We start from the raw sequence: 115,059 nt of genomic DNA, 5'->3' as shown, positions 1-115,059 counted from the left end.
ATAATACTAGTAGAAAGATATTTGTATAAAAAATTATACAAATGTAAAGATATTTTTAATATTAATTACAATGACGCAAAAGATAAATGTGACCCTTAGAGACGAACAAATGAAGTATATGAATGTGATATCAATATTGTACAGGGTTTCGGTGCTAAAAAAAAAAAACCAAAGAAGGAATATTTATGAAAGAGAGAAAATTGCAAATTTTGGATTGAAATTACAAGTAAACTAATTGTGTGTTTGTTTGAAGTTTGGATTGTGTTTGAATATTCGAGTTTTTTTTATTTAAATAATATTTAATTTGAATTTTTATTATATAAAAAAAAACCACGGTTAGCTTGCCGTTAATCAGCACTGTACTGATTAATTTTAATTTATTGAATTAGTTTTTAATCAAATGTGTCAAAATGAGTTTCTCTATGTCTTAAAATCAATAGCCATGAATTCAAGAAAAAATTGACGATCATTTTCTTAAATTTTTTCATCTTTATACAACATTTTTTTCCCTTTTTTGCAAATTTTATTGCCCTATTTTCATCATTATCATCTTTCTATAATTGATTTGTAATAACATATGTTTATGACAAATTAAGGGATATGAAATTAATTATTTAAAAAACAAAAAAAAAATTAATTAATAGAGAGCTAAATGAGTTAATTAGTTAATTTTTGTGTTCTTTATATATTATTATTATTATTATGTTCTTACATTATTAATATTGTATTCTTGTAATATAATCGTTGTGTTCTTCATATCTTTTTTCTTTTAATTTTTTTTTGTTTAAATATCTTCCTTTTTTGTTGTAATTACTATTTGAAGGAAAATATAAAATCAATTATCTTCAAGGGTTACTTGCATTGCAACTGATGTAGCGTGAGACACGTTCACGATTGATACAAAAACTAAGGGTGTTTTTTTTTTTTTTAAATTATAAATATAAATTAAATTTTTTGTAATATATATAATTTAATAAAATATATACAATATATATGTCATTTTATAGAGAATAAATTTTTTTTATAATATACATAAATAAAAATTTAAAAATATATATGTAGATATAATATAAATTTATAATTAAATTATATAAATTAATATACATTTATATTATTTTATTTATTACTCATCAAATCAATTATATCAAAATTCTCCAAATTCCAACCAAATTTAAACACAAAAAAAAATATCAAAATTCAAACTCACCTCAAAATTCAAATAAAAATCCCCAAACACACCCTCAAGTTGAGGACACGCTTCCTTTCTTGTTATTATTTTATTATGCTCCTTCAAATGATTAGTGTGTTTTTCTTAAGTAATTTTCATTCCCTTTATATATTACCTCCTCCGTTCCGCAACAGATGATCCTTTTTTCTTTTTTGTACATCCCACAAACGATGACTCATTTTCATTTTTGATAACTTTATCAATCTTAAACACACTTAATAAATATAAATCAATTTAATTAAACTTGTAACATCTTACACGTAGGACCCATTCAAAACCCTTTTATTTCTATCTTTCTGCTCAATTAACATAATTTTTTTTATCTATATTTAAAACTTTTCATTTTTTATAAAACTAATTTATGGTAATGATATTTGTACTATATAAAATTTTATTATCTACAAAATGATATCCATATTGCATATAAAAAATAATAAACTAATATCATAACTTATTATTAATAATTTATTAATCTACACTACCTAAAAAACTGTGTCATTAATAAAAAGGTTCATCCCTCATGAATCGTAGGGCGTATAGGGAGTATTATTGTGCTCTATATCATTTTCTTGAATTTAAAAAATCTTTCTACTTTTCTTGTTTTATTTTATTTTATGTGGCTTATATTTATGTGTTCATTTGAAATTATAATTATGTTTTTTTTTTTTTTAAACTAATTATTGTACTATTTAAATATTATTAGGATGCCTTTATTTTGAAAGATTGTATTATAATACCTAGATTATTTTAATAGATTATATAATTAATAGATTAATTAATATAATTTTTACTTTCAGTAATTAAATATTAGATAAAGTTATATTACATTTAGTTTGTTTGATTATATTGTATGATTATTTTTTCTTACCCAAAATACCCGTAATAACGTTATTATAAATTATTGTAATATAATTTATTTCATATAGTTTTTTTTTCTTTCTAATTATAGAAATATAATATATAACAATATTAAAATTTAATTGATATATTTTCATGACATAATATGCATATATGCAATTTGATATATTTTTATTATTTATTAAATATATTTAATTTTGTCCTCAAAATTATAAATTAAGTTTTAACAATATATTTTATAGCATTTTTTATCACTTTATATTATAGATTAAAAATTTTAAAAATATATACTCCCTCCGTTCCAAAAGTATAGTCTTATTGTGTTGGGCACGACATTTAAAGAATATTGATATTATATTTGTAGTTGGTAAAAAGTAAGAATAAATGACTTTTTTGTCATTTTGAGTATATTAATGTAAAAAGTAGTGACAATTGTATAATAATAATGAAAAAATATGAATAGTTTTATGATGATATAATTATTTATGGAAATGAGACTATTATTTTGGACGGACCAAAATGGTAAATAAGACTGTTGTATTGGAACGGAGGGAGTATAACTTACATTTCAAATGAAATTAAAATATATTGAACAAAAATATTGTTATTATATTTATATAAAATATTTTTTAAGTGTTTAAAGATAAAGGTAATTTAAATAATTTAGTACGCAGAATTAAATAATATTAGGGGGTTAGATTGTATTAATAATCCTATAAATTAATATAGTTGTAACGATTTTTTAATTATATAGAGCTCTAATACATTAAAGTAAACATGAGATTATGTCGGAATAAATAATATAATCCATTATAATCTTATGAGGTAAACGCACCCTCATAATATAATCACTTTCTTTTTCAGAAATTTTAGTATTAATATTCTTTGCAAATGTGATTTAATTCATTGATTATAATCTTGAATTCATTGTTTTTGTATTTATGAATGTGATTTTAAAAACATAATTAATTCTTTTGATTTATTATAAAAAATCAAGTATAATTTACTTAAAAAATAACTGTTGTTAAATAATGAGAGCATCGAATATAGTAATAAAAAGTACTTCAACGTAATATTTATAAATATATATCGTTCTCATTTGTAGCAGCGTCCGTGTTATCACTCAAATATTGATTTTTTTCCAAATACATATTAATTACTCACCCAAAAGTGTTATAGTAAAATTATAAAGTTAAATTTATTGGTAAACTCTTTATTTATTCTCATAACTGGATCCCTTATCATTTTAGTATCATAAGTGGAGTCTGTCGCAAACTAATTTCATAAGTGAAAAATTTTCATTGTTTTAGTCCTTCGGCGCCGGAGACGCCCGCATGGCTCACCGGAAACCACGTGTCCGCCAGGTGTCCCACCAGGTCAGCGACACCTAGCAGACACGTGAATTTTATATTTTTTTTCTTTTTCTTTTCAATTGGACAAAATAAAAAAATTATAAAAGGCAAATAAAATTAAAAATAAATTTTAAATAAATTTAAAAAAATTAAAAAATATGAAAAATAAAAATATCCATGTGTCCGCCAGCTGTCGCTGAATTGGCGAACACGTGGCCTCCGGCGAGCCACGCGGGCCTCTCCGGCGCCAGATGACTAAAACAGCGAAAATTTTTTCCTTATGGAACTAGTTTGTGACATATTTCACTTACGAGACTAAAATGATAAGGGAGTCCAGTTAAGAGACTAAAAAACAGTTTACCCTAAATTTATTTATTATGACTACTACCTGTTAAACGAACCAAGTAGCTTGCGATCCAAGCTCGACCCAATTTATTAACAGTTCGAATCACCTCAAATTGTTTTATAAAGGTAAACGAGCGAAGCTTGAGCTAAAAAATTATTTTTTCGATAAACGAGTTCGAACCTGAGCTTGAGCTTGAGCTTGAGCTTGGCTCGTGGGTAGCTCAATTGAACAGTGATAATATATTTATACTATTCATATATTAATATAATATATACTTCTTCTGTCATGCATTAATGAATATATATTTTTTATTTTCATCTGTTCCGCATTAATATGCACATTTTTTTCTGTAATGATTATCATTTCACTATTTTACATAAATATTCTTATTTTACCATCGTATAATTATTTTTTTACCAAAAAGTACGGGCAAAATTATCTTTACACTATTTTAAAATTTCACTTTTATTAAATCAGTATTATTTTTTAAACTCTACACTAAAAAAATGTAAACATTTAGGCAGGATGGAGGAAGTATAATTTTTTATATAAAATTTTCTATTTAATAATAAAATTTGAATATTTTATTATAATAAATTATGAATAAAATTAAAATATATTTAATTTATATATTAAATAATATATAAAATATGTATAAAATTCAAGCTAAACCTGAGCTCGAACTGAGTTTGAGCCACTATTTGACTCAAATTTTTAACGAATCGAACCGAGTCAAACTTGTACAATTAATAAGTTCGGGTCGACCTTGAACAACCGATACTTAACCAATTTTAAATATATATTTAATCAGCACAATAATAAAATTATTCAAAAAATGTAAAATGAAAATAGTAAAAAAATCGGATCCAAACCTCAAACCGTTCATTTTTAAAATTACGTTTGATTGATTGGCCCAATAGAATCCAAAATGCTTCTATCAAATAACTTAATGACAAGTTTGACTTATATTTAATTTTGATTTAATCAGTACTCGATTAGATAGTAGTATATTATTCATTTATTTTTTTTTTAGTTAAATTGTAAAAATTATAAAGTAAATAAAATAAATAAATAAATAAAACCTTCAAAAAAAACATATTCTTCTTGTTCTACGTATCATGTTACCGGTTATGTTTTTAGGGTGTGTTTGTTTGGGGGATTGGATTAGATTTTCACTGTTCATCTCATTTTTTTTCCTCCAAAAATATCAAAATTAAATATTTATTTTTATTTTTTATATTATACTAAAAATCAATTTTACATTAAAAACATCACATCAACACCTATTTATATCACATCATACAACTATTCAAATTCAAAATTTTTACTATTCAAATTTCAACTCAAAATCCAAACCCCCAAACAAACACACCCATCATGTTACCGGTTATGTTTTTATCAGTCTCATTTTTTTTTTTTGAAAAAAATAACACACTTTAATTATATTTTAAAAATTTAAATTTATAATTTTTTAATTTTGATTATATTAATTAGTTGTCTTAATTTTAACTTTAATTATTTATTATATTATAATTATTTTTATTAAATATATTTTTAATTATTTACTAATTAATTTTTTTTTTAAATTCTCGTGTTACCGTAACAGTAATTAATGAAATTAATGTAACAGTAATTAATGAAATTAAGAACAACAAATTTAAAATATGTTTTTTTTATTATGATTTGAAAATAACAAATTTAAAGTATGTTGAAGTTTAAGTATGTCTTTTGTTGGTTATTATTATTATTATTATTATTATTATTATTATTAATTTAGTTTTTTGTTTAACTAATATATTTTATTAAGAATAATAAATATTAAATAATAAAATGCCTTTAAAAAAAGAAACCTAATATCAAAGCACCAATATATCCTCTGTTTCATATCTATTTATTCATTTATTTTTTGCATAAAATTTTAAAAATATTAATATTATATTACAGTGCGATAGAAATAAAGATAAAAAAGACTAAACTAATATTACTAGTGTTATATGATAAAAAAAGGTAATGAAATTGGTGTAATATATTGTAAATTGAAAGTGTATTAATAATGTTAGGTAAATAGTACCGCTACTACAATAGAAAATTGATATTTTGTTATGGGACATACCAAAATAATAAAATGGATAAATTGTTAAGAAACAGAGGGAGTAATAAATAACTAAAAATAATTAAATTATCAAGAAGTTATAAATGAAAACTTATAGACGTTCGCACTATCCAAATGATAAAAATAGCGACTTTTACAAACATATAAGATATATTTTGTCAGCGCAATAAATACAGAACAAATGCGATAATGAGATATACATATGAAATATTTTTTACTGTTTTCATAAAAATTATAATGTAAATTACTATTTATTTATTTCTATCATTATGAATTTTTATTATTATTATTTCTATAAAAATATTACATTCAATATCAATTATATGTTCTTTTAGAATTTGATTTTCCTATTTTTTTTTCTTAAAGTTTTCTATATATTAATATGAATATGTTGTATTGTAAAAAAAGATATTATCTTTTTTTATAGAAAATTACGATGATTGTATAGTAAAAAATTTAAATTTAAAATTTAAAAGATTAAAGTTTAAAATTTTGTACTTTTTACGTCTCAATTTAATATAAGTATTTTATTTGTTAGTGAAAGTGTGTAAAATAATTTTGATATCTTGTATATTTTTGTAAAAATTTGGAGTATTTTTGGTAATTAGATGTTATTACTTTTATTATAACTAAAAATAAATACTTTTGAGTAAGACAAAAAAATATAAAATAAAAACCAAACGAATCTTTCCCTTAAATTTTAAGTTTTCCTTCAAAATAATAATAATAATTTCTAATAATTAAAAAACTATTATAAATTATACTTCTCCGTCTCAATTCAATGTACTTTTTCTTTCTTAGATTAAGAGATATAATAGTATTTTATTGGTTAATAAAAATATATAAAATGATTTTAATATTTTTACAAATAAAATAAATATTTTTGCAAAAATTAGAAATATTTTAATATTTAGATATGATTATTTATTTTATATAATTAGAAAACGATACCGTTGAATGGGATAGAAGAAAATAATACTTGCTCAATTCTAATTTAAAGTATTTTTTTAATCATTTTTTGCTATCTCACTAAAAAAAATATATTTTATTATTTTTTTAAAATAATTATACACTAGTATTAAAATATTTTAAATTTTTATCTAAATTATAAACATTATGCATATAATTTTTATATATAAAGTAAAAAAACAAAAATATCAAAATCTCTTATGTACTTTCATTAACTAATACTCCATCTGTTCGCCTCTAAGGGTCATATTTACTTTTTGCGTCATTATATTCAATATTAAAAATATCTTTATATTTGTATAATTGTTTATACAAATGTCTTTCTATTAGTATTATAAGACACTAATAGAAGTATTTTGTAATTTTTTCTTAATTTGTACTATATTTTGATATAATAATTAATATTAAAAAATCAACACATAAAAAATAAATGAGATCCTTAGAGCCGGACGAAGATAGTAAAATATTATTATTTTTTAATATACTATAAAATTCCAAAAGAGTGCTTTAAAGTGAGCCAAATAAACATAAAAATATACTCCCTCCGTCCCAATAGAGTTGTCTTGTTTTTTCATTTTCGTTTGTCCCAAAATAATTGTCTTGTTTTTTCATTTTCGTTTGTCCCAAAATAATTGTCTTGTTTCTTTATTTGGGTAATCGTGGTCCCCATTTTATAACAAAATTATTCATACTTTTCCAAACTACTCGTAATTATTACTCTAACTTACTTTTTAAAATCATTCAAAAAATAAAGGTATTTTAGTCTTTTACCTTCTACTTTATACCTACTTTCAATTAAATACTATTATTCCTTAATTTACATGCCCACTCCCAATAAAACATCTTTTTTGGGACGGAGGGAATATATATATCCGTCCCATAATAAAGTATCTATTTTCTTTTTTTAGTAATTGTACTATTTACCTAACATTACAAATCCCTTTACAATTTACAATATATTACACAAATGTAATTACTTTTATCTTACACAATCCTAATAAAGTTATTTTAATTATTTCTATTTTATTCATACTATATTATAATATAAAACTCCGTACAAAAATAAATAGATATATAGTTATGTGACGGAATGAGTATATTGAACTAGGGTGGCTGAAGTAAGTATAGCAAATAAAAGCACAAATGAACAAACTAGTGATAATTGTTGCATATTTTTATGGGGTTAGGAATTATTGAAAAAAAAAAAAGATCAAAACAAGGGGTGATTTGTCACATCCAACAATAATAGAGTATATCTTTTCCTATATTATTATTAATATTATTTTTTATATACAAATTTTGCCTTAAAAAAATAAATAAATAAATAATGATAAACTTTAAAATGTCACATTATCCAAATTAAGCACGACATAAATGGAATAATAGGGGAACACATAATTAGATAAATGTGTAATACGTGTTTATGTTGTTCATCAATAATAATTACTATTATCTAAAAAAATATTACTCCCTCTTTCTCGTAATAAATTATTTATTTTTTTATTTTAGTCCGTTCCATAATAAAGTATCCATTTCTTTTTTAGTAATTGTATTATCTACTTAATATTACAAATACCCTTACAACTTACAATATATTACACAAATGTCATTACATTTATATCACATATACTAATAAGGTTATTTTAATCATTTCTACTTTATTCCTACTATATCTAAATACGTGCAAAAAATAAATGAATATTTAGTTATAAGACGTAGGAAGTATAGTTAGCGTATGTTTGTTTGGAGGATGGGATTTAAATCCAACTATTCATTCAATTTTTTTTCCCAAAAAAAATCAAATCAAACACCTATTTTTTATTTTTATATTATACTAAAAATCAAATTTACATTCAAAACATCACATCAACACCTATTTATATCACATCATACAACTATTCAAATTCAAAATTTTTACTATTCAAATCTCAATCCAAAATCCAAACCCCCAAACAAACACACCAGTAATGGATTTGTTCATTTGATGTTTTTAGATATAAGTGTTTTTTTCATATGTTATGTATTAAAAATTGTGTTGATAATAAAAAAATAATAAAAATATTTTGTATTTAATTATTAATTTTTTTTTATAAATAAATAAAATATACATAATATATATTATATTTTTTTAATAGTATTTATAAAAAAATTATTCCATCTAAACATGTTAAGTAGACAAATCCACCCATGTATGACTCCATTTATATAAATATTTTTTTAAAAAAAAATTGTATACTCTTTATCAACAATAATTTGTTCAATATATATATATATATATATTACATCATATATTCAATTTTCTATTATTTAATTTATTTTTTTTATTTTCTTTTAAATAGAACCTATATTTGTATTTACTTCAAGTTTATCAAATATAGCTGTTTGATTGTGGTTTGAAATTATCTTAAAATAGGATATTAATTTAAATTTTTTGTTTAAATAATAATTTTAATATAATATTTTTTGAAAAAAATAATATATTTTTATTGAAAATTATGTGAAATAAATAGTGATAATTTCAAGTTAAAAATCACAGCCAAACAAACTCAGCCTTTTAGAAAAATTGCATATGTTGTGTTTGGTTGTGATTTGGGAAAGAGTTTTTTATTTAAATTTTAGTTTAAATAGTATTAATGCAATATATATATTTTTTAGAGGGAATAATGTCTTTTTATTAAGAACGATATAAAGCGATTAGTATAGTTTTTAAATTTTAGAATAAATCAAATAACTCAGAAGTGTGTTTATTTTTTAGTTCAAATAAAAAATAACACTATTCAATTTGCACAATTTTAAATAAAAATATAATATTTTTTTTCGTAATACAATATATCAAAATATTATTTAAACTAAAATTCAAATTAATACTTCATTAAATCAATTTCAAACAATAATCAAACACATCGAGTATGTTTAGTTGTAGTTTAAAATTGATTTAAAATGAATTGTTGATTTGAATTTTTATTTAAATAGTATTTTAATAAGATGCTATGTGAGATAAAATGATATTATATTTTTATTAAAAACTTTATTGAATAAATAATATTAATTTAGATTTGAAATAGTAAAAAAATGAAGTTATTTCTTTCTCTTTTTTTTTTTGTTTAATTTATTTTCTATATAATTGTCTCTCATCCCAAAAAAGTAGGCTTATTAATCATGTTAACATAAAATTATACCCATTTATTTTTATTATTATTTCATAAATATCACTAATTTTTATGATTAAATTAAAACACACTCATAAAGGAAAAAAAAAAAAAAAAAAAATCTTTTAACCAACACTATATACTCACACAATTAATATAATACTCCCTCCGTCAATCAAATTTATGCTCACTTTCCTCTTTGGGTTGTTATTGAAAAATATTTTCGTTTCCTTTTTAAGTAAAAAATTATTATATTTTTGTACTTTTTTACTATAAAAGGAAAAAATAACTATTATTACTCACTTTTATTAAAATTTGTGTCCGGTAAAATGAGCACATATTTATATGACGGAAAGAGTATTATTTTTCCTAACATTTGGTGCCCAAAAGAAATAAAACATATTCTTCTAGGTGTGAGGAAGTATCCCAATTCAATATAAATAGAATGTAACGATATAATAGTAAATATTTATGTAAGAATTTGGAGTATTTGCAATATATATTAAAGTCAACAATTACTAAAAGAAAAATAAATACGTTAGCATAAAACAGACAAAAATGACAATGTATATATTAACACGGGACAAAAAAATTTTGTTTTTTTTATTGAATATTGATTTTTTGAAAAAAAACAAAACAAAATGTTATATATATTATGAATTTTGTGTCGGATAAAAATAGTTGGACAAATAATAGTACTTGGTTTGATAGTTGAATAATTTAATGAAAATGCATGGGTTGTTTGTTTTGTATTTTGATTTGAAAGTAAAATTTTATTTTATTTTATTTTTTATATAAGGTACAAAAAATTGTACGAGTAATATAAAAATAATAAATATTTATAATATATTACTCCCTCCGTCCCAGATACTGTGTCTACTACATTGTAGACACGATATTTTAGGAAAGGTGTAATTAGTAGATAATTAAAATGTATTAGTGAAAATAATTATTCTATAATATAAATAATTATAAATTAAGATTAAGATAACTAATTAGTTTAATTAAAATTTAAAATTTAAAAATAATAAATATTTATAATATATTACTCCCTCCGTCCCAGATACTGTGTCTACTATACTGTAGACACGGTATTTTAGGAAATGTGTAATTAGTAGATAATTAAGAATGTATTAGTGAAAATAATTATTTTATAATATAAATAATTATAAATTAAGATTAACATAACTAATTAGTTTAATTAAAATTAAAAAATTTAAAATGAGATTAAAATGTGTAATCATTTTTCAAAAAAGGAAAGTGACATGGTATGTGGGACGGACAGAAACGGCAACGTGGACATGGTATCTGAGACGGAGGGAGTATTTTTTTTTTGAAAAAATATATTGAATTTTTTTTAAAAAAAAAGAAACTGAGTCAAAAACTTAAAAGTGACATTCATAAGGCAACAATATATAGTGAGATGTTCAAAAGACTCGACAAGATTACATATAATTGATAAGTAAACGCCCATTGGAATTTAGCGACAATGATATATGTCCGAATACAGACCCCTTCAAACTATTCCTCATACCACAAACAAAATCATGTTATAGTATATTAATTGGAAAACGATTTTTTTTTTTTTCTTCTATTATTCAATATGTACTGCTCCCTCCGTCGATGACCCCTTTACTTAAGAACACGGTATTTTAGGTAGTGTAAATTAATAAGTTATTAATAATAAGTTATGATATTATTTTATATTTTTATATGAGTAGTGTTGTTAGTATTTTAAATATTTTTAGCATTATAAATCAATAAAATATATGCAATATGGATATTATTTTGTAGAGAATAAAATTTTATATAATACAAATAAATAAAAAATTAATTAATCTATTTATAATTAACTTGAAACTAATTTTTTTTAAAATAAGAAGTTTTAAATATAGATAAAAATATTTATTTACTGAGGCTAATGATAGAAATAAACGAGTTTCGAGTGAGTCCTACGTGCAAGAGGTTAGAAATTTAATTAAATTGATTTATATTTGTTAAATATATTTAAAATAAATAAATTTACTAAAAATAAAAAGGGGTCGGTCATCTTTAATGGGACGGACAAAAAAGAAAAACTGGTCATCTGTCGCGACGGAGAGAGTATTATTAATAAAAATATTTTATTTTATTTTATATATAAAATAGTATTATATTAAATTACTAGTTAAATAAAAAATGTAAATCTAAATACAAATCCTTAATTAGTGTAAAAACTCTTTCATCACTATATTATAGAGAAATTGTTGGAAGACATTTGTTTTTTTACGTGAAATATAGAGAATGTGTAAATAATATAATACTCTCTCCGTCCCAGATACTGTGCCTGCTACACTGTAGACACGGTATTTTAGAAGAAGTGTAATTAGTAGATAATTAAGAATATATTAGTAAAAATAATTATCCTATAATATAAATAATTATAAATTAAGATTAAGATAACTAATTAATTTAAAATTAAAAAAAATAAAATTTAAAAATTTAAAATGAGATTAAAGTGTGTAATCATTTTCTAAAAAAAGAAAATGAAATAGTATGTGGGACGGACAGAAACGGCAACGTGGACATGGTATCTGAGACGGAGGGAGTAATAAATTTTGATAATTTTATGATTATTTTGTTTCAAATGATTTTGTAAAATATATATATTTACAAAATATAAGGAAAAAATATGTATATATAAATAAAAATTACAAAATTTATATAACATCTTAATTTAAAAATAAAAATAAATGTTGTTGAGATATTTTAGATATTCAGTTTTAGATTTAGTAGATTTATATCTAGGATCTCATTCATATAGATTACTTAGATTTGAGTCTATTGAGTCCATTTTGTATTACCTGTATATAGCCTATTTTTCTCATGTCATAGATATAGCCTAGGAACCCATGTTTCTCCGGGTACATTCAACCTGGATTGTACCTAGAGGTCTTGTGATTTTGAGATCATGCCTTTGCAAGTCTGTCTTTTTCAAATTTGTCTCGTCTGCGATCTGTCATCTGTCAACTGCATGTCTGGCCCTACGTGTGTCTGAATTTTTTCTGCGATCTGCATATGAAATCTATCTGCTATCTACCATATGTGCACGGCCTGTCTATTGCCTGCATTCGATCTGCGATCTGTTGTTGCCTGTCCGTTGTCTGCGTTCGATCTGCCATCTGTCGTTGCCTGTCTTTTGCCTGCGTTCGATCTGCCATCTGTCGTTGCTTGTCTGTTGTCTGCGTTTTATCTGCCATTTGTCGTTGCTTGTCTGTTGTCTGCGTACGATCTGTCATCTTTCGTTGCTTGTTTGTTGCTAGAAATCTGTCTACGATCTGCCATTTGTCTGCTACTTGTATATTGCCTGCGTGCGATCTGATATGTCCGATGTTTGCGATTTGTCTGTTTTCGGCTCCGGTGGTTATGTGGTTTTCGACTCCGGTAGAGTCATCTCATTTTTTGTTCCAGGGTGGAGTCCTGTCGTTTTTTGCTCCGGTGGAGAGTCATTTTGTTTTAGGCTCCGATGGAGTCATCTCGTTTTCGGCTCCGGTGGAGTCATCTCATTTTCGGCTCAGGTGGAGAGTCATCTCATTTTCAGCTCCAGTGGAGTCATCTCGTTTTCGGCTCCGGTAGAGTTATCTCATTTTTTTGCTCCGGGGTGGAAAATCATCTCGTTTTTTGCTTTGATGGAGAGTCAACTATAATTTTTATTTGTATTTTTGTTTTGCGTCTATATTCAACTTTCTTATCAAACTCAAATTGGTTTCTGTTATACCATTTGAGTTTGAGGGGATGTTGAGATATTTTAGATATTCAGTTTTAAATTTAGTATATTTATATCTAGATTTGATCTTATTTATAGATTAGATTATTAGATTTGAGTCCATCAAGTCCATTTTGTATTGCCTATATACAAAGGCTCTTTATTTTGATGATCAATAAGATAATTTGATTATTTTTCCCCCATAATTTCTAAGAAATGTTTTTGAAAAAAAATGAATTATTACTTGATAAATTTCAGGGGGAAAATGCACTTTTTACTTCCCCAATTAATTAAATTGCGCTAAGTTAAACGTGTCTTTGTTTGGAGGATTTGTAAAGACTTAAATTATTTATCAATTTTTTTTTTATTTCAAAAATATCAAATTACACATTTATTATTTATTTTCTATATTATACAATAAAATTAAAAATTATTTATCAATTTTTTTTTATTTCAAAAATATCAAATCACACATCTATTATTTATTTTCTATATTATATAAAAAATTAATTTTACATTCAAAATATCACATCAAATATTTGTTTATATCATATCATACAATTATTTCAATTTAAATTTTTTACTATTTAAATTTCAACTCAAAATTTAAACCCCGAAATTATTATTATTATTTATGTATTATTCGGTACAAATGTAATGAATTTTTACATAATTTCATTTAAAATGAGATCAATTATATAGAGAGAGACATAACATTGAATTGGTTTTCAACGCACCACTTCAAATTTTTGGGACTAAATATATTTTTTTCCTAAATTTTATCAACAGTGAATCTCCTCGATAATGGGATGATTAGGGTGTTACTTGAGATACCATACTCATTTTATTCAATTAGAAAATATTATTAAGTAGTCATCCCTTCCAATACAATAGTTTTATTTACCATTTTTGTCCGTTTCAAAATAATAGTCTTATTTCCATAAAATTACCCATACTTTTTCATTTTATTACACAATTGTCACTACTTTTTACACTAATACACTGACAAGGACAAAAAAGTCTTTTACACATACTTTTTAGCAACTACCAATAAAATATCAATATTCTTTAAATGCCGTGCCCTATTCCGTTTGAAATTAATGGAGCATTGATTAGACACGTTGTTTGTGCGTTTATAATTCAATAAAAATTCACCGCTACTGTTTGTAAAGATTTCTTTATGCCCTTTGTGTGGAATAAATTTGTGATAATCTTCAATTTCTCACGGCCGAGTCGATGACAAATGCGAAGGAGGAGAAATTTGTGGATCTATGACCGATTCGAGCAATTCTTTATCCATCCCGATAAGAATTTTCCGTTGCAAACTTTTTCTGGGTGGTGAAGCTTTGGATAATCGATTTCCAAAGTGTTTATTGGGGTCTTTTCGACGAAATGATGAAAGAATTTTCTGGGAATGATAAGAAATACTTGATCGGTTTTCAAAGTGTTTACCTTCGTAACAGACGTTTTTTTTTTTTTTTTTTGTAAGGATGGTAAGAATATTGCGTATCGTTAAATTATCGATGTTATTTTATATTGATTAATGATTTTGAAAAGTGGACACTATAGTCGGATGGATTTAGGTTAAAAATTATGTTATTTTGTATTGAATTTTGATTTCACATTATTATTAGTTGACACAATGGTTGAGTGTTAAAAGTGTAGGGATTTTGATTTGCTGTTTTCAAAATATTTTTTTTAAATATAGAAAAGAAAAAAATCATAACAATAATACTTATTTTTTCTTATAAAATATTGTATTTTTCAAATACTAGTTTGATTGATTGCGATTTGAGACTCAAATCAACACTATTTACTTTGTATAATTTTAAATAAAAATACCTCATTTTTTTCATATAAATTTAAATCTAACATCTAAATTTCAAATTAATTTTAAATCACAGCCAACCAAGTTTATAATATCATCTTAAATACCAATTTTTTTTTTTGCTAGTGTCAAAGTTTCTATCAAAACATTTTGAAATGGAGTCCTAATAATTGATTTTGGACATAGTCAATAAAAACTTAAAATAATTCAATCTGCAATAAATTATACTCCATTCCTTCCAAACATTATGCAACATTTGTGTTTGGCACAGGAATTTAGGTGGAGAATATTAAGTATGGTAATTTGAGATAATTTCGATATTAAGTTATGTGATTGGAGAAAGAAATGATTATTTGTTTTTTTTTTATTTGAGTGGTGTGATGAGATAAAGTGAAGTATATATTAATATGTATATAAATATTATTAATTATTTTTAAATTTGAAAATATTGTAGTAAATTTGGAACAATTTTAGGAATTTACTTCGAATTAAATTCGATGATATGTTACTTTCATTAAAAGTGCCAACAAAATAGCAGTATGCAGTTATAATTTTGTATAATGAATAGTCAATATCCGATAAGCCGTGCATTAAAGTAGTTCAAAGTACCTTCAGCGCAGTGACGTATATCTTATATATACGTATTGAATAATATAAAGTTTTTATTTTGATATATATATATATATAAAATATAATATTGCTTGCGTTTCATATAAATTATTATTATTATTATTTTATTTTTTTCCGATTCATCTCATATAATTTGTAAGTTTTTTCTAAATATAATTATACACTTAATTATATTTTAAAATTTATAATTTATAATTTATTTTAATTTTAGTCAAATTATTTAGTTATCTTAATTTTAATATATAATTATTTATATTAATATATTTTTAATTATTTATTAATTATACTTTACCTAAATTATTATGTCTGCGGTAACATAGAGAATTTATTCGAGATGGAAGAGGTAAGTTACCTTATATTGATATATATAGATAATTAGGGTGCCGATAATGAAGTAGTAAATACTCCCCCGTCTATTTTGATAATATATATTTATTTTTTATACAAATTTTAAAAAATAATAATATTTAATTGTATTAAATAGTTAAAAATAATATAAAAATAATTTTATCTTTGATTTTTTTTGTGTGAAAGTAATAGTGTAATAGTAAAATAAGAATGGTCGAATTACAAAATAATCATTTTTTAGTAGTTAAGGATCTTATTTTTTTTTAAAAAAAATATTCTTAATTTAATATCATATGCTTATTTTTACACAAAAAAACGATGACAAATCATTACTTTTAACTACCTATTACAATTAAAATATTATCATTTATTCAACTCTACACTAAAAATGAATATATATTTCCTCCGTCCCATAACAAACTATCCATTTTTCCATTTTAGTCCGTCTCATAACAAAGTATCCATTGTTTTTTTTTAGTAATTGTACTATCTATCTAACATTATAAATATTCTTACAATTTACAATATATTACAAAAAATATCATTACCTTTATATCACACAATACTAATAAGGTTATTTTAGTCATTTCTACTTTATTTCTACTACATCCTAATATAATACTAATATTTTTAAAACTATGTGCAAAAAACAAATGGATACATAATTATTGGAAGAAGGGAGTACTTTTTAACTAGATGGAAAGAGTAATACTATTGTATTTTTATTATAAACCGAGACACAATAGTGATATTAATTTGAAATCAAAATCAAACACTCAAGCTTTGTTTTTCACTAAAACAAATTTCTAACACATTTTTTCAAAAATATTACTCCAAATTTCTAACACATTTTTTCAAAAATATTACTCCTTTCGTCTCAGTCATGGTATCACAGTTACTATAGATAAAAAATTTATGAGAGATATAATTAGTAAACAATTAAAAATATATTAGTAAATTAATTACAAAATAATAATATTTATTATAAATTACAATTAAGATAATTTATTAGTCTAATAAAAATTAAAAGAATTATAAATTATAAAATTTAAAATATGATTGAAATGTAAAATACTTTTTCAAAAATGAAATGACATAATATATGGACGGACAAAAACAGAAAGTGTGACATGATATGTGGAGCAAAGGGAGTAATATATTACACATACTTACTATTTTTATATTATCTATACAATTTCTTATACATTACATAAAAAAAAATATTCTTTGAAATCAAAACACAAAACAAACACACTGTCAAAGATTAACAATTATTATTTAATTGTGATTTTAAATTGAAATAAATATATTTTTTAATAAATTTAATAAAATATACTCCCTCCGTCTCACGGTGTCACAGTTACCGTAGATACCAGAATTTATGAGGAGTATGATTAGTAAATAATTAAAGATATATTAGTAAATTAATTAAAATATAATAATAATTATAAATTAATATTATGATAACTAATTAGTCTAATAAAAATTTAAAAATTATAAATTATAAAATTTAAAATATGATTAAAATGTACAATATTTTTTTTTAAAAAAAAATAGTACTTGAATAGACGAAAATGAAAAGTGTAATATGATATCTATTATTTAAAAAAATATATATAATATTACATTTAAATATTAGTTAAATAAAAAATTTAAAGTAAACAGTCTTTTTCAAAACAAATATAAATACAATTAAACAAACCAAAATACAATTCTATATACTCCCTCGGTCCCATATCTATATATCAATTTACTTTTTGAACAAAATTTTAAAAATATTAATATTATATTGAGATAAAGTAGAAATAGAAGTAAAAAGACTAAATTAACCCTATTAATATTCTACTCCTTCCGTCCCACGTACCATGTCCACGTTGCGTTTTTGTCCGTCCCACGTTCCATGTCACTTTCCTTTTTTGGAAAATGATTATACACTTTAATCTCATTTTAAACTTTTTAATTTTTTTTAATTTTAATTAAACTAATTAATTATCTTAATCTTAATTTATAATTATTTATATTATATAATAATTATTTTTATTAATACATTCTTAATTATCTACTAATTACACCCCTCTTAGAATATCGTGTCTATAGTGTAGCTATGTGGGACGGAGAGAGTATGATATAAAGATAATGACATTTGTGTAATATATTATAAATTGAAATGATATTTGTAATGTTAGATAAATAGTATAATTACTAAAAATATAAATACTTTATTATAAAACGAACTAAAATAAAAAAATAAATAAATTATTAAAGAAATAGAATATATCGTATATCCAAACAAATGCACAATCATTCATTGCAGCGCCGCCACATAACGATAACCGACAATATTAATTAATTTTTGTATATATATATATCATTACATACAGGACCACATAAACGTCAGCCAATTTTTTATTTTTAGAAAAGTCGAAAATAAAATAATTTGACAATGATATGGCATGGCATGCATAAACATGCACTTATATATACACTAAAAAAAATATTATTTTTGTAATGAGACTTTTTTATCTTTAAATTCATTTTTTTCGTTATTAATGATATTAGAGACAGAATTAATAATGGAATTACATTAGCTATGTGATCTTTAGGGATGAAATTCCGTTACAAATATACTATTTTTTTGTAATGATAGATGAACAAGTGAAGTGACTGAAATAGTATTTTTAGCTAGGTTAGGCTAAGAATTAAGATACATAGAACATAGTCTATTATTTAAATATTCCACGTTTTATTTTCATCACTATTTAATACTCCCTTCGTTCCATATATCGTGTCTGTTACACTGTAGATACGATATTTTAAAAGATGTGTAATTAATAGATAATTAAGAATATATTAATGAAAATAATTATCATATAATATAAATAATTATAAATTAAGATTAAGATAACTAATTAGTTTAATTAAAATTAAAAAAAATAAAAAAATAAAAAAGTTTAAAATGAGATTAAAATGTGTAATCATTTTTCAAAACTAAAAGTGACATGGAATATAGTACGGACAGAAACAACAACGTGGACATGGTATGTTGGACGAAATTAGTAATAAATAAATAAATAGTATTCATTCGGTTCCACTTATTATGTCATATTTTTTCAGTTTTATCCGTCTCACATATTAGGCCATTTACATATATATATATATATTGAAAAGTATTTTATATTTTAATTATATTTTAAATTTTATAATTTATTTTATAATTTTTATTAGATTAATTAATTATTTTAATTTTAATATATTGTATTATATAATAATTAATTTTATTAATATATTTTTAATTATTTACTAATTATACATATCCTAAATTCTAGTGTTTATCGATATTAAAGAGCGAGAGAGTATTTGTCATTGGATTATTTTAAAATATTTTAGAGATTTGAAGATTAAATTTAATATTTTTAACATATCATTTGGTAGATAAAAATTTTGAAAATTTATTTTTATTTTTTTAAAAAAAGTGAGAATAATAAAAATAAATACTTGATGTAATATTTTTAAAAATTGTAAATAAAAAATTAATTTTTTTCTTTTGTATAAATAGAGATATTTATCAAAATTATATAAATGTAAGTATATTTGTAGTGTGTAATGAGATACATGTTTACTAAATAATAAAATTGATACTTTTTGTTTGGATAATCTAAAACGGCAAAATATATATTTATCAAGTCAGATAAAAAAAATACAATATACATACACACCCACACAATATAATATATATATGATATTTACTCATAAAAAATAAATAATTCAATATAAAATATTATTATTATTTTTCTTCTTTTTATATTAGCTACATTCTTTTCAATACTTAATATAAACATAATTCAAACTAAAATACTAAACAAATACACTCAAAATTTCTTTAAAAATGAGGGTTTGTTCATTTGCAATTTAATTTCAAAATTTTCTAGTGTACCATTATCGTAATTTTTTTTATATAAAAATATTTTATATTTTTTATAAAATATCAGATCAAAATTAAGGATGTGTTTGGTACAGAGAATTGACAGCAGATAAATAAAAATATTTTTATTTATGTTATTTGTTTGAGTCAAAGAAATGAAACTGGAGAAATAAAAATGTTTTATTTCTCCATTTTCATTTATCTCCTATATCCAGAGAAATAAAGACAAATGATATTACAGTATATATATTTTTTATTTTTTTAATTTTTTTTTTTACTATTTAATTTTTATAATTTTTAAAATTATATTATTCACTTTTACAAAAATCATATATAATTTATTATTTAAGTATTTAATTTTTACGAATTTTTTAAAAATTGTACTAAATATTATCTTACAAAACATCATATATAATTAATATTTTTTTTTAAAAAAAAAAAGTCACAAAAAATATTTTTTCATGAATTCTCACTCGTTAAAACTTCTTTTGTTCGATCAATCATTTATTCTTATTCGATCTATTTACATAGCTGTATTTTTTTTTACATTTCTCAAATGAATTATCTATTTAACCAACAGAATTAATTCTCATTCTCTACTCAATTCATTTTCTCTCTCATTCTATTATTTACTCTCATTTATATGCAATTTCATTCTCTACGTCAAAGGTCCCCTAATATTCTAAAAAAATGAAAATAAATAAACAAAACCAAATCCATATAGGGTGCGTTTGTTTAGGGGTTTAGATTTTGAATTGAGATTTGAATAATAAAAATTTTGAATTTGAATAGTTGTATGATGTGATATAAATAGGTGTTGATGTGATGTTTTTAATGTAAAATTTATTTTTAGTATAATATAAAAAATGAAAAATAGGTGTTTGATTTAATATTTTTTTGGGGGAAAAATGAGATGAATAGTGTATTTGAAAAAGGGCTCCCTCCGTCATGGTCCAAAGGGGCTCTTTGGGGTTTATAGTAGATTATGAAATAATACTCCCTTCGTCCCAGATACCGTGTCTGCTACACTGTAGACACGGTATTTTAGGAGGAGTGTAATTAGTAGATAATTAAGAATGTATTAGTGAAAATAATTATCCTATAATATAAATAATTATAAATTACGATTAAGATAACTAATTAGTTTAATTAAAATTAAAAAAAAATTAAAATTTAAAATGAGATTAAAGTGTGTAATCATTTTCCAAAAAAGGAAAGTGACATGGTACGTGGGACGGACAGAAACGGCAACATGGACATAGTATCTGGGACGGAGGGAGTAGTATTTTATTAGTTAGTGAAAGTGTGTAAGAAATTTTGTCCTTTGACTTTATGTAAAAAGTAATTGTATGTGTAATGGTATGTCTGTAATTTAGATAAAAGTTAAGGATATTTTGATATTGATGTATGATTACTTTTACTAAAATGGGAAAGTGATATTTCGGAGTGGTACAGATGAAAATGGTAAAATGATACTTTGTGTTGGAACGGAGAAAGTAGAAAAAAAAAAAATTTACGTTCCAAATCAAAAGATTTTTTTGTAGTAAATTTAAAAATAATAATATTTATTAGTTAGAGAAAGTGTTTAAGAATTATTAATATTTTTGGCCTTTGACTTTATGAATAAAGTAATTGTATGAGTAACGATATGTTTATAATTAAAAAAAATAGAAAATAAATAATTTTAAGTAGAACAGACAAAAATAATAAAAATTGTATTTTGAATTAAGTCGGAGTGAATACTAAAATATATAACCAAAAGAACAGCCTCTGAGATTTATTTTGTGTGTGTATTCATTTTTTATACTCCATTTTTTATTACTCAATATTTATATAACAAAATATTATATTATATTATATTATATTTTTATATAGAATATCATACTCAATAATTAAAAAACAAAAAAAACTAGACAACGACCCAAATTTCAGTTAAATAAAATATAATAGCAACAACTTTGACTCGTTCTCTTGTTACACTAAAAATAAATTTCATTATCTATTATTTTTTTTCTAAAGTTATTAAATTAATTTTTATTTTTTATTACATTAAAAAATAAATTTTACTTTCAAAATATAATTATATCAATATATATATATATATATTATATTAAATAATTATTTAAATTTAACTTCCTATTTAAAACTCAAACCCAATCCAACTTAACTATTTATTTATTTATTTATATATTAAAAAAGGAATTTGGTGCATGAATATCATTACATGCATGCATCTAAACTGCTGATGACCTTTTAAATTGATTGCATATTATACACATGTTCATTGACTCTCTATCTTGACTCTCTAATAAATTAAACATATTATTATAAATTTCAAGATTTTTTGTTCTAGAATATTATATGAGTTTTGGAAGTTTTCAGTTTGTTTTGTTGTAATTATCATTAAAGTTGGATTTTTAGATTTGAATAATAATATTTTAAATTAAAATGGATATGATATACTCTCTCAATTCAGTTAATTATGTCATAATATTCTAATAGTCGAATACAGAGACTAAAAAATAATACACCCTACATCCCATGTAATATGGGTGTATTACCGTAGTAAGAAGTATATTAGTGAAAATAATTATAGATTAAGATTAAGATAAGTAAATAATTTAATTAAAATTAAGAAAATTATAAAATTTAAAATTTAAAATGCGATTAAAATGCATCATTATATTTCCAAAAATAGAAAGGACATGTTACGTGGGACGGACGAAAATAGAAAATAGGAACAAATTATGTGGGATGGAGGGAGTAATAATTTAATACTCTCTTCATCCCAAAAGTATAGTATTGTTGGGTTGGGCACAGAATTTAAGGAATATTGATATTATATCGGTAGTTGGTAAAAAGTAATAATAAATGACTTTTTTGCCCTTGTGAGTATATTAGTGTAAAAAATAGTGGCAATTGTGTAATAATAATAAAAACGTAATGATAGTTTTATGGTGATATGATTATTTATGAAAATGAGATTATTGTTTTGGAACGAACAAAAATGGTAAACAAGACTATTGTATTGAAACGAAGGGAGTATAAAAGTAAAATAATATGAAATAGAAGTATTGTAAGAAGTTTCTTAAAAATTAATAATAAAGTAGTAGGATAAGTAAAAAAATTAATGATAAATTAATTATTATTTGTTAAAGTAGAGTAATAAAATTGTGGGATGATAACGACAATTAAAAATGAAATATGACATAATTATCCCAGACCGAAGAGAGTAATATTAAAGTATTAAAACCTATAATTGGTGTGTTTCTTTGAGTTTGGAATAAGAATATTTGGTTCAGATTTTCTATTTAATACTACCTCCGTCCCATTGAAATGTTACCATTTTCTATTTTTGTCCATCCCAAAATAAATTTACCATTTCCTAATTTAGTGATTATACTACCTATTTAACATAATAAATACTGTTTCAATTTACAATATATTAGACAAATGTCATTACTTTTATATTACACCATACTAATAGGGGTATTTTTGTCGTTTTTACTACAATCCAATATAATACTAATATTAAAAAATCTACGCGGAGAGAGTATAATATTGTGTGAAAGAAAAAAATTAAATAGGGAGTTTAAATAATAAAATTTAAAGAAAAATACTAAATAATTAACTATTTTTACCTTGCGTGCTGATTTTTAATATTATTTATTATATTAAAATATAGTACAAATTAAGAAAAAATTACAAAAATATTTTCATTAGTGTCTTATATTATTAACAGAAGTATATTTGTCCAAAAACTTATCCAAATATAAAAATATTTTTAATGTTAAATACAATGACGAAAAACGTAAATGTGACCCTTAGAGACGGATGAAAAAAGTATAATATAATATAATATATACATAAAAATAAAATTATATAAAAAAACATAAAACATTATTCTCCATAATATTTTCAGAAATTTTCATACATTACAATAAAAAATTAAATACCAATTTGTTGAGGCAATAATATGCACAATTTCATATTTTTCAAAATCACTTTTGGGTTGCGGTGTCCTTACTGTAGATACGTAAATTTAAGAGGGGTATAATTAATAAATAATTAATAATGTATTAGTAAAAATATTTATCGTATAATAAAAATAATTATAAATTAAAATTATATATTAAAAATTTAAAGTAAAATTAAAATATATAATTCTTTTTTTTTTAAAAAAAAAGAAAGTGATAAAATTATAAATAGAATAAACAAAAATTAAAAAATAGACACGATAAGCGGGACGGAGTGAGTACTATTTATCGACCTCAACTCTGTTCAAAAAAAGACTAATAAGATATTAGTAGTTGATATAATATTTTATAAAAAAAGACTAATAAGATTTTTTTTTTTTTTTAAAAAAAGTTATTATTCAATAAACAATGTTAAAAAATTTAAAAATATCTATCTAATCGAGTCAACACTTTTTAAAAATTTTCCCTTTGTCCAGAGCATACGGTACTTTTTTACCGTAAATACAAAAATTTATGATGAATATAATTAATAAATAATTCAAAATATATTGGTGAAAATAATTGTCAGATAATAAAAATAATTTTATATTATGATTAAGATAACTAATTTGTATAATTTAAATTAAAAAATTATAAATTTAAAAAATTAAAATGACATTAAAATGTATAATATTTTTTCAAAAAACAAAAATGACAGATTAAGTGGAAAAATGGAAATATGGACACTGTAAGTGGAACGGAGGGACATCAAATTAAACATTCTTTTATTTGAAATACTAAATCAGAAACTTATTTATTTGTATTTTATTTATTGCGTAAAATCTCTTTGTGTTAATATAAAATTTGCACGAAACGCTCTCATTGTCCAAAAATAATATTTGATTATAAATAAAAACCTAAACTACGTAAATTTATAAAAATGAAAAAAACGTAAAATATTTTAAATAATTTTTTGGATAATATAATATATAAATAATTGATTAATCATTCATTTTATAGTTATTTGGAAACAAATTATTATCTGATTTTTACAAAAATTATAAAAATAAATGATTGATCAATTATTTATTTTATTCAAAAAAAAATTAGTTAAGATATTTTAAGTTTTTATTTGTATAAAACTTGCGTAATTTAAGTTGTTATTTAAAATCAAACAACAATTTTGGACAATAAAAAAGGTATTTTTGTGCAAACTTTAATTAACACCAAGGGGTTTTACGCAATAATAAAGTATAGAATATTTTGTGCATTTTTTTAGTAAAATCAAACACATATTTTTTATTTTTTATATTATATTAAAAATCAATTTTACATTCAAAATATCACATCAACACCTATTTATATCACATCATATAACTATTCAAATTCAAAATTTTTACTATTCAAATCCCAACTCAAGATCCAATCCCCAAACAAACACACCCAATTTACTGAAATATATACTTATTCAATGGTTTTGCTATTCTCAAAATTATCTAAAACAAATTTCAAAATATTTTCTTAACATATACTATCTCTAACTATGTTTAGTATTCATGTTGTCTATTTCAGTCTAATTAGTTATTTTAATTTTAATTTATAATTATTTATATTATACTTTAATTATTTTTACTAATATATTTTTTATTATTTACTATTTATATCTCTTATAAATTCACGGTGTAATTAATTTGGATATAGAATTGGGAGGTAGAGAGTATAAAAATAACCTAAATTAATATATTTAGGTAGTTCGAGAGAGATACCCATACAAACGGAAATAATTTATTACTTTTTCCGGATTAGATATAGTGTTACAGTTACTACAGATACAATAATTTAGAAATAACAAAAGTAATTATAATTTAATATTAAGATATTAATTAATATAATTAAAATTTAAAATGAAATTAAAGTATAATTTTTTTTTAAAAGAAAGTTATACTTTATCTATTTCTTAACAATCTATTTATTTTTTCATTTTGGTCCGTCCCATAACAAAATATCTATTTCCTTTTTTAGTAATCGTATCGTCTACTTAACATTAGAAATATTCTTCCAATTTACAATATACTCCCTCCGTCCCATATCTATAAATCCATTTGTTTTTTGCACGGAGTTTTAGAAATATTAGTATTATTATATTGGGATGAAGTAAGAATAAAGGTAAAAAAGCTAAATTAACCACATTAGTATTGTATGATATAAATGTAATGAAATTTGTGTAATATATTGTAAATTGGAATGATATTTGTAATGTTAGGTAGATAGTACAATTACTATAAAAAGAAATAGATATTTTGTTATAAGACGGACCAAAATAGAAAAATAGATAGATTGTTAAGGAATCGAGGAAGTATTACACAAATGTCATTATTTTATATCATATAATACTAATAGGGTTAATTTAGTTTTTTACCTTTATTTCTACTTTATCCAAATATAATACTAATATTTCTAAAATTCCGTACAAAAAGTAAATGAATATATAGATATGAGGCGACAGAGATAATGACACGATTATTATTATTATTTTAATTTCTATTGAAATCCTACAAATTTGTCTTTTCTTATTCGATGGCACAATTGGACTAATTTCTACATTTAGAAATAAAAATAATAGATTTTAGCCCAACCCATATAGTCCCGATTATAAAAATGGGCTTTGGGTTTTAAAAATAACATGATAATACGGTCAATGGCCCACATAATTATTTATTTGATATTAATAACAATTATAATTTAATAAAATATTACAATAAATATATCATTTTGTAAATAATAAAATTTTCTATAATAGAAATAAATAATATTTTAAAAATATATATATAGATATAATATAAATTACTAATCAAATCATACCATTATTAATTTTTTAAAATTTTAAAATTAATATACATTTATATTACTATTTTCGTCAGGCTCTAACGGTCTCATTTATTTTTTGCGTGTTGATATTTTAAATATTAATTATTATATCAAAATTTAATGTTAAATATAATAATTTAAAAAAGGTAAATGTAATCCTTAGAGACGAAAAATATAGTATAAATCTATTATTTATTAAATCAATATATATCAAAACTTCTAAAATTCAAATCAAATCTAAATAAAAAACACAAAAATTCAAATGTATCTTAAAATTTAAATAAGAATGAAAGCCAGACTCAATAATAATAAATAAATAAAATCAAAATGAACCTCTTGGGTGGGAGGGTGTGTTTGTTCGGAGTATTTTTCAATATTTTTATTATTCATCAATATTTAAAAAAAATATATATATCAAATCAAACACCTATTTTTTATTATATATATAATACTCTCTTAGTTTCAGATACCGTGTCTACTACACTGTAGATACGATATTTTAGGAGAAGTGTAATTAGTAGATAATTAAAAATATATTAGTAAAAATAATTATCTTATAATATAAATAATTATAAATTAAAATTAAGATAAATAATTAGTTTAATTAAAATTTAAAAATTTAAAATAAGTTTAAAGTGTGTAATCATTTTTCAAAAAATGAAAGTGACATGGTATGCGGGACGGACATAAACGGCAACTTGGACATGGTATCTGGGACAGAGGGAGTACTAAAAATCAATTTTTACATTAAAAAAAATCACATCAATACCTATTTATATCACATCGTACAACTATTCCAATTTAAAATTTTTATTATTCAAATTCTAACTCAAAATTCAAACCCTCAGCCAAACACACGAACATGGGCTGACTTGACGGCTTGACTTGACGTAACACGTGGCGCTGTCCCATATTTCTTTGCCTTGGGAATTAACACGTGTCCCAAACGAATATACTATTGCATGCACACGTACGTGATCAGACAATCTCTCTCTATACATAGGTCAATGGATCTTATTAGCAATAATGGGTGTGTTTTTGCAGTTCTTTAATTTTATTTTATTTGAGTTTGTGTAATTAGTTTGCATTTGTATAATATTGATTTGATTGGATATTTTATAAAAAAGAAATAACTTATTTTATTTAAAATTACGCATAATAGTTTCCGTTGGAAAAGGTAAAAATTCAAACAAAAAAAAGTTTCTTATTCTTTTTCACTTTTAGCAAAATAAATAAATAAATTACTTTTCAAAAAATTGAAATATATTTACTTTATCATGTTAATTTATTAATATTAATTATTATATCAAAATATATGTATAAATTAAGAAAAAAATACTCCTATTTATATCTTCTAATATAAAAAATAATATTTTATTAAATTATAATTATTATAAAAAAATTAATTTATATTTATAATTTAAATTTAAAAACAAAAAGCAAAAAATTTAAAAGAAATTAATGCATCAGGCTTTGCTTCTCAAACCGTGACAGTCCAATTTTGGGCAGATTTACTGTGAAAAATCTACCTAAAATTGGGCTGGAGAAATATACCCTAAGCATTTTGAGGGTGTTTGGTAAAAAGTTTTTTAAGAGCTTTTAGTTTATTAAATAATTAATTTAGATGTTTGGTAAATTAATTTTTCGGAATAGCTTTTTGAACCTAAAAAGCTAATTTCTGAAAAATTAACTTACCCGGCGTTTTGAAATAACATTTTCGGTTTAAAATTTTTTATTCCTTATTTGCCCTTAAAAGTTTATTATGCATTTTACATAAATAAATATATTTTGATTATTTATTAATTATATTAGAATATATTATTATATTATAGTTTTACTTTTACAAATTTAAAATAAATAATTTTTATATATACATTATTTTAATTGTAAAATATACAAATTTAATAAAATCAACAAAAATTAAAAAATATAAATATTAATAATTTGTTTTTATATTAAATTTACATTATATAAATTTTATACTTAAAAAAAATTAAGGGTCCGTTTGTTTGAGAGTTTGGATTTTGAGTTGGAATTTGAATAGTAAAAATTTTGAATTTGAATAGTTGTATGATGTGATATAAATAGGTGTTGATACGATGTTTTGAATGTAAAATTGATTTTTAGTATAATATAAAAAATGAAAAATAGGTATTTGATTTGATATTTTGAGGGGAGGGAAATGGGATGAATAGTAAAAATCTAATCCAATCTCCCAAACAAACACACCCTTAAATAAATTAAATTTATTGAAAATTATAAATATGATGAACTAATTTATAATTAACATAATAAATAAATATAAAAAAATTATTATATTATATTTTATATTATTTTCAATAGAAAAACTATTTATATTTTTTAATAATAATATATTATTTTTAAAATTTAACTATAACAAAAATAAATAATATTTCATAACACTTTTACAATTTTTAATAATTAATAATAAAAATTTTTCAATATTCTAAACTCAAAAGAACACAATTGAATATATTAGAAAAAATTAAAATAGAAATGTCATCAATTATCATTTTACGTATAAACAGCTAATATTAAACAGTTGTTTTACCAAACATTTTAATACAAACAGCTAATCGAATCAGCTAGTCAAACCAGTTAATTAAATCAGCTAATAGCTATCAGCTAATTGTCAAACACGAGTTTTAAAAATATTTTTTTGAAAAGCACATCAGGAGTGCTTCTGAATAATACATAAGCAATTTTATTATCTAAATTAAAAATTTAACAACAACAACAACAACAACAACAACAACAACAACAACAACAACAACAACAACAATAATAATAATAATAATAATAATAATAATAATAATAATAATAATAATAATAATAATAATTAAATAAGATAAAATAAAATAAAAATAATTCATTTATATAAAATTTAAATGTAATTGTATTTTAATTAGTAATTTATATTTTTCTATTTTAATTAAATTTAAAATATATAATTGAAAATACCAAAATTTTAAAATATAAATTTTAATTATATAGTAGATATTTAATATTTTTAAATATAATTTTTAAAATTAAATAATTTTTAAAATAGTATTATTTTTTTATAAAAATAAAAATTAAAAATATAATCATTACATAAAATTTAATAAATATATTTTTAATTAGTTTAGATAATTTAAAATTTTTAAATATAATTTATAATATTCTAAATAAATTAGAAAATTTTAATAAAAAATATACTATTATTTACATTACTATGTTCTATTTGGTTATTTTAACATTTTAACAGTTTAAAAGCACTCTCAACTTTATTATATCGAAATAGTTTTTTAGCTTTTATAATTATTTATCCAAACATAATTAAAATCGAACTGTTTGTACTTTTGACTTCTGCTTCTGCTTATTTTTTAAACCAATTCAAATGGTCACTATTATACTATTAGAATGTTATACACTACAAAAAAAAGTAGTATATTTGTAACGGAATTTCGTTTCTAAAGTTCACGTAGCTAATGTAATTCCATCTCTAATTCCGTCTCTAATATCATTAGTAACGGAAAAAGTGAATTTAAGAACGAAAAAATCTCATTACAAAATTGATAATTTCTTGTAGTGTTATGTATTAGATAATTGTTCATTATTTATTTTTAATTTTTAAATTATTTATTTGTTCGTTATTTTTTATTTTCTTGATACGTTATTATAAAATTAATTATCAACATGAATTCTATAAAAGATATGATAGTATAAGTTTTATATATGTGCGCTGAGTTTGTTATTTTGATAGTATAAGTTTTATATATGTGGGGTGAGTTCGTTATTTTGTCGTTTCGGTGGGCGTCATATCGCTATGACAATTTTGATAAATTACATAAAAATTGATAGAATCATATAAAAAATTGATTGAATCACTTGCAAGACTAACGGTGTGTTTGGTTTGTATTTCAAACAAATATAAATCAACAATATAAGTTCAAAAGATCTTATATAAAAATATATACTATTTTTTCTTACAAAATATTAAATTAAAATGTTAATTAAACCAAAATTTAAATTAAAATCAAATCAAAATCAACCAAACCCTAAATGCTGTTCTTTTTATTTCTTTTCCATACAATCGCATAATATCCCTATGTATATTGCTTCTTGTCTTATTTTTTACCCCTTACTAAAACTTTTTCACTAAAAAAAAGAATTAAAAAAAAAATATTCATCAAAAAAATTAATTTCATAAACACCTCCATGCATTGAGAGAGAGAGAATTTTTTTTTTAGTATAGATTATATTTTTAAAGTAATATTTAATATTCAATATATTATTATAAGTAGGTGGTTATAGTGTGTTGATTAAGGTTAATTAGTATGAATTTAATTAGTGTTAATCAATACATATTTTTTAGTTTAAATGTGATATTTTGTAATTGATAGGGTGAAATAATTATTATATATATATAATTATGATAGTTGCATAATAAAATAAACTAAAAAAAAAAGAATATCAAATAGAAAAGCAATATTTGCAAAACTTCGTAAATTTATGAAGGGATTTTTTTTTTTTCCAATATAACTAAAATTCATCAATTTTAGTCCAAATATAAAAATCTTATCAATTTTGGTTTCAATATAATCAAAACTCATCATTTTTTTTATCAATATAATAATTTTATTAATTTTAGTTCAAATATAACCAAAACTCATCATTTTTTCTCCCAATATAATCAAATCTTATCTTTTTTTGTCTCAATATAATTAAACCTTGTTTTTTTTACCCACACTGTCAACAAACTGACGGAAAATGCTGATGTGAAAAGAAATCAAACCTTATATTTATATTTGAAGAAATTGCACAATCTTGCATCATTTTCCGTCAGTTCATTGACGGTTGGAGCAAAAAAGATAAGGTTTTATTATATTGAGATAAAAAATGATGAGTTTTGGTTATATTGGGAGTAAAATTGATTAAAAAAATTATATTATGACAAAAAATGATGAGTTTTAGTTATATTGAGACAAAAAATGATGAGTTTTAATTATATTGGGACTAAAATTGATAAAATTTTTATATTTAGATCAAAATTGATGAATTTAAGTTATATCTGGACCAAAAATGATTTTTTCTCATTTATTAATTAATGTATCATTAATTATCGAAATAACATATATAGTAAATAACCTCAATAGATATTAAACTAAAAAAAAAAATCATAAATAGATAATATATACTTTCTGGGTCTGCTGAAAACCGATTCAATTTATTATTTTCGACCATTTAACTACAAATTAAATATTCTAAAATTTATTATTCAAACTCAATAATAATAATAATACTAAAAACGTAGTAATTGTATATTGTTATTTAAATATTAATTATTATATCAAAACGTAGTACAAATTAAAAAAAAAATGCAAAAATATTTTCATTAGTGTCTTATAATACTAATTGGAAGACATTTGTATAAATGTAAAGATATTTTTAATATTAAGTATAATGAAGTAAAAGGTAAATGTAATCAACATAAACGCTCAAAAATTCCTTCTAATACATATTAGTGATACATTTCTTTGTATATAATTTGTTCAAAACTTAAAAATATCAAACAAACAGACCTAAAGTGAGTATTCATTCCATGAAAATAAACTTAACAACAAATCATTACGTAAAATGCAAAAATGAAAACAGAACAAAGAATCAGGTGACAAACAAGCTTCTTCTTATCCACACTGATTCAACACTCATTTCCCCAGCCTCCACCCGCCGGGACCCACCCGCTCCCGGGACCTCAACTCCTCCCAAATCCACACCCTCCGTTTCCCCAACCCTAGCCCTCCCCCGCCGTCCGATCCTCCGCTCCCGGCACCCCCCAAACCCCCAACCCCGAATTTTTCTTCCGACAATTCCTCCGCGTACATTGTGTTTCTGCGGATTATTACAACAATTCCCCATGGCGATGGCGACGTCCGTACATCTCCCTCCTCATATAAATAATACCTCAGACGCCATTGGAAACCCCACACTCAAAAACTCACAAACCTCAGTAATGGAAGGATCCGGGTCTTCGAGCTCCAGGAACTCTGGAAAATCGTCATCGCCGGCAATGCCGCAGCAGAATAATAATAATAATAATAATAATAAGGAGGAGGAGGAGGTGGAGACACGGTTCCGCGGCGTACGGCGGCGGCCGTGGGGGAAGTTCGCGGCGGAGATTCGAGATCCGACGAGGGGCGGCGCGCGCCTCTGGCTGGGGACGTACGACACGGCGGAGGAGGCGGCGCGTGCTTACGACCAGGCGGCGTTCAATCTGAGGGGGCATCTGGCGACCTTGAATTTCCCCGGCGAGTATTATTCGCAGCTGGATGTGCCGCCGCCGTACGGGTCTCCGGCGGCGGCGTTCCACGGCGGCGGAGGGAGGTATAGAGGGGCCGCCGCCGGCGGGGAGAGGGGGCAGGATAAAATCGAGCTGGAGTATTATGAGGATAGTCTGCTCGAGGAGCTTCTAGAATATTCCGATAAGAACCCCAATTCCAAATAAATAATTATATATTAATTAGTTAACTAATTGAAGTTGTGGAAGTTAAGGTTCGATATTGTAATTGATCGTTAGATATAATTGGTAATAGCACAGTGCTAATTATATAAATCAATACTGTAACCCCAGTCTCTTATAGGTTTTACTACGTGTTTTTTACCATTTATATTTTTTATGCAATGATTATTTAAATTTAATTTTTTACTATTCAAAAGAATAAAACAAAAAACTAAAATCCACAAACAAACATATAAATATTTTATGATTTTAAATATGACAAGGTTATATTAATACAAGATAAGTATTTAAGTATAAAAATATACTCCAGGGGCACAATATTTATATTATATTGATAGTTGCTACAAAGTAAAGATAAATGATTTTTTTTGTACCGTGACCATCGTGTAATAATAATAAAAAAGTAGGAATACATTTATGGTGATATGGTTATTTATGTAAATGAGACTATTGTTTTGTGACAGATAAAAATGGTAAACAAGACTATTGTATAGAATTGAAGGAGTATATATATTATATATATATATGAACTAAAAATATATCAGAATAGTCTACACACCATAGTACCATAATTGATTTCAATGTAAAAATTTTATGTGTTGATTCGAACAAATCCGTATGATGTTGATTTACCTCGATCAACACCATAACCGACCTTTATTTTTGCTTGTTCAAATGAAAAATGTATATTAAAAAAAAAGAAAAAGAAAATAAATAAATGAACATATTATAAATATTTGTAAATTGAAAATTATTTACAACAATATAGTAGTTTAATTATACAATTTCACAATTTTATATAAAAACATGTGATGTTTGTTTGGTTTTTATCTGAAATTAAAGTGTTGATTTGAATTTTAATTTAAATAGTATTTTGATGTTGTATTTTGTAAAAAAATAAAAAAATAGTGTATCCAAACTAAAATTTTTTAAGCGAAATCCAAATAAATAAACATATTTTCAAAAAACAAAGTACTAAATAATCTTTTTATTCTTCCTTAAAAATCCTACATTTTTATATTAGATAATTATTTTCACATAATAAAATAATAAAAAATTAACATAAAAATAAAGACTGTTGTCCACCTACATTTTTAATTATTTTATTTTAATCTATTGAGTTATTTCTTTTGTAATATTAATGTAATTGTTGAGCACATATTAAAAATGTTAAAGAGTTTGTTCACTTTGTGTTGTTGAGAGAATGTATTTTGTTAGATTTGATATACTCCCTCCGTCCACGATAAAGTATACATTTACTTTTGGCGTGGAGTTTAAAAAATAATAGTATTTTAATTATAGTGGATAGGTAAAAGTAGTATAATGATATTTTTGCCCTTACCTTTTGGTATAAAAGTAATGATGTGATGTAAAGTAAGGGTATTTGTGGAGAAAAGTGGGGTATTTAATGAAATAGTTACTTTGTAATTGGACGTCCCAAAATAGAAATATGCATACTTTATAGTTGGACGGAGGGAGTACATAATTGTATTATTAATAAAAAATATATATATTAAATTGTTTATTTTATAATAAAAATATTATTATTTTTTACTCTCTACATACGGACATTGTAGCATAATTAGCTTAGACGGAGGAAATAATAATTTATTGGCTAATAAAAGTGTGTACAGTAATTTTGATGTTCTTGTCTTTTGTACTTTATATATAAATAAATTATGTGTGTAATAATATATCTATAATATATATAAAAGTTAAGGACAATTTGATTAATATAATAAAAAATAAATACTTATATGGGAGACGAATAAAAATATTAAAAATAATATTTTTCAATTAGAACAGAAAGAATATCACATTATATATGTCAACCTATTTATCTTATAACACAAGAGGGTATTACATGCAATAAAATTAAAAGTAAAATATACTAGGGTGTGTTTGTTTGGGAGTTTGAATTTTGAGTTGGAATTTGAATAGTAAAAATTTTGAATTTGAATAGTTGTATGATGTGATATAAATAGGTGTTGATGTGATATTTTGAATGTAAAATTGATTTTTAGTATAATATAAAAAATGAAAAATAGGTGTTAGATTTGATATTTTTGAAGAAAAAAAATTGGATGAATAATGTAAATTAAATCCAATCCCCCAAGCAAACACACCCTTACAATATCTATAATCAATTTAAGTTATGCAATGTATGTATAAATTCTACTACTAATTCATTGCTGTATTAGCTAAAATAATACATGGCATTTCTACATATATTTGTGCACAACATTTTTTATATATATATATATATGCATTTTTTATTATTTTTTACTTTTTTCTAAGACAATGAAGATAATGCAATAACTATGTAAAGTCAGTTCAGTTTTCATGCTAATTGAGTCAAATCAACGTGATGCTAATTTGATTTAGTTAATAAAAATATACAAAACAAAAAATACAATACATAAACCACACAAGATATATTTTTATACTACTGATTTTCAGTACAATACAATATATAAACTGTACAATATACTCCCTCTCTCCCATAACAAAGTATCCATTTTTCCATTTTAGTCCGTCCCATAACAAAGTATCCATTTTTCCATTTTAGTCCGTCCCATAACAAAGTATTCATTTTATTTTTTAGTAACTGTACTTTCTACCTAACATTACAAATACCCTTACAACTTACAATATATTACACAAATATCATTACCTTTATATCAAACATACTAATAAAGTTATTTTAGTCATTTCTACTTTATTCCTACTATATCACAATATAATACTAATATTTCTAAAACTACGTTCAAAAAGCAAATGAATACTTAATTTCGGGACGGATGGAATATATTTTTATATAACACATCGTTATATTATTTGTCTTGTGATTGGATCTGGATTGTTGAGTTTAGTATGCTGACTTAGTCAAATCAATACCTTATTTATTTGATTAAGTCAGTACCCGAACCTGCCGATATAAAGTATTTTGTATACTTATGTAAAAACATATGCATCATACTTATGATATAAAGTATTTTGTATACTTGTGTAAAAACATATGCACAATACTTATGCTTCATCCAATAATAATTTTGAATAAATACATCATTTGAATATAAATAGAAAAGAGTTTTCATGTAGGCACTTTTATTAAAATTTACATAACATATGAAAATAAGGACAAAAAATATGAATCTTTGACAAAGGTTTTTAATTTTACACTATATGAACTATATATTTCCTTAAAATATATATATTTTTAATGGCAAAATTCCATAAAATTCATTTGTAATTTTGCAAAATTGAGCCAAATTTTTATATTTTCAAAACTACTTCAGACTCACTCATAGTTTCATAAACTTTGAATCTAACTTTCTCTGTCATTTTTATTTAACGGTATTTGACTTGCACGTATCCAAACTACGAATGAGTTCCAGAATCTCCAATTCTAAATTTTTGAAAATATAAATATATTACTAATTCTTTTTATGTTTATCCTCCGAGAACAGTAAATATATTAAAAAAAAATAGTTACTTTTCTTTGATTCTAAGAATTTATTATATTATCCCTTAACTATATATAAGATGAATGAATATATTTTAATTTCAAGAGTCTAGAAATGGAGATTTTGAACTCATTCGACAGTTAAAGTAGTTAGACGCAAAGTTTATGAAACCATTAGAGAGTTTTATGCAGTTTAGAAGTATAAAAAATTTGGCACAATTTCGTAAAATTACAAATGAATTACAGCAGACATTGTTTAAATCCAAAATTCAAACTAAATCTTTTCAATCTAAATATTTAAAAAAAAAAAAAAAAAAAAAAACACACACTCATAGTGTCTATATATGTGTGTATATTTAGAGTCACTATTCTCCTTTTAAAGACAAGAACACTAAACTGTAATAGAAAACTGCATTATTGCAAATTCTCCAACAAGAATAAAGGTATATATAATATATATTTGTGAAATATTTGATTAGATTTATGAAATATTTGATATTCTGAATCTTATTTTGAGATAATGATGGATGATCAAAATTAAAGTGCAAGTAGATGGCAATATTATATTATAGTATAAAAATAAAAAAAAATAAAAAGTAATACTCCCTTTGTCCCAATACAATAGTCTTATTTACTATTTTTGTTCATTCCAAAACAATAGTCTCATTTCCATAAATAATCATATCACTCCAAAACTATCCTTACTTTATTATCATTATTACACAATTGCCACTATTTTTTACACTACTACACTCGTAAGGGTAAAAAATTCTTTTACCTGTACTTTTTATCTATTACCAATATAATATCAATATTTCTTAAATATCGTGCCAAACACAACTCAAATTATAGTTTTGAGACGGAGAGAGTATCAGAGTTGATCAGGAGGAAGGAATAATGAATAATCCAATTCCTGTGTAAGCTAAGCTGCATGCGTACATCAGTCAAATATGGAATAAATTAAAGGAATTTTTGAAGGATAACTATGCTACCATTATTGACACTTTTTAAAAGAGCCATTAAATTTATTTTAATTTTAGTCTTTAAAATTTTAAAGGATATAATTAATATTGGTCTTTAATTATGAAAATTTTAATGGATAAAATTATTATACATTATAATGTATAAGAGTTTGTTTTTCTATACCACGTATTATCTTTGATAATAATAAAAAAAAAAAATTACTTATATCCATATTTCTAAATAAAAATATACTTATCTTATAAAATATTTTTTAAATAATGAAAATTATATCACCCAAATGGCATTATAATTCTCTAAAATTACAATTTTCAATAATTAATAATAAGAATTCCATAAAATATAAAACAAAGTTTGTTTCTTTTTAGTTTGGATTAGGTTTGAAAGACTCATTTGATTGGTATTTTGATTTCTTTTTTTTTTTTTTTTTTAACTTCAGATATATATAATTATATTGATAATATAAAAAATAATATTTATATTGAATGTTGACACCCTAAGAGTGTGTTTCTTGCGATGAGTTTGGGAAAAAAAATTTGTTTGAATTTGATATGAAAATAATGTTTGATGGGATATTTTGTGATATACGTTGAACTTCTTTTTGGGACTGATTCGAATATCCAACATTGATTAAGACTAGAGTGATATATAATTGAATTTTATAAAATTGAATTATGATCTATGTTAGAAAAATGGTTGTTGAAAATGATTATATAATTATGAGATAATAGAAAATTCATTCATATAGATATATATTCTTAACATAAATATGAAGTATAAGTTGTATAAAATACTTTATATGTTTTTTGAAATTAAATACTCCATCCGTCCATAAGTAAATATCAATTTGTTTTTTTACACGTAATTATAGAAATATTAATATTATATTGGGATATAGTAAGAATAAAGTAAAAATGACTAAAATAACCTTATTAGTATATGTGATATAAAGGTAATGACATTTGTGTAATATATTGTAAGTTGTAAGGGTATTTGTAATGTTAGGTAAATCGCACAGTTACTAAAAAAGAAAATAGATACTTTGTCATGAGACGGACTAAAATGGAAAAATGAATACTTTGTTATGGGACGAAGGGAATATATATTTTTCTATTTTAATCAATTCAAAATTATTTTATCCAATTTTTTTTTCAAAAAAGTAATTTTGATCACTTAAATATTAAAAAATATAAAAAAGAAAAGAATATTGTGTTGATTTGGAAAAACAATCAAGACATCATACTTAAGTAGACAATATATTATTTAAATTAACATTATATATATATATATATTATGTTAGTTGAAATTATTTTTGAATTTAAAATTTAGTAATAAAATTAATTTTTTAATATATTAAAGGATCAAAATATAATTAATTTGTTTGTAGTGTTCTGAATTATGGGATATTTTCATGTGGTTTAGGAATAATAAAAATTATTTAAAATGACATAAATAGGATGACATTAGTGTAATATTTTAAATAAAAAATAAAATTTTAAAAACACAATCAAACCAACTTAATATATTTTTCAAAAACTTTAATTTAATAACATATTATCATTAAAAACACTATTAAGTAATAAAATTAATATGAAAATAATTTATTTAAATAATAAATATAAAAATATAAAAAATTTATTTATTTTATTTAAAAATATTGAATACAAAATTTAAAAATGTATTATATCTTTTTATAAATATATATAAATTGTGGGTCATATAAGCCCTCTTTCAGAGATGGGCTTGGACTTTGGGTCCGATTTGAAATTAATAGGAGTATGTGGTGGCTATGTGATTTTGTTTTATTTGTATTATATTAATATAATTGATAAGATGTTTATTATACATTATTTTTTATTATATATATATATATTTTTTTGTATTTTTTTATTCATTTATTTAATTTATTTTATTATAATTTTGACAAAATCAAAATTTTAACCTTTAATTATTATTATTTTTATTTAACACTTATTTACTATCATTTATATCACTATTTTTGTTATCTCCTCTCTTTTAGGTCCTTTTAATTAGTAATTAAATTTTTAAAAAATATTTCAATTATTTTTTTATTTTTTTTTTGGTAAAATTGTCCATAATTCTAATATGATTTTTGAAATTGAGCATACAATTTTTTTTTTATATTTTAAAAATTGTACGACGTCTCTTATACTTTAATAAACGTTACATAAACTTTTCACATAAATTTTTAAATATTAATACTTACAAGTTTATAATAAAAAGACAAAAATACCTCTATTAGTATTAGATAATATAAAAGTAATGATATTTGCATAATATTTTTAAAATTGTAAGGATATTTTTTTATGTTAGGTAGATATTATAATAATTATATTAAAAAATGACGCTCTTGATTTGACATGAATAAAAATAAAAAAAATAATATTTCCTTCATCTGTAAGTGTCACATTAATTTTTTTGTATTGTATTTAATATTAAAAATATTCTTATATTTGTATAATTTTTTTTTATAAAATTATTCTTCTTTTAATTTGTAGTATATTTTGATATAATAGTTAATATTCAAATATCAACCTACAAAAGTAAATAAGACCCTTAAAGCCGGACATAGTTACTACATTTTTTATGGAATGAATGGAGCATGGCAAAATTTTATATTGGGATTAATTTTGGTCTCAATATAATCAAAACTCGTCATTTTTTGTCTTAATATAAAATTTTTATCAATTTTAATCCCAATATAACAAAAAAATTGGGACAAAAAATGATGAGTTTTGGTTATATTTAGGACTAAAATTGATAAAATTTTTATATTGTGACAAAAAATGATGAGTTTTAGTTATATTTGAACCAAAATTGATAAAATATTGAGACCAAAATTGATAAATTTTGATTATATTTGAAACAAAAAATGATTTTTTTCCTACTATAGTACTCTCTCCGTCCCAAACACCAAACACCATGCAACATTTCTTTTTTGGTATGTCCCAAATACCTTGCAATATTTTCAAAATAGGAAATAATTAATTATACTTAATCCCTACCTCACATTTTATCCCCTCACATCATTCAAATAAAAAAATAAAATATATATTTCTCTGTTTATCACATCTTATTTTAGACGGAAGAAGTATTAAAAATTTAAAATTTTTGTGCAGAAAGTAAATTAATAGTATGTGGCGGGCAGGGCAGGGCAGAGCATGGCAAGGCCTACCCAAACTTTGACTATTGTAAATTTTCCCACCAAAAAAGTCATGCCCATGTGATCCTTTTCTCCACTAGTCAACATACATGCAAGAAAGTGCTTTCTCTTTATTATTTTATTACTTCAAACATAATAAGAAAAAACAAAATGCAAATATAACCTAAACTAGTTCGTTCCATAACAAAGTATTCATTTCTTTTTTTAGTAATTGTACTATCTACCTAACATTACAAATACCCTTCTAATTTATAATATATTACACAAATGTCATTACCTTTATATCATACAATACTAACAGGGTTAATTTAGTCTTTTTACCTTTATTTCTACTTTATCCCAATATAATACTAATATTTCTAAAACTCCGTGCAAAAAGCAAATGGATATATAGATATAGAACTAGGGAGAATAATGCAGAAAAAAAAAAAATGCAAACAAGTACGAGTATAGTGTAAAATATGGTATAGTAGCGAACTTGTGGATTCAAATACGTGATCATTTTACATTTTATATGTTATATGTGACTTGAGTAATGTAATTTATTTTATTTGAATTTAATCTGTAGTTTATTAGAATTTATTTACAATTATTATTATTTTTTCAATGAAATTTTGCTCTCTTTATATATATATATCACTTATTTTCTAAGTACTGTTTAATTATCATATTTTTCAATAAGAACTATCTTTGTCTGTTGTCCAACAATAAATGTGTCTTTTTTCTTTTTATATTATTGTAATTAATATTAGAAAAATATTTTTATATTTGTATAATTTACTCTGCAAATATCATTGTATTTATATTATAAAAAACTAATAAATAGTATTTTTATTTTTATTTTTTTCTTAATTTGTATTTAGATATTAAAATAATACTTAATTAATATTCAAATCTATTAATAAAAAAAAACATCGACCCCCTTCTCAGGAGACTGTGAGAGTATAAAAATATTTCAAACAAAATACTAAATTAAATATGATTTAAATTTAAATTATATATATAAACATATATACTTCGCCACTTCACGTTATTTAAGGTATGTTTCTTTTGCAAAGTTTTTCCAAATTTTACTATTTAAACTCTGTAATTTTTCAGAAAAAATAAAAATATTTTTTTCGTCTCCTATCAAATATTATTTTTATATCAAAGTCAAACCAATTTTTTTCCAAACTCATCAAAAGAAACACACCCTTAATTAATTAACTATTTTAGGATTCTTTTTCAATGTAGTAAAAACAATATTACATATTTTCTTTGCTACTTGAAGAAATTAAACCATTCTTTGTTAATGTAACCATTCTTCACATATTATTTTATTTCGACTTTAATTAATTTCTTTACAAATAAATACTTTTGTAATAAAAACTTTATCATTTCTTGCACCTTTCATCATAATAGTTTCCTTTTTCTTGCCAAAAGTGTTTTCTTTTAATTCATAATCACTTACTCTTGCGTTTGTTTGGAGGTTTGGATTTTGAGTTGGGATTTGAATAGTAAAAATTTTGAATTTGAATAGTTGTATGATGTGATATAAATAGGTGTTGATGTGATATTTTGGATATAAAATTGATTTTTAGTATAATATAAAAAATAAAAAACTAGGTGTTTGATTTGATATTTTTGAGGAAAAAAAATAGAATGAATAATGTATTTAAAATTCAATCCCCCAAACAAACACACCCTTAAGTTGTCATTACTATTGGGGCATTTTATTCCTCGGAGGGATTTTTCATTTATTTTATTTTTTTATGAAATCTAAATATTATAAGTAATACTTCTTCTGTTCTGTGGTTATATTTTTATTTCTATTCGTTCAATATCTCATATCATTTTTTTTATAATGATTACAAATCTTAATTTCATTTTAAATTTTTATATTTATATATATTTTTTAAATTTTAATTACATTAATTACTTATTTTAATCTTATTTTAATCTTAATTTATAATTATTTATATTAATATATTTTAAATTATTTATTAATTATACTTATTTTATTATGTATTTTCGTATCTACGGTAACCTAAACATAATAAATGGGTACGAAGGAGAATTTGACATTAAAAAAAAAACTAGCTGTAATGTTTTTAAGCAAATATATATATATATATTTAGTCTGAATTGAATTTAAATATTAAGTTTTTTTTATTAAATATAATTTAATGTGATATTTATTGAAAGGAAAAAAAAATTATGTATATACCAAAAAGAAACACATACTGAATGTACTTTACAGTAATTTTTTGATATAAAAATAAGAATGAAAAACATAAATAAATAAGAGATTAGTTTTAGGGTTTGTTCAAATATGTTTTTAAATGAATGTATTTTTTATATTTTATCTGTTTGCCAAAAAGAATCGACTTGATTATTGGAAGCTAAATTATTAATCATTTCGAATAAATCCCGAAATTCAAAATTACCTTGTTATCCAAAAAAGACAAAAAATTCCTAATAATAAATCAAAATTGCCCACACGATTTGTTATAAAAGCTTTTTTACAAGCATTTAATTATACTTTCTTTGTAAATAATTTTGTTGAATAGAGGGAGTATTATATATGAGAAATTGTATTAAGAATATAAAAAATAATACTACCTAAATCTGGCTCTAATAGTCTCATTTATTTTTTTGACGTATTGAATTTTAAATATTAATTATTATATTAAAATGTAGTATAAATTAAGAAAAAATTATAAAAATATTTTCATTAGTGTCTATTAATACTAGTAATCATATAAATATAAAAATATTTTTAATATTAAATACAATAACGCAAAAGTTAAATGAACCCTTATAAGCGAAATAAGGGAATATCATATATTAAATTGATGATCTTTTGAGTTAGTAAAATATATATTATATTGTGTTACCGTATAAATATATAGTATTTTTTTAAAAAAAAAATTAATATTTATAAAAGAACGTTCTACTAAAAATACTAATAAACCATTGGTTTTATTTTGTTTAATAAGAGTTCCACTATAATAGTTTAGTTTATCATTTTTGTCAATTCTAAAACAATACTCTTATTTTCATAAATAATTATATCACCATAAAACTACTCATACTTTTTCATTTTTATTACACAATTACTATTACTTTTTACAGTAATATACTCACAAGGACAAAAAAATCTTTTATCTATACTTTTTACCAATATTGTGTCTAACCCAATTAAGACTATAGTTTTAGGACGGAAGAAATATAATTTACCATTATTATTATAATTACTATTATTACTCCATCCGTTTTGATTATAGTGTTCTTTTTACTTTAGGCATAGAAATTTAAAAAAAATATATAATTAATAAATAATTGAAAATATATTAGGTAAAATAATTATACTCCGTATATAAAAATAATTATTAAGAGTAACATATCTTATTACTTTAAATAAAATTGAAAAATAATTATAAATTAAATATTTAAAATTATATTAAAATGTATAATTTTTTTTGAAAAAAGATGACCTAATAAGTAGACAGACTAAAATATAGTACTCCCTCCCTCACATAAATATAGTTTTAATTGAATTTGGTACGAAATTTAAACAATATTGATATTATATTGATAATAGTAAAAAATACTGATAAAAATTTTTTTTGCCGTTATGAGTGTATTCGTGTAAAAAGGAGTGATAATTGTGTAATAATAAAAAGAAATAAAAATAATTTTATAGTAATATGATTATTTATGAAAATGGGTCTATTGATTTGAGACGGACAAAAATGACAAACAATAAACAATAAGAGATGAGAGATATAATTATTATTATTATTTTATTATTGTTATTATATTCAGCAGCATCATGTGCAGTCTTGAAAAGCAGACGAAGAAATTTCATACGCTACCCATTTTTCCCTAATTTAAAAAAAAAAAAAAAATTATTTCACTACTGTCTTCTTCGTCTTCTGCACAGCAAAACACCATAAATCTAACCCTAAATCTTCCAACAATGGCCCTCCTCTACGCTACAGCTTCTCCTTCTCTAACCAATTTTCCCACACCACATTCAATAATTTCTTACATCAATAATCCAATCCCTAATTTCCAAACCCTCACAAAACCTGCACACCACCTGTTTGTAAAAATTCCTCAATGGACCTCACAACCCACAATCAATCCGGCAATAAATCCGAACCTCAGCCGCCGGAAAAGAGCCCGTCCACGTCACTTTTCCGACCAAATCTCCACTCCTCGCACGCCAATTTCCCGATCATCGCCGTCGCCGTCGTCGGCATTTTGGCCACAGCTGTCCTGCTGATCAGTTACTACATCTTCGTTATCAAATGTTGCCTGAATTGGCACCGGATTGACCTCCTCCGCCGGTTTTCGATCTCCGGCGACCCAGCGGCGATCGACCCATCTGCGGCGGCGGAAAGCCGCGGGCTCAATGAGGCTGAAATTCGATCGATTCCGACGTCACTTTTCGACGGAATTAACGATCGAATCAGCTGCAAAGAATGCGCCATTTGTTTGAGCAAATTCGTGAAAGATGATAAGCTTAGAGTGATGCCGACCTGCAGCCATTCTTACCACATCGATTGCATCGACATTTGGCTTCAGACAAACAACAATTGCCCGCTTTGTCGTCGGACGACCATTGCAGCCGGAATCGACAATAATCGGATTCTTTCGCCAATTCACGACGATTTTAGAAATGAAGATCATATTGTCATTGAATTGGGATCAGAGCAGGGAGATTCTGCCAATCCAGGGCTGTCCGAAGTTAAGGATATGTTCGATTCGGTCGAGGTTACGAATAATCGAAGAAATAAAAGCTTTGCGATTGGGAGTATGGACGATGAATGGATTGGGAATAGGAAGAAAGATGAAGAATTTGTGGGGAAGACGATGATAAGGAGGTCGTTTTCGATGGATTCGGCACCCGATATTCAATTGATGTATTTATTATGTGAGAAAGAAAACAACGTTGGATTTGTATTGTCGAATGAAGGTTGCAGTAGTAAAGGGAAAAGATCGATTTTTTCCTTTAGGCAAGCAAAGTTTTCGAAGAGTACAGTTCAACCTGCTCCATTGGAGCCATGATGTAAGAATTTTCTTCTTTTTTTTTTTTTTTTGTTCGAAAATCTACATTTTATCTACTCAGATTTATCTTTAGGTTGTATAGTTTTGTTTTTTGTTTTTTGTTTTTTTACCATTTTGTTGTTTATGATGATTTGGTGGATTGTATTTGTATGGAAAGGCGGGTGAATTTTCAAATCAGCACACATAAAATATAGAAATGATGACATATGTTTTTATTACACAATATATGTTCTTTGTAATAAAAATATGTATGTTTGTTCATAGTTATGTGTTGTATAAGAGTATATCATGTACTAAAATATAATACCCAGAGTTTGACCGGTGCTAGGCCAACTCCTGTGGATGAGCTTGTGTCAGGCATTCGAGGTTGAATACAAGTTAAATGCATTGAATAGACTACTCATGTCAACAATGTGCATATTCATTTACGGAAGCTCTACCGAAAGAACTCTAAAGTTAAACGTGATTTTCTAAAGTAATTGAGGTAGGGTAATTTGAGGATGGGGCTTCGCGTGGCTTACGGACTGGAGTGTCACATAATATTAACTATTGTATATACTGTGTAGAACTATATCATGTATTGTTAGTTCATGTTTATATTAATATAATATAAATAATGTGCATGTATTGTTTGTTAGTACATATATATTATTCAGCATTGTAGCCTCCGCGCTATTCGTACAAGTAAAATATTCAATAATAATGAGTGCATTTAAATAAAATTATATTAAGAGAGGACTATTTATATATTAAGGTCTAGTACTTTGAAATTAATTTATTTTTTATTTTTACAAAAATATATATATATATATTTTTTTTACAATCCAACCTACCAAATAATTTAAAAGTTCATCTCATGTCTTTGCTGCATAATATATATATATATAGGGGTGACAAAGCTGATTCGTTTTTTTTTTTTCATAATCGGACCTAAAATGTTAGGTTCGGGCATGACTCGATTTAAAATTTTTAATTTAATAAAAATTTTAATCAATAATGAAAGTGACAATCAATCCAACGTTCAAATATAAGTAAAACAATAATCTTATCATCAAATTATAGTTCAATTTTTTCCATTAATTTATTAGTTAATACACATATAAATATATTAATTTTTAAATACTAATATTAATAAACTGGGTCGGGCTAGGCATGCCCTCAACTTTTATAAACTCGTGCACGGCCCAATTCATTAGCGTGTCGAACCAGACACGGACCGAAATTTTTCAAATTTATTTCTAAAAGTTCAAACACGATTTTTTTATGCCAAGTTCAAATCAAATTTTTTGATCGTGACTATATATATATATTAATATCTAAGTAAAAAAGAAAAATATACAATCCAAAATAATAAATGATATGTCTTTATATTACTATCAATTCTGTTTTCTCTTTAAATTTGATTTTGTTGGATTAGGCACACAAATGTTATATTCCCTCTCTCCAATCTATTAAAGTTATGTCTGTTTTTTCTCTTTTTTGTTTTATCTTATCAAAAAAAAATATATTCTCCTGTCTTATTTCAAATATTTTTTTTTACTGAGTTTTAGAAATATTAGTATTATATTGGGATAAAATAGAAATAAAGGTAAAAAAAATTAAATTAACCATATTAGTATTGTATGATATAAAGATAATGACATTTGTGTAATATATTGAAAATTGGAAAGATATTTATAATGTTAGGTAGATAGTACAATTAATAAAAAAGAAAATGGATACTTTGTTATGAGACAGAGCAAAATGAAAAAATGAATAAATTGTTAAGAGACGAAGTGAGTATTTTTTTTTATATAAATTACAAAAATATTATTATTTTATTTGTACTTTTTTAAAATAAAAATATCAAATTTTCTTATATAATTTCACTCATCAATAAAATATTACTATCCACTGTATACAAAAACAAATGACCGCTTTGGGAAGGATACAGAGGTAATACTTTTCGTAACCACACTCTTTAATTTATATTTTTTAACACTTCTCATGTCTGTTGTTAAGGTCACATTTTAGCTGTTATCGATGTATTTAATATTAAAAATACTTTTATATTTATATAATTTTTTGTTTATATTAATATTATAATCACTAATGGAAGTATTTTTGTAATTTTTTTCGTAATTGGACGAAGGTAGTATTATATTCCCTCCGTCCCACCAAATTAGTCGTGTTTCTCTTTTGCGCGAAGTTTAATAAAATTTGGTTTATATAGTTAATTAGTGTGATTAGTTAATATAATATATGTACTAAATGTTATTTTAACTATTTTTATTTAATAAAATATTGAAATAAAAATTGAAATATTTATTTTATTTTATTTTATTTATATTTAATGTTTTATTTATTATATTGATTGTAAATTATGCCATTAGATAAAAAAATTAATTGTAATAATTTAAATACAAAAATAACAGCCGTAATACTAAAATTTTTATATAAACAAAACATCAAAGTTTTCGAATTTAATTGTTGGTGTTGGGGTGCAAACCCAAGTCCCACATCGGAAGTTGTGAAGAAAATTTCACACCTTATAAGTCCCAAGTGAACTCCACTAGTATGAAGCCTTTTGGAGAATATCCAAAAACAAATCCGTGCGGCTCAGTCCAAAGTGGGATTGTTGGGGTGCAAACTCAAGTCCCACATCGGAATCGATATTTTTTTAATATACCAAAAAATTCGGTGCGGCATACTAGACCTGTCAAAACGGGTTAGGGGGACGGATTGGCCCACAACCCACCATAACTCGCAAATAAGCGGGTTGTATTCGGTGCGGTATACTAGACCTGTCAAAACGGGTTAGGGGGACGGATTGACCCACAACCCACCCTAACCCGCAAATAAGCGGGTTGTTTGTGGGCCAACCTGCGGCGGGGCAGATCAAAATTTCATCAGCCCAACCCAGCCCACCGGCGGGTGACGAGCTAAGCGGGCTGACCCACGAGTTTTTTTAAAATATTAAAAGAATATTAATATTATAAATATTTTCGTAATTAATATTTAAAAATAGCTAAAAATAATTTTATTGTAGAATTTAAATAATAAATATTTTAAAATAAATAACAATTATAAAAATTCTCAATTCTAAATATTATTAATTGGTGTATTTAAAGAAATTAATAATAAGAAATACTTCATATTAAAAATAAATCATAATTAATTTTATGAATTTGTAAAATTATAAAATAATAAAATGGAAGACGAACAAAACAAATAATAAAAAATCGAAATAAATAACAATGTCATGAATAACATAGTTAGAGAAGAAAAACAATAGTATAGACAATATTGATAATTTATTTAAGGTAATGATAATATAAATTTTATTTTATTCGTCTTAACTTATTTATAATAGTATGTTTGTTATTTATAAAAAATTAAAATATATTCTTATATTAATATTTGATTAATTTATTATAATTTTTTAATATGACAGTAAAAAATGGTAAAAAAATACATTTAGTTAGACGAGTAAGTACTAATAATTATATTTACTTGACCCGCGGGCTAACTCGCCCCACTGCGGGCTAATCCACCCTCAACCCGCGGCCCATGCGGGTTGGCCCATTTAAGCCCACATTTTAACGGCTTAAGAAATCACAACCTAACCCTCCCTAAAAGTAAGGTGGGGCGGGCCAACCCGACAGACTCAATCCATTTTGACGGCTCTACGGTATACAATGTGGTTCAGTATTATCTTAATACAATATCGAATAATTTATAATCGAATTACATATATAGTATTAGGATATGATATTTTACGCTAAAATATAAAAATTAAAAACAATTTTACAATTTTAAGAATATATTAGAATATTAATTATTTTAGTATCAATAAACTAAATTATTGATATAAACTGATATATCAAATACTAAAATATCAAACCGTATTGATATTTTCGGTATATATTATACCAACAATGCTAAAAGTATATACAATTATCGTACTGAAAATGTTCGATACGGTATCATATCATATAAAAATTTAGACACTTTAGTTTTTTTTTTTTTTTTTTTGTACGGTACCTCAATTATTTGAACAAATTGATATGTTTCACTCTAAATAATAGTGATAAATAATTTTTTTTAACGAATCAAATCTCATTATTAATTAATTTTCAATTGTAAAATATCAAATTAAATATTTTTTATATTATATTAAAAATTAATTAAAAGTTTTAGACATCACATAAACACTTATTTATATCATACTGAATATTTATTAATTTTTATTATCCAAAATTCTAGCCATACTTTTAAATTTACAATAAAACAAACAATAAAAATTAGGGGTTTTACTAATTGAATAAAATATAATTAAATTTGTAATTGTAGTTAGTATTTACTAATGATTACTATATTAAAAAATATGACTAATTTCACGGGACGACGAAAAGAGAAAATGTAGACTAATTTCACGTAACGGGGGAGGATTATATTTCCTCCGCCAACCAAAATTATTTCACTATTTTATTCGTCCAACTAAATTTATCTACAAATTATTTATAATAAAAATTTTATTCAATTATAAGTTTATTAATATTATTTTAATAAATAATAATTAATTTATCATAATTTTTTATTTTTTATATTTGTTTTATTAATTATTTAATAAAATTTTTTATAGTACTCTCTTTTATGTTTACTTACAACAATTTAATATTAAAATATAAATTCTTTGGTATATCATGTCCAAAGGAAGGAATCTTTATTAAAATTTAAAACGGTTCCAACCTAAATAATCATAATAGTATTTCAAATGTAGTATAAAAATAATTTAAAAATAAAAAAAATAAAATTGGTATAATATACAAAAATAAAAATTAGTATTAAAATTGGTATATTTTGTACAAACAAGCAAACCCAATTTATCAACGGAAATATTTTCATCGTGCAGAAGAACGCATTGTAGCAAAGCCAAGGCGGGCCATAGGCGTCTCTTCCTCCACTTCGCCATTGCAATTGCAGGCGGAGCGCTGAGTGCGGAACTGTTTCTGTAAGTTTGTATGGAATTGAGGCCCACGCTTGCCACGGAAATCAACGACATAAGCTTAGCTAGTGCTTTTGCGGCTCCAGACCCCACAACAATGGTGACCTGCGAGAAAACCCTTATTTAAACCCTAGTTTCTTGCATATTTAGTTTTGTCTCTATCAAGTAACTTTGATTCGCTTTATCTAACTTTTAATATTGATGTTCAGTGGTTTTTGATTGTTGAAGTAATAAATTGTGCTTTGTAGTGAGTGTTGCAACTTTTGGAAGATTGTGCTTGGTTTTTTTACTAGTATTTTAATCGCCTCCAGTTTCTTAATCTCCGCGATTTGTATGGTATTTGTGTACGTCCGTACATGCGTGTTTTTCGATTATTTTTGACCCGTTTGAATGGGAATAGTTAATTTGGGGGAGATTTTGTGAAAATTTTGAGTTATTGTTTGTGAAAAGGTGAGATGATGAGTGAGTTTTCAGACTGGGATTATGTAGTAAATGATTGGTGACTTTAGTTTTCGACTAAAATTTGTGCTATAGGAATCATTTTTAGTTGAAACAAGGCATGTTTCTATTGGGTATAAATTAAATAGAAGCCGCCAAAACAAATTATGGGTGGCAGTGTATCATGAGACGTGGTCCTCGGTGATAGTAGTTAATTGATTTTGTTGCATTCGGGTGCTTATTATCTAAAGACTTCTTAATATAAATGTGCTTTTTCTTTTGATATTAACCTTTGTATCATCAACCCATGTTGTTGAAATGTAATCTTTTTTTCATGTTTATCTTGTTTGAAATGAGTTTCTGCAATCACTTGTAGTTCTTAGTTGGATTCAATGATTTGGAATAAGTCAAAATGGAGAGAATTTGAAAAGTTCTTTATTTTGAGATTGTCTAGATGATATAAAAAATTCTTAGGTTTGCGCTTCTGTCCAAATAAGTTAATAAAGTAATCTGAAACAACTGAGGGTATAGAGACCTTGGTCAAGTATAATCTGTATGACTTGGGGTACTAAAGCGACATTGTTAAAGTGAAACATTTTGCATACGATTGACGGGTTTGTACTGTCGAGTTAAACCAAAATGTATGGAATTGAATTGTGACTTCTTAACATAAGAAACCTATATACATATACACACACTCATCTACTCATCTATGCATGTGTCTATATGACATAGGAGACCTCTCCGGGAGGGCCCACTGTTAACTGGTGTTAGTAGAACTGACTTCAGCTGGTTCTTATACATTTCTTTACATACAACTTTAATCCCTTAGGGAGAAAAGCTTAAAGATGTTTATATCTTCTTGTTTTTGTATGATTAATGCAGTTTAAACTAATATGATTTCATCTTTGAATTGTTGCACAGTGCATAGCTTCTTGTTTGATTATTCTTATAACTGGAATTCACTGTTATTGTTTGACCATTTCTAGGTTTCATTAGTTTTTGGGTTGTTCCATGATCGTGCCTCTGAGATTCCTTTTTTCAAAAAAAAAAAAAAAAGAAAAAAGAAAAAATCAGGAACATCGTCAGAATCAAAATAAAAAGCACTAAACAATGCTGTATTACAATATCCCTTAAAAAATGTAATTTCTAGCTTGCTGTAACAAAAGAAAGAACCTTGTATTTCCTTGTTGAAACCATCAATCAGATGATTGTAGTCAGGATCTTTTATTTTTCAAGTTATTTAATACTGTATGAAGCTTCCTTCCTTTATTTATTATACCTGAATACTGTGATGGTAAAGAGATTGTTATGGTTCTTTAGTTTGCTTCATAGATAAGGGATAGCTGGCAACAGTAATCTATGTTTTACTAGGAGTTGTAACTTGTAGTTATTATTTTTTAATTTTAATTAATAAGACTTTATCTTATCTCTCTGGTGATGTGCATAATGACATGTATCTACCTGTAGGAACTGTGCTGTGACATTTGTGGCAACATTGGTGTTAAAGAAGCCATAATCTTCTGCAGCCAGTGTAAGATTAATTGTGAGCACATGTGAGCTCTCTCTCTCTCTCTGTGAAGTGTTTTTTGTGTGCTCATCACCATCTTAATGTTATTTTCGTTTGTTATGTACCCATTCACGTCTTTTAATTCAATAAATGAAAAGGAAAGCAAAGGTGTTCTAGCATTGACATTGTCAAATGCCTGTTTCTTATTCCAAATTTTAAAACATTGCATGAGACTATGCGTGTCCTACTGTACTTGAATATTATGTCATTTTTTGTTTAGTTTTCCTATTGTATTTCTATTATTCACAGCATAAATGTGTTTAATACTGATCTAGGTATTGCATGAAAACTCCTCTTATGGAACGTGTCGACTGGATTTGTGAGGATTGTGAATCAAGATCTCAAGTATTATCTGAAGCATCATCTGAACAGTTGCCCAGCGTTTCAAAATTATCCAACACCTTAGATGTGCCTAATGATAAAGCAAAGAGTGTAGAAAAGAAAGGATCGTTGGATTTACAGAGGAAGAAGGTTTCATTCGCTTTGGGAAAGGTCAAACCAGGAAAGACTAAATACATCTGTCCTGAAGAAGCAATTCTACTCTCATCCGGAGCCAGTAACTCTATTCTCAATTCAAAGGTTACTTCCCACTAAACCCTTGTTTGGAAGTGCTTATGAAATATGAGAGATCTCTTAGTATGCCTATAACTGAATGCGTATATTCTCATTCCAGGGGGCTTCTCGTTCAAGACCCAATGAAAAACTCAAGACTCTAAGGTTTGATAATCCGGGGACGTTTAAAGGGAAAAAAGTCGATAAACTTTCAGGTGATTGATTTTATTTGCATCAACTTTATGTATATGATACAGGAGATGGGTGCATGAACGTTTTCCATGTTTGTGGTTTATACATCCTTTGACCTAAGAAACAAAATGTAAGATTGAAGCTGTAGAATACATACGGTTGAGCAATTCATGCTTTATTTGAACTATGACAGTTTTGAGGAATGTGCATCTGAATTTAAGATGCACACCAGAGGAAATGTTTTAGGAAATTGTACAGCTGCCTTGTGATATATTGTGGTCAACAAACCAGAAAATTGTCCCATGACTCTCTCTGTGACCTCTGGCTTTGTGCTGCAGCTTAATATATAAAACAAGAGGGATTACAAATATTATATATCGGAAAACATTTCTTGGTTATAAATTATGTGTGCCCTTAGTCTGGTATCTGGAAAATTCACAATGAAATTTGAATTATTAAGAATTCAAACTACGCAAAATCGAGAATGAGATGTGCATAATACCATTATCACTGTCTGCCATTTTCTTTTATGCCTAAAGGTTTAAGATTTTCTTAAGTGTGAATTTTACTCCATTACATATTGAATGATGATTTTGATACTGTTGCATACTCGTGTTTACTTGTGTATTGGTTTTGTTTTGGCATTTTGGGTTTGATGCTTCTTAGGTGAATATTTGTTGGATGTAATTTTTTAGGGAAAATCGCATATTGGATAGTGCAAAACATTTTTGAAAGCACAAATAACAAGCCAATTTTTTATTTATTTATTTATTTTTTTTTTATTTTTTTTTTCAGGTGGTAATGGTGGCAATTCTATTGAGCTCAGGACCTCTAATACCGGAAATCTGGACAAAAATCTTTTGCCTGATGACAACGCACATGCATACACACCTTCTTTGGGCGCCGCATGGCTGTAAGCATCTGTTGTATTACCAAACTTCTATTTTGACTGTATAATTATTATCAATAATCAAATTAAACGCAAAGATCTCTGACACGCCCTCTTTCTCAGTGAATGCAAAGTTATATCATGGACAAAGTCGGCAAATGTGAAGTTATATTTTATTTCCTAGTTTCTCCCATCTCTCTCTAGGATAGAAGTTCGCTTAATCTTCTGTAAAATTTCTCATCGCTCCAGCCTCAGTTCACTTTCCTCACCATTCTATCTAACAATGACTAATTATGTTATGCATGTGCACTCGAACTTTCTGATTCTAATTATATTTCATTGTTTTTTAACCTCAACTGACCATAGCATGAGGATCAGTTAGTATGCAAGTTGTAAAGTTATTTATATTATATTTCCTTGGGCCTTAATGTCGAGCAGGAAGAGAGTTATTTGTTGATATCCTATGATCAATACACAACATTATAGCAGCTTTCTCAGTTAATGACAAGTTTTGGCCAAAATTTATTTTTGCTTTTCATATTGATTCCATGATGATTCTTATATGGAATATGTTAATATTAGTTCTTTACAGCTTTTTGTCGAACATTATATTTAACAGATTTTCCCCCTTCATTTACCAGAGGAAGGTTCAACATCCATAATTTTAGAAACCGGGAACTGATTCTTCATGTCCGTGCTCATTGTCCTTCCCGAGTTCGTAAAATGGTGTATGAATTCTCAAGGAAAATGCCTGCAGTGCTTGACTTTGAATTGGTTTCCTGCAAAAAGTTCTGGGTCTATTTTTTTCAGGGCTATTTTCCAGATATAAGAGACATTGGACTGTATTTCTTTTCCCGTGAAGTGGAGAGGTGTGTCTCCCTTTTCTGTTCAGGAGCTGTAAGAAAGCACTTCCTATTTAATTTGTTTGATGAGCTTTTTGGACACTGAGGAGCATGCCTTTGCACTTGTAGGTCCACTGATTTTGTTTCCTTTCTGGAAATCTTGAATGAAGAAAACTTGGCATTGAGGAAACAAATTGGTGACATAGAACTTTTTGTCTTCACTTCCAAACTTCTGCCTGTGGATCACCAATGTGAGTTTTTTATATCCTTATGTCTGCGCACTGCTAATTTTTTGGGACATATTTCTACTTTCAAATTCATGAACTTCAAGTTTCATTCTTGTTTCATAGAACCAGAATGTCTTTCGTCAGCAATAATCTACGGATTCTGGTTTATAAATGAGTAGTTTTCCGGTTAATATGGTGCCTGAAGCTTTACATTTTATGAAATATTGCCATCTTGGTTCTCTCGCTGACAAAATCATTTGGTTGCAAGAATTGTATATAATTTCAATGTGGTGAATAACATATCTATGTTGACTTGTGATTACTGTTTCCATTCTGCCTTCTCTATCAGTCAATATATCTCATGTCCTTTTTATTTCGATTGTTTATTTACAGTTCATCAAATGTTTGAGACTCAACAATATTTACTTTCAAATTTATTGATATCTTGCAGACTGGAAAGGAAAGGACTACCTCTGGGGAGTGTTTCATCGTCCAAAACCTAACTCCCTCAGTGCCTCGACAATCGGCTATTGAGATTGTTGGGACAATCTTAAGATGATGCTCTGCAACAGGTAACAGGCAAGGTTGTTTAAAGGTATCGGGGTGGAGTGTTTATGGGCAGATGGATTTCCAAAGTTAAAAATAGAACTTTAAAAGAATTAACTACCATATTCGACCATAATTTCTTATTAAATGTGAAGGTAGATCTTGACATTCATTCACTTAATTGCTCCCAAATCATTAGACTATGAGATTTGGTAAACGATTTTTTCAAGAGTTTTTAGCTTATTGTGTAGATTTTAGCTGCTTGACCAGTAAGCCAGTTAATTTTGGTGTTTGGTAAATTATCGTTTTTAATTAACTTATTGAGTTTAAAAAGCTAATTTTGAAGGAGTTGTATATAAAAATATTAATATTATTGATTCATTTATGTAGTATTTTTTATCACATAATATTTTTATTTCAAATGAATATATTTATTTAAAATTATAAATTTAATGTAAACATATATTAATTAAAAATTAATATAATAAAAGTACATATACTAATGGTTTTTGTTCTTTTATATTTATACTAATTCTAATGAAAAAAAATATTTTTCAACAAGCTTGCATTAATTTTTTACAAAATATTTTAAAAATAATAAAAATAAATATCTTAATAAAACTTTTTCTAATTTTTAAAATTAATAATAAAATTCTAAAAAAGTCTACCCACCGAAAAAATTCAACTAAATATTTTGAAAATAAAATATAAAATGTCCTTAATTATCATTTTATGTATAAACAAACCGCTATTTTACCAAAAGTTTTAATACAAACAACTAATTGAATTAGCTAACAGTAAATAGCTAATCGAATTAGCTAACAACTATAGCTAATTGCCAAACACACCCTATGTGTATATAAGATAATGATCATAGAATTGGATGATTTTATAACTCACTTAGTCAAGGTTGTCACGGAGCCCTTTTGCGGCACAAAGCCTGTGGACTGCCGTACAACCATGGCGACAAAATAGCGAACGCGATACAATGTGTACAGGTTATATATATATGTATTATGTGTTATAAGTATTAAATACTAAATAACTAGGCAATAAAAATAAATAATAAACACTCCTTCCGTCCCACTTTTTTTGTTAATTATTTCTATTTTTGTCCGTTCTACCTTATTTGTCATTTTCTTTTTAGGAAATATAATTGTACACTTTAATTACATTTTAAATTTCATAATTTATAATATTTTTAATTTTAATTATACTATTTAGTTATCTTGATTTTAATTTATAATTAGTTTTATAATACAATAATTATTTTTATTAATATACTTCTTAATTACTTACTAATTATATTTTACTTAAATTTTTGTGGCTACGGTAAACCGGAGAAAACAAGTGAGACGGAGGGAGTAATAAATAACCATACAATAAATAATAAATAATAATGCAATAAACTAATACTGCCGTAGTATAAAAAAAAAATAACATTACTAGAGTGCATTCTGAGTGGAGTATGAATCTAGAACGCTTGAAGTCATTAAAATATTGGAAGTCTAAATCTCTAAATAAAAACATTCGGTCGAAAGAAGTGGCGAACGAAGTGGTGGGATGAAATAGCAAAATGAAGTTGCAGATAGGGAAATGATGGTGAGTTAAGGTTCGATCGGGCTCAAGGGTTTAGGGGTTGAGGTAAGTGTGGTTTGGGGACTCAATGTTTTGGGCTAACCTGGACAGCGCCATGGCGTTGTTACGGCGTTGCAAAAGCATCTCCAACAAACTTTCTTAATATGGCGTGGCGATGTGTTATGACGCTTTCCATAAAGCGCCGGAACACTATGGGCCCGCCATGGCGACGCTATGACAACACTGCACTTAGTTATTATTGGATATATAAAGTTGGTTGTTTTACATCTCATTTGATATTATTGAAATTTAAATGTACAGGTTCTCACCACATGGCTTGAATGAATACATGTGTTGTTGATTCATACGATATGTGGTAAGTTTATATTTCAAAGTTATGTTGTTTTTATATACCTCATGTGTTTGAGTTCAATTATATATGCGTTATATATATATATATATATATTTGGTGAAATATACTTGTAAAGAACATTTTGCTGTCCTAATGTGCATAAGAAAAAATTTAGTAGTTTGTAAGTATTTAGCAATATTTATCGATAATCGTATACTTTATGATTAATGTATTATGTGTTTAATTTAATTTGTTTTTGGATTGAGTTGGGTATAGAGTAGAGAAAAAGAAAGGCATATATGAAGAAGGTGAAATGAGAGGAGACTTTGTGTGATATTGAGTAATTGTGCCAAAGATTAGTGTTTGTTTGGCTTTGATTTGAAATTAGTGCGACGATTTGAGTTTTGGTTTAAACAGTATTTTGATGTGATATTTTGTAAAAAAAAAATGCATTTTTATTGGGAACTATGTAAGATGAATAGTGAAATTTTCTTTGTATTGATTGCTTTTTGGGGATAATTTCATATATATTTGAAGATTTTGGATGGGAAAGTTGTAGAATGTTTTTTAAGTTTCCAAATTTTATGATAATAGGATGGTGTGATTGTTACTTTGTTAGAACATCACTAGGTTTGATTATATTGAGGTTTGTTGAAACATATATTTTTTTATTTTATATATATATATATATATAAATTAATAGTGTTTAGATTTGGTGATTACTAATTACATATATTTCCTTGGTAAAGTTATTATTTGTCTATTCTTTTTGTACTGAATCATTATTGACTCTGATTTCATTATTAATAAGTAACTCATAAATTCTATTAAAAAAAATTGTAGCATATAACTACGTTTTCTTCAGTTATATCTCTAAAAAAAATGCATGTTTGTGATGTGGTTAGAGCTGTTAAACGAGCCAAGCGAGCTCGAGTAGTGGTTGTTTGAGCTTGACTCGAATTTGTTTACGGTTCATGCTTGACTCGGCTCGTTAAGAGTTCGAGCCAAAATAGTGGCTCGAGCTCGACTCGTTAGGTTCAAATTCAAGCTCGAGCTCGGCTCGTAAAACTCGAGTTCGAGCTCGGTTTTAATTTTATGTATATTCTAAATATTTTTTAATATATAAATCAAATATATTTAATTTTATTCATAATTTTTTATAATAAAATATTCAAATTTTAATAATGAATGTAAATTTTGATATAAAAATTATATACTATATTGTATTAATATATAAATAATATAAATATATTATCATTAATGAGCTCAATTGAGCTACTCGCGAGTCGAGCTCGACTCGTTTATATAAAAAAAGAATTTCGAGCTCGAGCTCGGCTCGTTTACAGAGATAAATGAGCCTAGTTGAGCTTGGCTCGTGAGCTACTCGATTCGTTTAACAGCTCTAGCCGTAGCATTCAATACATGTTTGTAAACACGGTCACAATTACCATTTCTTTTCAATTGTATGTATTTTTATGATCTCATTTTCAATTAGCATTATTAGAGAGTTGAATTGCATGTGCATAGGGTGAAAAGTATCTCCCCAATGCGTATTTTCTCATCCTCAAATTCTTTTGATTTAAAAATTATTCTTTTTATTGATTAAATTATTTAATTATCTGAGATTTAATGTATAATTATTTGTATTGTATTATAATTATTTTTACTAATATATTTTTTAAAAATTATTTATTAATTATATCTAATGTCTACCGTGTACATGACAAGAGATGTGGGATAAATGAAATAATATTTCAAATTTTACATATTTTTTTTTTATGTTAAGTATAGAGAAATATGTAGATAATAAAATGAATGATATTTTATGTTAATTATTTAATTTTTTTGAATAAATATACTATATATTATATATATATATATATATTTTTGATAATATTAATATAGAATCGTATATATTTTTTTAGATCTAGGGAACATACTATATTCTTACAGAAAAGTTTATTTGTAATAACTTCAATTGGCATCTTTTACTTCTACAAAAGAATCGAATCTCATTATATTCATACATCCTAAACATGCAGATATTTTAGAATAATATCGAATTATGTTTTACCTTTCCATCTAATAATAGTAATTATATATTATTACTCTCACATTTCATATCACTTTCTTATTTTAGAAAATGATTACGGACTTTAATCTTATTTTCAATTTTTAATTTATAATTTTTTTTTTAAAAAATTAATTAGACTAATTAATTATCATAATTTTTATATATAATCATTTATATTATAAAATAATTATTTTTACTAATATATTTTTAATTATATTTATTATAAATTCTCGTGTGTGTCATAACTTGGACACAATGGATGGGACGTAAGAAGTATAAATTAGTGGAAGTCGTATACATTTTCTAATTGTTTTTTGAAATAATTTTGAGATAAAATAGGTATTGAAATATGAAAAAATATATAGATTTTTAAGAAAATTTTGAAAAAAAAAAAAAAAAAAATTTGTATATACCACATATATTTTGTTATCATGTCTCTTGGTTTTTCCAAAGGCTAATGTTACTTTGAATTGTAGAAAGAATATGCCTATCAAAGTTTTTTTGTGGTATCCCTCCTTTTGGCCAATTATTATTATTATTATTATTATTCACTCAATTTCATATTAATATTGTTATCCTCGACCCAAAAATATTTCGGATCAAGAAATTTCATGTGAACAAAGTTTAAAAAGAGGAAATCAAGTTAAAATAATAATTATAATAATAATAATAATAATAATCATATCCAAAATGTTAAAAGACTCGTCAAGAATTGAAACCTGTCAAATAGTCACGGGATTGGTTTGTGTTGAGTTGAATACTTTAAACGGATTAAATTGTTGAGTTTGGATTGATCCGTATATATATTTAAGTCAAATTTTTTTACTCAAACCAAATTATTGGAATATGTATTTGTTTAAACGTGACTTGGATTTAGCGGTCTATCCGACCCAAAATCAAAGCGAAAAGGTTGTTTCAATTGATCGGGTTTCTTTTGGATTTATCTTAATTAATAACAAATAGGCTTAGGGTTTAGGGTGTTTTGGGGTGCTTATAAATAGATAAGTATGGTTTCTAGTTGTATGACATGATTGTAAAATTCTTTGAATCAGTATAATAAAATCTCTTCGGTTCGACACACCGTCATCGAACCACGTAAAACCTCTGTGTTCTTTATTTGTTTTCTTTCTCATTTTCTCATAACAAGTGGTATCAGAGCCACATCTGATTGATTGAACATGTCCTCGTATAAGTTTGATCTGGAGAAGTTTAATATGTTGAATGACTTCACACTGTGGAAGGTCAAGATGAGGGCAAGTCTGGTTCAACAAGGATGTGCGGCTGTGTTGGAGGGAAAAAACAAGTTTCCTAAAGACACAAAGGAGAAGATAAATAAGAAGATTTTGACAATGGCTCATTCTGCGATCTTACTGTCAGTTACTGATGAGGTGTTACGGTAGGTTGTAGATTAGACGACGGTTTTTGGGCTATGAAATAAATTGTGTGAGAAGTACCAGAATAAATCTCTCACGAACATGCTATATCAGAAGCAACGTCTTTACACCATCCGGATGTCCGAAAGTACTCAGGTAAAGGATCATCTTGATACCTTTAACCGTATTATTCTTGATCTTCAAGGGGTTGAGGTTAAAATAGATGATGAAGATCAAACTTTAATTTTACTGTGTTCACTACCTGGTTTATATGAGAATTTTGTAGATACTATGTTGTATAGTAGAACTACAATATTTATTAATGATGTGAAAGATGCCCTTATGTCCAAAGAATTGAAAAGAAAGGTTTCTCTGGAAGAGGTTTCTGGTTCAGGTCTGTTTGCAGGTAAAGAAAGACCACAAAAGAGAGGTAATGGGAATGGGATGTCGCGTTCAAAATCAAAATCCTCTAGCAAAGTTAAGTGTTATCTTTGCAAGGAGAATGAACACATTAAAAAGGATTGTCCACAAAAGAAGGGAAATACAAAAGTTGATTCTACAAGACAGTTTTAATGATGGGGACTTTGGTGAAGTTCTAACAGCGTGTAGTGCTAGTACTGTTGATTCCTGGATTATGGATACCAGTGCTTCTCACCATATGACATTCTCTTGTGATCTACTCACTTCTTTTAAGAAGTGGAATGGAACAGTAAAGTTAGGTGATGATGAAGTTCTAGCCATAAAAAGAAGCGGGATAGTGCAGATAAAATTGTATGACGGTACTGTCAGAAAATTTGACTGTTGGTATATTCTTGAACTCAAAAAGATTATGATTTCTTTTGGCACTTTAGCCAAGAATGGTTTAAAATATCATGGTGAAGGTGTGTGGGTGAAAGTCCTGAAAGGTGCTCTGGTGATGATGAAGGGAAAACTACAACATGAAATTTATTTTCTACAGGGCAGTTTAGTGATGAAAACGGCGGCGGTATCCCAGTCCTTGGATAAACATGATAACATGACAAATTTGTGGCACTGTTGATTGGGTCACGTGAGTGAACAAGGGTTGTTTGTGTTGAGCAAGCAGGGTTTATTTGGTAGGGATGTGACAGGTAAAATTCAATTCTGTGAGGCTTGTGTAAAAGGGAAGCAACGCAGGGTGAGGTTTAGTACCGGTCATCAAACTTCAAAAGAAATTTTAGAGTATGTTCATTCAGATTTATGGGGTCTTTCTCTGGTAAAATCGTAGGATGGTTGTTCCTACTTTGTCACTTTCATAGATGATTATTCAAGAAAAGTCTGGTTGTACTTTCTGAAGACTAAAGAAGAGGTGTTTGGGAAGTTCAAGGAGTGGAAGATCATAGTTGAAAAACGGACTGGTAAATAGGTCAAGACTCTAAAAATTGATAATAGGTTGAAGTTCTGCAATGCGCCATTTGATGATTTCTGCAAGAAAGAAGGTATAGTGAGACACCGCACAGTACGACACACACTACAACAAAATGGGGTTGCAGAGCGAATGAACCAAACCCTCATGGCGCGTGCTAGGTGTATGCGCATATTTGCTGGCTTATCTAAGCAATTCTGGGCTGAAATAGTTAACATTGCTAACTATCTAGTTAACTGATCTCCATCAACTTCAATTGACTTAAAGACTCCTCAAGAGGTATGGTCCGGTAAACCCTCTGATTACTCTAATCTAAGAATATTTGGTTGTCCTGCATACGTTCATGTAAATGATGGTAAGCTAGAGCCGAGGGTGGTAAAATGCATATTTTTAGGGTATGTAACATGAGTCAAAGGTTATCGACTGTGGTGTACAGAAGGTAAAAATCCTGGAAGATTTCTTATTAGCAGAGATGTAACTTTTGATGAATCTGCTATGCTTGATCAGAGTAGAGGTTGTGAAAGTATTGGAGATACAAAAGATTGTGGTGTTGACCAGAGGGTGGAGTTTGAGACTCCTGACGGAGTTGTGTTAGAGGAAGAGCAACATGATAATACTATTTATCAATCCGATCAACCAGATCAGTCAAAACCTCAAGGGGAACCGGTTGAGCAGGAAGCTGATGACGCTGGTACTAGGGTTGAAGATTCCGTAGCAACAAGAAAGGGAAAAAGAAATATTCAGAAACCAGCTAGGTTTGCAGGATATGTCAATACATGTGACATGAATTGTGTGGCTTACTCATTGGCGGTTGGTGATGATCTTGGCTCTAATGAGCCAAAGACATATAGAGAAGTTGTGGCGAGTAAAAATGCAGAAAACTGGATTATAGCAATGAATGAAGAGATGCAATCTCTCGAAAAGAATAGACTTGAGATCTTGTTGCACTACCAAAAGGGGTGAAGTCAATGGGATGCAAGTGGATCTTTAAAAATAAAGGAGGAAATTCCTGGTGTTGAACCTGCTAGATTCAAGGCGGAGATTGGTGACAAAAGGATTCTCACAGAAGGAATGAATCGATTACCATGAAGTCTTTTCTCATGTGGTGAAACACAAAACTATCCGGGTTCTTTTGGCAATGGTGAGTGCTTTTGATTTGGAGCTGGAGCAGCTTGATGTAAAAACAAAATTCATTCATGGTAATCTAGAAGAACGGATTTATATGTCTTAACCGGAGAGGTTCGACAGTTTTAAAAGGGACCAGGTATGCTTGTTAAAGAAATCTCTATATGGCTTGTAGTAGTCTCCGAGGCAATGGTACAATAGATTTGACTCTTTTATGGTGTCTAATGGTTATACTCGTAATCAGTTTGATAACTGTGTTTACTCGAAGAAAGTTTATACTAATTCCCTTGTGTATCTGCTGTTGTATGTGGATGATATGTTAATTGCAGCTAAAAACACGACTGTAATTAATTACTTGAAGGCTCTACTAAAGGGTGAGTTTAAGATGAAGGATTTGGGTGCGGCAAAAGAAAATACTGGGTATGGAGATCTGGCGTGATAGAGAAGCAGGACGGCTATGGGGTTTTTTTTTTTAAAGAAAAGTATATTGAGAAAGTTTTGCAGTCATTCTTTGTTGATCAGTCCAAACCGGTAAGTACTCCTTTGGCGGTACACTTTAAACTTGATAGAAGCACTATATCGGCTATACATGAAGAGGTTAACTACATGAAGACGGTTCCATATTCAAGTGCAGTTGGAAGTCTTATGTATGCGATGGTATGTACGAGACTGGATCTCGCTTATGCGGTTAGTGTGGTGAGCAGATTTATGACTAATCCGGGTAAAGCTCACTGGGAAGCTGTAAAGTGGATCTTGTGATATCTGAAAGGAGCATGTGATATTTGTCTGGTATATGATAATAAAGGCTATGGTGATGGTCTGGTTGTCTATGCAGACTCTGATTACGGGGGTGACTTGGTGAAACGAAGATCACTAACTTGCTTTATCTTCACTCTGTTTGGATGTGCAGTCAGTTGGAAGTCTACTTTACAACCTACGATTGCACTGTTGACGACTGAGGCGGAATACATGTCAATGACTGAAGATATTAAAGAGGGTATCTAGTTACATATTATGGTGCAGAGTTTGGGTCTGATGGTGGAGAAATCGGTGTTATTCTGTGATAGTCAGAGTGCTTTGAGTTTGGCTTAAAATCCAGTGTATCATGAGAAAACCAAACATATTGATGTAATGTTGAATTTTATCCGTGATGTTCTGGAGGAAGACAGGTTTTCTATTCAGAAAATAGCTACAGACACAATCCAGCTGATATGTTGATAAAGGCGCTACCGACAGAGAAATTCGAGCACTGCTTGAACTTGGTGAATATTCGTAGGAGTTAAAGTCCTATCGGAGCATCTGGCAGGAAGGAGACGACTGAGAGATACTGACGAACTTTTGGCGGTTGGAGAAACTCCAAGTCAAGGTGGAGATTGTTGAAACGTGACTTGGATTTAGCTGTCTACCCGACCTGCAACCAAAGCGAAAAGATTGTTTCAATTGGGGTGCTTATAATAACAAATAAACTTAGGGTTTAAGGTGTTTTGGGGTGCTTATAAATAGATAGCTATGGTTCTTAGTTGTATGACATGATTGTAACTCTCTGAATCAGTATAATAAAATCGCTCCGGTTCCTGTCCGTGGACGTAGGTTGACACATCGTCACCAAACCACGTAAAACCTATGTGTTCTTTATTTGCTTTCTTTCTCGTTTTCTCATAACAGTATTTAAATATTTTAAAAATTGTATCGTAATAAAAAAAAAAATATATGCAATATGAATATTCTTTTGTAAATAATAAAATTTTATATAATACAAGTAAATAAAAATACTTTTATTTATTTATAATTAACATAAAATAATTTTATAAAATATGTTGAGTTTTAAATGTAGACAAAAAATATTTATTTTTTTAAAAGAAAAAATAGAAATAAATATATTTTGAACGAGTCCTACATGATCTATAATGTAGTATATTATGTAGTTAATTATATTGATTTATATTTGTTAAATATATTTTAATTTTTTAAATTTTACCAAAAATAAAAAAAAAATGTCAATTGTTATTTGATAGACAAAAATGTAAAAAATATCAATTATTATGGAAACGAGGAAGGGTGGGTTCGTCTCAAGAATTTTAACCAATTTTCACTATTTATCAAATCTTTTATTTCAAAATTATATCAAACGCTTATTTTTTATTTTTTATATTATGTTAAAAATTAATTTCACACTCAAAATATAGCATCAATATCTATTTATATCATATCATTCAACTATTTCAATTCAAAATTTTTACTAGGCTAAATTACACAAAACTCACCTGTGATTTCACAAAATTGCGTAAAATCCCCTATACTTTGAAATTGCATCAAACTCCTTCGTAATTTTATAGACTTTGTGTCTAACCTCATCGTCTGTCCTTATTTAACTGTGTTTGACCTCTAAGCGCCGAAAATGCGAATAAGCTTTTAAAATCTTCATTTCTAATCCGTGAAATTACAAATATATTCATAATTTTTATTATTTAATCTCAAGAAATAGTAAATATACTCCGAAGTAATTGTTTTTTTATTTTATTTTATTTTAATTTTTTTCTAAATATAAGTATAAATGAATATATTTATAATTTTAAGAGTTTATAAATTAGTAATATAAAATTCATTCGCAATTTGAGTGCGTGTAGATAAAAAACCGTTAAATAAGGATGGTCGAGGATTAGACGCAAAATTAATTAAACCACTAAAGAATTTGATGAAATGAGGTTTCATGCAATTTTGTAAAATCACACATGAACTATGTGCAATTTTAACCTTTTTACTATTAAATTATAACTCAAAATCCAAACTTTCAAACAAACACACCCTAAATATATAATTAAATTTTAATCTAATATTTCATAAATAAAAAAAAGAAAAAAAGAAAAAGAAAAAGAAGACTACCTGAAACAAACACGGCCTAAACAAAAGCACACCCCCAAAAAGTACCGACAACGGTTGCTAGAAATATCACACGGAATAAAAATAAATATCACTAAAGTCGCACTTTATACGAAACAAAGTCGTGTGAGCCACTCAAACCCGCTTTTACGTAGCAGCATATGCGGCGACACCAATTTCCCACTTGCAAATTTTCTGAGCCAATACATCAACAGGCCCTCCACGTGGCGCAATCTCAGTGGCTCTGTTCCACTCCGCCGAACTATACAAATTTCGCCATCAAATCTCAATCATTCCTTTTCCGTCATCAAATCGGAAACCATTTTGCTCGCTATCATTTTCTTTGGGTTCTTTTCGTTGATTTATATGTTCGTTTTTGGCTTAGATTTGGGAATTCGGTCTGTAGAATGAATGAGTACAATATTGATTCGATCGACGATGATTACTGGACGGATTTGATCGATTGTAGCAGCTTGTTGGATCACATTTCTCCGCCGCTTGATGTTCGTTGGAATCCTCAGTTGCAATCGCAAAAGTGAGTGATGCGAATGTTGCGACTGATTTTTATCTTTTCCGTTGTTGCTCGTTGTTTATCGATATTTATGCAGCGCGTGTTCTTAGTATGTAATTTCCATTTTTTTTTATCATGCTTTCTCGATTAGGCAATTGGGAGTACAGTTGAACAATATAGATTAGGCTTGTTTGGATGTCTTTCTGGTGTTTTGGATTTGGATTTGAAGTTGAAACTAGCTTTGAGGTGCCTCTCTAGGAAGGATTGAGTTGATTCTTCTGTTAAAGAAGCTAACTGTTAAAAATGGAAGATGTTCGTTTAACAATTTAAAATTTTCTAATGGCTATGTCGGGCAGATGGTCAACTTTAAGTTCCATTCTATAGAAAATTCATTTTTTTAAATTGTCCTACAGATTCGTTTGGTTTCGATTTGGTTTCCTTTGTTTTTGTTTTGGGAATAATAAAAATTTGAATTTAAATACCTATATATTGGTATACAATAATATATCGATTTTTGATGTAATATGTATATAAATAAACTGTAATAAACATGTGTCTAGTGTGAGGATATTTTTTTTTTTGTTGGGGGTTTTGGGGTGGGGGTGGGGGGAGGTCATTCTAGCGTGACAAACTTGGTTATGGATTGAAAACACAACCAAAAGTGCAGATATTTTGGAATATTCATAATAATTTCTTACAAACATCTTCCTTTGTTTATTTATTATTGTTGGGAATTTTGGTCGTTCGAGACCTAGCCCGACAAGTCTATTAGTTGGCCCACTCCGTAGTCTGACCCACCGGATCGGCCCAACCCTTTAATCGTAACCCAAACCCTCCTTACTCTAAACACAATTTGTTAGGTTGTTAATTTTGTTATAACCGTGAGTTTGTTAGGTTGAGTTAGTTTTGAGAGATATAAAAGAGTGGGTTTAGGGTGAATTAAAAGAGGTAAAATCGAGAGTCGGTTTTGAGGGTGAATACATAGAGAGAGATCGAGAGTTAGAGAGATTGAGAGTGAGGGTGAATCTATTGGTGCTAGGTTTGTTCGATAAATCCAAAAAGATCCTTAAACAAATTCACAACAATTATAAATGTAATTATTTATTGACATATTGTGCTCAAAGTAGAGTGCCTTTTCTGTAACACGTGGGGGATTGTTAAGAAGAGTTCAATAAAAAGAATGACAGGATTGCTCATGTACCTTCCTGATCAATCTAAGAGCCCGTCTTTGATCCCGAAGGTCCATGACAATTGTAGTGAGGTTAGGGAGATACAATTTCTATATAATGTTTGTGATACCCCAGAGTTGAGCCGTTGGTTGACCAACTCCTGTGTGTGGATGAGCCAATATTAGGCCATCCGGAGTTGATTAGAAGTTAAATGGATTGAATAGACTACTCATGTTAATAATGTATACATTCATTTTCGAAAGCCTTATTGAAAATTCTTTATTGAGGATGGGTGACCCATGGGAAATCTCCCAGGGTGCGCGTGAGTAATGAGGACAGGCCGTCTACAATCTCAACACGTCCCGCTTTGCGTGGCTTGCGGGCCGGAGTGTGACAATGTTAAACCTCTAAGAGCTTTTTCTTTTCTAAGTTGCCGCTACGAAGCTTGCAGAGTTAATCCAAATTCATCCTAAAGATGGTCTTTGTTGTAACAATGAATTTACAACCACAAAGGTCCAATCATTCAAATTTGCTTCATTTGGTCTTGTATTTAGTGTATAGTGGAAGATTTGATTAAGTTTTTTTACTTTATTTTGATAAAACTAAAAGAATGTCAAGGTTTTCTAACAAGGACAGATTATGTTGCAAGGTAAACAATTTGTTAGGATAAAGACATTAATGTGTGTGAGAGATGCATATAATATTGATTGATGATCGGGAAAGATTAAGGGCTTGATTCTAGGTATTAGGCCTCGGACGATGAATGGTCCGATGTTTTGTATTCGTGCAATTTGGACCATTAGAGCCATATCATACCCAGGGGTAAAATTAGCTTTAATATGGGTAGTCTCTTGGGAAGTTTCTCAAGTTGCACGTGAAGTGAGGACACAACATAATGAAAAATACTTGTTGATCCGTGTGGGCCTGTCAAATTTCAATCTAGAAGCATCTACTTTACAGAAATGAAGTTGGGTGTTGCATTTTGTTTATGAAATCATACCTCAAAGAAAGATGCCCTTCCATCTTGACGGGGAATTTATATCTTCTTGATCCAATCATTTAAATTCGTGTTTCGTTGGATGTCATATTTAATGTATTGAGATCTATTTGGAGCATATGAAAGGATATAAGGTTGTGTACTTCAAGAAATATGTTGCAAGGTTAAAAATTGGTTTATATAAAGATGGATGAGTGTGATATGAATAGAGAGATTATGGATGCCTTGGAAGATCAATGGTTGTTAATCTTTTGCTTTAATAGGTGCAATTTGAAGTTTTAGGGGCTTAGAGCCATATTAGTTCGCAGGGGATAATGGGATATAGTAGTTCTAAGGTGTGCAATTAAAAAGTTTTCTAGGATCTACACAACTGAGGACAAAGTGTCTACCTTGAAAGTGATACTCCTATTAATATATTTGATCCCTAACTTCGAATCGAAGGGGGGGAGTTCATTCTATTTACTCATACATACATGCATATGTGCGTGGATATATATATTATCAGCCTAATCTTTTCAAAACAAATAGATTTATTATTTTTCTTGTGCTGTTGCAGTGTTTGTCTGACAGTGGATGCCTCACGTAGTGGAGCTACATCTCATGAATGTCCCGAAAAAGAATGTCTAGGAAAGAGGTAACTGCTGAAATATTTTCGAGAACAGGCCATTCTTTGTTGTTTTAAGTTTGATAAGAAGGCTGACATCTTGGTAATTACAAAATTAAGCTGACATCTTCGTATCAGTCTTTCAACACACTATGGTATCGTGCTTTCGTAATATTTAATTTAAAGAAACGACCCAATTCCTTTGTTTATTAGGATGCATGCAATATTTTGTTCGAAACCCAGTTTGGACATGAAGAGTTTGTAACTTTGTTACACTATTGGGAATGAAATGATGCATCTATCATCTTCACATTTGCTGCTACTTTTATGTGTTAAAAAGTTTCAGAAAAAGTGTAAATAAATCAAGATTGACTTTAATGGCTGAAGGTTCTATGTGTATTTCAGTTGACTTTTTAAAAAATGTTCGAATATACTGAAATACCAGAAATTAAAGACCTTTAAGAGCGACAAAAATGTTTTGCTAATGCTTTATATTAGAAATCTAACTTGTAGGGAAGATGGTTCGTATTTCACCATTTCTGTTCTGGTTGTGTTTTATAGGGGACAACATTGTGGCGGAGTAGACAAAAAAGCATGCCGGGAAAGAAAGAGGAGAGAAAAATTGAATGAGAAGTAAGCAAATAATCTCTATTTCATTTGAAATTTTCTTTACAACTCTTGTTTTTATATGGATAAATATCGGCATATTTGATTATTCCAGTAATGTGTTGCTCATGCTTTCGAAATGTGATAAAGGCCTTTTGATAAATTCTAGTTTATTGATTGAGGTTTATAAATATGACATACCGTGGGTCATTAACACACGACAATCAAACGATATCATTTCCCAATGGTGCTTCCGGATCTACTACCGTTTCATGTTCTTCATGCAGGTTCTCACAATTAGCTGCTGCATTGGAGCCTGGGAGACCTGTAAAAACCGACAAATTGGCTATACTCGGCGACGCCATCAAAATGCTAAACCAGCTGAATAATGAATCTCGAGAGTATACAGAGATGAATGAAAGGCTTTTGGAAGAGATTAAGAATTTAAAGGTTAGACACAACATGTGAAGCATTTTGAAGTTCTATCTTTTCTTATTTTACATCTCTAACATATTTAGAGTGTTCTTTAAAATTTGTTTCAGTTTCAAGAAATGAACATTTTCAGACATTTACCGTCTGGTGGGTTTTATTTGTTAATTATTCAAAAATATTTTTGGTTTTTCAATTCCAAGCAAAACATGTGATTTTATTTCTGCATGACAACGTTATAACTTTTCCCATCAGCCAATCAAAAGAACCTAAAGACTAGAGCTGTTAAACGAGCCGAACGAGCTCGAGTATCAGTTGTTCGAGTTCGACTCAAACTTGTTAATGGTACAGGCTCGGCTTGGCTCGTTAAGAATTCGAATCAAACTAGTGGCTCGAGCTCGGTTCGATAGACTCAAAATTCAAGCTCGAGCTCGGCTTGAATTTTATACATATTCTATATATTTTTTAATATAGTCCATCCGTTCCATAACAAACTATCCATTTTTTTTCATTTTGATCCGTCCCATAACAAAGTATCTGTTTTGTTTTTTTTGTAATTGTACTATCTGTCTAACATTATTTGCAACTTACAATATATTATAAATGTCATTACTTTTATATTACACAATACTAATAAGGTTATTTTAGTCATTTCTACTTTATTCCTCGTACATATCAATATAATACTTATATACCTTAAACTCTGTAAAACACAAGTGGATACTTATTTAAGGGATGGAGTCGAGTTTGGCTGGTGAGCTACTCATTCGTCTATGAGCTCTACTACAGACTGATTGAGTTTGTTTTCTTTCAATGGTTTAAGCTGTCAATCTTTGCTAGTCATATGATGGAACTGACATGAACCTTTAATAAATTTAAGTGCCTATACTACATATAATCTTAAATAGATTTACGAATCGCGCTTTCCATCCTATCGACATTTTTTTTTTTAATTTTATGACAGGCTGAGAAGAATGAACTTCGCGAAGAGAAGCAGACGCTAAAGGCGGAAAAAGAAAGAATTGAGCAACAGCTGAAAATCTTGAATATTCCTCCGATTGGCTTCATGCCAACACCTCCGCCTATATATCCTGCCGAGATTAACAAGGTGCCAATGTTTCCTAACTACGGATTTGTCCCAATGTGGCCATATTTTCCGTCTACTGCTGGCGATACTTCTCAAGATCACGAGCTCTGGCCTCCGGCTGCTTGATGGATGCACAAAGTCATCGATTCTTGAAGGAGATTTAATGTGGATTTTAACAAGTGTAGTATCATCATCACCCATGATGTCTGTGAATATGGTTTAATTTTAATTGCTGGTTGATGTAATCTTGATTTAGTTTTTATTGTTTGCCGTCTTTGAAAGACTTCGGTGTTGGGTATATGGAAGAATTTTAAGAGAGGTAGGCAACTAAACGTTGCCCTCCCGACATATAAATGGTTACTTTTTAGGTTTATTTTGATTTTTGTTATCGTTTCTCATATTCTTAACATGGTTCTGCTAGCCGATGTTTATATTCACTTTGCCTTGAGGCGAGAGAATAAAGATATACAGGAATAGAGCAATTGTTAGCCGTGGTCGAAATAGGCGAATGGTAAGTATTACTAGAGTAGTCGATAAGTAATATAAACAAAAGGATACATGAAAGTATAGCCCATGAAATTTATTATATTGAAAGTAGTATTGATTTTTCCCTAATATTTTAGTTTGAAATACTTTCTAATTTGAACTATAAAAAAGTATTTCTGTAATACTCCCTTTCGTTCCATAACAAATTAGTCATTTCTCCATTTTAGTCCGTCTTATAACAAAGTATCAATTTTTTTTTTTTTTTTTTTTTTTTTTATAGTAACGGTATTATCTACCTAACATTACAAATATAATACTATCTACCTAAAGGTTATTTTAGTTATTTCTACATTATTCCTACTACATGCCAATATAATACTAATATTTCTAAAACTCCGTACAAAAAATAATCGGATACATAGTTATGGGACGGATAGAGTATAAAAAGTAGTAATATATTATATTGAATATTATTTCAAAAAATATTTTATTGGACAAACAAACAATAGTTCAAAAAATTTTAAAATTGTATTGAGATATTTCATTCGATATTTTCAGTACTACACTGCATGCATATAAATAGATCAAAATGATTGAGATAAAAAATAGAAATACCACATAAACAAAAACAGGAATGCAAGACAAAAGGAAGCATAAACAAGAATATGATTGATTGCAAATATCTGCATTATAAGCACTCAATAAAAACAGAAATCTGAAAAGGAAATAATAATGGTAATAGTAAAAAAAAAAAAAAAACAACATAGGTAAGTTCATATTGCAATGAGGCAGGCTAAATTACAAGAAGAAATATCCCGCTACGAAAGAGTGCTCGCTAGCTCATTATCAAAAATTTTGCATTCACCCATAGTTAAAAAATATACTGTGAAAGATTTTTACCTTTATAATATATACCTCTCCTTTAACTTAACTTCCGGCAGCAGTTGGCACCGACACGGGCTTTGAGTCCTCTGCCTTTTCGTGTTCTTTGTTCAGCATCTGGTATCGTGTTTTTACCAAATATGTTACAACACCAACATACATACATATATATATATATATATATATGGATATAGATGGATTTGGGGTTAATCGAGTAAAATGCTGTATTGAGGATAAACTAAATGACGGAAATGAGGTGATTGATACCTTGTTGTTGATCAAATTATGGAGAGCAATCACACTCCGGATCAAGGACGACAAGTAGATAACCAGCATCATGTCATTCGTTTTTACTGAGCCCACAAACCATATTAATTTAGCCATAGAGAATGAAAAACTAATCAAATGAACACAACTGATAACCAACAATTTACCAGCAAAAGCTTTAACTAATTCAGACACATTCAGATTCGGCAGAAGGTTGAACACATCCTGCATTAGTTATACAATATTTCAATACGAGCAACCAAAGAAATAAATAAATTTATTAACTAATATGGAAGGTTCTACATAACTCATTGCTAAAATTCATCAGCAAATTTAATTATCTATATATTATTATTATTATTATTATTATTATTATTCTCTCCGTCCCGGCAAAAATAAGCCCTTTTGTTAGAGATACAGTATTTTAGATAGTGTAAATTAGTAAATTATTAATAATAAATTATAATATTATTTTATTTCACTTGGCATTTCTCAATTAGAACAATTTCCCATAATATTGTTAATAATATACAAATATACACACATTAATATAATATATATTATCTACTCATAAAAAGTCAACCATTCAACACAAAATATTATTTTTTATATTACCAACACAGTTTCTCATACCATACACAAAATAAATTATTTAAAAACGCTGAGAATAAATTTACTAAAAATATAAAAGGGTGACAAAAAAGAAAAGTGTGTCATCTATGACGGAACGTGACGGAGGGAGTATAATTTTTGGTCAGCTATATGTATATATTATTCATTTCATGGCAAGATGTTTTACCAACTAATTGTTATTCATGTCACTAATTCTAGTGGGCCGAGAGTGATACCTGAAGATGGTAGAGAATTTCATGGTTCAAGGGAAGCTTCCCCTCAATAACCAGATCAAGATAACTTCGGATCTCTTTTAACCGTGCATCCAATCCCTTCAAAGCAGTAAGCTTTCCGGTAACCTGAAGATTTTTCCATCAGTAAGAGTGAGTAACTACATGAACAAACATACGTGTAGATAAACGCACATCAATACACTGAAAAGGATAAAGATTCAAAGAAGAAACCTCTGTTGCAAGGGTGCTGATGGTTGTGTCTTTCACATCTCTGAGTAAGTGTTCGACACCTACAAAATAAGTGTAAGTAATGGTAGCGGGGAGTTTGTACAATATAGGATTAAATCTAACATAAAATATTGGAAACACTTAATGATTTATTGATACTGAAGCATAATAGATTCAAGACAGGGATGCGAGCTATACCAATTTCTTCAACTTCATGAGCAGCAATTTCCGAAGGAACATGCACAAAAACTTTCTGGCTTTTCTGAGTTGCATTCTGCAAATTCCTCCAAAAATATTAAATATACTCATCCCATCACAGATATCAGCGTCAATCAGCAATGAATAATGATCACTTCTGTAATACCTCTTTAACCTCCTCAACGGCGTAGTAAGCTTTAGTAGGTATTCCAAGCTCCTTTGGTTGAACATCAATGATAACAAGTACAGGAGTCGGAACATAACTGCAATAAAAGGAGGAACATTGGACGAAACCATAAGCTATGCTCACGGTATAGATGCTCGAATAAAAATAAACACAATTCAAGCCGACAACAGACTTGGAAGCAGTGTGTCCCCTTCAGAACAGTATTTTTGTCAAAGAAGTGGATTGCATCTGTTTAAATATTTGCCAAATAGTAGTGGCAAATCTTGTATGTATTCTTAAGAAAATGAATTTGTCCCATTTTCAAGGTCTCAAAGGAGCACATAAAAACTCTTGAATAGAAATGGAGAACGAGTGGAACTCCAGTTCCTTCGGAATGAATAGTCAATCTTATTTCCGATAAGGGCAAACTGAATCCAATTTTGACCATTATATTCATATCCATAATAGTGCGAAAAGAAGACCCGGCTCTAACTTGTTCAAGAACGTGTTGTTGAGACCTTTGACTTTGACTTAGGACTAGTCAGTTCTATGGGGCATAAGGGAATATAACTCCGCGGTAGAGTCTCACATTGACATGGTCGAAGTCATCGGATCAAGCCTGATTATCCCTAAATCCTATGTGAGTTTTTCTATTTGGATTTGATCCTCTGCCGTGGTTCAATGAGAATAGATAAGAGGCTCGTGGGATTGATGTGAACAGGTAGGAATGGCTATATTTCTGGGAGCGAACTCCAGGCGAATTAGAAGCACTAACGAACAAGGAAAAAAGGAAGGCATAAGAGCTTATAATAACTGCAACTACCATAAGAGCTTATTGATGGAAAAGATTCAAGTTGTTAGAATAATCCATCAACCGGCTCCAAATTAGAGAGTAATGTAATATACAAAATAGTGGTGCAAATATGATATATACACACACCATATCTACATAACAAGTACAACAATCTAATTATCTCTATATAGAGTAGATGTGAAACCCTAAACCCGTCAAAATGGTGTTAACATTCAAAAAGTTTTAATAAGAAACAAAAATTTGCCATCATAGAAGCACTCCTCACTAAGATGACATTAAAATAATTTCTCCCTAAAAGCTGCAACAGTACGACGCAAGGAGAAAATGTTCAAGCACAGAAAAGGGGGGAAAACAATGAAAGTAAAAGATAAAGAAAACTATCACTCTAGAAGAAAGAAAAAAACTTACTCGTTGAAAAGTCCATGAATATTTAGGTCATTTTCCCTCAATTTTGGTCCAGTGCTATACCAACCTACAACATGCTCCTTAGCTGAAAAGTTTTACAGGCATACTAATTAGTACAAAACTCATGAAACTATGTAATCAGAACACTGTTGAATGATTCCTTACCATTTATTCTTCTAAACATGGAAAACATTGATTCATGATAGTTATGGTCAAGAAACCATATGCTCGGGTCCCTGTCATCTTCTTCAAAAGGCACTGGTTACCAAAAGCAGTGCATCAACGAAAATCAGTGGCAAAACATAGTTTGCAGAACATTGACAGTTGCATGAATCAATTAAGAGGCATTGTTACACAATTAAAGCAAAATAAAACAGAACTTGTTAGATCAAAACCTGTTTTCTCAAGAAAGTTTTAACCGAAAAGCTTGAAATGCTAATGTAAGCAAGTCTATCCAATCACAGCCCTATTATAAATCACCAAGCTAATTGGGTAAATATAAGGATCTTTGGCACAACAAAGAAATTTCAATTGGCACAACAAAGAAATTTCGAATTGATACGGCTTTGATCCTAACCTTAATGAACTCCAATTACTCCAGCAATAGTCTCATGCAATTTATACTCTCCCTACAGCTGCTTCCAAGCCAAATCTATATAAATATAAACACTCAAATTACTAATTTCAATAAACACACTTTTTTCTAACCCTACTAAATTTCATACAGCTTTGATCCTAACCTTAATTAACTCAAGCTTACTTCCGCAATAGTCTCATGCAATTTATTCTCTCCCTAAAGCTGCTTCCAAGTCCAAATCTATATAGATATAAGCACTCAAACTACTAATCTCAATAAAAACACATTTTTTTCTAACCCTAGTCAATTCGTCACTCCCCACAGCTGCTTCCATGTCCAAATCTAAATGAATATAAGCACTCAAATTACCAATTTCAATAAACATACTTTGTTCTAACCCTAATAAATTTGTCAAAGTTCTCAGGCCAAAATTCCACCAAGATTTAATCGGATATACAATAATGCAACGAGCACAATTTAAAATTTACACTAAATTTCAACCAAATCAAAATCGCATAAAAGGAAGAAAACCAACCGGCGTAGCTGTTGGTAACATCAACGGTGCCTTTGAAGGAAGTTCCGAGCAGAACTCCGACGACACGCTTCCTGGTGTCACGCGCCACCCGATTATAGTGGTCTACTATGCTCAGCAACACCAGTGGATGCACCACAACCTTCTCGATCGGCCTCGACGATATCTGCTGCGATTTTATCACATCCATTTCCTCAAATCGCCTACCACCTTTCCTTCGTTTTCGTCTTCGTCTTCGTCTTCGCCGGTTTGAGCTCAATTTCTTGGGCGGAAAGACATGTGATTCCTTCCCTTTTTTTGTTTCGGCAGTCAGTTGGCCGAAAATATTAATTCAGCCTAGACTTGTTCAATCGGTTTCGAACCGGTTCTCCGGTTTCAAACAGGCTGTTCCGGTTTGAACCGGAACCGCCATCGAACCGGTTTCCGGTGGTTCGGTTTCGGCTCCTCTCTTCTCCGAACCGTAAACCGACCGCTTCGAACATCGGTTTGATTTTACTTTTTTATTTTTAACCTCACGGTCGGAGGCGGAAGTATTTTATAAAATAATAAATTTATTATTAAATTTTATAAAAGTAAAAATAATATCAATACTAATAAAAATAAATAAATAATTATTAATAATATATAAAAAAATAACAATATTCGACTCCGTCTAATTTTATTGTAACTTTCCTTTTAAGCCAGTCAATTAAATTTATCTCATCAAATTAACAAATCAAACATTTAATTATTATTTTTTATTAATATTTACTTACAAGAAATAGAACAAAGTTTATTACAAATCAAACACATCCTTCTGATACATTTAATTATCAGCTTGAATTGTTCAGATGATGTTTTCGTTTCTTTTACCTTGTTTAGCATAAGACAATTTGGAATATCACTCGAACACTGCAGGCAAGATCTTGAGCTACCTACTACTGTAGATTTAATTGTTTATGTCGATTCCTTCTCGCCTTTTGCTTAGTGAGGATTCTCTGCTCTGTATTTGCTTGCTTATATGCCTGCACTTTGAGTTTTGTGAGCTCATCACGCCATTGTTGGGCATTTCCTGCTAGAAGAAACAGCGTGGACGTTTATAGATTCCGTCATTTTGTTCGCCGAAGGGAATATTAGGGTATTTGGTTCTTGATTCTCTTCCTGCTTTGTTTGTGCTTCATCGTGTTCTTTTCCCCATAGGAGCAAGTAGAGCCCCGCAATTACAATCACTCCGCCTATGATGCTGCAAATTGAAGGGTAAGCCAATTATAATTATATATGTTGTTGATGGATTCGATTTATTTGCACTTTTCAGATTCGGTGTATGGCGTACCTTCCAACATATAGCTTTTCATTGAGGACGAAATATGATAAAACTGCAACTAACAATGTTGATAGGGGATTGAACATGGTGACAAATACAGGTCCCTTTGCTTCTGTACACCATAGCTGAATGAAAGTCACTATGCCTGAGATGATTACACCCTGTTCATTAGAGTAGTTGGATTAGTCCATGTCTTACTGAATCTAGACAACACATATTAACCTTATTGTTAGATCTTACGCCGTATAAAGTAGACCAGAGATCGATGTTGAAACCAATTGTCCATTCTGCTTGTTTGTGTTGTACAATAACTGTGAAAACAGCAGATTGTGCTGCCCCTATGAAATTCATCCATGTAGCCAGTGAAAGCTGCGCTGGATACCGTTTCAAGGTGTAAGCCTGCAAGATTTGCTGTTATGTTTAGGAATTTTTTATGTTATGGCACAATACTGTTAATCAAAGCAATACAAAATTAGGTAAGTTCAAGATAATGGTAGAGAAACAAAAAAAGGACCTGCATAATGTACCATATCGACCATGTGATGCAGCTTGCGACTGCAAGAAGGGAGCCCTTCAACCAGTTCTCATGGAAGGCTTTGTTTCCTTCACCAACATGAACTAGTGCACGCCCGATATTTTTCAATCCAGGTCCCTTATACAATGTCATGGTCATGACACCGGCCAAGGATATTGAAGTTCCGAGGATCTTTGCCATCCCACGCGGGCTGTGAAGATTTACTATCTCCAATCTGTGCACAAATCCTCAGGTAATTTTCGATAACAAATTCTTTTAAGATTAAATCGTCATTCGTATTACCTGAGTATCACTGCTAATATAAATGTCAAAGAAGCTATTGTGTTCACCATACACGCCAACAGCGTAGGAGACGTATACTTCAAACTTGTGAAGTACATATTTAGTGTTAAACTCACACTGCATCCACCAAACAACAGTAATGATTAATTAGTTCATCATATTTATAACAAGCAAGCTTTGCCTTACCCTAGAAGCGAAAGAACAAAGATCTCCAAGAATAGAGCAATTGTTAGCCGTGGTCGAATTTTTCTGCATTTGGACAGAACATATATGAACATATCATTTCTAGTGTTAGCAGAATGCTTTACAGTATGAATTCAGAAGATGTTGATTACCGTTCGAGGAAATAAGCAAAAGGTAGCATTACTAGCGTAGCCACTATATGTCGATAAGTGATATACACAAAAGGATTCATCCCATGGTTGAATGAAGCTTCTGTTATGATATACATGAAAGTATAGCCTATCTGTGCTAGAATCATGAGAATATGAGGCCTAAATTGCTGGCAAATGCCTGTGATTGTGGCTGCTTTCATTTCTATAGGAAATTCGTCTTGTTTTAATGTTCTACAAGGTAGTCCTAGGCCATTACTCTGTAGATATAGGAGGGAAAGAATAATAGAATATATTCATGTTCTACCTTGTTGCTGTATGGAATATATTTTGAAAATATCCAAAATTTATGATGCACAAATGATTTGTTAATAATATTAATTATTCAACATGTGGTGGAATTATAAGAATGTTGATGGTTTTAGTGTCATCGAATTATTTTGGATATTTTCAATTTACTCGAAGACCAAAGGGATTCGTGCCGGGTTATAATATGAGTCAAGGGAGCTTAGGGATAGAGCTGCTGGCTAGGGACATTGGATTTCTTGTCAGGCACTGAATGTAATAAAAAATACAGGTGCTAAAATTCAAATTTGAACAAAGGGATGAATCCTTTCCCAACATATTTAAACCCAACAATGCATCATTTGCCAAAAACCAATTTTACTTTTATTCAATTTGTTCTTGTTTAGGCAATTCATACCCATCCATACATAGTATTTTCATTCTTGTTTTTTCTTTTTTTGCCAAACTCGAAGAGGATGTAGATTATACCATAGTTGATTTTATGTACCATAGCAGGTGTAGATTATCCAAGCTTTTGATTCTCTCAACCCCATTTATAGAATCTATTCCTTTGAACAATTTATTTTGGGATTTTAATTAGGAGAACAATCACTCATTTACTTGTTAGAAAATGACCAAATCTAATGTTATGATTCTTGTTTGTTAGAAGTGTTTTGAAGGATTATATTCAGTTTTTATTTGCAAAACCTTCTACCTACTTCTATATCTAAAATTGAATTTATGCATCGGTATTGGTATCGTGTTCTTCCTGATTATATTCCCCATAATGGGGCTTTACTTGTCAGTTCCCCAGCATGAGCTCAGGGCTCAAGTTGAGGGAAGGAGACATGAAATATTCTTTTTGCACTAAAGTCATTATAGATATTTTCCAATATATATATATAGATCCAGAATTTCTCTATTTCAGAAGGAAATTTAAGTTTGAATACATGAATTAGGTTTACACTTTACACCAGTTTGAAGCTAGATATAAATGTCAGTCACTTTTCATCTTCATTTTTAACTGGGAGTACATACTTGTGACATATTTAATCCTTGCAAATGATATATTGATATTACAGTCAAGTTTCTGATAGTTTAACAATGTACATATTTGGTATTTATGTTGTCGAATGGGATTTGTCTCGCCTGCATTAGTATGCTGAATCAATATATTTAATAAATAAACATACATCATTACATTTATGTTAATATAATATAAATATAAAATAAGAACTGATAGCATATGACTATAGTTCACAAAGTAGTATTACGTAGGCGTTGACAAAATGGTTCTCCATTCGATTCTCCATTATTGTTGTCCTAGTAATGGCTCCTATTGTTGGGGAATCATTCCGAGGTAGAGAGATTCGTTAAGATGATCCTTAATGCTTATGCATTAATTATTTGATACGTAAATTAATTGTTGGATGTGATATTTTGAAGAGAAACTGGAAGAAAGATTAAGTATTAGTAGAAAAAATCTAGATGAACAAACCCCTCAGTTTACAAAACCACTAGCAGTTCTTAGACACTTTTTCGATTACTATGTGTGTACTATGCGTGTTTGGTACAGGGAATGAACGAGAAATGGACATTTAAAAAAATGTAGGTGTGTTTATTTGACAATTTATTTTTATAATTTTTATTGATTAAAATTTTACAGTTCTTATACAAAATATACTTATGTAATTAAAAAATATATTAATAAAAATAATAATGATATAATAAAAATAATTATAGATTAGGATCTTGACAGGGCTAATTAGCACCATAATTCACATAATACATGCTATAATTATTGCAACTTAATACGTGGTAAGAGTCGATACCAACATATGTCATGATTGATCTCAACATGGTATGAACTAACAAACACCCGATAGTAATACTAGTATTCAATACATGCTACTTCAATTCCAGTAGTATTTTGTGTGCTACTTAGGACTAATCAACATCCTAATCCGTATAAAATCATTTCCTTCCGAATCCATCAAACAAGAGTCTCGTCATATCAACGCAATCTTTTTGACATTCGAACATTGCTCATTCCGAGTAAATAATCCCAACCAAAACACATCCCCTCAAGAAACTGATGTCTTGGCCAAACTCTCTTCATATCTTCCAGAAATCAAGGCCAAGATTCTCGTCGAGTCCAACACTCAAAAACTTTTGAATATAATCACGCAAATGCACCTCTCGGTATATAGCAGGACTCTCTTCCGATATCAGCTCTTCAATGGGGCCGTAAACCTTATTTTCCTCATATGGCCCCGACAAAAAATACGCTGCCGAAATTCTTGGCCCTTCGCGATTAGCCACCACTCTATGCATAACACTTCTAAATTTCCCATTCGACACCAACTGTGGAAGAAAAATGGAGGACACAAATGCGATAAGTAGGATGAAAAGATCGAATCCTATTTCGGAAAAAAATTCGATATATATATATTTATGAAGGCTGTTAGGGTCCTAACTCCTTATTGACAACACAGTATATACATAACACATAGGCAGAAAGCACACAATTGATATTAACATATATTACTGATGATCTGAACTAGAGTTGGCAATGGGTCGATTTGTGTCGGGTTGAATACTTTAAACGGGTTAAATTACTCAACCATAACCCGACCCGTTTATTATCGTGTCGGGTTCGTGTTAACCCGTTCATTATCGTGTCGGGTTTGGGTTGACCCGTATACATAATTAAGTCTAATTTATTGATTCAAATTAAATAATTTTTTATTTTGTTGTCGTGTTATGTTAGTTTTAATTAGTTTGAGCATAAATTAGGTTGAATTATTTAAAATTAAACTTAGTTTAAATTAATTAATAAAAAAATTATTAAATTATGATTATTTTATATATATAATAAATATATTATAATCGGGTTGTCGTGTCGGATTCAAGTTGAGAATCTCAACCCTAATCCGACCCGTTTATTATCGTATCGGGTTCGTGTAAACCCATATACATAATCAGGTTGAAATCTTTGACCCAAACTCAATTATTTCGTATCGGGTCAGTTTTTGCGGGCTCTAATCTGAACGCATATCATATATTAACATAATATAATATATAATATATGCACAATTTCAACAATAACTATATATTGTATATATTATTACAATGTACTGACCGGAGTTAATACCTGCAGGAAATTGCCAATGTTAGCAATCAGAGCCCCCGGATATGGTTCGACTTTGATCCATTGATCCTCATAGAAAACTTGGAGGCCATTGACATGGTTTTGGAGAAGAATTGTGAGAAATGCAGTATCAGTGTGCTTTGTGGATCCTAAAGTTAGTTCGGGCTCAGGGCATGCCGGATAATAGTGCATGCTCATTCGGCGCCCTTTTGCGCATTCGAGTTTATTTAGGTGATCGGGTTTGAGCCCAAGCGCCTCCGACAATAGCTCCAACAGATTGTTTCCTAGAACTGCAACATGATTCGAGTATTCTACTGTGCTTTCCCTATTATATTTGACACATTGAAGTTGAGAACCGTAAGAAAAAATTTCGAGAAGAAAAGACACAACATTTACCCAAATAAAACGCCTATTTTCTATTTGATATATTACGCAAATTAAAATTTCATTCAAAAGATGACATCGATCATATTTTTATATCACATCAAGTACTATGCCAAAGTCAAAATTTGTATATTTTAAATACTAATTTATATAGTATTAAATATTATTTTAATTTAAATTTTTACTGATTATTGACCTCCAAAATTAAGTTCAAATTTAAAAGAAACAACCTCATGGGGTCTCAAGCCAAAATTTTGCTTGTAATTCAAATATCTATTTACATTACATTAAATATTACTTTAATTCAAAATTGTATGTTTCTTTAACAATTTTTTTTCAAATCTAATATTTGGATTCTGTTTTTTTTCTCACAAAATATCTCAATAAATATTATATTAATAACTAATCCAAATCAATTTTTCTCATACATAACCAAAAGAAACATTCGAAAAAGCATAAATACACACATATATATATATATATGTATATAAATATATACCTGCAAGAAAGGGGCAACTCCTCACTACGAATTTGGTCTGGAAACGAAAACCTGAGACTGTCCCTCCAGTTTGCAGTCTTGGAACTGTACAAATCATAGTTAGTGCTAAATTTTACATTTCTTCGATCATCTCTGCTGTAATATTTCCTCTTCTCCTCAACATCTCCTTCATTAAATTCCCTGACGCCATTGATGGCCCGATCGAGCACCTCTGAGGGAATCCCATGATTCACCACCTGAAAAAATCCCCATTTCTCCGATGCACTTCTGACTTGTTCAACAACCTGAATTCTTCCAGCTGACAGATCTATTACAGGCACCTCAATCTTAGGGTATTTGTAAGTCAGCTCTTCAGACAGCTCCTCAGATGGCCTTACAAAGATCTCTGGGATCTTGTCTAGTCCCGAATCGAGCAGGCCTTTGACTCCGGTTTTTGTTTCGTCGAAAGCTTCCAGCATCTGCTTCCTGTCAGTGTTCTTCTGTTGGATTGTTACCCCTGTCATTGAATCTGCAGATCTTTTTTATGTCTGATTTTCTTGAAACTGATTTGTAATTGAATCTTTCTTGTTTATAGATCTTTTATGTTAGTGACGCAAGCAATGACCTATTCCATCAGTTTTTGGGGATAAGTTTTCTGTTGTATACCAATAATATCACTATACTTCAGTGTCGGGATAAATTATTATATCGTGAGAATATCAAATAATTATCGAAAAATAAATTTTGATATCAAAATTATTTATCGAAATAAATTCGATAATCCATAATAATTTATCGAAATAAATTCGATAATCACGTCGAGTCGAGGTAGAACTTCTTGATATAAAAACGAATACGTCCCGGTAGAGCCTCTTGTTCGTGGAGCAACGTTCCCAAAGATAAAACGACGTTCGTCTCCGAATTAGGTGGCACCCCAATATTTCGGAGCTCCAACGAACTAAAATAAAGCGAATTTGAGCTATGTCGCAAGGCTTGAGCACAAGTGTAAGTGATCGGAATATTGACCGGAAATATGCCGAGAATATTGCCGGAAACTTAGAGAGAAAAAGAGGGAGAGAAAGAGAATTCTCTCTTTGGTTGGTGCCTCTTGAAATGGGTGTGAGGGGGCCTTTTATAGCCACCTCCACCATTGGAAATTTAATTTCGAGCCTAAATCGTCGGCTTTTAATGGTTTGTAATTGTCGGTCATAATTTTGGTAACTTCTGACAATAAATATCATATTTAATTCCGATCATAAACATCAATTTAATTTCGGTTATAAATATATTATTTGAATTTTAAATTTCAAATAATTATTTATCATATATATGCATGTAATTATCTGGTCGGATAGGTGGCATGCGCACCCGTGGTTTACCGCCATTTATATGCCTAATCACACTATTAATAACCACCATACAACCCACATGCAATTATATTGATTAACCGATTTTCCAACACAGCGTATATATAGATCTTTTCGTCGTTCAATTGTACGCTCTTTTGATCGCATATAGATTTTTTTTAAAAAAATAAAGATAAAAATTTAGAGTTTGTTTCGAGTTTGAAATTTTTTTTAGTTTAATATTAAAATAATATATCATATAATTTTTATAAAAGAAAAAAAATATATATATATTTTTTAAAAAATATAAAATTCAAATAATAAAAATTTGAGATTTTGACTGTAAGAAACGCACCCTTACTTTTTAAAATAAAAAAACGCACAAAAAAAAAAATGAGTCGTGGGTGTATAATAACCCATTGATATGTGCTTCTTTTTTTTTTTTTTTTACTTCTTTCATTAAATATTTATCGATTTTTTAATAAAAAAAAATATCACTATATCAGGGAATATATATATATACACACGGCTGTGGGTGTATAATAATTAATTCATATAAGCTATTTTTTTACTTGTTTCATTCAATTTTTTAATTTTTTTTATAATATTATTATTTTATTTTTTATTTACCTTATTTTCATATTAAATTATTATTATTTTTTAATTTTCATATTAAATAAAGTGACATAATTAATTCAAATTAAGTGAATATATAGTACTGTATATTTGTTCAGTCTTAAAAAGTATACATTTCTTTTATTTTTGTTGTTATGCTTTAAAGTATGCATTTTTTTTTTATAATAATTATAATATCACCATTTTTTTATAAATATCTCTACTATATATTTTTTTAATTATTCATTTTAATTAAAATACTATTATTTTTTAATTTTTAAATAAATATATATTTTAAGACGGACTGAAATAATATAATATAATGTAAAGTACAAAAGCAAAGAACACTTTTGCAAAAAGGAAAAAAAAATCAAAACTTCTCTTAAATTTCTCTAGAGACAATTCAAGAGAATTTTTTTTGTTATACTTCCTCTATTCCACATAATTTGTTTCTGTTTATTATTTTCGTCCGTCCAACATAACTTGTTAGGAAATATGATCATCCATTTTAATTACATTTTTAATTTTAAAATTTATAATTTTTTAAATCTTAATCAAACTATTTACTTATCTTAATCTCAATCTATAATTATGTTTACTAAATAATAATTATTTCTACTGATACACCTCTTAATTACCTACTAATTATACTTTACCTAAATTTCCGTATCTACGGGAATAAACCCAAAATATATGGGACGGAGAGAGTATATTTTTTTTTATAATAGTTGTATTTGTATTTATTTTTTTATTATTATTTTTTATAAATTTGTATTATATAATTTTTAGGTATATAATGTTATGAATATTGACAAATTTTTATTGCAGTTTAATTTTAAAAATAAATAATATAAATATAAATATATATATATATATGTATATTTTTTTTTTGAGATAGAAAAAAAAAAAAGATGATGATGTTAAAATATAGAAAAACTTTTTAAAGGTTTCTCTGATACGTATGCCTCTAAAAATAGAGAGAAAGAGAATAAGAATTTATATATATATATATATATATAGACACGTGTACGTTAACGTAATTGCTATGTGATTATTTTAATACTCTTTCTTGTATTCTTTTATATATTCAACGTAATTGCTATGTGACTATTTTAATACTCTTTCTTGAATTCTTGTATATAAATAATGTGTCGTGTTAAAATTATAGTTGAAAAAAATTTTATGGGGAAAATATTTAAAATGTAGGAAAAGAAGTACAATTTTTTATATTTGATACACCTATCTTGTTTTGGATTTTATTTGATATTTTTTAATCGATTCATTCAAGTTTCTTGCATTAATTTGTAGCATGTTATAGTCGGTAGTGTCTTGGTCAATGAATATACAAAGTTGTCGGTTTATCGAATTTTTTTACCGTTAATTTCATCACTTTTTTTAAGATCGTGATTGAGAAATAACTTCGGTGATATGTGTTTTATTCGATCGCCGTTAATATATCATTTTTTTCAACTGAGCTATACAAACTGCATTATCTTCAAATAATATTTCTATGCAAATTCCCACTCACTGAAACTATCTCTTACTCGATTTATCATCTCTTCTTACTCAGATTCATCATTTTTACCCACTTCACTTAAATTCATTACATTGTTTTCTTTAGATCGATTGATCCAGATCATTCTATTACATTATTCAACGGAATTTTTTAATTTATATATAAAAAAAGCAATAATCATTTTATTTCTCAGTAATTTGTAATTCTATTATCTATACCAAACATTTTTTTTTCTTCATTATTATAGTTATGTGGAATTTGATGACAATAGTTACTAGCTATTTAACCTCTATTTGTTTGAACTTTCTTCTCCAATATAGTAAATTTGTCTTTTGTTTTTCAAGGCTCTTCAAAACGTAAATTTTTGTACTCTCTTAAATTGAATTACACTATTCGTCGATTCTTGAGATCAAGTTTAAAATTCTTGGGCGAATCCATGTATTTGGGCATGCAAAGTTTTGCATGTTCACTAACAAATCCCAAACATGCTCACTTCTGAATTTTCCATTCGACACCAACGGTGGAAGACACATGGAGGACGAGAATGTGATAAGTAGGATGAAAACATCGAATCCTATTTTAGAAAAAAAAATTGGATACATATATATGTATACGAAGGCACCTTATTGACAATACATAATATATACAAAGATAACACATAATAAATAGGTAGAAAATACACCATTTATATTAATATAATACAAATGTAATACATGAATTATTATGTGTTATTCTTGAACTCAAATGTATATCACATATTAACACAACATAATTGTTACGTATGAAAATTATGATTAGGTTAAAAAGCCCAAGTTACAAGGAGAACATGGGCCAATGATTGGGTTGGTTGGATTGATCGAGGAGTAGTGTGAGAAAATTGGATGAAATAGAGATGTTTCTAAGGTCCGCAGATCGGAAAGTCCGCAAAACGGAAGGTCCGCAGGTCGAAAGATCCACAGGCCGGAAACTCCGCAAGACGGAAGGTCCGTAGGTCGGAAGGTCCGCAGGTCGGAAGGTCCACAGGTCGGAAACTCCGCAAGACGGAAGGTCTGCAGGTCGGAAGGTCCGCATGTCGGAAGGTCCACAGGTCGGAAACTCCGCAGGTCGGAAGGTCCGCAGGTCGGAAGGTCCACAGGTCGAAAACTCCGCAAGACGGAAGGTTCGTAGGTCGGGTGGTTCGCAGGTCGGAAAGTCTGCAGGTCGGTTGGTCTGTCAGTCGGGAGGTATGCGGCTGGACCAAACAAGTCGGATGGTCTGTCAGTCGGGAGGTATGCGGCTGGACTAAAACAAGTCGGATGGTCTGTCAGTAGGGAGGTATGCGGCTGGACCAAAAGGTCTGATGGTCTGCAAGTCGGGAGGTTTGCAATCCGGCCAAAAGGGTGGAAGGTCTGCGGTCAGTCCAGAGAGTCGGATACTTTTGCTAGTGAGCGAGAATGACATTTCGGTCGGTTGAGGGCACGTGTCAGCAGGAGAAGGGTTAGCAGACGGTTGAAAAAGAGGCGTTGTAACCGTTCGGGCGACAGTTTCCAGTACCGTTTCTCAAGGAATATTTAAGGATTTAGATTTTCTGGAGAAACCATCTTCAATCAACTTCAACAAAGCAAAGTCAGATTCGGGGATCATCACTTTAAATTTCCAGTATTTTAATTTCCAGTTAATTTTTCTTATGTACCGTACAGTGTTTAGAGATTTCTAATCTCAAGCACTAATTAATCAAATTTAAGGATATTTCCATATATTTGAATTTTACTTTTTGTTTGTTGAAAAATACATCAACAATAATATATAATGTATAACTAATAATACACGCTAATGATATACACAGTTTCAACAATAACTATGTATTGTATATATCATTACAATGTACTGACTGAAGTTAATACCCGTAGAAAATCGCCAATGTTAGCAATCAAAACCCCCGGATATGGTTCGACATTTATCCATTGATCTTCATGAAACACTCGGAGGCCATTGATATTTAGCAATCTCCAACCGTTTATTTGCAAAATTGCCAACAATTCTTAGACTCTTTTATCGTTTGAGTGCAAATTTGTTATTGAAAATGGAGAAATATCAAATTTCAAGTTTGTTGATGTATTTTTTCAACAAACAAAAAGTAAAATTCAAAGATATGGAAATATCTTCAAATTTGATTAATTAGTGCATGAGATTAGGAATCTCTAAACAGTGTGTACGGTACATAAGAAAATTAACTGGAAATTAAAATACTGGAAATTTAAAGTGGTGATCCCCGAATCTGACTTTGCTTTGTTGAAGTTGATTGAAGATGCCTTCTCCAGAAAAATCCAAATCCTTAAATATTCTTTGAAGAAAACGCTTGGAACCGTCACCTGGTCGGTTACAGCAACCGCCGTCAACTGCCCAAAAGAAACATTTTGAAACGTCGCCTGGTCAGTTACAACGACCGTCTCGCCAACTGCATAACCCAACCGACTAATCCAGCGACTAACTGGTCGCTTGACCAAAAGACTCCTTGGCCGCCCCCACCAAGCGACCAAATTACTGTTCACTTAAGCGGGCAATCAATTACCAGACTTTACTTCGCCCGACCTCCGTAGCAGCCGACTTGCAGACTTTCTGACCTATGGACCATTAGACCCGCTAACCAACCGACCTGACTATCCGACCGCAGACCTTCCGACCTATGGACCATCCGACCCGCTAACCAACCGACCTGACTATCCGACCGCAGACCTTCCGACCTGCCTATCCGACCGCAGACCTTTCGACCTGCCTATCCGACTGAGAACCTACCAACCTGACTATCCGACCGTAGACCTTCCGACTTGCCTATCCGACCGAGGACCTACCGACCTGCCTATCCGACCGCAGACCTTTCGACCTGTCTATCCGACCAAGGACCAACCGACCTACCTATCCGACTGCAGACCTTCCGACCTGCCGATCCGACCGAGGACCAACCGACTTACCTATCCGACTGCAGACCTTCCGTCAATAATATTTATATACAAATCCCACTTCATTGAAACTATCTCTTAATTTATCATATATTTTTACTCAGATTCATAATATTTTTTTTCCCACATCACTTAAATTCAATACACTATTTTCTCTTGATCGTTTATTCTGTTATATTTCTCAACTGAATTTTCTATTTTATAAAAAAAATCAATAATCATTTTCTTTCTCCATAATTTGATAATTCTATTCACTATACCAAACATAATCTTCTTTTCTTTGTTATTACAATTATGTTGAATGTGATAACAATAGTTACAAACTATTTACCTCTATTTGTTTGAATTTTTTTCATCAATATAGTAAAATTGTCTTATATTTTTCAGCGAACGTAAATTTTTGTATATTATCTACTATCTTAAATCGAATTATATTCTTCATTGGTTTTTGAGATCAGGTTTAAAATCCTTGGGTGAATCCATGTATTTGGGCATGTCAAGTTTTACATGTTCACTAACAAATCTCAAACAAGTTCTAAGTTTTTTGTAGTCAAATGATGTCTTATTTCCGTAGCTATAAAATCATTCCCATTCCGAATCCATCCAAACAGAGTCATCAATACAACACAACCCTTTCGAAATTTGAACATTACTAAGTCCAAGTAAAACCAAAACACATCCCCTCAAGAAACTGTTATCTTGGCCAAAGTCTCTTCATATTTTACAACAATCAAGGCCAAGATTCTCGTCGAGTTCAACACTCAAAAACTTTTTAATATAATCGAGCAAATGCACCTCTCGGTATATAGCAGGATTCTCTTCCGATATCAGCTCATCAATAGGGCCGTAACCCTTATTCTCCTGAATTGGCCCCGACAAAAAATACGCTACTGAAATTCTTGCCTCTTCGCGATTAACCACCACTCTATGCATAACACTTCTGAATTTCCCATTCGTCACCAACTGTGGAAGAAAAATGGAGAACAAAAATGTGATAAGTAGGATGAGAAGATCGAATCCTATTTCGGAAATTATTTTTGGTACACATATATATATATATGTACATGAAGGCTGCTAATAACACCTTATTGACAGTACATAGTATAGACACAGATAAAACATAATAAATATGCAGAAAAACACACATTTTATTGTAGCATAATACAAATGCAATATATGAAATATTATGTGTTACTATTGATCTCAGCGCATATCACATATTAACACAACATAATATATAATGTATATATAATAACACATGCTAATGATATCAACGGTTTCAACAATAATTATATATTGTATATGTTATTACAATGAATTGACTAAAGTTAATACCTGCAGGAGATCGCCAATGTTGGCAATCAAAGCCCCCGGATATGGTTCGACATTTATCCATTGATCCTCATGAAAAACTTGGAGGCCATTGACATGGTTTTGCAGAAGAATTGTGAGAAATGTAGGATCGGTGTGCTTTGTGGATCCTAGAGTTAGTTCTGGCTCAGGGCATGCTGGATAGTAGTGCATACTCATTCGGCGCCCTTTTGCGCATTCCAGTTTATTTAGATGATCGGATTTAAGTCCAAGCGCCTCCGATAGTAGCTCCAACAGATTGTTTCCCACAGTTGCAATATGATTCGAGTATTCTACTGCACTTTCCCTATTATTTGACACATTGAATTTGAGAATTGTAAGGAAATTTTGAAAAGAAAAGATACAAGATTTACGAGTTTGGTTTTGGTTTCACATTATTCTAAAAAGAATTTTCCTCTAAAACCATCAAGTAAAACACCTATTTTATATTTGACATAACACGCAGATCAAAATTTCATTCAGAATATCATATCACGTTGAACACATATCCATATCACATTTATATTCCAAAGTCAAATTTTTAATATTTTCAAACTCCAAACCTTATAAAACAAACCAATGGGATCTCCGACCAAAATCTTGTTTATGCTTTAATCACATCAAATGATATTTTATTTCAAATTTTTACTGTTGTTGATTTCGTTTGCCCAAGAACAATCAAACGGTACCAACTATTTTCCCATAGTCTGACGTCTATTTTATTTCCAAAATTCTAGAATGATAGTCTAAAACCCTAGTTTTCCTTTAAATAGTATTCCCTTCGTCCATTTTCTAATGTCGTAAGTGATATTTACAAATTTTTTTAGGTAATTAGTTTTTTTGTTGTAAATCGACAAAATAGCCCTTTATTTAATGTATAGATATAAAAAAGATAAATAAAGTAAGGGTAAAAAGGTAAATTCTATGTATAAAAATAGAAAGAGCACAATCATTTTTTGAATTTTCAAATAGGAAAGTAGGACATTAGTTTACAGACGAAGGAAGTATTACATACACTCTACTTACTAAATATAAAATAAGTCAACCCAATAACTAAAAGACAAAACCAACTCAAAATATAATATATTAATAGAAAATCAAGTAAATAAAATCTAAACTAGTGAAATAACATACCTAAGCTCATCCCCGTCGTCAATACAGAAGCATTTGCAAAGACTCCGCTTTCTTTGTAATCTTAACTTCAAGCTTTTTTCGATTTTACTTTATATCCAAATCTTAGAAGAAACACACTAATAGTATCTCAAGCCAAAATCTTGTTTATATTTCAAATATCTATTTATATCTTATCAAATATAATTTTAATTCAAAAATTTATTATTATCGACCTAAATCCAAACCATAAAACAAACACATTACGCCCCCCAATGTCTTCTGCTATTAGTAACATTCGAAAAATAAAATAAAAATACACACACATATATATATATATATATATAAATACCTGCAAGAGAGAGGCAGCTCCTCACTACGAATTTGGTCTGGAAACGAAAACCTGAGAGTGTCCCTCCAGTTTGCAGTCTTCGAATGGTACAAATCATAGTTAGTGCTAAATTTTACATTTCTTCGATCATCTCTGCTGTAATATTTCCTCTTCTCCTCAATATCTCCTTCATTAAATTCCCTGACGCCATTGATGGCCCGATCGAGCACCTCTGAGGGAATCCCATGATTCACCACCTGAAAAAATCCCCATTTCTCCGATGCACTTCTGACTTGTTCGACAACCTGAATTCTTCCAGCTGACAGATCTATTACAGGCACCTCAATCTTAGGGTATTTGTAAGTCAGCTCTTCAGACAGCTCCTCAGATGGCCTTACAAAGATCTTGGGGATCTTGTCTAGTCCCGAATCGAGCAGGCCTTTGACTCCAGCTTTTGTTTCGTCGAAAGCTTCCAGCATTTGCTTCCTGTCAGTGTTCTTCTGTTGGATTACTCCCCCTGTCATTGAATCTGTAGCTGATTTTCTTGAAACTGATTAATTTGTCATCAATGAATTGAATCTTTCTTGATATATATATATATATATATAGAGAGAGAGAGAGAGATCAATGCAAGAGGGAGGGTTTAATGATGTCTTACTTGATGATGGATCAGGTTTTATTTTTATTATGCTCGGTTCTAAGATTTGATTTACTTTTGTGTCATTGTATTTAACATTAAAAATATTTTTATATTTGTATAATTTTTTTTTCATAAATAAAGTATTTTTATCATTCTCCTATATTTTCTACTAAATTTCTATATAATAATTAATATTGAAATATCGCAAAAAGTAAATAAAACCTTATATAGCGGGACGGATGTATATATTTATTTGTTAACATATTTATAAAGTTATTTATTTTAAAATATATTTAAGTTATTAAATCGGGCAGGGCCAAATAGCGATATCCGATTTGAATAAATTTGGATAATATTTTTAATTTTGTCCGCTCTAATAATTACTACTATAATTATGTTTTATGTTGTGACGCAAGCAATGACCTCTTCAACACAACAATATAAAATCGAGTAGTAGATAAGTTTTTTTTGTTTTTTAATATTCTTGTTATTAATATTTATTATGAAAGTGATAAACGTGTGAAGAATGGGGGGTGTGGATAGGCTGTCAATTGGATCGGTTTAGGATGATTATACTTCATCCGTCCTATAATTAGGTATCCGCTTATTTTTTACACGAAATTTTAAAAATATTAATATTATATTAAAATTTAGTAAGAATAAAATAGAAATTACTAAAATAACCTTATTAGTATTATACGATATAAATGTAATGATATTTGTGTAATATATTGTAAGTTGTAAGAGTATTTGTAATGATAGACAGATGTACGGTTACTAAACAAAATGATAGTTTATTATAAGACAAACTAAAATGGTAAAATAAATAGTTTGTTATGGAATAAAAAGAGTATAAAATATTAGAACAAAAGCCAAAAACAAAATATAATTACAAAACAAAAAACGAACCAGTTAGTTTTGTATTTGGACCAATTAGCTTTTTGTAAAAGGAAATTATTTGAATGAAAGTGTTTTATACAAATTTTAATTTATTTTTAAATTTTATTAATTATGTTTAAAGATTTTAAATTAAATTAAAAAAATTATTTTTTTAAAATTTTAATTTAAAGATAATATATCAAATTAAAAATAAAAATTTAAAATTAAATTATTTGTATTTTACAATTTATTTCAAAATTTTTTAAATTATATTTAATAATTTTAGTATAATTAAAAACATTATACAATCAAATTTAAATTTGGTATCTTAATTAAAATTTTAAATTTTAATTCAAATATAATATATAAATTAAAAGTAATACTCTCTCCGTCCGGCTTACTATAAAACTAGTTATCTTTCTTATTACCTTTCAGAAGAGATACATTTTTTAATATTTATTACCTTTGTGTAGAAATAAATAAATTTGTGTAGATTCTATAAAATAGTAAAGACAATATCACTACTAGAAAAAAAGTTGATAATTGCGGAAATTTGTCGCAAATTTTAATCCGTGACAATTAAAAGTCACGGAAAGTAATTTCGTGACAAATTTATGTCACAACTTTTTACTTTGACTATTCCGTTTGCAGAAAAAGCTACAAACAATTTTCTGTGACTATTTAAAGTAATGGCTTATGTAACGAAAATGTCCAAGATATTTCTATTCCGTGTCTTTTGATTATTTCGTCACAAAAAAATTGTCACAAAATTTTTTCTCGACTATTTTAAGTTGCGGAAAAAATAACCAAAATATTTTCAACATTTTAAATTATTACATATATTGTTATAATATAATTTTCGTGACTTTTTAAAATCAAATGTCACAACACAAGTAACTATAATTTTTTCTTATTATTGTTCGTAGCTATTCAAAGTAATAACAAAATAATAAAATCATCTTCAATATCTTTATTCAATATCGTTCGTAGCTATTCAATTTTTTGTTAAAAATTCATGATGATATATTAAATAAATATGTATATATTTTTAAAAGAGAAATTTATAATCAATAATATTTATGTAGTTAAAATATAATAACAAACAAAAAGTATTACTTTAGAGTAGATAGCTAAGTTGGCATGACAGATCGTGTAAGTCTTTAATAACTATAAGGTCACTGGTTCGAAACCCTAGGTCATTGATTGAAAAATAGTGTGGTACGAAGTATATTTTTCCGTGCCAATTTGAGATGGATATAGTCCCGATGACTTCACGGTTACGAATCTATCCCCACGCCCCCACGCCACCAAACCATTCCTTACGAGACATAATTTATATTTCTTTAAAAGCATATATTCCTTAAAAATACTAAATTATCCTTAAAAATACTAAATTAACCCTATTAGTATTGTATGATACGAAGGTAATGACATTTGTGTAATATATTGTAAATTGAAAGGGTATTTGTAATGTTAGGTAGATAGTATAATTACTAAAAAAAATAAAATGAATACTTTGTTATGAGACGAACCAAAATGAAAAAATGGATATATTGTTAAGAGACGGAGGTAGTATATTAGACTGATTTTCAATGGCTTCTCTTATGCCGTAGAAGCAGTGTTAAAAACCTTAATATACGACAAAACTTAATAGAGAGATCTAGAATATTACTCTCTTCGTCCCACTTAATTTGTTCATTATTTCTATTTCCATCGGTCTAATATAATTTGTCATTTTTTTTTCCTGAAATACAATTATACACTTTAATCATATTTTAAAATTTATAGTTATAATTTTTTATTTTAATTAAACTATTTAGTCATCTTTATATTAATCTAAAATTATTTTTATTAAATCATAATTATTTTTACTAATATACTTCTTAATTACTCACTAATTACACAATACGTAAAACACCGTACCTAGTCTAAATAAGATAAGTTAGCCGAGACGATGGAGTATATTAATTGTAAATTGAATAGGTAGAAGTATAACACACTCAGATCACTTTGATCACTTTGCACTATTTTTTAACATTTTCACTAAATTAACTCAAGATTAATTTATTATGAAATAAATTATTTACTATCATAAAATATCATATACTTCCTCCATCGGATAAATATAAATTTGAATTTTGTAGTAAATTAGAGAACATTAGTATTTTATTATATAAGATGAATTTGACATATTTGTATTTTGTACTTTATGATATGCGCAATAGTTAGGGATCTCAAATGGGGTGGATTCGGGTCTAAAAAGTTTAGTTCGGGGCGGGTTGTGAATTTTGAGTCTTATATCCGGTCAGGTTCGGGGCGAGTTACGGATTTTACAATAAATTCGCCCCACTCCGGACCCGAATCCGAATTCAGATATTTTAATAATTATTATAAATTATTTATATTTTTATACCGTATAAATTATATTATTTATTTATTCAAAAAAATTTAAATATAAAATAGAACTTTAATTCTAAATCAAATTTATTTTCGCGTTTGTTTCTCCTACAATCCTCTTTATAATCGGGACAACTGCTGACCGCCAACACTACGGACTATCGTCAACATTTGATTGTTCTTATTTTTCAAACTATAATTTTTTTGTACTTTAACGCATATTTTTTTTAGTATTAAATTGTTTTTAAAAAAATTTTATTTTATTATTTTCTTACAAAAAGAAGCGGGTTTGTCGGGGGTTCGGGGTGGGACGGGTCCTGGGACCAGGTTGAAGCTAGGCGGGGCGGGTCTTGAGTTATAATATTTTTTAGCGGCTCAGATCCTGAGCCTGCAAAACCCGTCCGTTGACATCCCTAGTAATAGTATATTTATAATATATACTCCCTCCGTCTCATGACTAGATATTTATTTATTTTTTGCACGTAGTTTTAGAAATATTAGTATTATTGAGATATAGTAGGAATAAAATAGAAATGACTAAAATAATCTTATTAGTATGTGTAATATATTGTAAGTTGTAAGGGTATTTGTATTGTTAAGTAGACAGTACAATTCCTAAAAAAAAAAAATGAATATTTTATTATGGGATAGATTAAAATGAAAAACTGAATACTTTATCATGTGACGGAAGAAATATAAAAATTAGAAGTATTTTGACCTTAAACCCTGAATCATAAAAATAATACTTTCAATCTCAGCAGCTGAAGGAGTATATCAAACTACTTTTAAAATTAAAAGCCAGTTTTAAAACAAAAGCAAAACAAAAACAAAACAAAGCTCTTACATCTCTTAGAAATATATAACAAGATATATATATATATATATAAATATATAAAGAGAGAGAGAGAAAGACAAAGAGAGAGGAGGGTCAAGGTCTTCCCAACCCCACCCCATCCCCACTTCATGTTAACACAAGTTCTATATATATATAAAGCTTCTCAATTAAACACTGACCAACAACAAACAACCTATACATACATACATACATACATATATATATATGGTGTATGCATAGGTTGCTTTATTCAGTTCTAACTGTAATAAGACTGAGAAATCCTGTCTGGAACTACATAGTTAATATCAACTCCATTGCTCTCCAATTTCATACACATCAGCTGCGTTCGACCCCATAATCTCCGCAACGGCGTGCCGACGAACACCACCATCTCCATAAACAGCCTCCAGAACAGCCCAACTATGGCCACCATCACTTGGATCATTGTCTTCATGATAATCGATAATCGATATATATATGCAATAACTTTCACTTGATTAATTTGTTGTCTGAATCTGAGTCTTTGTTTGAGGATGAACTGAAGTATGGTTATATATATATATATAGACACGAATGGTTCGTGTAATTTGGAAATGCAATATCTTTAACTAATAATGGCCACCACATAAATATTTGATAACTTTGGACTGGTTGAGAACTATCTTTATTTATTTATTTTTAATGTGGGACCCGCAAACGATACTTTTCGATGTAAATCAACTTATATTGGAAAAATCTTTGCGTGACAGACTCGACCAAGAAGACATTAGTAAGATTTATACCTAATCTTGTAATCACAATTAAGGAAACGGGTAGCGTGCTGAATTGAAAAAATCAGCACCGTGGAGCACCTGTAATATATAGAAACAACACAAAGTTTTGTTATACACAAGACACATGTTGTGTATAACAATGACATGTGATGTTGCTTCATAATTATAGTGTATTGGTGTGCTGAAATCAATTACTATTTGTGTTGTGTAAGATTATAGCATGCACTGTCGGTTCATGTGTTGTTGGTTCATAATTATAAGTGTGTTGTATAACAGTATGTGATGTGCTGAAATCAAGTATTGATTGTGTTGTATAAGACTATAGCATGTGATGTTAGTTCATGTATTGTATTTCTATTATATGAATGCAAATTGTGTATTGTCGGTAGTAACACCGTGTGTTGTCTGACAGTACACCGTGTATTGCTGTGTGTTAAAATTCAGCACTGTAGCCGCCACCTATAATTAATTGTATGAGCGACTTTTTTCACGTGGACAATGATGAATGACGGGGAATGAGACTCAAATACAGGGCATTCTGGCTCTGATATTATCTTAAATGATCATATCTCCTAAAGATCATCTCACTTAAAATTTAATATGATATCAAAGTAGGAAAACTTTTGTGTAATACAGTAATTTAATATGATATCAAAGTGAGGCTCTCCCATGTTCGAGTTTCATCACCCTCCATTCGTCATCCTATGGTGACGTAAATTCACATTGTGTATTCTATCAAGTTTAAACTTTTAAATAAAACGATCATTTAATAATAATTATATTTAATATTTGTCCCTATTGCATTATATTGTCGTGGTTTGATAAGAAGCCCTCGCACCTTCTCGAATCGTTTTGCAATAAAAAGACAACTTTTTTAAAGAGGATAAATTGGGTCATTTTAGTGGTGTGCAATGAGAGCAAAGGATTACACAACTCATTTTTATTGATATTCAATTTTGAGGCCTTGATTAATTAGAACCATTAATTGGGGTGAAAATTAATCATAAACGACAAATTTGTATGTATATATACATATTTCTATCCTTCTAGCATTTTCAATAAATAAATAAAAAATATTAATTTTTTAATACAAACACATTTTTTTTATAAAATATTAAAAATAATAAATTAAAAATTACTTTGTCCATATCTGACTTGGAAAAAAAAAGAAAAATACATATATTTGTTGGCAATATCAATAAATATAATCTATAGAATTATAAAATAAAAGTAATATTTCAAAGTATATACAAGACAAAACTATTTATATTTCAAGAATAATGATAATGTTTCAACTAGCATGAGAGAGAGAAAGAGGGGCTTGATTAGTTTGAACTCCACCAATTTTTTTTTTTTTTTTTTCCCAAAATCCCCAAATGTTATTTTTTTGTACTTGTCTTGAGTAAATTTTCGATCGAACTCACTAATATGCAAATTAGACAAGCAAAATAAATCACACTAGATGAATTGTGCATATGTAGAAGACAAAATCAGAGACTCGGAAGTTTTTTTTTTTTTTTTTTTTTAAGTTTTAAAATGGGCTTATTAGTTAATTATTAATAACTACTTTTTTCATCATCTAAATTTATTTTTAGTTACAATAAATTGTTTTTATTTTTCTCTTAGGGTGATAAATGTTAGTGAGATCACTAGAAAACTATTGAAATTTATGATACAATATTTATTTAATATAATTTATTTAACATATATATATATTCACCATCAGTGCAACACAAATAAAATACTCGATTTATAGCCACAAATCACAAATTCCAAAGAAATTCATTACAAGTCCCTTTATTATTATATTCCAAAAAATAAATAAATTTAAGAGTCCCTTTATTATTACATTCCAAAAAAAAATAAGAAAAAAAGAAAAATCCACTACAAGGATAATAATTCACTACAAATATAAGAAGTCCCTTTCCAAGAAAAATACGAAACGCATTTATAGTATATATATATATATAGACATTAAAAATTAAATGTTTAAATTAAATTAAATATCATGTATTTTGGAAGAAAATAAAATTCCAATAATATAAATATATAGTATTTAATTATACACATATGTTAATTTTTGTACAATAAATATCAACCATTAATGCAAAAATATGATTAAAATGGAAGATATCGTACAAATATTACGTGCATAAATAGAGCCATAATAAATTTGGCAGCAAAATAAATTAATCTTGTCAATAAAGGAAGTATATAAATTAATATCTTCCAAAAAAGGCAATGATATAAAGATCTTGTCAATAAAATAAGTATATAAATTAATATCTTCCAAAAAAGACAATAATATAAAGATTTTGGCGAGAAAGGAAGGTGCACAATCAAATCCGTTAATAATGGAAAACAACATCTGATGTAAAAGGAAAGATTATAAAATCTTTCCATCCACGTGGCACCATCCGAAAAGGAAGCCAAGGCCACCCTCCCCTATAAATAGGAGCCTTGGCCAATTTATTACACACCGAAGTTCATTTGAAGACTCGCGCAAGGGTAAGTCTCTCTCTAGACTCTCTGCAATGTTCTTCATTGTTCTTCGTGTCCTTCGAAGCGTTCTTCGTCGAAAAGTCACCGATTTGGACAAATGATCCAATATTGGTTGGCGAATCGATGAAATTGACGTTCTTCGTCGTATGTCCGAGCCGGAGGAAGGATCAAAGCTCTCAAAGCCATCGAGGAATTCATCAAAGCCAAGGAAGAGCCTCCAAAGCCGCTCTCAAAGCTTCAAGATGTTCGTCGCGTTCTTCATAAAAGGCGCAAACCAGGCCCTCTTCGATCCAAAATTTAAAGGGACACGCCGCCAAAAGCGTTATGGAGCATTAAATCCACCTCTTCAAGGATCAAAGCTCTCAAAGCCGTTGAAGAATTCGTCAAAGCCAAGGGAAGGTCTTCAAAGTTCATCCCAAAGCTTCGAGGTGTTCATTGCATTCTTCACCAAAGCAACAACTCGATCCTCTTCGATCCAAAAATCAAAGGGACACGCCGCCAAAAGCGTTATAGAGCACCAAATCCACCTTCTCAAAGATCAAAGATGCGGATCGTTTAAAGAGGACATCAAATCCAAAGCTTAGGATCAAATAACCCGCACGGAGACCAAAACCCTCCAAAAGCGGCAAAGACAAATCAAAGATCAAAACTGCAAATCGTCCAAAGAAGACAACAAATCCAAATACGATGATCAAATCGCCAATACGGAGACCAAAGTCCTCCAAAAGCGGCAAAGCTAAAACAAATGTCAAAGTCGCGGATCGTCCAAAGAATACAACAAATCCAAAGACGATGATCAAATCGCCAACGCGGAGACCAAATCTCCAAAAGGCGGCAAAGCCAAATCAAAGATCAAAGCCTCGGATCGTCTAGAAAAGACATCAAATCCAAAGCCGACGATCAAATCGCCCGCACGGAGACCAAAACCCTCCAAAATCCAGCAAAATCAAACTGAAGACCAAACTTCTTCGGATCAAAGAAGCTGCCCAAATCCAAATTGGAAAAATAGATCGACCCGGAGAGAGAATCAAATGATCCAAATAGAGAATAGGACCCGCATATGTTTAAATTACATATAATTTATACGAGTTTGTGTTTATAAAAATATAACACAAATTTTTTTGTCTACAATATATATATATATAATTTATTGCAAGAAGAATTATTATGAGTTGATCTCATCGGTTATTTATTAATTTTTTTTAAAAAAATTATTTTTATTTAATATATTGTAAAAAATTTAAAATTGCATTTAAAATATCATATCAAATACTACTTATTTATATCATACAAACACTATTTCAATTAAAAAGTTGCTACTTTTAAATTCAATATCTAATCAATCCAAATAAATTATGACACAAAATTTCATCAGTGAAAGTAGGCTAATTCCAAATACTTCAGGCCAATCGGGTTGGATTTGAGGGTGGTAATCCGGCCGGCCGATCCGATTTCAAATCGTGATGGACCAGCACGATCAAGAACTTTACAATCAAGTCATATTTTAATTTTTATCTTTATTTAAAAAAATAATATGTATATATATTGAAATTTGGATATTAATTTTAAAAATCGGGCTGGGCCAGACAATTTTCGAGTCTATTTTTTGAGATCCAAATACAGTTTTTTCGTGCCATGCTTAGATCAGATTGCCACTCCTAGTTGAATCGATGTAACCCGATTTAGGGTTTAGGGTAGCCATAACAGTCTATCAATTCATTTCCTTTTATTTCATTGCAAATTCTATTCTTTTATTTTTGTAGAAATAATAATTCGATTATGAATTGATTACAACTCGATTGTGCCGTTTGTTCTTAGACTAATATATATTATCTTTCCTTAAAATTTATTATATACCTCTATGGATTCACATCAAATCACTTGAGAATTTATCAACCTCTCGATGAGAAATTTTAGACAGAAAATCAAATTTTTAAGTCAACAAATCTAAAAAAAAATGAGCACTTTATTTATGTTTTATATTTATTATTAATTGTATTCTCATTAATTTTTCATTTCTTCTTTGGTGCATTCCCCGCGCCGTGATTCATTGGCGTCGGCACATAAACTTTATTTATAGCTTGAGATGTCGTAAAGTAGAAGAGCCATCGCAGGCATTGGCTTTAAAACATGTGTAGAAGTCCATAAAAGTTAAGGCGGGATACCTAGGAGGATCCTCTTCCGACAAAAGCTCTTCGATTGGACTATAAACCCTACTCGAAGGATTCCTTCCGGTCGAGAAAAAACTCGCCACTGAAACTCTTGGCCCTGTACTTTTTGCTAGAACCCTGTGCTCCACACTCTTTAATTTGTCATTTGTTATCATCTGTTACATCAATCATAGTCATTTCAAAATTTAGTAATTAAATATTATTGACTCCAGTATATAGATAAATAAATTATTTATGCGTATTTCTAATAGTTTAAATTTTTATTTTATGATCTATTCATTGGGCTTTTGATAATACTTTAGTTAATAGGCATTTTACACACCACATATCATATCTAATATACTAATATACCTTAATTTTAACTAATAAAAATGAATAATATAAACAAATGGTGGGGCAACATGATTTCTTAATTTTTGAATTTGAATAATAAATAGGTATGAATGTGATATTTTTTAGTATAAAATTAATTTTTAATATAATATAAAAAATAAAAATTGATATTTGATTTGATACATTTTATCTAACAATACATTATAGTCCACTCTCATTTAAAACAAAATATACTAGTTTTTCACTTTATACATAATTCTCAAAAAATATTATTAAAATAACAATATACAATATATAATACATGATATTAAAAATTAATAAAAATCACTATAAAAAAAATTATTTTTGTAACAAAATATTTTTATCTCTAAATTTATTTTTTCCGTTACTAATGATATTAGAGACGGAATTAAGAATGAAATTACGTTAGCTACGTGCACTTTATGGACGAAATTCCGTTACAAATATATTATTTTTTTGTAGTGAATACACAAACATCAACCAATTAAAATATGAAATATCAACTTCAATAATATTTTCACAAAAATTCATCTTCAAAGTAAAAACAGCTCGAAATTATAAATACTAAACAAATTAAACAAATCTATATAGTTTCACTTCGATTTTTTTCTTTTTCCCAATATCTCTAATATTAGTGTGTTAGGTTGGAGGATTTTGCCTCGATTGTACTCTTCATTCATTTTTCTTCCCAAAAATATATAATTAAACACATATTTTTTATTATTTATATTATACTAAAAATTAATTTTACATTCAAAACGTCACATCACATCAATATATATTTATATCATATCAGACAACTATATAAATTCAATTTTTTTACTATTCAAACTCCAACCCCAACTACACATAAAGTATATAAATTTTAACGATTTATTATAAGAATAAACTATTTTCTTCATATACTATATAAATATTTAACTCCTTTCTAAACCAAAACCACGAACCAAACACAATTGAGTTACTTCTAAAAGCATTGAGATCGAACAAATTGTGTAAGTCAATTATCTAATTAAAGTGCAAGAATTTCCTACATTTAAAAGTCAACGTGTAAAAATTAATAATAATAATAATAATAATAATAAAAGTAGTTTAGTTTAAGTACTACTTGCCTGAAGAATACTTCCAACGTTGACCACAAGAGATCCCGATAAGGGCTCAACGTTCACCCATTTATCCTTATGCAAAACTTGAAGCCCTCCCAGATTGTCCTGGACCAAAATTGTCAAGAAATTGCTGTCCGAATGCCTCCGAATTCCCAAAGTCGCCTCCGGCTCCGGGCACGCCGGGTAGTAATGCCCGATCACCGTTAAACCCTCGTCGCATCCAATTTCTAGCAACCTATTCGATCCGAGTCCTAAACCTTCCGACATTAGCCGGAACAAACACCGCCCTAATTGCATCACTCGCTCTCCAAACTCGATCAAAATACCCCTAAGAAATTAAATCACCCGAAAAAATAAATATATATATATATTTATTTGATTACTTAAAAATCGATATATGAATAAGATCATACTTTATTCTTTTAAAGTTTAGTTTCAGAAAAAATAAATATATATATATATATTTATTTTGATTACTTAGAAATCTATATATGAATAAGATCATGCTTTATTCTTTTAAAATTTAGTTTCAATTTTGTACTGAATAATTATTACAATTTTATTATTAATATATATTTTTTTTCTTATAAAATATTACATTAAAATTAGTATTCAAATACAAAATTAAAATAATTTTATGTTTGGTTTAGTGGATTAATAAAATTAATTTTGAGTAGTCAAGTTTGTTTATTAGAAATGTTTTGAGTTTTAGATCAATATTAAAATAATAATAGAAAAGATAATTATAAAATAAATGTTTGATGTGTCATTATATCATATAAATAAATATTAATTTGGTTAAATTCCACAAAATTCACATGTGTTTCATGAAATTGCACCAAATCCCTCGTACTTCTAAAACTGCGTCAAACTCGATCGTGGTTTCATAAACTTTGCGTCTAACCCGCTCAACGGTCCTTATTTAACGGTATTTGACCTATATGCGCTCAAACTGCGAATAAATTTTAGAATCTCAATTTCTAAACTCCTAATATTACAAATATATTTATTTTTTATATATTTAGTCTAAAAAAATAGTAAAAATAAACTCTTAAAACCTGAGAAAAATAACTATTTATTAGTATATTTACTATTTTTTGAGGGTAAGTATAAAAAATAAATAAATATATTTGTAATTTTAGGGGTTTAAAAATTGAGATTCTAAAATTTATTCGCAGCATTTAAGTCAAATACCATTAAATAAGGACCGCTGAGGGGGTTAGATGCAAAGTTTATGAAACCACGAGGAAGTTTAACGCAGTTTTAAAAGTACGAGGGATTTGGTGCAATTTCATGAAACCACGGGTGGATTTTGTACAATTTAGTCTATTAATTATAACTTTTAACTCTATTTATTTACATATTGTTAGAAGTTTTAATTTTTATTTTAAAAAAATATAATATTAAATATATATATATATATATTCATTAATCATTACATTAAATGCAATGGTTGGCTAAAAATAGAGGTGATAGGGCTTCAACCTAACCTCATTTTCTCTCATAGCTCTTGAGTGGAGTATATAATTTTTTTTTAAGTGATATATAATTTTTTTTTAAACGGATGTGTAATTTTATTTTATTTTTATAATAATATATAATTTGTTTTTAAAAAGTGATATATAATTTTATAAATGAAATAAGAATTATATATGTTTTTTTAATGACAATGTAAAAAAAGTTAAAGTTATGGTGTAATTTATAAATATGAAAAATTAGATAAAATAATATAAAAGTGGAATATATATGAAATATATTTTTTAAAGTAAAAAATTGAAGTAAAATTAGTGTAGATCAAATGCATTTTTACTTTAGCAAAAATAAAGTAATGAGTTTAAGATAACCTAATACCTTGTATAAATAACGTCTAGTCTTTTTATATAATACATGAAAATAAGTTTTAAATGTAATATTTTCGAAAGAAAATAATTTATCGTAAACAGTATAAAAATAAATTTGAAAATATAAGTAAACGACATCGAATCGACTCACCCGCATACGGCGGGCAAGTCCTCAATGGCCGGCGCGACAGGAGCCATCGAGCACGAAAATGTGTCGCGCCACTCGGCCACGGGTAGCGTAAACAAGTTTGGATTGCTACAATAAACCAACCCGTCGCGATGCTCGCGTGAGTAGAACCGAGTCTTAGCCTCGATTTCTAGCTCGTGGAAATCCCTCGCACCTCGGATCACGTCGTCAAGAATGCGCCGGGGGATGCCGTGATTGACGACACGAAAGATTCCCCACGACTCTGCGGCATCCCTAATTTGTGTCGCTATCCGTTGCCGGTGATCACTGTCGTCGTCATCCACGCCTTGGAGATCGACGGTCGGGATTGCGTAATTGGTGCCGAGGTTGTCGGAAAAATGGGTCTCCGGTGGATGCCGGAAAATGGCGGGCACCTTGGCGATGCCGCCGTCGACAAGGCCTTTGACGCCGGCTTTCGACTCATCGAAACGACGTCGTTCGGCCGTTCGATTGGTGGGGATTTTTTGTAGTGTGGTAGCCATTGTTGTGGGGAGAAGAGAATTAATTGAATCGATCTAGGGTGAGGTTGAAGAAGATGACTATGGCTAATTGAAGTAAATTAAAGCATAGTTGGATAATAATTAATTGGTGATTATAGTCAAAATAAATATGGATATATATATAGGGATGATATACAGGGATGATATACTGTACCGTACCAAAAATACCGATCGATACAGATATTGTACCGAATTTTTTTGTATGACGAAAATACATATCGGTATCATACCGACTATTTCAATTTCTGTACGATACCGGTATATACCGCTTAAACCTAAAATTTTGATTTCGGTATTATACCGGTATATATCAATTATACATAAAATATAATTTTTAATTTCAAAATAATTAAAAATAATAATAAATATCACCGTTCTCCGGCACAAAAATATTATGAAAAAATAGATAAATTTTCAATAGTCTACATATGTTTTGTTATGATTTGAAAAGAATTAATAATTAATATTTATATTAATAATTAAATTATTTAATAAAAATAATATCGGTATTGTATCATACCGAAATATCGAACTTTCCGAAAATTCATACTGATACTGTACCAAAAATTTCGGTACGATATCCATATTGACCAAAATTTTCAGTATTTTCTACATTATGCAGTACGATAAGTCGGTATTTCGGTAGGAAATTTCTCCATGCCTATGTATGTATATATATATATATATATACACACGCGTATGTAACAGCTGGCTGGATAATACAATGTAGTATTTAAATATGAGAAATGAGATCGTGCATCTGCCTTGCGTAATACTATATGGAAGAAATTCAGTTTTAATTAGGTAAAGATTAGGGGAAGTTTTACTAGAATGTTTATAATAATGAAGAAATTAAATATTTTATGTGATACTTTATTAAAAAAATTAAATATTTTATACAATATTTTTAAAAAAATTATTATTAAAATATAATATATTATATTTGTGTATCATAATTATACCATCTTTATAAATTTGTAAAGAAAGTGGAATAATTATGGTGGACGAGAACCAAAATGTTTCAAAAATGTAAAAATGAAGGTGTGTTTATTTGTGTGATTTTAATTTTGTTTTGAATTTTTAAATTTTTGAATTAATATAATTTTTTAATATGATATAAATATGTATTAATATGATATTTTAAATATAAAATTAAATTTTAGTATAACTTCCGTCCGATTTTGAGGGTCTCATTTACTTTTGTGTGTTGATCATTAAATATTAATTATTATATTAAAATGTAGTATAAATTAAGAAAAAATTACAAAAATACTTCAATTAGTCTCTTATACAAATATAAAGATATTTTTAATGTTGAGTACAATGACACAAAAAGTAAATGTGACCATGAGAGGCGGAGGGAGGGAGTATAATATAATAAATAAATAATAAATATTTGATTAAATTTTTTGGACGAAAAAAAAAAAAAACAATCGAAGGAATAAAACTAGTACTATAATCTCACTAGTACTTTTGGAATATAATTCCCGATCCCACTTAATTTGTCTACTACTTCTATTTTCGTTTATTCCACATAATTTTTTTTTTTTTGAAATATAATTATACACTTTAATCACATTTTAAAATTTATAATTATAATTTTTTATTTAAAATAAACTATTTAGTAGTCTTAATCTTAATCTATAATTATTTTTATTAATACAATTCTTAATTACTTACTAATTACACCTTACCTAAAACTTCATGCCTAAGCTATAGAGAATAAATTAGTTGCGACGGAGGAAGTATATAGTATTTAATTTTTTTATTTAAATATTATTTGATATGATATTTGATAAAATGAAAAAAATATATATATTTTTATTGAATATTATAAAAATTGAATAACAATAAATTAAAATAAAACTCCAAGAACAAGACCTAATTATTACTCGATTCATCCGGACTAATTATGTCATTTTATTTGAATACAAAGACTAAAAAATAATAATAATTTAATATAAAAATAAATTGATAATAATATATGAAAATTTATTAAAAATTAATAAAAATGTATATGATAAGTTAAAAATAATAATTAAAAAATTGATTATTTTTTATTAAAATGTAAATAATAATATCATAGGAGAATAAAAGTTTTTATATTAATTAATGTGTGAAGTTTAATTAAAAATAAATAAATAATAGTATTTTATAGGTACTTTAGAATATAAAGTGTATAAATTAGATTAAAATACCATTTTTTAGAGGACCATGTTTAATAGGAATATGTATTCAAACAAGTATTTTGGTACTTTTATCTGAAGTGACCAAAGTGAACAATATTTCATTATTATTGTAGGGTGTATATTTATTAAATAAGAAAATATATCTATTATTTGTAACGTTTTAAGGCCATCTTCAACCTCCACATTCTATTTAAACAATTTTAACTCAGAAAACAGAGTTGCTATAGTGTTTCTATTTCAACCAACAATTTTATTTTTACTTCAAAAAAAATATTCTTCAAATATTCTATTTTATAAATTATTTTAAATCACTTTTTATATCTACAATTAATATTATTTTAAAAAAAAATATTAGAAAATTAAAAATAAATAAAAGAATTAATATGTAATTTTTCTTTTTTGAAAAAGAAAAAAACAAGATAACGTCATAAAATGGCGTAGCTACAGTGAACACCATTTTTGGTGTAAAAAATAGCTATGCATTGATGTGCAGAAACTCCAATTGTAATGCAATTGTGGCAAAAAGAACGCTCCATTGGAGATAGGGGTGTCAAAAGTAAACCCGACCCGAAAAATCGAACCTGTTGGACTTGAAATTTTTCAGGTTCGAGTTTGGGTATTTCGGGTTTGAAAACAATCAGGTCGACCCGAACTTGAAACGAAAAAAATTCGTGTCGTGTTCGGGTCGTGTTTCGGGTTGACCTGATAACCTGAAATATCAAAATCAGGTTAGGTTTTGGGTTTTGGGTTTTGTGTTTTGGAATGACCTGAAATTTTTATTATTATTATTTTAATTTATAATATTTATATTATTTTAAATATAAAATAATATAAAAATTAAAATTAAAATGATATTTTTTATGTCAATTTAATTTTTTTTAAATTTTCGGGTCTGTTTCGTGTCGGGTTCGTATCGGGTTTGTTCGGGTTTCGGGTGACCTGAAACTAATTCAGGTCAACCTGAATCCGACCTGAAAGAATTTTTGTCGTGTTTGGGCCTAGGGTTTCAGGTCAAATTTCGGGTTCGGGTTGACAATTTTTTTGTTATCCTCATGGCTCAACCCGACACGAACACGACCAAAAAACACGAATTGACACCCATAATTGGAGATGACCTAAGTAGCTATTATTAGTTTTTTTTTGTTTGATAATGGACGGAGTATAATATTTTAAATCTTTTGCATTGAGAACTCGCATCATCCCCTACTCCACAGTAGATAGTTATGTCTCACTAAATTTGGTAAAAGCAGGCTCCGTTTAGATAGAGACTTTTGGAATTTTGGAAGTTTTGGAAAAATGATAAAGTTAGTATATGATTTGATATTTTGTGAAAGAAAAAATTGTATTTGATGTGATATTTTTTGAAAAATGAATAGTATCAAATAAGTGAAAATTTGTTAACTAAACAAAATGACTTGGGGCTCGATGACATAGATGAGGAATTGGTTGAATCAATAGTCTACTATAGTCTATAGATTATCAAGAGAGAACAATCACCGTAGCGGATGATTGGCTTTGATACTATGAAAAAAATGATCGGAAAATATACCGAAAGATAATGCCGAAAGATATAAAAGTTATAATCCCTCCGTCCACCTTTAAAATTTACATTTATTTTTACACACAAATAAAGAAATACTTCATTCATCCGGCTTTAAGGATCACATTTACGTTTTGCGTCATTGTATTTAACATTAAAAATATATTTATATTTGTATAAATTTTTTTGTACAAATGTCCTTCTATTAGTATTACAAGACATTAATTGAAGTATTTTTGAAATTTTTTCTTAATTTGTACTACGTTTTGATATAATAATTAATATTTAAATATCAACACGCAAAAAATAAATAAGACCCTTAGAGCTGGACGAAAATAATATTAATATTGTAATAGTAGTTAGAAGATATAATAGTATAAAGACCAAATTATTTTTACTTTTAGATATAACTGTATAATTAATTGGAGGTGAGATGATAAATATGTGTAAAAAAATATATTTATAGTTAATGACAGAGTTCATAGTTACTAAAAAAATATATAAATTTTTAAATTAGACGGATCAAAATAGAAATATGTATACATTATAAATGAACAGATCAATCAAGAATATGAAAAAGGTTCTTCATCATGCTTCATTTCCTTCCCTATTCTTGCAAAAGCTTACATACTGATTCTTGACATAACCATGTAACAAATTTATTTTAGTCACAATACATACTGATCTATAAAATACATTTTTGAATAATATAAAAATATAGTTATGTACATTATTAAGTAATATTGAATTTTATTTATTTTCCTACCCAATAATTAGATAATGCTAAAGTAACCATTGGGATTGCAAATCTTGCAAGGCATGATTTAGTTAATTAATCAAATTAGTATGTTCTGACAATTTGATTTGAATACAGGAAAAATAAAAATTTAGACTTCAAAATTAATTCTATTTATATTATGTTTTTATTAACCTCTCTGTACTTTTTCCTCATGCAAAATATAAAGGTGCCTTTCTTTATAGTTTCCTTTTAAATTTTTATTATTTGTATTATATGTTCTTACATATATATATTTATAAAATATTATTTAAATAAAAAAATCAGTTATGAAATGCCAAAAAACAAAAAAAAATATGCTATGCATAGATAAATTTATAAGTTAAATAAAGAATGGCGGGAAATGCAATAAAACAGTGGAAAATAATACTACATTCATCTGACTCTAAGGGTCCTATTTACTTTTTGATTATTAATCTTTGAATATTAATTATTATATCAAAACGTAGTATAAATTAAGAAAACATTACAAAAATAACTTCATTAGTGTCTTATAATACTAATGGAAGAACATTTGTATAAAAAATTATACAAATATAAAGATATTTTTAATTTTAAGTATAATAACGTAAAAAGTAAATGAAACCTGTATATATTTTGGTTGAAAGAATAAAGGAAAGCTGAGAAAGAATGAGATATTTGTGTGTAAATATATATATATATATATTGTTAGCCTATGGAATTTATATACAATGAGATAAGTTCGAAATGATTTTTCGACTTATTTTAGCTAGCCAATAATATCATATTTCTTATATTAATCCAATATCCCGTTACAATTTTATTTAAAGACTTTTTAATTTTTGCATTAAATTTCGACAAATTGAAAGATATGATATTATACATAAAATAATTATGTATTCATATATTGATTTATTAGAACTTTAACTTTTTGTTTCATTTCATAATTTTTATAAATATAGTACTCTCTCCATCCTACATCCATCCTACACGTTATGTCACAATTTTTATTTTTCGTCCGTCTCACATATTATGTTAATTTTCTTTTATGAAAAAAATTATACACTTTAATTATATTTTAAATATTATACTTTATAATTTTCTAAATTTTAATTATAGTAATTATTTATTTTGATTTTTAATCTATAATTATTTTTACTAATACATTCTTAATTATTTACTAATTATACCTCTTCTAAATTCTCGGGTCTGCAGTAATTGTGTATAATATCCGGGACGTAAAGAGTAATATTTTTTAATAATTATTAAATACAAAATGTATATATATTAAATTTTATATTTTTAAAAAATATATATTTATTAAATTATATCGTTCAAACTTGAATTAAAAGAATAGAAAAGGGGAGCAAGAAAAACGACATCATTTTCAATTAATTATTTGAAAATTATAAAAATATAAATAAATAAAAACAAAGATAATGATAATGATAAGATAAGTCCAAATATACAAACAGCTACTAACTTATCCATTCAAGTCCAAAGTGAATTTTATCTTCTCTATGTCCCAAAGACAATAAATTGTAATCGCTTCGTCTCATAATAAATTATCTATTTTTTTATTTTAGTCTATTTCATAATAAAGTATTTTTTTTTAGTAATTATATTATTTACTAACTTTACAAATATCCTTACAACTTATAATATATTACACAAATATCATTATATTTATGTGACACAATATTAATAAGGTTATTTTAGTTATTTTTACTTTATTCCTACTAAATCTCAATATAATACTAATATTTCTAAAACTCCTTGCAAAAAATAAATAGATACTTAATTATGGGATGGAGGAGTATTACTGTAGTTTTAAGTAAAATATAAAAGTTTTTTATCATTATATAAGGATTATTAATAGTTAATTAGAAAATAAATATTCTTTCCTTCAGTATATAATTGATATCTTTTATGAGAACATTTATTTAAAGTAATGATGCTTAATTAATTAATAATAATAAATTATTATATTATTTTTTTATTTTTTATGTGGTAGTAATATTAGTAGTTTTAAATTAAATTTAATATATCACTATAAGAAAAAATCAATTTTGTAACAATTTTTTTTGTCTTTAAATCT

At 27.6% G+C, this 115,059-nt stretch overlaps 9 protein-coding genes and 1 long non-coding RNA gene across 16 annotated transcripts; 5 read left to right on the top strand and 5 right to left on the bottom strand.

The window, feature by feature from the left end:
• The first annotated feature begins 33,183 nt into the window (after nt 1-33,183).
• On the top strand, nt 33,184-33,968 carry LOC127249314 (ethylene-responsive transcription factor ERF098-like). Its single transcript, XM_051272058.1, has one exon. It carries the CDS (start codon nt 33,233-33,235, stop codon nt 33,818-33,820), a length of 588 nt encoding a protein of 195 aa, XP_051128015.1. The 5' UTR covers nt 33,184-33,232; the 3' UTR covers nt 33,821-33,968.
• An 11,381-nt stretch (nt 33,969-45,349) lies between these two features.
• Nucleotides 45,350-46,694, top strand: LOC127249306 (RING-H2 finger protein ATL1-like). The gene has a single exon (XM_051272050.1). The coding sequence runs from the start codon at nt 45,571-45,573 to the stop codon at nt 46,519-46,521; it is 951 nt and encodes a 316-aa protein (XP_051128007.1). The 5' UTR covers nt 45,350-45,570; the 3' UTR covers nt 46,522-46,694.
• Nucleotides 46,695-51,394: 4,700 nt separating this feature from the next.
• Nucleotides 51,395-58,870, top strand: LOC127249397 (uncharacterized). 5 transcript variants are annotated; one of them, XM_051272169.1, is made up of 9 exons: nt 51,395-51,608; nt 53,417-53,502; nt 53,792-54,095; nt 54,190-54,283; nt 55,056-55,173; nt 55,791-56,018; nt 56,121-56,242; nt 56,670-56,790; nt 58,664-58,870. In XM_051272169.1, the coding sequence occupies exons 1-8, from the start codon at nt 51,525-51,527 to the stop codon at nt 56,750-56,752; spliced, it is 1,119 nt and encodes a 372-aa protein (XP_051128126.1). In that variant the 5' UTR covers nt 51,395-51,524; the 3' UTR covers nt 56,753-56,790; nt 58,664-58,870. The 5 variants fall into 5 exon arrangements, with proteins under 5 accessions (XP_051128126.1, XP_051128125.1, XP_051128127.1 ...); XM_051272168.1 differs by lacking the exon at nt 58,664-58,870 and having other exon boundaries at nt 56,670-57,133; XM_051272172.1 differs by lacking the exon at nt 58,664-58,870 and having other exon boundaries at nt 51,533-51,608; nt 53,417-53,480; nt 56,670-57,135.
• An 8,806-nt stretch (nt 58,871-67,676) lies between these two features.
• On the top strand, nt 67,677-73,333 carry LOC127249227 (transcription factor bHLH115-like). Its single transcript, XM_051271939.1, has 5 exons — nt 67,677-68,065; nt 70,764-70,841; nt 71,373-71,444; nt 71,705-71,867; nt 72,811-73,333. The coding sequence occupies exons 1-5, from the start codon at nt 67,692-67,694 to the stop codon at nt 73,057-73,059; spliced, it is 936 nt and encodes a 311-aa protein (XP_051127896.1). The 5' UTR covers nt 67,677-67,691; the 3' UTR covers nt 73,060-73,333.
• LOC127249228 (26S proteasome non-ATPase regulatory subunit 7 homolog A) lies at nt 71,457-78,653 on the bottom strand. Of its 2 annotated transcripts, XM_051271941.1 has the most exons (11): nt 78,337-78,653; nt 77,390-77,482; nt 77,228-77,309; nt 76,006-76,102; nt 75,840-75,915; nt 75,645-75,703; nt 75,417-75,539; nt 74,736-74,793; nt 74,569-74,654; nt 74,320-74,418; nt 71,457-71,742 (listed from the first exon to the last, which is right to left on the bottom strand). In XM_051271941.1, the coding sequence occupies exons 1-10, from the start codon at nt 78,521-78,523 to the stop codon at nt 74,347-74,349; spliced, it is 933 nt and encodes a 310-aa protein (XP_051127898.1). In that variant the 5' UTR covers nt 78,524-78,653; the 3' UTR covers nt 71,457-71,742; nt 74,320-74,346. The 2 variants fall into 2 exon arrangements, with proteins under 2 accessions (XP_051127898.1, XP_051127897.1); XM_051271940.1 differs by lacking the exon at nt 71,457-71,742 and having other exon boundaries at nt 74,068-74,418.
• Nucleotides 78,654-79,303: 650 nt separating this feature from the next.
• On the top strand, nt 79,304-84,371 carry LOC127249207 (uncharacterized). The gene is made up of 3 exons (XR_007838253.1): nt 79,304-79,450; nt 79,628-80,403; nt 84,231-84,371. It is a non-coding gene; the product is annotated as an uncharacterized LOC127249207 (long non-coding RNA).
• On the bottom strand, nt 79,363-80,999 carry LOC127249205 (WAT1-related protein At4g08300-like). The gene is made up of 7 exons (XM_051271906.1): nt 80,789-80,999; nt 80,640-80,702; nt 80,454-80,570; nt 80,151-80,385; nt 79,877-80,035; nt 79,646-79,797; nt 79,363-79,555 (listed from the first exon to the last, which is right to left on the bottom strand). The coding sequence occupies exons 1-7, from the start codon at nt 80,986-80,988 to the stop codon at nt 79,363-79,365; spliced, it is 1,119 nt and encodes a 372-aa protein (XP_051127863.1). The 5' UTR covers nt 80,989-80,999.
• On the bottom strand, nt 82,796-85,661 carry LOC127249206 (1-aminocyclopropane-1-carboxylate oxidase homolog 1-like). 2 transcript variants are annotated; one of them, XM_051271908.1, is made up of 3 exons: nt 85,105-85,661; nt 84,213-84,546; nt 82,796-83,434 (listed from the first exon to the last, which is right to left on the bottom strand). In XM_051271908.1, exons 1-3 carry the CDS (start codon nt 85,605-85,607, stop codon nt 83,186-83,188), a joined length of 1,086 nt encoding a protein of 361 aa, XP_051127865.1. In that variant the 5' UTR covers nt 85,608-85,661; the 3' UTR covers nt 82,796-83,185. The 2 variants fall into 2 exon arrangements, with proteins under 2 accessions (XP_051127865.1, XP_051127866.1); XM_051271909.1 differs by having other exon boundaries at nt 84,225-84,546.
• A 6,384-nt stretch (nt 85,662-92,045) lies between these two features.
• On the bottom strand, nt 92,046-94,907 carry LOC127249021 (1-aminocyclopropane-1-carboxylate oxidase homolog 1-like). The gene is made up of 3 exons (XM_051271614.1): nt 94,312-94,907; nt 92,835-93,156; nt 92,046-92,462 (listed from the first exon to the last, which is right to left on the bottom strand). The coding sequence occupies exons 1-3, from the start codon at nt 94,812-94,814 to the stop codon at nt 92,214-92,216; spliced, it is 1,074 nt and encodes a 357-aa protein (XP_051127571.1). The 5' UTR covers nt 94,815-94,907; the 3' UTR covers nt 92,046-92,213.
• A 9,314-nt stretch (nt 94,908-104,221) lies between these two features.
• Nucleotides 104,222-108,652, bottom strand: LOC127249272 (1-aminocyclopropane-1-carboxylate oxidase homolog 1-like). Its single transcript, XM_051272005.1, has 3 exons — nt 107,940-108,652; nt 105,954-106,275; nt 104,222-104,642 (listed from the first exon to the last, which is right to left on the bottom strand). The coding sequence occupies exons 1-3, from the start codon at nt 108,455-108,457 to the stop codon at nt 104,391-104,393; spliced, it is 1,092 nt and encodes a 363-aa protein (XP_051127962.1). The 5' UTR covers nt 108,458-108,652; the 3' UTR covers nt 104,222-104,390.
• Nucleotides 108,653-115,059: the final 6,407 nt, after the last annotated feature.

This window comes from Andrographis paniculata, unplaced genomic scaffold (assembly GCF_009805555.1).
Source record: "Andrographis paniculata isolate CXL003 unplaced genomic scaffold, ASM980555v1 Contig35END, whole genome shotgun sequence".
In the NCBI taxonomy this organism is placed as follows: Eukaryota; Viridiplantae; Streptophyta; class Magnoliopsida; order Lamiales; family Acanthaceae; genus Andrographis; species Andrographis paniculata.
This window is presented reverse-complemented; position numbering and strand designations above follow the sequence as displayed.

Coding starts and splice junctions, on each gene's coding strand:
- LOC127249021 (XM_051271614.1), bottom strand. CDS start 94,814: ATGACAGGGGGAGTAATCCAACAGAAGAACACTGACAGGAAGCAAATG. Junction 93,157..94,311: donor GAGCTGCCTCTCTCTTGCAG/GTATTTATATAT, acceptor GTCAAATAATAG/GGAAAGTGCAGTAGAATACT. Junction 92,463..92,834: donor ACATTGGCGATCTCCTGCAG/GTATTAACTTTA, acceptor TTTCTTCCACAG/TTGGTGACGAATGGGAAATT.
- LOC127249397 (XM_051272169.1), top strand. CDS start 51,525: ATGGAATTGAGGCCCACGCTTGCCACGGAAATCAACGACATAAGCTTA. Junction 55,174..55,790: donor TCTTTGGGCGCCGCATGGCT/GTAAGCATCTGT, acceptor TTCATTTACCAG/AGGAAGGTTCAACATCCATA. Junction 56,019..56,120: donor TTTTCCCGTGAAGTGGAGAG/GTGTGTCTCCCT, acceptor TTGCACTTGTAG/GTCCACTGATTTTGTTTCCT.
- LOC127249206 (XM_051271908.1), bottom strand. CDS start 85,607: ATGACAGGGGTAACAATCCAACAGAAGAACACTGACAGGAAGCAGATG. Junction 84,547..85,104: donor GAGTTGCCCCTTTCTTGCAG/GTATATATTTAT, acceptor CAAATATAATAG/GGAAAGCACAGTAGAATACT. Junction 83,435..84,212: donor TCCTGCAGGTATTAACTCCG/GTCAGTACATTG, acceptor TTTCTTCCACAG/TTGGTGTCGAATGGGAAATT.
- LOC127249205 (XM_051271906.1), bottom strand. CDS start 80,988: ATGAAAGCAGCCACAATCACAGGCATTTGCCAGCAATTTAGGCCTCAT. Junction 80,703..80,788: donor TTTGCTTATTTCCTCGAACG/GTAATCAACATC, acceptor GTCCAAATGCAG/AAAAATTCGACCACGGCTAA. Junction 79,556..79,645: donor GAAAAGCTATATGTTGGAAG/GTACGCCATACA, acceptor TTCAATTTGCAG/CATCATAGGCGGAGTGATTG.
- LOC127249227 (XM_051271939.1), top strand. CDS start 67,692: ATGCGGCGACACCAATTTCCCACTTGCAAATTTTCTGAGCCAATACAT. Junction 70,842..71,372: donor AAAGAATGTCTAGGAAAGAG/GTAACTGCTGAA, acceptor TGTGTTTTATAG/GGGACAACATTGTGGCGGAG. Junction 71,868..72,810: donor AAGAGATTAAGAATTTAAAG/GTTAGACACAAC, acceptor ATTTTATGACAG/GCTGAGAAGAATGAACTTCG.
- LOC127249272 (XM_051272005.1), bottom strand. CDS start 108,457: ATGGCTACCACACTACAAAAAATCCCCACCAATCGAACGGCCGAACGA. Junction 106,276..107,939: donor GACTTGCCCGCCGTATGCGG/GTGAGTCGATTC, acceptor TTAATTTCTTAG/GGGTATTTTGATCGAGTTTG. Junction 104,643..105,953: donor ACGTTGGAAGTATTCTTCAG/GCAAGTAGTACT, acceptor TTGATGTAACAG/ATGATAACAAATGACAAATT.
- LOC127249314 (XM_051272058.1), top strand. CDS start 33,233: ATGGCGATGGCGACGTCCGTACATCTCCCTCCTCATATAAATAATACC.
- LOC127249228 (XM_051271941.1), bottom strand. CDS start 78,523: ATGGATGTGATAAAATCGCAGCAGATATCGTCGAGGCCGATCGAGAAG. Junction 75,916..76,005: donor CCGTTGAGGAGGTTAAAGAG/GTATTACAGAAG, acceptor AGGAATTTGCAG/AATGCAACTCAGAAAAGCCA. Junction 75,540..75,644: donor TCAGCACCCTTGCAACAGAG/GTTTCTTCTTTG, acceptor AAAAATCTTCAG/GTTACCGGAAAGCTTACTGC.
- LOC127249306 (XM_051272050.1), top strand. CDS start 45,571: ATGGACCTCACAACCCACAATCAATCCGGCAATAAATCCGAACCTCAG.